General features: G+C 44.9%; 5 protein-coding genes across 5 annotated transcripts; all 5 read left to right on the top strand.

Moving 5' to 3' along the window:
- Positions 1-544: 544 nt before the first annotated feature.
- LOC134049807 (protocadherin alpha-2-like) lies at positions 545-3,196 on the top strand. Its single transcript, XM_062502481.1, has one exon. It carries the CDS (start codon positions 545-547, stop codon positions 3,194-3,196), a length of 2,652 nt encoding a protein of 883 aa, XP_062358465.1.
- A 4,465-nt stretch (positions 3,197-7,661) lies between these two features.
- Positions 7,662-13,529, top strand: LOC134049806 (protocadherin alpha-2-like). Its single transcript, XM_062502480.1, has 4 exons — positions 7,662-10,217; positions 11,939-11,990; positions 12,368-12,410; positions 13,139-13,529. Exons 1-4 carry the CDS (start codon positions 7,662-7,664, stop codon positions 13,527-13,529), a joined length of 3,042 nt encoding a protein of 1,013 aa, XP_062358464.1.
- A 42-nt stretch (positions 13,530-13,571) lies between these two features.
- On the top strand, positions 13,572-18,754 carry LOC134049805 (protocadherin alpha-8-like). Its single transcript, XM_062502479.1, has 2 exons — positions 13,572-16,148; positions 18,512-18,754. Exons 1-2 carry the CDS (start codon positions 13,572-13,574, stop codon positions 18,752-18,754), a joined length of 2,820 nt encoding a protein of 939 aa, XP_062358463.1.
- Positions 18,755-23,135: 4,381 nt separating this feature from the next.
- Positions 23,136-26,867, top strand: LOC134049804 (protocadherin alpha-C1-like). The gene is made up of 3 exons (XM_062502478.1): positions 23,136-25,825; positions 26,740-26,757; positions 26,853-26,867. Exons 1-3 carry the CDS (start codon positions 23,420-23,422, stop codon positions 26,865-26,867), a joined length of 2,439 nt encoding a protein of 812 aa, XP_062358462.1. The 5' UTR covers positions 23,136-23,419.
- A 22,177-nt stretch (positions 26,868-49,044) lies between these two features.
- Positions 49,045-96,718, top strand: PCDHAC2 (protocadherin alpha subfamily C, 2; the record flags this gene model as incomplete). The annotated part of the gene is made up of 4 exons (XM_062502102.1): positions 49,045-51,513; positions 59,727-59,785; positions 61,904-61,992; positions 96,408-96,718. Coding segments are annotated over 4 exons (2,928 nt in total), but the record flags the coding sequence as incomplete, so codon positions are not given.
- Between the last annotated feature and the right edge of the window lie 19,456 nt (positions 96,719-116,174).

Below are 116,174 nucleotides of genomic sequence, written 5' to 3'. Positions count from 1 at the left end.
ACCGCAAAGGAGATGAGCAGCACGCGACGGACTTACCTCTAATCGCTGGGTGAAGCTGGTTGTGAAGAGCTTCTGGGTACATTAGAATATTCTGTGGTCTGACCCTGAAGACATGTAATTAGAATTGGCGGATCCGACATGGTTTCTCTGCTGTCTGCCTCCAGAGACTTTTTGCAAATTAACAGAAAGGGTAAGGAAAAGGAAACAAAAGAAAGAAAATAAGGGCAAAATGAAATGAAAGACGATCAAGTTTAGAAGAGAAAAACTACGGAGCGGAGGCAGAGGCAGTGTGGCGGCTGGCGTGAGGCGGCGGAGCAGCGCACGGTGTCGCTGCAGGCTCAGGAACGGCGCGTGGGCGGCTCCGCCCCGGTGCGGCGGAGAGCCCGGCTGTGAGCGCGGGGGGGCGGCGCGGGCCGGGCAGCAGAGCCGGTGCGTCCGGGCGGCGGCGGGGAGCCGTGCGGGGCCCGTGCCGGGGCCGGCAGCCAGAGCCGCAGCGGCGGCGGCGGCGGGTGGAGCGAGAGCAGCGGCGGCGGTGCGTGCAGGGATGGGCGAGCGTTGTGGTGCGGTGCTGCGGGTGCTGGTGCTGCAGGCGGCCTGGGCGCTGGCGGGCGGGCAGGTGCGGTACTCGGTGCCGGAGGAAGCCAAGGCCGGCACGGTGGTGGGCCGTCTGGCGCAGGACCTGGGGCTGGAGGCGGGCGAGGCGGAGGCGCGGCGGCTGCGGCTGGTGGCGCAGGGCCGGCGGGCGAGCGTGGAGGTGAGCGGGGCGAGCGGCGCGCTGCTGGTGAGCTCGCGGCTCGACCGGGAGGAGCTGTGCGGCAAGAGCGCGCCGTGCGCGCTGCGCCTGGAGGTGCTGCTGGAGCGGCCGCTGCGCGTCTTCCATGTGCAGCTGGAGGTCACCGACATCAACGACAATGCCCCCGTCTTCCCCGCCGCCCGAAAAAACCTCAGCATCGCGGAATTCACCACCCTGCCGGGGTCTCGTTTCCCGCTGGAGGGCGCGTCGGATGCGGATATCGGAGCGAACGCGCAGCTCTCCTACACACTCAGCCCCAGCGAGCATTTTAGAATAGAGGAAGAAAACAGTAACTCTCGCAGTAAGTCTCTGTTTCTGATACTCACGAAATCTCTGGACCGCGAGACGATTCCCGTTCACCGGTTGGTGCTGACGGCGAGTGACGGGGGCCGGCCGTCTCTGTCAGGGACAATGGAGCTGCTGATCTCGGTCGTGGATGCGAACGACAACGCGCCCCAGTTCAACCAGTCCGTGTATAACGTACATTTGTCCGAGGACGCAATACAAGGAACGCTAATTGCACGGTTAAACGCCACAGACATGGACGAAGGAAGTAACAAAGATGTGAAATATGAAATCGATAGTATTGTTCCTCCATCTGCCTCAGATTTATTCAGCATTGAGGAGCACACAGGGGAGATCAGACTGACGGACTCCTTGGACTTTGAGTTACTTAATTTATACGACATAAATGTTAAGGCGACAGATAAAGGGACACCGTCGCTGTCGGGTCATTGCAAGGTGGTGCTGGAGGTGCTGGACGTGAACGACAACGCGCCGGAGGTGTGGGTGACGTCGCTGTCGGTGCCGGTGTCGGAGGACGCGTCGGTGGGGACGGTGGTGGCCCTGCTGAGCGTGTCGGACCGAGACTCGGGGGCGAACGGGCGCGTGCGGTGCTGGGTGTGGCCGGCGTCGCCGTTCGGTCTGGAGGCGACGTTCGCGGGCTCGTACTCGCTGGTGCTGCGCGAGGCGCTGGACCGGGAGCGGGTGTCGGAGTACGAGGTGGAGGTGCGTGCGGAGGACGGCGGGGCGCCGGCGCTGCGCGCCAGCCGCGGGCTGCGGGTGCCGGTGTCGGACGTGAACGACAACGCGCCCGCGTTCTCGCAGGCCGTGTACACGGTGCTGGCGCGGGAGAACAACGCGGCGGGCGCGGAGCTGGCGCGGCTGTGGGCGCGGGACCCGGACGAGGCGGGCAACGGGCGCGTGAGCTACTCGGTGTGGGAGGGCGGCGTGGGCGGCGGGGCCGCGGCTCCGTCGTGGTCGTCGGGGGCCGTGGGCGGCGGGTGGCGTGCGGCGTCGAGCTACGTGTCGGTGGACGCGGAGAGCGGGCGGCTGTGGGCGCTGCAGCCCTTGGACTACGAGGAGCTGCAGGTGCTGCAGTTCGAGGTGCGCGCGGTGGACGCGGGGGAGCCGCCGCTGTGCGGCAACGCCACGGTGCAGCTCTTCGTGCTGGACGAGAACGACAACGCGCCGGCGCTGCTGCTGCCGCCCGCGGGCTCGGCGGCGGAGGCGGGCGCCGTGGCGGCCGAGGCGTCCTCGGGGCCGGGCTCGGGCTCGGGCTCGGGCTCGGGCTCGGGCTCGGGCACGCTGTGGGCGTGGGCGGCGTGGGGGGCGCCGGCGGGCCAGGTGGTGGCGAAGATCCGCGCCGTGGACGCCGACTCGGGCTACAACGCGTGGCTGCGCTACGAGCTGTGGGAGCCGCGGGGCAAGGGCCCGTTCCGCGTGGGGCTCTACAGCGGCGAGGTGAGCACGGCGCGGCCGCTGGACGAGGCGGACGGCCCTCGCCAGAGGCTGCTGATCGTCGTGCGCGACCACGGCGAGCCGGCGCGCTCGGCCACGGCCACGCTCAGCGTGTCGCTGCTCGAGGCGGCCGAGGCGGCGCTGGCCGCGGGCCCGGGATCGTCGCTCTCCTCCTCCTCGTCCTCGTCGTCCTGGTCGGCGTCGGGGTCGCGGTCGGCGTCGGGCGTGGAGCTCGGCGCCGGCGCGGCCAGCGCGGCGACCAACGTGTGGCTGGTGGTGGCGATCTGCGCCGTGTCCAGCCTGTTCCTGCTGGCCCTGGTGCTGTACGGGGCGTCGCGCTGGGCGCCGCGGGCGGCCGTGCTCTCGGGGCCCGGGCCCACGACGCTGGTGTGCGCCAGCGAAGTGGGCAGCTGGTCGTACTCGCAGCGCCACAGCCGCAGCCTGTGCGTGGCGGACGGCGCGGCCAAGAGCGACCTCATGGTTTTCAGCCCCAATTTCCCTCCGCCGCCGCCCGGCGCCGCGGCCAAGGACGCGCAGCCGGAGCCCTCCGCTCTCCTCGACACGGTCAGTGCTGCTTCCTTGCTCGTCTCTCGTTCTCTCCTCCCCCGCCTTTTCACCTCTCTGTTAATTTTCTCCCGCCCCGTGGGTAGTTCCTCCATGTAGCGCGGCTCTGCCCCTGCTCTCTCATGGCAGGGGGTGTTAGAGGATATTAATTGGACATTTCCATCTCACGCCATGTCCTCTCGTGATTTCACAATTTGTTGGTGTGCGTGGAAGCAGCAATAAGCTATTATGGACGGCAGAGCATTTACCATCCGCAGCTGAGTGTTGCCTCGTTGGGCAGGAGTTGTACCCTCGAATGAAATCACTGCCGGTTTCTGTGAGAGGTGCCCAAGGTTACAGCTTTGCAGGCAACTTTCTTACTTCATTGCGTGTAGGGTTTCGGTGTGAGCTTGGTGCACGAATACAAAACTCCTTGTGGTGGTAACAATCCCCCAGTCCCTTTGTATTGACTTAATGCCTTTGCTGACTGCAGACCATGTTGGTATTAGGACTGGATTATTTTTTGGTGCCTGTCCTCTTTTATTTTCCTAGGAAGAGATGGGACAGAAAATGACATCTGGGACTTCAAATATTTGGCTCTTTGTGGAAACAACAATTCTGCCTTTAGTTTCTATCATTAGAGTCCTTAAGAAGTTAGGAAAGGCAGTATGGACTTCTACTAGAATCTTTTCCCTTATATCTTCATTGCTTCCTTTGGAAGAAGACAACTGTAGCATGTTTATGAAAGTGATTGCAGCAGTGGTGGAGTAAGGCTCAGGGGTTTATTTTTTATGCACCCTTGAGCAGAGGGAAGAGTTGCCCAAGGAAGGTGGGATTCATTGGGATGTCCATGGGCCCTGTCTTAAGACAAGAATTAGTGATGCTGTGGTTGTCTTGAGAACTCATATCTTAGAGTTAGAGTGATGAATGAAGGATACCTATGATGAATGAATGTAACCTAGAGAAAACTATGAGGTGGGATGGGCACAGTTTGCTTCACTGTGGGATCCATTGCAAGGTTCTAAGGTTCTCCGGTTGGAGGCTTTGTGGAACTTGCTGTGCTGTGTGCTATTGAAATGGCCACAGAGTCCTTTGGGGTGATGAAGATCTCCCTCCACGGGAAGTAATTTGTGCTGTTACATCATTATTGTGCAATATATGATGGTAAGAGGAAATGCGATGATGAATTTTGTTCCATGAATCACTTCCCTCTTTGAGAAATGCAATGTGGGAGGGTAGGACTTGAGCTTGCTGCAGTTCCTGTGTAGGGATGCACATCGATAGCAATTTCCTCATCTCTTGATATGAATTTGACTGTTCCTATCTCTTTGTCAAGTGGGATTTGGAGGAGGATGTGCTGAGGAGGAGGGTATAATCTGTGTGTGCCACATTTCTCTGACCTGAGCATTTGGATGATCAGCCTCTTTAGAAATGGGGTGATCAAGCCCTGGTCATGCTCAACCGTGATGCCTGCACAACCACAGCAAACCTTCCAGAGCAGCCCTGATATCATCGTAGAAATTCTCCCCTACAGTGGATACTGTGACCATGCTTGTGCTTCAGCAATTGGTGTGGTTCTCTCAAAACCAAATCAATCTGCACCGGGATCAGAGGTGTCACTCTGATCCCAGAATTTTAAACATCTCTCATGTGTGCTTCTGTGGTGAGAATACATCATTTCCATCTGAGACTGCTGAAAAAGCACAGAGCATTTAGTGTGAATTTCACAGGGCCTGGCAGAAGTTCTGTGGTTTTGCATCCCTTCATAAGTTGTTTGTGCCAATTGTGAAGGAAGGGTGGGATGTGTGAAGGCCTGGATCGTGCTCAGAGTGGGTTTTATTGCTGGGCCAAGCTGTTGTGGTGGGGCGGTTTGGCTGCTGCAGCTGCAATCCTCTGAGTGGCATGGAGTATTGCTTGGGCCCTCCATCATGGAGAGGGTGACTCTGAGTGGGGAAGTTTCTGTAGGGAGGAACTGGAGATGCTGTGTGGCACAAGCTCTGTCATTGGGCAAGAAAGCTCCAGCTGCTCAGCTGGAGATTGATTTCCCAGAGCTTGGATGGAGGATTCCACTGGGGAACCTTGTGAAGTCACCCGTTCCTTGGGGTTGCATGCCTGGGATCCTCTCAGGTCCTTCTGAAGTGCTGTCTATCCTTGGTATTCTCCATGCTCTTCCTGCCAGAAGTGAGGACATCATCCTTACCCATCTCAGAGCACTTGCTTTTGAAAATATGGTGTTGGCGAAACAGGAGCTTTTTGAAATTTCAGTCTTGCTCGATTACCCTTCTCTGAAGCTCACCTTGTTTACATTCATGCTCTTGTCTAGAGAGTGAGTGGAGAAAATTCTGTCCATAATCAAGATGTTGCCAGACGTGGCATTTTGATATGATGGAATGCGATCTTCTAGTTTTCTTCTCTCATTTTACCAGAAACCTCGGGTTTGTTTTTTTTTTTCTTATTTTGCATTGGCAATGTGTTGGTAACAGCGAATGAAATGCAGACTGCTGAATTTTGGCCGCTGTCAGGTAGGAGAGTCTCCAGCAGCTGACCATCAGTATGAGGGATGGATTTTCCAATCTTCTAAGCTGAGGTTGACGCTGGGAGAATGTCCTTGGATTTGCCAGGTCTCTCCTACTTGGCATGTGATAAAAGTGTTTGAAGTGCACTGTGCTCTGTTCAGTGATTTAGAGGCTTTTGCAGAATGTGGGTCATTTCCCCGTGTTCCTCTTCCCCTGAAATTACTGATAACATTGAAGGAAAACAGACTTCAGAACCAATTCCCTGCCTTGAATGTAAATCTTTTCTGAAGAAGGAGGCAGGGATGCTTGAGGTAAGTTGCTGTTCCCTAAAGATGAGTCTGAATGACAGTTGTACCTTGATATGTCTTTGGCCATGGATTCTTCATTTTGGATTGACCAAACGTGCCTGGATTTGGAGTTCAGCTGGATGATCCTTCTGGGTGCCTTCCAGTGTAAGAAATTCTATGATTGCTTTCCTGGATCAGCAGTGTGCCACTGCCTCCTCTCCTTTCTGTCTTCTTTGTCCAGACAGAGTAGGGGCAAATAACAGAAGCACGGATGCAGAAGGGACCCCAAACCATTCCTCAGAGTGGATGTGCTGGGAGTCGGGCGTGCGTTGCCAGAGAAAACGACACAGATACAATGACTTTGTTGCCTTTACCCTGTGGATCAGGCTGCACAGAGGCATTCCACGGGCTGTAATGCCCCTGGGGATGGACAATCTCGCTGTGTGTTTCTGACTGTGCTGGCCTGCCTGGAACATGACGGCAGAAAGGTACATTCATCATACAGGTGCCAAATGAGGCCTGAAGAATGGTTCTTCATCGAGGTGTATGAAGAGTGTTTGGAGCTGTGGTTGCTCCGTAATTATTCAGCGTTCAAGAGGAATTGGTTGCTGAGCCGTGGTGTGTTTGAATCCCTGGAGTAAAGATTGCCCTGGATTGTCTGTGCTTAGTGAAGTCTGTTTGCAGTAATGTCCGGGTACCTCGGGATTTGTCCAGTGTTTCAGAGGGCTGTGAATTCTCTCCCTTGAGAGGATGGGGTCTGCAGAGCGTGGTTTCCTTCCAGACGTTGAGGTGCAAGAGCGCTCTGTCAGCCCGGCACAGACTTGAAGTGAGCAGGAAGTTTGTTCCTTGACTGGAGAGATGAAAGACGAGAGCAGAGAGGAACGGGAACTGCTACCCGTGGCGTGTTGGTGCTTCATGGGGAGGGTGATGTAATCACGTGGAACAAGACATTGATTAATGAGACAAAGGAGATGAAAGAGAGAACAGGAGAGAAGAGCAGAGTGTGTGTGCGTAAGGAGAGGGACGAGAAGGAAGGATTCCAGAGAGGAAGGATGGACGGACAGACGAGTTTACTGGTTTGGCACAGATGCTCTCACAGGGTGCAGGAAGGGTGGAGCGCAAGAAAGGAGGATATAAAAGAAGTGATAGAAGAGAAAGACATGAGATGGTCTGAAGTACGTAATTAGGAGCAGAAGATGAGAAAGAGGAGAAACGAAACAACCGCAAAGGAGATGAGCAGCACGCGACGGACTTACCTCTAATCGCTGGGTGAAGCTGGTTGTGAAGAGCTTCTGCCTCGATTACAACATTTTCTGGTCTAACGCTAAAGCCACATAAGGAGAATGGGTGGATGCGACTTGTTTTCACTGCTGTGTGGCGCCGGAGGCTTCTTGCGAGTTACAAGAACGGCTAAAGAAAACGGTAGAGAAGAGAAAGGAAATAACGGAAGAATAAAATGAAAGACGATCACGGTTGGAAGAGCAAAAGCGGAGGAAACAGCCATGACGGAGCGGAGGCAGAGGCAGTGTGGCGGCTGGCGTGAGGCGGCGGAGCAGCGCACGGTGTCGCTGCAGGCTCAGGAACGGCGCGTGGGCGGCTCCGCCCCGGTGCGGCGGAGAGCCCGGCTGTGAGCGCGGGGGGGCGGCGCGGGCCGGGCAGCAGAGCCGGTGCGTCCGGGCGGCGGCGGGGAGCCGTGCGGGGCCCGTGCCGGGGCCGGCAGCCAGAGCCACAGCGGCGGCGGCGGCGGGTGGAGCGAGAGCAGCGGCGGCGGTGCGTGCAGGGATGGGCGAGCGTTGTGGTGCGGTGCTGCGGGTGCTGGTGCTGCAGGCGGCCTGGGCGCTGGCGGGCGGGCAGGTGCGGTACTCGGTGCCGGAGGAAGCCAAGGCCGGCACGGTGGTGGGCCGTCTGGCGCAGGACCTGGGGCTGGAGGCGGGCGAGGCGGAGGCGCGGCGGCTGCGGCTGGTGGCGCAGGGCCGGCGGGCGAGCGTGGAGGTGAGCGGGGCGAGCGGCGCGCTGCTGGTGAGCTCGCGGCTCGACCGGGAGGAGCTGTGCGGCAAGAGCGCGCCGTGCGCGCTGCGCCTGGAGGTGCTGCTGGAGCGGCCGCTGCGCGTCTTCCATGTGCAGCTGGAGGTCACCGACATCAACGACAATGCCCCCGTCTTCCCCGCCGCCCGAAAAAACCTCAGCTTATCAGAGAATTCGCCTCCTGGGTCTCGTTTCCCGCTGGAGGGCGCGTCGGATGCGGATATCGGAGAGAATGCGCAGCTCTCCTACACGCTCAGCCCCAGCGACCATTTTGGTTTAGATGTGAAATCTAAAGACGAAAATAAAATCTCCGTACTTCTGGTACTCAGGAAACCTCTGGACCGGGAGACGATTTCCGTGCATCGGTTGGTGCTGACGGCGAGTGACGGGGGCCGGCCGTCTCTGACAGGGACAATGGAGCTGCTGATCTCGGTGCTGGATGCGAACGACAACGCACCCCAGTTCAACCAGTCGGTGTACAAAGTTCAGCTACCTGAAAATACTGCTCCCGGTACAGTGTTTTTCCAGCTAACAGCGACAGACGAAGATGAGGGAATTAATCGCGAAATCTATTATTCTTTTAATGACGCGATTTCCGGCAAAATTAATGACGTTTTCAAAATAGACGAAAATTCGGGGGAAATAGAGACTGTCGGGGAACTGGATTTCGAGGATATTCGATCATATGACCTGGATATCGAAGTGAGAGATAAAGGGACGCCTCCTCTTTCGGGGCATTGCAGCATTGAGCTGGAGGTGCTGGACGTGAACGACAACGCGCCGGAGGTGTGGGTGACGTCGCTGTCGGTGCCGGTGTCGGAGGACGCGTCGGTGGGGACGGTGGTGGCCCTGCTGAGCGTGTCGGACCGAGACTCGGGGGCGAACGGGCGCGTGCGGTGCTGGGTGTGGCCGGCGTCGCCGTTCGGTCTGGAGGCGACGTTCGCGGGCTCGTACTCGCTGGTGCTGCGCGAGGCGCTGGACCGGGAGCGGGTGTCGGAGTACGAGGTGGAGGTGCGTGCGGAGGACGGCGGGGCGCCGGCGCTGCGCGCCAGCCGCGGGCTGCGGGTGCCGGTGTCGGACGTGAACGACAACGCGCCCGCGTTCTCGCAGGCCGTGTACACGGTGCTGGCGCGGGAGAACAACGCGGCGGGCGCGGAGCTGGCGCGGCTGTGGGCGCGGGACCCGGACGAGGCGGGCAACGGGCGCGTGAGCTACTCGGTGTGGGAGGGCGGCGTGGGCGGCGGGGCCGCGGCTCCGTCGTGGTCGTCGGGGGCCGTGGGCGGCGGGTGGCGTGCGGCGTCGAGCTACGTGTCGGTGGACGCGGAGAGCGGGCGGCTGTGGGCGCTGCAGCCCTTGGACTACGAGGAGCTGCAGGTGCTGCAGTTTGAGGTGCGCGCGGTGGACGCGGGGGAGCCGCCGCTGTGCGGCAACGCCACGGTGCAGCTCTTCGTGCTGGACGAGAACGACAACGCGCCGGCGCTGCTGCTGCCGCCCGCGGGCTCGGCGGCGGAGGCGGGCGCCGTGGCGGCCGAGGCGTCCTCGGGGCCGGGCTCGGGCTCGGGCTCGGGCTCGGGCTCGGGCTCGGGCTCGGGCACGCTGTGGGCGTGGGCGGCGTGGGGGGCGCCGGCGGGCCAGGTGGTGGCGAAGATCCGCGCCGTGGACGCCGACTCGGGCTACAACGCGTGGCTGCGCTACGAGCTGTGGGAGCCGCGGGGCAAGGGCCCGTTCCGCGTGGGGCTCTACAGCGGCGAGGTGAGCACGGCGCGGCCGCTGGACGAGGCGGACGGCCCTCGCCAGAGGCTGCTGATCGTCGTGCGCGACCACGGCGAGCCGGCGCGCTCGGCCACGGCCACGCTCAGCGTGTCGCTGCTCGAGGCGGCCGAGGCGGCGCTGGCCGCGGGCCCGGGATCGTCGCTCTCCTCCTCCTCGTCCTCGTCGTCCTGGTCGGCGTCGGGGTCGCGGTCGGCGTCGGGCGTGGAGCTCGGCGCCGGCGCGGCCAGCGCGGCGACCAACGTGTGGCTGGTGGTGGCGATCTGCGCCGTGTCCAGCCTGTTCCTGCTGGCCCTGGTGCTGTACGGGGCGTCGCGCTGGGCGCCGCGGGCGGCCGTGCTCTCGGGGCCCGGGCCCACGACGCTGGTGTGCGCCAGCGAAGTGGGCAGCTGGTCGTACTCGCAGCGCCACAGCCGCAGCCTGTGCGTGGCGGACGGCGCGGCCAAGAGCGACCTCATGGTTTTCAGCCCCAATTTCCCTCCGCCGCCGCCCGGCGCCGCGGCCAAGGACACGCAGCCGGAGCCCTCCGCTCTCCTCGACACGGTCAGTGTTACTGTCTTTCTCGCTCTGCCCTCTCTCCCCTGTCCCTTTGCTGTCGCTTCCCGGATTTGGTTTACTCCGTTGCGGCGTGACGGTGGTTCTTGCTTCGTGCTCCTTTACCTTATGACTGGTCTTCGCATTGTCCCTGGTCTTTATGGTCTGTAATGTGTTTCATGGAAGCAGCTGTTTTGTTGCTACTGCGTTCATCTCTCTTCCTCTTACCGAGTTAAAGAGGGGAGCTCTACAAAACACGTTAATATTGATGAGCTCTGTGCGAAGTTGAATGAAATACTTACTTTGTCTTGCAAATGAATCTTGCCTTTTTGATGGCACTGAGAAACTGTTCATATCTATGTCCCTTTCTTCTGTATTTTTCAATTTTAGAACTTTCTGTGGCTGTTTCAGAATATGTCACAGTCTGTCTTGAAGCCACATATTTTTTTTGTCTACTCAGCTTTATAGTCCTCTGCATTGAAAAGATTTTGTCATTTTCCTACCTGGGTTTTCAGAGTCCTCAACTCCTTCACGTTCATCAACTCTTTCTGCTGTTCTTTTCAGCTGTCCATTATTTGAACTCTGCCCCATAGGCTGATATCTCCCGTTCTCTTTGATACCTCACTGTCCGTGTCTTTCTGAGATCCCCCCATGAGTTATTAAATGGGACAATTCCTTATAAAGATCTCTGCCCGACTGCAGTGTTTAACTTATTTTGCTAGTGTTATAGGGTCTCGTTTTCTTCCATCTGTGGAGTTAATCACAACTCTCAGTGCTTCTTTCAGTCTTTCATTTTGAATGGATTATCTTCACTTGCCCACATTTCCCTGTCTTACAATGAATTTCTTGCGTTTGACTGCTGTAAATTGCTGGTTTCCAGTATTTTCTTACTCAGAAATCTCTCCTTGTCTGAAACAGAAATTTGTACATAAAGCTCTTGCCTCTTTGCCGTGCATGGGATATATTAGTTTGTGAAGTACTATAGGATTTCTATGGGTATAAAAAAGCCAGATGCACTTCACGTTTCCCTCCTCTAAGTATGATTGAAATGCACTTTCTAATATAAGATACTTAACTGCAAAAGAACACGAACCAAAGTAGATGTCAAAATGTGCAGCTGTAGTGCTAGACCGAGCAAGACATGTTGGTAGAGGACTTGTTTTCGGTGAATTAACGTATTTGTAGAAGCAGCTCAGTTTGTTTTCTGATTTGGGTAGTCCCATATACCCAGCAGTTGTAGGCATTGTATTTCTAAGATGTTGTGGAGTTTTAACATTATCTTCTTATTTGTGTTTACTTAATTTAATTTTCCCCTTCCCTGAGAATACTTTTGGAAATAAACTGATTTTTTTGGTCTCATTTTGTGCTTGCTTTATGATGATCATATGAATACGAAGACGGATGATGCTTGAAACTCCCGATTTTCCACCTAGAGCGATTTAGCTTGACTTTATCAGGAAATGTGTTGGCAATTGTGAGTGAAAGCCGTGCTACCAAATAATGCTCTTTCATTTCAGAGTCTGTGATCCTTGCCGTCACCGTGGTTTGCTGTCTTGTAGTTTCTTAAAGTCAATTTTACTTTGAGAGGAAGCTGTGAGGCTTCAGGTTTCGTTTGTTTCTGCCTTCCTGGAAACGGATATAGAAATGCTGACAATACAGCAGAGATTTGAGAGGATGGAAAAAAACCTGTTTGCTTTTTCAGCCCTGTTTCCCAGAAATTTTGAACAAAGGTCCTTGAACACAAGCCTGACAATGGAGACCTAGAAATAAATCCAGACAACAGTTAGAATAGCAGCAAGTGTAATTAAAAATATCTATCGAGAGACCTACACTGATGTTTTTAGCGTTTTGTGTGCTCCTTTTTTGTTGTTTTTTACCTCCGGGTACATGCATCGTTGATTCTTCCTGTGGTAGAACCAGTAACTCACTAGCCTGTGAAATGACCTGGTTTATGTCACTGCCTGGCTTACATGGCAGACAAGCAGAAAAAAGTGTTGTAGTTGTGAAGAGAAGAGTCTCTGATGTATTTACGTCAGTAGATGAGGTGGGAGCCTGGGAAGATGTAATGAGATGAACTGTGCCTTGCCAGAACTGCGGTGCAAGTCTTTTATCTCGTCTTCAGTTGTGTCCTAATTGTATGGTTCTGCTGTTTCCTGCAGCAGCTCATCTCCATCAGTACCGGACACATTGTTTTGCCATACTGTGAGCTTCTACCTGCCTGAAAATGAGAAACAAGACCTTGGTCTTCATTGTGCAGCTACACCTGGGGGATAAAACTTACAGGAAATCTTTTACTGACAAATAAAGATGAGAGAGTTCAGGTTCCTTGAGCTATTTCACACTTCTGAGAGGATTTCTGCTCTGTTATGTTTGGAGTGTAGAGTTAGGGAGTCGCTGATGGAGTTGAAAGTCTTTGGAATTGGTATGTGCTGATGCTTTATCGGTTGGAAATATGCTTCAGAAGGCAAAGTAATTTTGCTATAGACAGATACAGGTACTCTTTGTAATATGGTGGGCTTACTGTATTATTTACTCGACAAAAAATCAAGGAGACTGTGTGGAATTGCTCAGCTACATCCCTGTCACAAAGCCATGAAAAGGTAAGCAATTTCTGTTCATTTCTAGCATTCCAGGACTAGACCACTTACATTTCATGTGAATCTATGTCTTCTGAAGACCTGAGTACTTCCTAAGGATGGAGGATCAAGGATACACAGTCTTCTGTAGAGGAAACAGCTGAAATATCTTCCAGAAGAAAACATAAATGAGAAAATTGAGTTATGCCACTTCAGACATTAAGAGAAGATAAAGTCCGAAGATCAGAAGTGGGGTAGGTTTTATGCAGTGAAAATATTCTTAGGAATGATTCCCGGGTTAATATGAGCTTTCAATTATATGCACATTTTGGCAAGCGTACTTCTCAATTAAAGTGCCTTAAGGAAGGAGAAGAGGAAGAAGAGAAGGGGAAGAGGAGGAGACAAAAGAATCAACTATTACCGCTGCGAAGGAAGGCAGTGCTCGGAAAGGAAAACGCGGAGCGCGTCGAGAGAGCGGGTGGAGCCAGGGCAGGTCCATCCCCGCCCGGAGCCGCTGCGGCAGCGGGAAGAGAGCAGCAGAGGAAGGCTCCGCTCACGGAAGGAGCCGCAGTCGGACACCAGGTGCCGCTGTTGGCCGCGAAGCCGCCGTGAGACGCGGCAAGGCTGCAGCTCCTCCCCGAACCTCAGTCACGGCGCCGTCAGCGGGAGGAAGGATGTGGCGGACGGGCCCGGGCAGGCGATGAGAAAGCGGAGCGGCGTGCCTTTAGTCCCAGGGAGAGCCTAAGGCGGACGTCGGGGAAGCGGGGGAGAGCCGGTCAGGGCAAAAATGGGGCCGGAGGCGACAGCGGCGGTGATGCGGTGGGGGCCCGTGCTGCGGGTGCTGGTGCTGCAGGCGGCCTGGGCGCTGGCGGGCGGGCAGGTGCGGTACTCGGTGCCGGAGGAAGCCAAGGCCGGCACGGTGGTGGGCCGTCTGGCGCAGGACCTGGGGCTGGAGGCGGGCGAGGCGGAGGCGCGGCGGCTGCGGCTGGTGGCGCAGGGCCGGCGGGCGAGCGTGGAGGTGAGCGGGGCGAGCGGCGCGCTGCTGGTGAGCTCGCGGCTCGACCGGGAGGAGCTGTGCGGCAAGAGCGCGCCGTGTGCGCTGCGCCTGGAGGTGCTGCTGGAGCGGCCGCTGCGCGTCTTCCATGTGCAGCTGGAGGTCACCGACATCAACGACAATGCCCCCGTCTTCCGTGTGGACGAAGAAGCCCTTAACATAGCGGAATCGTCTGTGCCGGGGTCTCGTTTCCCGCTGGAGGGCGCGTCGGATGCGGATATCGGAGAGAACGCGCAGCTCTCCTACACACTCAGCCCTAGCGAGTATTTCAGTTTGGATCATCAGGGGAGTAATGACCAGAGAGCGTCTTTGGGTCTTATTTTAACGAAATCTCTGGACCGGGAGACGATTCCTGTGCACCGGTTGGTGCTGACGGCGAGTGACGGGGGCCGGCCGTCTCTGACGGGGACAATGGAGCTGCTGATCTCGGTGCTGGATGCGAATGACAACGCGCCGCAGTTCAACCAATCCGTGTATAAAGTTAAAGCCTTAGAAGGTTCAGAGCTCGGGACTCTGTTAGTCACGCTTAGTGCCACGGATCCCGACGAGGGGATCAATAGCAAGATTATATATTTATTTAGTAAGCGAGTTAGTACAAAAGTTAAAGAAATGTTCACTATCGACGAAAACACAGGAGAAATCAGACTTCAAGGCAAGTTAGACTATGAAGATATGCATAGTTACGAGATCCCTATAGAAGCAAGGGACAAAGGCTTCCCCCCGCTGTCGGGTCACTGCAGCGTGGAACTGGAGGTGCTGGACGTGAACGACAACGCGCCGGAGGTGTGGGTGACGTCGCTGTCGGTGCCGGTGTCGGAGGACGCGTCGGTGGGGACGGTGGTGGCCCTGCTGAGCGTGTCGGACCGAGACTCGGGGGCGAACGGGCGCGTGCGGTGCTGGGTGTGGCCGGCGTCGCCGTTCGGTCTGGAGGCGACGTTCGCGGGCTCGTACTCGCTGGTGCTGCGCGAGGCGCTGGACCGGGAGCGGGTGTCGGAGTACGAGGTGGAGGTGCGTGCGGAGGACGGCGGGGCGCCGGCGCTGCGCGCCAGCCGCGGGCTGCGGGTGCCGGTGTCGGACGTGAACGACAACGCGCCCGCGTTCTCGCAGGCCGTGTACACGGTGCTGGCGCGGGAGAACAACGCGGCGGGCGCGGAGCTGGCGCGGCTGTGGGCGCGGGACCCGGACGAGGCGGGCAACGGGCGCGTGAGCTACTCGGTGTGGGAGGGCGGCGTGGGCGGCGGGGCCGCGGCTCCGTCGTGGTCGTCGGGGGCCGTGGGCGGCGGGTGGCGTGCGGCGTCGAGCTACGTGTCGGTGGACGCGGAGAGCGGGCGGCTGTGGGCGCTGCAGCCCTTGGACTACGAGGAGCTGCAGGTGCTGCAGTTCGAGGTGCGCGCGGTGGACGCGGGGGAGCCGCCGCTGTGCGGCAACGCCACGGTGCAGCTCTTCGTGCTGGACGAGAACGACAACGCGCCGGCGCTGCTGCTGCCGCCCGCGGGCTCGGCGGCGGAGGCGGGCGCCGTGGCGGCCGAGGCGTCCTCGGGGCCGGGCTCGGGCTCGGGCTCGGGCTCGGGCACGCTGTGGGCGTGGGCGGCGTGGGGGGCGCCGGCGGGCCAGGTGGTGGCGAAGATCCGCGCCGTGGACGCCGACTCGGGCTACAACGCGTGGCTGCGCTACGAGCTGTGGGAGCCGCGGGGCAAGGGCCCGTTCCGCGTGGGGCTCTACAGCGGCGAGGTGAGCACGGCGCGGCCGCTGGACGAGGCGGACGGCCCTCGCCAGAGGCTGCTGATCGTCGTGCGCGACCACGGCGAGCCGGCGCGCTCGGCCACGGCCACGCTCAGCGTGTCGCTGCTCGAGGCGGCCGAGGCGGCGCTGGCCGCGGGCCCGGGATCGTCGCTCTCCTCCTCCTCGTCCTCGTCGTCGTCCTGGTCGGCGTCGGGGTCGCGGTCGGCGTCGGGCGTGGAGCTCGGCGCCGGCGCGGCCAGCGCGGCGACCAACGTGTGGCTGGTGGTGGCGATCTGCGCCGTGTCCAGCCTGTTCCTGCTGGCCCTGGTGCTGTACGGGGCGTCGCGCTGGGCGCCGCGGGCGGCCGTGCTCTCGGGGCCCGGGCCCACGACGCTGGTGTGCGCCAGCGAAGTGGGCAGCTGGTCGTACTCGCAGCGCCACAGCCGCAGCCTGTGCGTGGCGGACGGCGCGGCCAAGAGCGACCTCATGGTTTTCAGCCCCAATTTCCCTCCGCCGCCGCCCGGCTCTGGTGCAGAAAATGGTTCTGCTGGGAAGGGTCCATCTCTCTCCCCTGTTGCTTCAGGCGTGGTAAGAGCCTTCGAAAACTTACTTTTTTCTTTCTGTCTCATTAGTAATACGACTTACTTAGTACACGAATCTTCAATTTTTTAAAACATATTTTCTCTTATACGAGTTTTTTAACGATGTCCTAGCTTTTCAGTGCGTTGCATTTAGACGTGATGTTTCCCCTTAGACTTGCGCGTTTGCATTTTGGAAATTTTATTTACTCCATACCTGACTGCCCCTCAAAATTTTCATGTTTCATTTTCTTCTTTCAGTAAAAAAAAAAAAAATCTTGCACAAGACGTTATTTTAACCGTGGCGCTTGTAAATTTTTTTACTTCCAACTTGGCGTCAAATTCCAGTAGTAGGTGTTAGAGGATATTTAAGTTTCCTGTTTTAAAAGCTTTTCAATCTGTAAATTGTTCAGTAGTCTGATATCCCCCACACGATGTATGTAATTGTGTCTTTTAACCAGATGCTTTTACGCTTATTTGATGACTGTTGTCAGACAAGCGCCAAGACGCCTTCGTGATTTCTTTGATTCAGAAGCCTTCTGTTCGTTGCGATCGTCCACTCTTGAGAAGCTGAAATACATGCGGTGCTAATTTTGGCGTGAAAAGAGCGGATGAAATGTTGATGGAGGTTGTGGGCATTGCTCTGTCTCTGGAATTCCATCGGAAATGTGCGCGTGTGTGAGAGTGAAGTAAATTCCAGGATGTTTTGTGGAGAAATGGAGAACTGTTTAAAGGGATGTGGTAGTAATCTGACATTCCCCACGACCTGATCTCACTCTTTATAGTGATGTGGTGTCTCTTTTATCCCATCCCTACAGAAACGTGTTGTGGAAAGAAGAGTCCGAATTTGATGGGAGTGGAGAGAGGCGGGAAATTGGTTAAGGGAAAATTATAAGGGAAAATTTCGGTATGTGGTGTTCAATAGTTCGGCGATGGTAGTTCGAAAGCTTTTGGTTGTTCCAGCAGTAGAGCAGAAAAGAAACAAGAGAACAGTTTCGATTCTAGTTTCCTCAGCGGTTTCCTGACTCAGAGAGCGGTTGTTTGATTACCAGGGTGTTTTCAACACCATTTTTTTTTTCATCTGATCTTGTCCGTGCACCGATGGCACTGAATTGACCCAGTTGTCATTTCGGTCAGCTTCAAAACACCCTTTGAGATAAGACTTTAGGGTCATGTTTAGTGTTTCTTGTTCAGTGTTAGAAAATTAAATTAATTTTTAAAGGGAAAAGTGAAGATCTCTTCTATCTCATTTAATTTTCTCTATAGCTTGAAAGTGAGATGTGTAAAGGTACCGGGGTGATAAGAACAAGCAGTATGTGTATAATTTCGTGTTATGCATTCAATTCGTTTGGTTAACCCCCATATTTTGAACACACAGTGATATCTGTAAACGCGGTATTTTTATTTTGACACTTGGTTGGGTTTTGAGCTAATAGAACTCTTCAGAGGAAGGACATGAACTGAAGAACTTAAATGACGGATCGTTGTTTCCAAAATTACGAGAATGGTGCTTATAGGTATACAGAAAACAGCTGTGAATTTTGAAAACTTCCTGTCCTTTTTGAAAAGTATCCTAAGATTGGGTTGCCTCTCGTCGTTCCGCAGAAAAGCATTTGAATGCGTCCCGCGATTTTCTCTTTCCTTTTCTTAGATCACTCAGTAGCGGCTTTGAGTTTTTTGTGTATTCGCTGGGGATTGTTTGTTTAGTCTGCCTTGATCGTGCACGGGAGTCGCGTGCGGAAGGGGCGTGGGTCATCACCACTTAACTGTGCGTGAACTTCCTTCGCTTGTGAGGAGAAAGGTCTACCCCAGCTCTTCTTCTACCCCAGCTCTTCTGTGACTTCTTTCCTTTACTCACATGGATGTGATGGAACCACGATTTTCTGAAGGAAAAATGTCTATTTTAAGCTTATATACAGATTTCACTACCTCCGTAGAAGCATTTAGGCACAGGTGTGGGAAACGACTCGTTTCTTTAGGTTATGGTTAAGGGCGATGTGGGGTCTCAGCGCCGATCTTTTCGGGCAGGGGAGGATTTGTCTTCTGTTCGGTCCACACCGGCTTTTCTGATTGTAGTAATGAGTTGAAGACCTTATCGGGGTTTGTTATGGACGTACACTGTCAAGAAAATATTTCAACATTTCTGTTAGAAGCATAAAGCAATCCTAACTTTGGAAACTGCTCGTGGATGCTTTTACTTCGTGGAATGGTCTGGGCTCGTTATCTCGTCAGCAGAAGGCTCTGCAATTTCCATCAGTGTTTTGAATAAACGATGCCAGTTTCGCGCAGAGCTGTCAGTCGCTGCAAGCGCAGGCTTCTTCCTCGCGTTGTTCTGGAGAGTGATGCTGATTAAGGCGATGTTATCAGGCACAGAGCAATCCTGGCAGCCGGGAGCGCTGCCGAGCGCTTCTGCGGGCGGCTGCGGGAGCGGGAGAAGCGGAGGGGAAGAGGCTGCAGCGCCTGCTCCGTCGTGGTGGCCGGAGGATGTTTTGCAGCTTCCAGTCGAGATTTTATAGGCAGGGAAAAGCCCTGCACGGCTGCCTCGGAGTTGTCAGAGACTCCGAGTGCTCGGCTCGGAGCCGCTCCTGCCGCACGAGCGGGACCGAGCCCCCGTAGCCGCTGTCGCTGCTGTTCTCCCCGGTAGGTTCCGTCAAGTCCGGTGGTCTCTGACTGGGGGTCAAAAGACCGATCTGTGTCCTCGTCTTAAAGAGACGAGATCTTGCCCGCGATGTGCTGAATAGGATGTAGTGGGTCTTCTGTTCTGCTTCTGTTCCTTGATGCGGGTAATGACGATTTTCGTGGGAGTTTAGAAATCCTCTGTATATGAGATTGTTATTCCGGGCTCCCGATAGCTAAAAGTCATCTCTGCTCCCGCGTCCCCAGGGAGCAGCTGTGAGCTTTTTGAAGGGCATCCTGTCACCGCTGCTCGCTCTGCCAGCAGGCACAGCCTGCCCCGGCAAAGAAGAGGAGCTCAGAGCAGATCAGCCCGGCAATGCTGCCAAAATTTCTGTCCGCCTCATCCTCCGGGAGAAGCGCGGGGTTGAGAGTGAGCCTGGGCTGGGGAGCTCCCGCAGGGTTCAGCGCGGGCTCCTGCCACGCGTCTCGAGTGTTTCGGGTGGCCGGGACACCACCGTCCTGCCTCTCGTGTGGAAGGTGATAGCGGGGTCTTTACACCTCTGTCGGCAGCTCCGCGCTGGCGATTTGGGCTCGCTCGAAGGTCCGGTCGTCCTTGGTTCGCAGGCAGACCCTGTGTGCTGCCAGATTCCCATCATTCTGTGAGCTTTGCATGTGCTCCTTTCGGGTGGCGGTGAGGGCTGGAGCTGCCCTCTGGGGACAGCAGCCGCTGCACAGAGCTCATCGGTTTCCTTGGGAGGAGAAACAGCCGAGCTGTTGCTCCGTCTGTTCTCCTTCACAGATTCCGCTGCTGTCTCTCGCTGAAGTTCAGTGCCCTAATTTAGCACCGATGGGCGCCTCTCAGTTCTGGTGAGCGCCCCTGGTATTTTCCCAGGCCCCAGCACCGAGCAGGACGTGTCCTGCAAACCTCTGTCGAAGGCACTACCTCTGATACACTGCCCGCAGAAACGGCGCTTATAAATCATCGCTGACATAACGACGATGCTCAAACACTTCGTGTGGTGCTCCACAGCCGCCATGCAAAAAAACGGTTTTGCTCTTCGCCTTTATTTTTTTGCCTTTGTCGGTTTAACAGTTTTTTTCTGGCACGCCACCATTGTTCTGAGCACAATGTGCGTGGCTGGACTAGTGACGTTTAATCGCAGGAAAAGGGCAGGATCGGCTGAAAATGTGAAACAGGGAGGGAGGAGTGCGCTCCGAGGCGGTGCAAAGGCAAGCACCTGGCGGGCAGGGGAACGTGGAGGAAGAGTTCTCTGAACACGTCAGGGAGTGAGATATGGTGAGGGGTCGTGTAGAAATGAATGATACCTCAGAAGGGTTACAAAGAAGAATTCTTCCACGAGTCGGGTCAAACGGGCTCTAAGAACAGGTCTAGCAGAAAGAAAGGAACAGGGAAGGGTTTGGATGTGGCAAACTGAAGGCAAACGTAAAATGAGGGGGTTTGAACAGAGGTTAAATTGTCTGCTATGATACCAAGGGAAGTGTCGCTGTTAAAGTTGTTTAATACAACTTAAATCTTTTATACAGCATAACAATGTAACTAGAGTCAGTGAACTGAAGTGGAGAAGAGACCTTTGAGACTGGAGACCCTGAAAAGAAGGATTAGGTGGAAGGGTGGCACAAAAACACTGATTAGGGACACTGTGTACGAAGGGACACTCGAGACTGCCTTCAGCTGGATGTGGAAGGCAAAGCACAAACAGGCAGGGAGGAACATGCCTGGGATTCAGCCGAGCAGAGCAGTGGATTCACACAACATGCAAGGCTGGATTCTGCCCCCGTGGCACAATTGTGTTATTCCCTTCCTGGCGGCAGTGTCTGTGTTGTAACTGGCCCTCGATATTTAATATCACTAAGCGCTGGATTTTGGCTGTGACCCAGAGCTGTTTACCTGAGTGGTGTGAGGATCAGACACTCGTGTGCTGGATTGGGAAAGCAGCGTGGTAGGATCTGGGTGCTGGCAACATGCAGGTGAGCAAAGCTGCGTGACACATCACTGTCCACAGCAGAAAATAGCAAGAGGACAAGCTACGCCAAAACACTAAAGCGGGGTGGTTAGGTCTGAAAATAATAAAAAATAAAATAAGTGAAGACAAATTAACTTAGTGAGCTGTAAACAAGCACTGGGTGATGCTGCAAAATTAGAGATGTAGCAGAAAGATGAACTTATTTCATGGTTAATGAGTAGTAAATGAATGGAATAAAGACTAATCATTGTAGGCTGCCAGATACTTCTCAAAAGGTGAGCATATCTGAGAGGAAAATATGCAATTACTTTGATTTTGGCCATTCATTAATCAGTTTCTGCTAGCACTCCTAGTATTTCAGGCATGAGAATGAATAACTACAGCTTGCCATTCCATTATTAAATTTTAGGAAAATCTGCCTCTAAGGGGGTTTTTCTGCTCAACAGGAGGATGTTGAGCCTAAAATTCTTGTGTTTCTTCATTGTAAACTGAGTCACAGATGGGTGGTAGAGGCTGTGTTTGCACCTGAGGGATCAACATGTGGCTTTTCAGCTCTTCCTGGACAGATGGATTCATCAGTGCTGCAGGTTAATATTAAGGAAATTTATCTGTCTTTCCTGTGGATTTCACAGATATTATTGCATTGGTTCAGGGTGCTTTAGAACGACTGTGCATCACTATAGAGCAGTAAACTCAGCAGCTTCTCACGGATTGTAGGTGATATCGTTGCAGAAGAGTAATCTAGGGCACATTGGGAGTGGGCAATTCTGTAGTGATTGGGTAGGAATTGGGTATTTCTGCACCTAACAATTAAGAAAAGAAAAAGGAGTAAGCAGCAAACCACGAGTACTTGCATTGTACACAGTGTGCAAGGGGTTATTGAACAGATTTACATCCTCTGTGAATTGAGGTGGATGCACAGCAGCAGCTCTGTAGCTTCCCTTCAGCCTCCTGCTGCCACCCCTGCTTCCCCCCGAGCTGTAAGAGATTCGGTAGCATCAGTGCAGCAGAAGTAAAATGCAACATTCAGGTACTGCCAGGACCTCCTGGAGTTATAAAATCACATCTGCAGACAGCTGTGCTGGAACAGACCAAGATCTCTTCCAGTGTGCCAGGATGAGAACCTCACCGTGAAACTTTGCTGAGTTGTGAAGATGCAAACAGATGTATTGATTTTTTTTTTTAATTTAATGTACAACTTTTGGCTGTGCTCCAGATTTTCTCCCTTTTTGAAAGGCCCTATGCGTACTATATATAATTGAAATGTTCTGTTTCGGTTGCCTGGAAATTCTCAGCTGCAGAAAGAAAAACAATGAATATGAGAAGGGTTAAGATCGGTCCTTGTCACATATTTATTGATCAGGATCTCATCATAACAAGCTCTCACAGAAGGAAGCTGGAATGGAGGTGCTGCCAGAGTCCATCTGTATAAACTGCTGCTGAAGATCATTCCAAGAAGGCTTCCCAGAAGGATATTTTAAATGCTTTTCTTCCCTCTCGTGCCTGTTTTGGGGTGTAGTCGATAAACGTTCCATCTGTGCGGAAAGCTGGGGGAGCACAGAGCTTTGATGTTATTTTCTTTCCACTCATGATCTGCAGTCTCTGTGTGGTATCAGCTCGCCTCTCACCACAATTCCTGGGCATGTCCTAAATGCAAAACCTCTTTGGTGCCGATATTTATTTCTATACAATAATTGAACCGCTGCAGCCTCTCAGTTTCCCCTGCCACCCGAGCCAACCCCATCCTGCTTTGGAAGGCTGGATGGGAGCTCGTCTGTGGTGGGGGGTGATCTGACTCTCAGAGCAGAGACCCTTCTCTCCATTAATTCATGTTAATTTCCCTTGTTCATTATTTGAAGCAGGAAGGAGCCTTTTTCTTTTCCCGCTTTTCAAAATCTCTTTTTTTCTTCCTTTTTTTTTTTCCCCCTTTCCGGTGAAGTTTAACAGGGGCAGAGCCGACTGCCTCCTTTAATTGCTCTCTTAAAACCCCTCTGGGAAATGTTGTGCTCAGCCGTAGCGTGCCTGGGCTGTGCTGACCCATGTTTAGCCGATGCCTGTCACTTCTCATCCACCTTCCCCTTCCACCGCGGTTTTCTGTCAGCATCCTCTCGCTGCCTCTCCCACAAGGAGCGGAGGGAGGAGGGGGCTCTGCTCCACATCTCTTTTTCACGGAAACACATCCATGACTCGCTCCCGGCTGCGCTCATCCCCCCGCTCCATCTCCGTCGGGGCGCTAAAAAAAAAAAAAAAAAAAAAAAAAAAAGGAAGGGGAGGGAAGAGAAGAGAAGCAGCCGCCGGCCGGCGGGACAGCGGCGGCGGGGGGAGCGCAGCCCCTTCCCCGGTGTCGCCGGTGTCGCCGCCGCCTCTGGGTGGCGCCGCCGCCGCTGCCCGCCCAAGAACCGCGCGGGGCCGGAGCGCCGGTCACAGCGAGCGGCGGCGGCGGGCGCAGCGATTCGGAGCTGCCGCCTCTGCTCGCTTAGCCCCGCACGGCAGCCGGCGGCACGGCCGGGAGAGAGCGGAGCGGAGCCGCCGCGGAGCCTCCCCCGCCCGCCCCGAACTTTGTCGCCTTGTCGCCGGTGCGCCCCGTTCGCTGCGCGCCGGGAACTCGGGGTGCTCGCTGAAATTCTGGATTATGTTCCTGCTGTGCCGGTCTGCGGGGAGCTGAGCCAGGGGAGGAAGCATGCGGGGCTATTTAATGGTTTTCTGCCTTATTTGCTGCACCGCGGACGGGCAAATAGTGTATTCCATCGCCGAAGAAACAGAGCGTGGAGCCTCTGTTGGGAACATAGCAAAGGATTTAGGAATAGATGCAGCTACACTTTCAGCTCGGAAATTTCGCATGATCACCGGTTCAAGTAAGCAATATTTTAATATAAATGCCAGCACAGGGGCTTTGTCTGTTAACGAGCCCATAGACAGAGAACAGCTTTGTGAATTAAAGTCTGTCTGTCTTCTGAATTACGAACTCGTGTTAGAAAACCCTCTAGAGCTTTATAGGATAGAATTCAAAGTCTTGGACATAAATGACAACTCCCCCAGCTTTCCCTTAAGTGAATATCATATAAACATGCCTGAGTTCCTGTCACCTGGGGCACGGTTTACGCTCCCTAATGCCCAAGATCTCGATGAAGGTGCTAACGGTGTCCAGAATTATACTCTGAGCCCTGACGAACATTTCTATTTGGAAATGCAGATACGTGGGGATGGGAGTAAATATCCTGAATTGGTGCTGAAGAAAGCCTTAGACAGGGAGCAGCAAGCCACTCACAGACTTGTGCTTACAGCCAAAGATGGTGGGAACCCTCCAAAGTCTGGTGATGTCCCGGTCATTGTGACTGTGCTGGATACCAATGACAACGCACCAGAATTTGAGCACTCGGTCTACAGGGCGAGTATCTTGGAAAACTCCCCCAGTGGCACTTTGGTAGCCCAAGTGCACGCCACGGACTTGGATGAAGGTCCAAATGGAGAGGTCAGGTATTCCTTTAGCAATACAACTTCTGCTGACTTGCAGCGGATGTTCTCGATTCACCCACACACTGGGGAGGTGACAGTCAATGGCGTTTTAGCTGTTCAGAGACCCCTTCTCGAGATGCTCATTGAGGCAAGGGACAATGGGGCGTTTGGCATGTCCAGCACAGCGAAGCTGCTGGTGGAAATCACGGATGTGAACAATCATGGCCCAGAGATTACAATTACATCCCTTTCCAGTCCCATTCCTGAGGATGCTGCTCCTGGCACAGTGATAGCTCTGCTGAGTGTTTTGGATAAGGACCCTGGGGAGAATGGGAAAGTAACCTGCCAGATCTCTGAAAACCTTCCCTTCCAGTTAAAGCCTTCCCTTCAAAACTACTACAGCCTTGTCACCAGTGAGCTTCTGGACCGAGAGCTGATCAGTGAGTACAACATCACCATTACTGCCACAGACTTGGGTTCTCCTCCTCTCACCACTCAGAAGACTCTTTGGGTGCAGATTTCTGATGTGAATGATAACCCCCCTGTCTTCAGTGCTGATGCATTTGATGTGTTTGTGGAGGAGAACAATCCACTTGGTGCTTTTCTCTACCAGGTCTCGGCATCTGACCCTGACATAGGGGAGAATGGACGGGTCTCTTACACGCTCAGGAATTCCACAGTTGCAGGCAGTGCTCTGTCCAGCTTTTTGTCTATGAACTTGGCCAATGGGAGCATCTATGCAAAACGTGCCTTTGATTTTGAGCAGCTTAGGAGCTTCCATTTCCAAGTGGAAGCCAAGGACAGTGGGTCACCAGCCTTGAGTGCTGCCGTAACAGTGAATGTTTACATCTCAGACCAGAATGACAACGCCCCAGCCATCCTGTACCCCATCAGCCAGAATGGCTCACTAGCTGTGGAAGTCGTGCCCCGCCTGGCTGATGAGGACTACCTGGTGACCAAAGTGGTGGCAGACGATGAGGACAATGCACAGAATGCCTGGCTTTCCTATCACCTCACCCATTCCTCCGACTCCACCCTGTTCCAGCTGTCACCGCACACCGGCGAGCTGCGCACCACGCGCTCCATGAGCTCCACCGACTTCCTCAAGCACAAGGTGGTCGTGGTGGTGCGGGACCACGGGGACCCACCGCTCTCCTCCACCGTCACCGTGGGCATCCTGCTGGCTGACACCCTGCCCCAGGCACTGCCGGATTTCGATGACAGCGGGGAGCCACCGCCACTGCTCAACGCTACAAACATCTACTTGATCGTTTCCCTTGCCTGCGTCTCGTTCATCTTTGCAGCATTCATCTTCTTCCTCGCCATCGTCCGGCTGTGCCGGTGCCGGACTTGTTGCTGCTGCTGCCCAGCTGATGATTACAAAAAGTATTGTTACAGTGTGCACATGCTTCCCAGTTCCCACCTCCCACCGGACATGCTGGAGGTCACTGGTGTGGGTAAACTCACTCACACCTACCTGTACAGGGCATCTGTAGGTCTTGGGCCTAGTAACAGCAGCATCCCAAATGGAGATGCTGGGAATGTTCCTAGTGGCTCGAGGTTACAAGTGCCAGGACCCTGCATCCAAGTGCAGCAGGTCCAAAGTGACCGGTCAAGTGTTGTCCTTGTGGTAAGTGCTTCTTCCTTCCATTTTTTTTTTCTCCAAGGCACGTGGCCTTGTGTCTGCATTAGGCTGCTCAGTGCAGAACATACTGAGGGCATTTGCAGGAGAACAGGTGTCAATTCATGGCACCTGGAGGAAATTTCAGTTTCTTTTATGTATTTCCTAAAGCCAAGAATCTCTTTGGATGAAATATTGTCATGGGATGACAAAAGAGATCTTTTTTTTCTCCGCTGTAAACATTAGGGACCTTCAGACAGAACTGAAGGTAAAGGTGTAAGTGAAAATGAAATACCTTGCAAGCCAAGCCATTATCTTCAGAGAGCTGAGTAGGGGCGTGATAAGAGTCCATGCAAGTTTCTAATCAATGGGTGGTTCTAAGGTATACTGTGTAGGGTCTGTGATTTTAAATTTTTTTTTTTAATTTTTTATCCCTGCCTTGACATTCCTGAGATTTTTTTTCATTGAGGGGAAGCATTTTGTTGAGCCAGTATGCAGGTTTGCAATGCCTCAGGTAACTGTGGTGGAATAGCTGTAATTCCATATCCAGCATCTCTTTAGGAAATGTGACTTGTAGTGCTCATCTCACTTTCCAAGCAATCCATAGGTTTTGTGAATCTAAAATAATTCTCTTCTGGGTCTCTGACCAAGCTGTTTTTTTCTCAGTAGTGTGATGAGTGATTTTGCAGGAGAAAATATCTTCCTGTGATCACAGTGTAGGGGTGCAAGGTGGGCTATGTCTGCAGGCCTAATCTGCTGGGTGCTGCTGCATTACTTGTCCAAGATTCAGTTGTCTCATATCTATTTTCAATAGGTCCTGTGAGTAGTCTTTGTATTTTATGAAGTTTTGAGATGTTTTGCCTGCAGAATGTCAAATTCTTTGGTGTGCATAACAGTAACTAACCAATGTTGGGTCTGTCCAGGCCAGTACTCTGTGTCAGGTAAGAGCCACTCCAGATATTTCTAAGGGAAATGTAAAAACTCAGGTTAGACAGACATGGTGTAATCTGCTTCCTGCTGTTGTTTTTTATTCCAGTTTACAATTATTTGAGGCTGTCCTAAGTCTGTAGGCATTATGTTTATTTTCACCTTTGAAATCTTTATTGTACCTTTAAATATATGTGAATGCCCAGGTCCTTTTTGAATCTTGATGTAAGGGTAGCTTCAATAATTTATTTGGGTAATCAAATGCACATTCAACTATATAACATTTTGATTTATAACTCCTGAATTTCCAAGTAGTAAGTATTTGTAAATATTCCCTTCTAGGAAGGGTCCAATTTGCTCTTAACTAGACAATTAATTCATCATGCCTTCCCTCATTTATGTGTTAACCAGATTTGATTTACGCATGATGGTTTTCCTGGTATTTAATCAGCCATAATTAGTTTTGAATTCTGTTCTGTGTAGCAGCAGAGGGTTGCAGATGTTGTAGGTTTCTCACTGTTCAAAGAGGGGCGTGTGGAATACATAGGTCTTGTAAAAGCAGAAGACCTTCCTTAAGAAACTGTAGAGTCTAGGGAAAATAGCAGCTGGCAGTATGTAAAGAGGGATCTGTATCTAAAGCATTGGATTTTTTGGGAATATCAGTGATTATCTGAGGATCTGGAAAACAAAAAGTTGAGTTAGAACCTTTGTAAATGATAGGTAAAAAATGTTTTGGCAATGTCTTGACTCAGAAGGTGTCTGCAAGAACCCTGACAATGTCTGGGGGGGTGTAACTTTGGCTGGAGAGTAGTTCATAATTGCAAAATTAATAACTAAAAACTAATTAATAACTAACAGTGATGACAAATATATATAACAAAAAAAAAAACAAAAAAAACCAAACAACTCAAAAAGCTGTCACAACTCATTTCTTTGTTCCAGCTGAGCAAGCTCTGGAAACTCAGGTTACCAACGCATTAGAGAACCAAATAATAATAAAAATGCCCAAGTATCCCTAATCTCCATAATCAGAACAACTGTAATGTGTCTCATTACATCTTGCTGTATTTCAGTCATTCAGGTCAATTTTTAAACTTGTACCATGAGACACCTTTTTGCAGCTTTTGATAGTGGGCAAAATAAAAATAAATAAAAATAAAATCCCAGATGTCATCTCTGGCAATTTTATTTCCTTGGCTTCTAATGCTCAGGGATGGGCAACCATAGATGTGGCTTATGTGGAAAGTCCAAAGGTTTTACATTAATTGAACAGGACAGGGAAGAAGAGGCAGAGACTCTGTAAAAATCCATCTACCCTTGAAACCAAAATCATTCTGGTTATTATTAATTTGGTTCTGATCATTCCAGTGTCATTCGAGCTGGAGAATTAACTACATATGTATATATCGATATATCTACCATTAGAAATTTCGATGAAAAATTTAAAATTTAATTTTGGATATTGACTAAATGCAGTCTGTAAGTGCTTTCAGAACTGATTCATTTGGAGTTAAAAATATGAACCTACATGACTATTTGAGCTTTTGAAGAGGGGTGATTTTATTTATCCCTAAGAATATAAGTGCAACAAAAAGAAAGTAACAAATATTTAAAAGGCACTAGGAGCAACTTCATGGTTATCATTCAAAGCACTGAAAAGTATTTTAAAATTACAATTTTAGCAGAATTCAATAGACCTGATTTTTATTTTGTTGGCTTTTTTTTAATTGAGAAGGAGATTACAATTTTCAGTACGTGTAGGATAGAAGAAGGTCTGCATATATGCAGATCTAATTGAATTTCCAGGAATTTGGTGTATTTTTAAAATTTATGTCGATTTCTTTATTCTTGTTCTGCTTTTGCTATTGAGTTAAACAACAGTCTTCAATGTTTTTACACATGTAGACACATTTGTGCTTTTATATTTTCTATTTGGGTTAGAGCTATAAATAGCTCTGTGTAGGGCCATAACAGCAGTAGAGTAAACTGTAATTGTATCTTTTTCAATATTTTGTTGTGCCTTTCTGCAGCATGGCATAAATGGCAGCTGAGTGAAAAGCTGGGTAGGGCAGACAAAGGCACGAGTGGTTACTAAAATAAGCAGTGGTTCCCTGACTGATTTCTGGGATTGTGATGTAGCCATGGACTGCTCCAGTTCTTTTGTTTGCTAGTGTTGGCCATTGTGCTGCACAAAAGGCCTGTGAGATATTTCTACATGCAGAGAGTGCTGACCTCTCTGTGACTTGGCATTTGATATTTAGGTTACACCCAAAAATAGACGCAAACCTTGCAATGGAGAATTTTTTCTCGCTAAATTGTAATGGGAGTGGAATAATTTTGCACAACACGGCATGAATTTCCTGTGATGAAAATGGATCCGCTTCCATTGAGACAGGCTGGCAATTGAGGCTGAAGTGCTGCAGGCTAAGCATCAGTGGCTTCCTCACACAAGTGAAGAGCAGATGTGTGTGCAAGCCCTCCCTGTGGCTCGTTCTGATGGGGATAACACAGTCACATGTAAGAGTGAAGCACCTTCCCAGCTCCTCCTGTCAGTGCTGAGAACAGCCTGTCTAGAACCAGCAGTCTTACGTCCACATTACTGGAATTCAGCTTTTAGGAAGATTTCTTGGCTATGAATGTTGCTCATGGGGTCAGGCCAAGAAAATCCTTGAAGGAGCGATGAGCAGAGAAAATTCAGTGAGGAAAGTGCCTCCCTCTGACCACTCCAATTCTTCCACAAAGAAGGATGTGTTCGGCAAAAGAATGTTGAGTTTTGTAAAGCCTACAGATGTCTGGGCTGGAACTTTTCCTGTCTGATGACTGCCTTGGAGTGTTATTTTTAGAAGTAGGGGAAGGGAGAGTGGCAGGAGGAGTTGGTTGAGACAAAAGGCTTGAGGGGATGTGGAGAGTAATATGATTGTATTTGGAGATGGATAAGGGGACGGGAGGGATGAGGTTGAATGGTGACGTGGGTAGAGGAAAGGTAATCCTTGCATGAAAGCATAACACCAGAAAACATAACTTAGATCAAGTCCAGTCCTTTCCTGTCTCAGTCACAATTTCATCTTAAATTTTGACGTTCAAATATTTAAATTTTTAGTTGTAAAAGGAATAATTTTAATTACAAAATCCTCTAGGCTGTGCCCATTATTCCTATTGGAAAGTTATTCCTCTAAGGCATTGAAATGCTCTTCTGACATCCTGCCAACTGTTCTTTGCTATGAGTTTGTAAACTTTTGATTTTGTGCCAGCAATTCCCTTTTAGTATGAGTAGTTCTTTCCCTCTTTGCATCTTGCTTTATCCACAGCTTAGAAAGCAACCACATCCTTTCTTAGCTGTGTTTTACCAAGCTAAACAAGTTGATCTCTTTCAGTTTTTTTTTCCTGTGGTCACCTCTGCACTTGTCTGATTATGCTGATATCCCTTCTCAGCATCAGTTTTTAAATTTTGGATATATATTTCCTGATTTTATTGCAAATATGTGACCAGACTTATATATGTTTCAGAGCTAGGATTTCCTATGCAGACAGGAATAGTTCCTTGCCCAGTTCACAGGGAATTCATCACCTGACTCTTCTTGGGAGGCCAATTACCTCCTCCATAGTTTCAATAAGTTGATTAATCACATAGGTATTATTGCAGAACTTCTTTGAGGGTAGAAGTGGATGGGTAAAGGTTAATTCCCAAGATGGTTCTTCTGCCCAAATTCATCCATCTAAATGTCTGATGTTTGAGCCTTAAATGTTAGAAAGTCTTTGTAACCTGCTCAGAACAAATCATCCTGTTCATCTTTGTTCTGAGTTTAGACAAAGACTACAGAAAGCACTGAGAGTAAATTGCTGACTTTTATCTTGACAGATCTCCAGATTTTGAAGTGAATTATTCCATATTATTGTCCTGTGGAACTGTTGTTAGAATAGCCCAACTTCTTGTGTCTTAAATTTTTCAATGCTTCACTGTATTCAGTGTTCTACTAAAATCAGAATAGATGAGATGAATTTCTGCTTGCTTTTATAGAAGAGATTTGAAAACCAGTCTAGCAAATTGTTGTCTTTGATAAATCTATGGCTATTTTCCTTCCTTTTCAGTGTACCTTAATTTCTCTTTTAGTCCTTCCTCCAAATTTGTATCCAAACAAACAGGGTAATGGGCTTGTGGTCACACAGGCTGGATTTCACCATTAAAAATTAATGTCTGCTGTTGCTTTTCTTCAATGAGATTATTCTGCTTCAGGCTTGACAGGTTTATATTAAAAAAAAATTAAGCCAAAACACATTCTCTTCACTCCTATGCTTTTATTTATCAGTTCTTTTAGAAGCCTATGATGGAAATCAGGTAGTGGGGAATTGAGGATTTTTAACTCTCAGCATTTTGGTTCTTCCTTGGTGACAGCAACTTCAGTTCCCTTGAGTAACTTATTACATATTCAATGTCACACTCAAGATACTGAAAACAGAGGAAAATACAGATTACTTGTCACAAAATGGATGCTGTCTCTAGGGGATCATTGGTCCACGTGTGCCTGTTTTTGTACCAAAGGGCTGTGCATCCTCTGCTGCCCATTGGAGACAAGCTGCTGGATTTTAGTGTGGCTCAGTGTTAACTGTGTCAACGCTGTGTATTTCTGGGGTTACAGCTTGCTTGTTTCAGAATAACCAAAGGAACTGTGACTTGCTGAAGATTAGTTAAAATTGCAATTAATCAAGAGAATGGCAACAAAATCCAGCATCCAAACTAAGAAGATGGGCAAGAAGGCACATGGGAATTGAGATACGTAGTTGAGAATTTGTAAGATAAAGAAACAGGCAAGGCAATAGTTCAAAGATTTGGTGCTATCAGAGGCATTTGGAGAAAAAAAAGCAAATTTGACCAAGAAGGCAAATGGAAGTTAAATATCATAGAAAGAAGGTACATTAAAAAAAAATAAAAGGATTGAAACCTCTAATTTTTGAGCAGTCTCTCTAAGGAAAATGAACATATTTTTGTTCTTTGGATTCTTTCTTCTCCAAAGGAATGATTTTTACGTTTTGATCTGTCAGTTCTTCCATCTCCCCCATGACTGGTCCCAGTCTGATAGGTCTTGACACTGCTTTTAGTGGCTTTTTACTTATTTCTTACTCTGCCTAAGTCAAACATCTTTGCACCACCGGCCTGCAAAATCAAAGTTTATGATATTCCCTCATGAAACCTGAAGGTATTGATTCCAAAAAGTTCTGTGGTGTTACTTGTCAACCTGTCCCAATTCCTTTGTTGGGGTCAGAAGTGAGGGAGCAGGGAAGTCTTACAGCTGAGTGGGCTCCTCATCTTCTGAACTGCACAGCTGTTAGCTCTGTGTTTTGGGAATGTGTTTTAGACACTTTCAGGTTCTGCTTTGTAGCCTGAAGTTATGTGGAGGCTGGTGCAATATCCTTATGGTTAAAGCAGTTGTCATTACATGGTATTAAATTTGGAGGATTGTGATCATACCTGTGATATGAAGACATTTCAAGAAAAGCTTGAACTCAGTCTTTCGGCTTTGTGATTTCAAGAAAAGACAGGTGTAGAGCTACTGGAGACAGGTCAGTGGTGGCCTCTAAGATAACACAGGGCCTGAAGCATTTCTTATATGAGGGAAGAGGGCTGGGAATTTTAGCTCATAGAAGGTTGTGGGGCTGGAGGGATCTTATTTCTGTGTGAAAATAGAGCCAGGCCCTTTTCAAGGGTGCCCAGTGAGAAGAAAAGAAGAGGATGCTCTGTCTAAGCTTCAGTAATTTTTTTTAGTTGGTTTTTTTTTTTTCACTGTGAGGATGCTGAGCACTGGCACACTTTGCCCAGGGAGATTGTGAGGTCTCCATCCTTGCAGATATTCAAAAGCTACCTGGATGTAGTCCCAGAAAACCTGATTTGCTTGACCTTGCTTAGGAAGTGGGGTTGGACAAGAGACAATCTCCAGAGATCCCTTCCAACCTCAACCAGTCTGTGATTCTGTCTTGGCCTTAATGGAGAAGTTGACTCAGTTTTCTCCTTTGTAGAATTCTAATCTTGTGGAATATGGCCTGTGTCGATTCTATTATCTATATATATTCATCCTTCACTTGTTTGATTTTGTTTTATTATTATTGTGTGTGTGTTTGGCTTTGGTCTTTGTTAAACAATCACGAATACCCTAAAGATAATCAATCTCTAAAGCTATTTGTTTTCAATATCATATTGCTTGGCAGGAGATTTGGTGGGAAAAGGAAGTGATTTCTTCCCTGTAGTCAGAGGAGATATAACTGCTACCTTATCTCACTTTTTGGGGCTGGAGAAATAAAATCACCTCAGCAAATGACTTGTGTAGTCAAAGTTGCCAGCTGGAAGAACTTCAAAGGATCTGGGGTTGTTGGTTTAGGACTGCTATTTGCACTTTCATCTTTGTTTTAATCTTATATATTTGTCTAGGGATTAGAATTAGCAAGTTCCTGTCTTCTCTTTTACAGCACTCTGCTTCTCTACAAGGCGTTCCACCTCTTTAATGCCTCTCACCTTATTTAAAAAACTACAGGAAAAATTAACCTGAGCTAATACAGAACATGGAAAGATGCCAGCTTGATCTTGGTCAGAATAGAGCTGCAGAATACAAATGTGCACTGGCAAATGTTATCACTTTTACCACTGCCATGTCATGTTTCATGAAAAAAGGTTTTCTTCACTCAACATGTTCAGAGAGGATCCAGATGGTTTTGAATAAAATCCAAACCCATCAAGCTGTCCCTATTCTTCAGATTAATAGCCCAGCACCAAGTGTTTCTCTTCTGTTTTGTTTGTATTCTCATTTAGGATGGGAGACAAATGTGGGTAACGTAGGTAATTGAGGTTCCTGGAAAACTTGTAAAACTGACAGTATTGGATTAAACTTGATTGGGGAAAAAAAAAAGAAATTAAACATAGTGGCTGCCCAAGACATTTAAAAAGCCAAGGATGAGTTTAAATGTCCCTACTCCCTCCTAACAGTTTTTTGGAGAACAGAGATTGTGTTAGAGCAGAAGTAGAACGAGGATGGAGTTACAATAGATACAATTTTGTTGTAGGATTTTTCCCCTCTGAAAACACTGACACATCTTTTTTCTCCTTTGTAAAAAAATATATTGGATCTAAATTAACGAGAGTGTTGGCATAAGTGTTTCTTGTGTGCAGTCTGGAAAATCTCCACAATTTGTGGCCATTTCAAACACATTAACAATCTCAAACATATGTATATTACATTATCTCATAACTTATTACATCCCTATACCCAGGGTTTCCAGTCACCTCAAAGGCAGCAGAATTATTCTATTTATCAACTTTAATACTGTATATTTAGACTGTTCCAAGTCTATATTTGGCTACTTCTAATGCTCAAGCCTGGTTTGCTTCCAATAAAGCTGGTAGGATTTTATATATAAAAGTGGTCTGCCTGAAAAACACTTTTCAGTTGCTATTATAAATAGTGTTGACTCACTTAATATCATGCATTTTTAATGTAGCTATAATTCTTCCAAAAGAATTGTTTTTCAAAACACTAACAGACGAAAAATGGACCAGCAGCAATTACTGTCAGCAGCTGCATCTTGTATCCAAAGATCCAGTCTAAATTTGTTACCAGGACCAAATCTATATTGTTTATAGGGGCATATTTTACTTAAACCAAAGGAAAGGTTAATGAGCCATCTGAAGAGAACTCGCACCTCAGTAACAGATGAAATGAAGTCCAACAGTATGGGCAATTTTAAAATTGTTTTATTCAATTTAATTGGTTGTCTTGGAGCCACGGACTTCTGTATTTTCAGCTCTGTCCACTAATGAATGAACAAAACGTTTTCAGCATTTTAGGCTGTGTTCATATCATTACTAAGTACAAAAATGGTCTGATAGAAACCCTGTCACCACAGAAACCCTCAGGTGTTTCAGGGTGGTGATAGGTGGGAACTGGCCATTACCTGTTAGACAAGTTTGACTGCACGGTTTGGTCATTTCTCAGACTGGTTGCTCCAAGCCCCAATGTCCCACCTGGCCTTGGGCACTTCCAGGGATCCAGGGGCAGCCACAGCTGCTCTGGGCGCCCTGTGCCAGGGCATCCCCACCCTCCCAGGGAACAATTCCTTCCCAATCTTCCATCCATCCCTGCCCCCTGGCAGTGGGAAGCCATTCCCCCTTGTTCTGTAAGTCCATGCTTTTGCAAATAGTCTCTCTCCAACTTCCTTTAGACTCCCTTAGGTACTGGAATGCTGCAATGAGGTCACCCTGAAGCTTCTCTTCTCCAGGCTGAACAATCCCAATTCTCTCAACCTTTCCTCACAGGAGAGGTGCTCCATCCCTCTGATCAGCCTGGTGGCCTCCTCTGGACTCACTCCAACAGGTCCTTGACCCTCTTGTGCTGGGGACCTGAGGGCTGGAGGCAGCTCTGCAGGTGGGGTCTCACCAGAGCCAAGAAGAGAGGCACAATCCCCTCCTTCGACCTGCTGCCCACCGCTGCTTTTGCTGTGGAATGTGTCTGCTCTTCCCTTGAAATGTCTTACTGAAGTATGTTTTGGACAAAGGACCTGGTATTTGTTGTGAAGTGGTCTTTTTGTCATGCTTGATTACCATTAAGAGCTGCTAAGGTTGGCTGAGTTACAAACTTTTGAGAAATTATTGTTCACTCTACTTGGTAGATAATCACAAGAGCTGGAAACCTCAGCTGCCTCTGAGTCCTGCCAGCAGAGAGCCCTGATGCAGCCAAGAGCTGGCAGGACCTTCTGATAACTGCACTTGTATGACTGTGGTCCAGACCAAAATTGAAGCTGGGGCTGCAACTGAGGTTAGAGGATTGGGAGGCAAAAAACCCCAAAAATGAACACAGTGCTCAGCCCAGGACCAGGGTGCAGGGAAGAGAAGGGTCCCTAACTTCAACAAAAAGGTTTGGAAATGTGAGTCCTGTACATGGTGCTGTTGAAGGCAGCACCCTGTCTGTGGCAGCCTGTTCCACAGTGTCACTAAAATAATATTCAAGGAGTGTAAGAAACTGAGAGAAGCGAACAAATAAGTATCCAAGTATCCAAGATGAGCACTGCTTTACTAATTGCACGATGCAACAGGATAGTAATTAAACAGATGTATCATAATGGAAGATAATAGATAAAATATTTTATACCTCGGAAATCTAATAGCTATTTTCTTCTAATACTTCTACCTGGAATGAAGATGCTTTGCTTCAGAGAAATTCTAGCAAGGCTGAAGATTGTACAGGCTTTTGTATTTCAGCAGTATAAAAATAATAATAAAAAAAAACCAGAAAATAACTCATCACGGTTAAAATTTGGCAGAGTTCCCATTGTGGGTGAATTTAAGTGTCAGGATTCTTGAATTAAGGATTAAAGGAGAACTGAAAGTCTTTGGTGAAAATACAATGTCAGGACAGTTCCCAGTGTATGTACAGCAGAAGGATAGCTGTGCTGCTCATGATTAAAAGATCAAGTACCCAGGTGACAGCAGTATGGAAAGGTTTGTCCTCCCTGTCTTTCAGAGCCTCTTTTTCTCTCTGTTTTTATTTTGTCCTCCCCTATGCTAGTTTCCTTTTCCTTACCATCTCCTGAGGTCTAGTTCCTATCCTCAGAAATGTTTTCACGTTTCATTCTGATTTAAAATATATAAACCCCTGAGAGAGGAACCAGACCTGTTCTCACTGACCCAGCAGACAGAACCACATTGCTTTTACTTATAAACCTTGACTCTGCCTCTCTTTCCACAGAAATGCCTCCCCTGACCACCATGGTAATGGCTTGGGGGGATGTGTCCTTCTCGGTGAACTGGATTTGAAGGCCTCTAGACTCTGTCTTTAACCAATATTCAGAGAGATAAAGATACCCAGGAGGTACACTGGTGTTGCTGGATGTTATTTTAGTTTTTTTCCTAGCCACGTGGCCAGCAGTAGTTGGTATTCCAAATGCACAATCCTAAAAATCTGTCTCCAAAGAGCACAGTTTGCAAGGAGTATGAAATTCAAGGAGTCATGCTGAGACACTGCAGCTTTATCTGCTTTTGGAGGACAATGTTTTGATTAATACAAGGAGAGAGGATTGATTTCAGTGGATACGTTTGGTATCGTCACCCCTGCTTATCACTCAGAGCCTCACGTCCTGCTGTGGTTTCTCTGCCCAACGATGGAAGGAATATGCTGAGCTGTTCAAAGCTGGAAGCCTGGTGTCATTTGAGGTGTTCCAGGGCTAGCAGGCGTATTCTGTAAGGCTGGGAGTTCTGTGCCCTTCTGGAAGGAGCAGCTGAGGAGCAGGCAGGATGCCCTGTCCTCTGCATCCCATGGCCTCTGTCTGCTGTTGCAGGAGCCGGTACAAACAGTGTGGGTTTCCCTCAGTACACAAAAAATATTTGGCTTTGCCACGTGTGTGATCCATGCAAAATGCATAAGGTAATTCTGCATTAATATTACAGCACTAACCCATGCTAGACACAGGGTAAAGTCCAGCTTTTAAAGGAATATTTCATTAGGTTAATCGCTCTGGTCTATTCAATAAGACCTCTCTTGCTCAAGGAAACAAATATTGAAGTCTTACTAAATTCAAACCATAAATATTTTGTGTCACTGAGGTTTTAAGAATTCCAGAGGGAAGTTTGAAAACTGATTTGCTTAATGTTTACTTAAAAATCTCCAAACACTTATCTCCCTTCAGCACCTAGTGCAAATAATAAATTATACATGCACATATGTACCTTATTGCTTGAGAGTAGCCAAGTATCCTTTGCAGTAGTGCTTTAAACCTTGCTGTGGCCATTTGAGCCCAGATATTGCTGACATCTTAGGAACCAATTAAGATACTTGCCAAAAAATCATGAAGTCCCTGATGTAACAGTGAACAGAACCCAGCTCCCCTGACTTCCCGCTTTTATGGCATGTGATCAGCTGGCTTTGCCTCCTTCTCACTTTTGTCTTGTCTTGATTTCTAAAGCCCCAGTTTAGTTCCAGGGTATTTTTTTTCCCCCCTTCTTGTGACAGTGGCATGAGTGCCACTGCTTCTCAGGCCATGCTCTGGGCTTCTGATCATAATCTGTCCCACTTCATACACTACATTTCCCTTTTTCTTTGCTTTCCTTTCCAAGAGCTCTCAGATGTCGTAAATCAGAGTTGAACTTGTTGCTCTGGTGGCTCTGACAGAGCTCTCACAGCAGTGTGGAAGCTGAGTATACAGGTCCTGAACTGGACAGCTGTGATCAGTGGCTTTCCACCATCATCTTAATACCTTGGCCACTGTACTCAGCCTGTACAACACAGGATAGTCCTCATGTCATGCAGCCAAATCTTTTTCTTTTTAATATGGCATTTGATATTACAGTTCTTGTATTCCTAAAATCTGTTCACTGCTGCCTCATTGTCTGCTGCTGTACCCATCCAGGGAAGGAGCTGAGAGATGTTGCTGACTTCTCCAATCTCATCTCCCTCCCACTCTGCTCCTTGCAACCCCTCCAGCTGCCTGGAGCTGTTCTCCAGCAGCAGTGGGTGCTAGAGACTGCAGGAGCTGCTGTCTGTGTGTAGATAGGGAAGGGGATGTGGAGCAGAGACCTCCTACAGCTGTGCCTCATCCCTTTCCTGAAGTCTTTCTGGGCTGTAAAAACCATTCTTGCTTTTCCTTCTCTGGGGCCCTTCACACAGCGTTGTCTGCATTTTTGGTTGCTCACAGCATCTTCTGGCATCAGTCTCATCCTTACAGGCTGAACTCTCTCCCCTCTCAGGATCTGTGCAAATTTAGTCTGGCACGAGAGATTCTGGAATTATTATGTAGAAAAACAGGATTGCAGAAGTGAGTGTAAGATCTTGTGGCAGGGAAAAGTGATTTTATTCTGCAAATCCCTGAATTTTCCCACTCACTCATTTTCCTGCTAGATTTTGCCCACTCATGCCCACGTAGTCCCAAGCATGGTGACCAGGATCACTTGAGAGCAATGTTTTGGGACGAGGGACATGGCCTGTCATGGCTCACAGTCTCATTCAGCTGGGACAAGAGACTGATCTGGGACTTGACTTTGATTCCCATTAGCAATGGGAGCTGGCTGGGATCTTTTGCATCTTTGTTTCATTTCACCTTTTATAGTCTTAAGTAAAATTCCTTAATTTCACAGGTCTCTTGTATTCCCCATTGTGCATCCTAAGGTTCTCTTCTCCATCTTCTTTACATCTTATTTTAGGTATTTTTCCTCATCTTCATTCATTTGGATTAAAACCTCATATAGGGTCCTTTGTAGGAATTCATACATTACTTTTGTGTTATTCCTCATTTTGTATTTTCTTTGTGTGCTTGAACATTTGCACACACTTAGAGTCATACTGCCTTTCTATTAATCCTAAATTAATTTTTTTTTTGCAAATCTCTGCATGCAAAATGAAAGAAAGTGAATGGGTGCAAATCGTAGATTAAAGGCAGGAAAAATTCAGATTAGTTACACCTAATGAACTCAAACTACTGATAAAGTGCTCGCAAGAAATGAGGAAGCTAAACTGTTGAATTGTTGCTGGAGCTTTTTTTGCTTTTTTTTTTTTTTTCCTTAGAATTATTATCAGATTATTTTGGTACATTATCAGGAACTACTTGGAAGTGCACAGCTGGAATCCAATCCTCTCTGCTGTTCAGATAACCTTATTAAATATGAATGAGATTGTAAAGTACAGTAAAGGGCATAAAATGGCTGGAATATAGATTCCAAGTCAACAGAGAAAAAAAAAACCACAAGCTTTTGTTTGTCTATTTAGGAAAGAGTTGGGAGCAAGGAGGGTGTGGAATCCCACTGTGTGCCAGCACCCTGCAGAGAAACAAATATAAACCAAAATCATTTAGCAGAGAATGTAAGTCAGGGTGAAATGCTGCTCCTGGTTCTGCTGAGTAAGGAAATCAATGGGATGTGTCCTGAGGTCAGATAATATCAGCAGAATCTGCAGTGTTAACATTTTGCCCATAATATACGTGGCTATAGGTTATAAATAGTCCAGGAACAGCACAGTTCAGGCAGAAGGATTTTTTTTTTTGTAATAGGATTTGAAGTAAAAATCTTCTCAGCTCAGAAATGCCTGCTGAGAATTAGCAAACAAAATAAAATATTTTCCTGCCCTACTTTCCTTGCTTAGCCATTCCTGTGTAGACACATGAAATACAGAAAGCTGTGGAGCAGAATGCTGCTCTTACTAAAAAATCCTCACATATTCAGTATGTTTTATGGAGTCTGTACTCTAATCCCTTCCTGCCTCCTTTTATGGCTCTCAGCTGCTCTTTAAAATAGTTGAAGGGGTTTAATTTTCTGTCTGGCTGCATGAGATGTGGCACTTGTATCAGAACTGCAGGAGAAGACCTGCAGCTGGAAGTGCAGCTGCACGGGGGGGCAAGAGCTGAAGGTTCTTGGGATTTTGCCCATGTTGTTCAGCAAAGCCTTTCCCATTTGTGCTTAAAGCTGCGTGGATTCTGTGATGGAGATTTTCCCCAAGAGGAGAAAAAAGGGGAAGAGGAGACTTAGGGCAAAGAACTCATAGCAGTCTACAATTTCCTTATGGAAATTCCTTCTCTGCTCTCTGGTGAGCAGTGACAGGAAGGCAGGTTTAAGAAAATGTTCTTCACCCAGGGGGTGGTTGGGCACTGGAATTGGCTCCCAGGGCAGTGTTTGAAGCACCTGCCTGAATTCAAGGAGTGTTTGGAGGACTCTCAGGCACAGGGTGGGATTATTGGGGTGTCCTGTGCAGGGCCAGAAGTTGAACTTCAACGATCCTTATGGGTCAGCTCAGGATATTCTGTGGTTCTATTTGTCCTTGAGGTCAAGTTTCTTCCTTCCTATCATGCAGAAAATTACACATCTAAACAATGACTGACCCTGAGCACACCATGAAAGTCTGGGACCAGATGTGCAGAAGTTCACACACCGTACCTGGCTTTTCTGTCATGGCAGGTGTGGTGAAAACACCCTGTACCCAACCTGTGTTTGTGCTGATGAGCTCTGGAAGCCCAGAGCACCGCCTTCATTGTTCCTTTGGTTGCTCATCCCTTCTACAGCAAGGAATTTCCATGATAATATCGACAGCTCCGCCTTCTCTTGGTGATGGCTGAGCCTCTGGCTGCAGAAAGCTTGGAGCTTGTCTGACTGGACCAGCCAGACATAGAGGTCATGATTTGCTTCCCTTCTATGTTTTAAAAAGCATAGCTGTAATAATTTAATTTCCTGGTAAATTTGACATTGACTTTGTCTAACATCAAGAAAAGAGCAATCAAGCAGTTAATTCTGAAATATAACCTTGAAAGGGAAAGTCATTGCTACACTTTTAAGTCTGATTAAGTAGAATTTGTTCTATTAATTTGAGAAATTTAGGGCAGCTCTGTACAACTCAGTATAAGAGCATTTGGGGTCTGATTTTAGATTGAGGAAATCTGTCCATCACTTCTCTGCTGCTTTACATATTTAACTTCAGGAGCAAGGTGTAGCTTGGTGCTGTGTAAGAATATCCTGGTGATTTGAAACCGACCCTTGTAGTTCAGAGCTAACCTCCCTTACAGCTTTGGGGTGGAGATATGGAGAGAGCAGGAAGAAATTCTTCCCTGTGAGCATGGTGAGGCCCTGGCACAGGGTGCCCAGAGAAGCTGTGGCTGCCCCTGGATCCCTGGCAGTGTCCAAGGCCAGGCTGGATGGGGCTTGGAGCAACCTGGGATAGTGGAAGGTGTCCCTGCCATGGCAGGGGCTGGAATGAGATGAGCTTCAAGGTTCGTTCCAACTCAAAGCATTCTAAGTGTCACAGATAAAGAAAGGACTAGAAACAATTTTGAGCAACATGAACACAGCTTAGATGTATCCATTGCTTGATCCAACCCTCTTCCAGTCGTGCATCTGAGCTTTCTACTTTGTGTCTTGGGCTGCCTGGAGTGCCTGCAGTGAATGTGTATTGGAAAGCACTCCTGTCTAGGGAATAAGCACAAAACACTTAAGCCCCATTTTATTTGTCCCATGGGACCAAAGCTGCAGGTGGGTGTGCTTTGGTGAGAGAATGCACCTGATATTCCAGCACACCTATGGGTTAATAGGTTAATTCCTGCTTCAGCCAGTGTTTTGAAAATAGCAGGAGGCAGAGTGGCAGCAGGTGTGAGATTGGTGAGTCTGGGCTGGGCTCTCTCTCCCTCTCTCTGAAAGGTCTGCAACATTTTAGTAGTGTTAAGGATGGATTAGGCAGGCTTGTAAAAGGAAGTTGCAGAGATGGTATCTGTGAATAACAAAAGCATGAGTTAACCTTTCAGTACAAGGGGTAATCCTGTTAGTACCTTAGCAGAGCAGATGCTGAGGAAAGGAGATTTTCACATTGTTGTTTTGTGGCTCTGGACTGAATATGGTTGTCCAAATACAGCTCTCAATAAATTATGCATTGAAATCAAAACTTAAGATATGCTTTTATGACTTAAATTTACCATTCTGTTGCTTGATGTACTTTCACGAGCTAAGAGAATTCATGGAGATGTTACTTGGAAATGCAACAAACCTGGAAAAGTCATTAGTGAGCATGAGAGCAAGAAAGAAAAAGTGCAAATGAAGGTGGAGAAAATTCCAACCTCCCAAAAAGCAAAATCTGATCCAGCACAAGGCGTGCAGGTTACAATTAGGGCATTGTCAGTCAATACTTGCAAGAGACTCAAAGGCAAACTCAGGTCAGCATTAAAACACTCTGGTTTCAAACCTACCAAATTGCCAGTTCCTTGTTAGATCCAAACCAGCCACATTCAGGTTTAAGGTGTTAACTTCTAAGGGACATTCTAGGAGCAAGCAGGGAGTATAAACAAAGCTAATAGATATAACTCAGCCTGTGTTTTCAAGAGAGGGAATCCACAGTAGCTGGGTACTTGTACAGTCTTTAATAATACAAACCTGGTCTCTTTTCCCTGTTAAAGAGAGGCACTGATATAAGCTTTAAAGAAAATGACTTTGGTCTTTCTCAGCAATGAAGAAGGTGACTGTTTCTCATATTACTCCTTGCCTGTACTTTTGATTCTTGCCCTCTATTTTTATACCTAGGTCTCCATTTCCATTGGTAGTGTGCCACTGCTTGGTGCTTAGCTTCCTACCTTATCTGAATTGTGTAGACAAAAACGAGGGGAAAAGGAGACCTCAGCATACCTTATCAGCACCATTTTGGAACACAGTGTATTTCTTGTGTAGCCACAAGGACAAATGCAAAGCTCCTAGGATATTGAGGGGAGACAAATATGGAGAATTAACACAGAGGGAGAAAGTGAGTGAACATCCTGTGGTTTATGATGAAGACACTTCTTAGGGAATTGAGCACAGAAGTACTCCTTAAAGCAGAAAACTAAACTGAGTGTTCAGTTTCCAGGCACGAATTCATATGTTCATATTCAATTAAACATTCAGAGACAGTTTCAGGAGGGTCAGAGCTACCTCATAACCTTATCCCAGTTCTCAAACTCTGAAGAGGGGCGTGCAACACAAATGGATATAAATATGGAACAAAGCAGTAGCCAGAGCTGAGAAAAAAATCAAATTATAATCACCTGGAAGAAAAACTTGGTTGATTCCAGGTGAAATTTAATGGTGATTACTTGAGCTGGAGAATCACAGCCTGCATGGACAAGTTGTAAAGACTCTGTCTCCGAAGAGAGACAGTGGTGGTAAAGGAAAACACACCAACCAAAATCTTCAAGAAAATATTTGGCAGTGGAAGTAACACTTGCAGCCTTGGTGGTAACTTTGGAAAGGTGAAAAGTTATTTTGTTGGTGTTCTCGTTGTTAATGTCCTTCAATTTAGAATGGCACAGTGTGTGACATTATGAGCAATAAATTACGAAAGCATTCTGAAGTCATCAGAAAAATATAGCAGAAGACAGAATGAGTCAGACATATCCATCCTTAAAATTCAGACTAGAAGTGAGAAATGATTGAATTTACGCTGGTGATCAGGAAAAGAAAATGAGTTTTTTTCTCCGTGTCTTTGTGGTTTATCTCAATTGAAATTTATAACACCAACCCCTCTCCATATCCCAACCCCAATTTCTTTACATGACATTTTCTAGAACAAGCAAGTTACATTATTGCAAAGAAATCGTGACCTAAATACAAACAGGATTTTTTTCTGGCTGTTTAGCAGCCTTGGTTCCCATAACAGCAATGTTTTAAATAGCCTGGCTTCAGATGCTTGAGATACAAAAAGAAATTCTCACCAGTTATTCCTACCAATGGGAAAATGGATTTAAGGAGAGACACAAAAGAACTGAGCCAATCCAACTGAGTAATTTGGCACAGGATCTGTCTACTTCAAACATGAGAGAGGCAGGTTCCAAATGAATAGATGACTTGTCAACATGTAATTCAAGACATAGGAGCAAAGAAATTTGGTGTAGAACTAAGCAGTTCACATTCCCTCAGGGAGGTGTTTTGCTGCATTTTTAGGAAAAGTGGGAATCCCACATCCCCAGGAAATTCCATACAGAATGCAGACCTTTGTGTTGCCTTATCTCTAGGCAGTATTTTCCTGCTTACATAGTCCTTGAGGCATGGGAAATCACCAGAAAAAAGCCTTGTACAGTCTCCTTCAGAGAACAGTGCAGGGGGGGCCTCACTGAAGGAACCAGGGTTGCAGGAATCCCAAGAACACAAAGTGGGGCTGAAGTGAAGAAGTAGCCCCCTTAAAATATCAGATTTTTTTTTCCCTATAGACTTCATAAGTACCCACGGACTAGAAGATTGTGCTCACAGGAAAAAAAAAAAAAACCTGTGCATAAGAAACTGCACAAACTCATCATTCCCTTACAATTTATTGGTAATGTTGTCCACTTTGGTTGATGTAATCTAGCCTATGACTGATGGATGTTCCTTTCTCTGGACTTGATCTAATTCTAAGTAAGGCAGACAAATTGCAGGCACCAAATACAAGCAGGCACATAGAGGAAATCTAGTTGTTTGTTTGTTTGTTTGTTTTCTGCAGAATGACATCAATTACCTGTTTGTTAATGGTTAAACTATGGATTTTGTGGACTTGTCTCCGTATTTTTTGCACGCAGTTGTATCAGGCTGAAACCATGTCTATTTTTATACAGTACTCAAGCAATCTCATTATTGCTAAAAATCTATGTGCTGTGAAGTATGTGCAGAAATCTGGAGTCCAGTGCTTGGAGCTGGTGTCAATCCAGCAGTTTTGAAAAGACACTGAGTCATTGAATCTGATGTTTAAGGGATATGAGTTACTGAAAGTGAAATTATTTACAAAGAAATGAACAGTCTTTTCAGATGTCAAAACACCTTGGAGTTCTTCAATTTACAGGTTGTACATTCACATCTTTCTGTTTTCCAGGATGTCTTTCTCTCTCCTTTTGCTGTATGAGACTCAGAATAAAGCAGAGAAGGGACTTTGCCTAGTGTTCTGCAATGGAGCAAAGTGAACACAAATTTATTGCTGCCCGAGCAAGTTCATGAAATTCTTGTTACGACTTTATAGAAAAATAAAATCACTTGTATGACTGTGATTTGAAATGAATGAACTTTTCACTTTTCTAAATACCTAGAGAAGTATGTCTGTGTATAATTTTATCATTACCAAGAGAAAAATCTGCACAGACATGTTTCTGTGGCTCTGCATCAGCCTGCTACTAATTCAGGTATATTCTACATTCTAGAACTGTTTCAAGGAAGACTTGCAGAGAAATGTGAGGATTTTCCATACTAAAATAGTTATTTTACTATGCCTGCTGGGGTATATACGTATCAATGTATAACCATCTTGAGATATAGTTGATTTTCTTGTGCAGGACTTGATAAAATCAGTATTCTTTGCTCCACCTGTATGTTTGTACTTGTGCCATTTAATTTAGCTGAGCTGATTAAAGCAGTGCAGGTTTTGGATGTCAGCAAATAGCAGAGGCCTGTGTATACACACACTGCATGCAGGCAGTATCCAGTCACTCCAGGGGTTATTATCAGGTTTATCAGCTGGTTTTGCTGCAGGGATGAATTCTGATTCTCCTGCTCATGTGCATTGTTCTGAACTCATTGGGTACATTTTTCTTTAGTGAGATTTGAAGGTGTTTCAAAATTTCAGTGCTTAGGTGAAATTTCAAAAATTACTGAAAAGCAAAACTCTGGAAAAAAGAAAATTAGGAAAACCCTAAGCCTTGATTCAATTGAAACTGAAATTACATTTTTCTGTGTTTCAATTTTTGTCTATTACTAGAAAAATCAATATTACTACAGAACATAACCTGAAGTGTTTTCTCAATTGAAGTTTTTCCCAAATTAAAATCACAGCCTGCAGGACTGACTCAGCACTAACACTGAAGCTGATAGAGGTACCTAAAATTATTATGACCATTGATGAATTTTATATAGATTTAAAAGGACCTGGGGAACATTTAATCAGAACAGAACACATTTTGGTATATCACTTATCCACTCTGCAGTGAGCATTAACTTCATAAAGCAAGCTTTTTTTGGGAAAGACTGTGAGATTTGTGCAGTGCTACTGTAAATAAACCAAGCCATACTATCAATTTATACAATGATTATCAGAGTATATATTTTATTGGTGCTATAAAACTCACAGAAAAAGGCAAGAGGCCAGATAATCCTAGATCTTACAATTCTGGAAGTAGGAGAAAAATATTTCTAAGAACTTGAGGTTGAGAGACATATTTGATGGGAATGAAAATATTATGGGATATGTGTTTTATCTCTGTTCAGTTTTATGTTCTGTGGTGTTTTTCCAAACTTTGGCTGTGCGCAGTCTGAGACGGGCGTGAGAAAAGATGAACCAGGGTAATGAGTAAATACTGAGCTGGGCCAGGATGTGAGGGTCCATCAGCCCTTCCTTGTTGAAATACAATAGAGCAGAGCCCGAATGTCTATCACAGGTAACTCACTGAGTCCACAAACAGCGTGAGAGATTCCTTGCTGCTATTAAACCCCCTGGATGTGTGACTGATGTGGTTTCATTCACACAGAGTAAAATCAGCTTGTGGCTAAAAAGCTATTGCCTGCAGAGACCAGATTTATCTTCCCACCATCTCCTAGCCACGGGCATCAGCCATTTCCTGGAGAGTCTTCATTAACAGGTTCTTTAAGGCAGGGCCTTAGATGTTGCCAGTACTGCTGGGTCTTTTATTTCTTGTTGTTTTATATGTTTGTTAGTGGACTCTGTGGGTGTACACCTGGAGGTGTGGGGCAGAGATCATCTGTGGACTGTCTGGTGAAATCACCGTGTGATTTTTGGAGAACTCAGGGTGTCTCTCTTCAGGCTTCAGTCTTACATGATGGCTGCAAGTTGGCTTGACACATGGCTGTATAGCCCATGTGTGTTAGTGCTGCTATAACTTTTATTTTTATTGCATTCAGCAGGGTACTGGGTTCTTTGAGGGGTGGGGGTTTTGTGGTTTGGCACTTTTTTTTTTTTTGGTGACACTGTCCAAGTATTTTGTTCTGAATCTGTGAATATTGTGTTCTTGAAGGTGGGTGCCTTGCCAAAAAAATGAAGTTAATTTTTTTCTAAGTGTCTGGCTCCTGGCAACTAGTTGAAATGGGCAATTTTCCAGGTGTTCTAGGCACTTGGCATCTCTAGCTGCTCTTGTTGGTCTGCACAGACCTACATTTATCCCACTTAAAAATATCAACAGGGTTGGGTGGCTTGACAGCAGTAATTGCAGATACTGGGATACTGGGTGCATCAGAATAAATATGAGGGCAAATCCTAGAGCCACAAAAATGGGCTGAGAATAAAGGAACCACCAGCCAAAATGGGGTAATGTTGTCTCTTCTGGTAGAGGTGGCCACAGATAAAAGCTAAGAGATTGGTAGCAGTTTTTAGTGGTGCTGAGTCAGAGTGAGGGCAGTTGTGCTCCAGGGTTTGTGCGTCAGATATGCTAGAGAAAAAATCTTTAGAGGTTTATAATGTTCTCATGGTGAGGGGTTCCCAGGCCAACAAAGGGCAATGAAAGAGGTTTCAGCTAAATGTTGGGGTCACCCCTCCCCTTGACAGCCCAATCCAGAGAGGATTTTTTGGATGCTCCAAAAGACTTTATGAGGATGAAAGGGAAAGCAAACAAAAAAACAACAGTGAAAGAAACTTGTAGAGAGAGAGTTTCTGCATCGGGTACTAGGTGAAACATAGCTGCACACCTGGAGGACTACAGTTTATGGTTTGTCTCATTAAATCTCTCACCTTATGTGATGTGTGAATGGGAGTTTATTTTCTTTGCTAGGACTTTTGACACTGGGGTAAAACTCATTGTAGATGCAGCATGTCCACCTCAGCTGCTGAGTTTGTTCGGTTTCGTGTCTGTTCTTTTGTCAGTCCTCTGTCACAAGAGGAGAGGAGGTAAAAACGGTAACTGGCAAGCAGATCATGTTCCACCTTCTCTTCAGCTGCACCTGATCACCTTGAGCCTGTGTATTGCACTGGATGAGAAACTGAGGCTCACCTAAAATGCTCGTAACTCATGGGTGTGACTTGCAGAATCCTCTCAGCCGAGCGGAGGTGGTGGAAGCAGCGCAGGGGTGCCCATAGAGGTTGGGCAGGGGGACGGTGCTGCAGCAAGGATGGATCTCGGATGGAACAGAGGGGCAGGTCTCCGATAAAGAGGTCGTCAAGCCCACTGCAGCAACACACAAACGGCACCAGACCTGGCTGGAAGCCCATTATTTTTCGGCGTTCTGCGCTGATTTAACCCTCTCGAGCGGATGCACTTCAGCGCTGCAGCAGCAGGTCCACAAGCGAATGCAGTTGTCAGCTCCCCGCGCCCCCAAAGCTTCAGCAGCGAAGCCAGGGCGGAGACGAGGAGCAGCGGGGACGGCGCAGGAGCCGCGCCCCTCCAGGCTCGGCGGCCACGGGGGCCGAGGAGTCCCGGAGCTCCGCGGGGTCGCAACACGTGGGCGCGGGCCCGGGCGGGCCCGGGCGGGGCGGTGCTCGCCGTGCCGCTGTTCCCGGCCCAGGTGCTGAACCGGCGCCAGCCGCGGCTTAAGCGTCCACCCCCGCCTCCTCCCGCGCAGCAGCTGGAGCGGGAGAAAGCGGATCCGGCAAGTCCCGGTCCCTCCTCCTTCCTCCTCCTCATCCTCCTGAGAGCCGCCGGAGGGAGAGAGGTCGGAGCCGCAGCCAAGGCGAGGATGGAGCGGGCGGCGGCGGGGCCGGAGGCGGCGGGCGGATGCTGCTCGCCGCTTGCATGAGGCGGCCGGGCGGCGGCGGGGAGTGAGGCCGGGCCGGGGCCGGGCTCGGCGGCTCCGGCTGCTCCCGTAGCCATCCCCCGCCCCGGCCATGGCGGCGGCGGCGGCGGCGCCGGGCCCGCTGCTCCTGCCGCTGCTGCTGCTGCTGGGGCTGTGCGCCGGGCGGGCGGCGGGCCGGCAGCTCCGCTACTCGGTCCGGGAGGAGCTGCCGCACGGCGCCTTCGTGGGCAGCGTGGCGAGCGACCTGGGCGTGGATCCGCGGCGGCTGGCGGCCAGGGGAGCGCGGATCACCTCGGGCAGCGGCCGGCAGTACCTGGAGCTGGAGCTGGGCCGCGGGGCGCTGCTGGTGCGGGAGCGCATGGACCGCGAGGCGCTCTGCGAGCTGAGCCCCTCCTGCTTCCTCAGCCTGGAGCTGGTCATCGAGCAGCCCATTGAGGTGCACAACGTGGAGGTGGAGGTGCTGGACATCAATGACAACGCTCCGCGGTTCCCCCGCCAGGATTACCGGCTGGAGATCAGTGAGTCTGCCGTGCCCGGGGCTCGTTTCCACATTGAGAGTGCCCAGGACCCTGATGTGGGCACCAACTCTGTGCAGAACTATCTGCTCAGCCCCAGTCGCCACTTTGCCCTGGACCTTAAAGGCTTCCAGACTGGCAGCAAACTCCTGGAACTCGTACTGCAGCAGCCGCTGGACCGGGAGCAGAGTGCCCTGCAGCAGCTGGTGCTGACTGCTGTGGATGGGGGGGATCCCCCCAAATCCGGTACAGCCCAAATCTCAGTGCGGGTTGTGGATACCAATGACAACCCACCTGCCTTTGACCGCTCCACCTACACCGTGAGCCTGCTGGAGAACTCCCTGCCTGGCACGCTAGTGGTCAAACTGAATGCCTCAGACCCGGATGAGGGCTCTAATGGGGATGTGATCTACTCCTTCGGCAGCTACACCCCCCAGAAGGTGAGACAGCTCTTTAGCGTGGACCCCCATTCAGGGGAGGTGCGGGTTAATGGCACTTTGGACTATGAGGAGGCATCCTCCTATGAGATCTACGTGCAAGCCACTGATCAGGGCCCTGTCTCTATGGCTGGGCACTGCAAGGTGCTGGTCAACATTGTGGATGCCAATGATAATGCTCCTGAAGTGGAGCTGACCTCCCTGTACAGCCCAGTACCGGAGGATGCAAGGTCAGGAACTGTGGTGGCCCTGATGAGTGTCACTGACCAGGACTCGGGGCTGAACAAGCAGGTGAGCCTGCGCATTCCGCCCGGCCTCCCCTTCACTCTCAACTCCTTCAAGAACTCCTACACCTTGGTCACCCAAGGCAAACTGGACCACGAGAAAGCAGCAGCCTACAACATCACAGTTACTGCTACTGATTCTGGGAGCCCACCTCTGTCCTCCCAGAAGGTGATCCACGTGGAGATCTCCGACATCAATGACAATCCCCCGCGCTTTGAGGAGCCTGTGTACTCAGTTTACATCCCTGAGAACAACCCCCTTGGAGCCTTCCTGTGCACTATTAAAGCCACTGACCCAGATGTCGCCAAAAATGCCTATGTGTCCTACTCTCTACTAGATGGAGAGATTGAAGGGCTACCTGTTGCTTCCTATGTCTCCATTAAATCTGATAGTGGCAACATGTATGCTGTCAGGTCCTTTGACTATGAGACACTGAGGGAGTTCCAGGTGACTGTCCAGGCTCAGGATGCTGGGATCCCACCACTGAGCAGCACTGTCACTGTCTACATCTACGTGGTGGACGAGAATGACCATGCTCCACAGATTCTGTATCCTACCTCAACCAACACTTCAGCAGCCCTGGAGATGATCCCACGCTCGGCATATGCTGGATATTTGGTAACCAAAATTATAGCCATTGATGGGGACTCAGGACAAAATGCCTGGTTGTTCTTCTACCTGGTGCAAACCTCAGATCCGGGTTTGTTCAGGATAGAGCTCCATACTGGGGAGATCAGGACTACCCGTAAGCTGGGGGAGGACAGCACACCTACTTTCAACCTGACGGTGGAGGTGAGAGACAACGGAGAGCCATCGATGTCCTCATCAGTAGCCATCACTATTGCTGTGGTGGACAGAGTTTCCAAAATCATCCCTGATAGAAGAAGACACTTTAAAAGCCCAAGCAATTACTCAGAGGTCACTCTTTATCTCATTATCGCTTTGAGCGCCATCTCCTTCGTTTTCCTTTTCACAGTCATTGGGCTTTCTATTATCAAGTGCTACAGATACAGTCTGTATGGGAGCTCCTGCTGTGCAGGGTGCTGTACGGTCAGAGAACGGAGCCCTGCTGAATTGTACAAGCAGGCCAACAACAACATTGATGCTAGATTACCCCAAGGTTTAAAAGTACAGCCCCATTTCATTGAAGTGAGGGGCAATGGGTCTCTCACTAAGACCTACTGCTATAAGGCTTGCCTGACCGCAGGATCAGGAAGTGACACTTTCATGTTTTACAATACCTGTGGCCCTACAGGAACTACTGGTCCCTCTGCAGTGGTGACTGAGAGGCATCTGACAGGACAAAGTGGGCAGAGTGCACAAAACCTGATCATACTTAGAAATGACTCCATTACTCCCAATGAGGTGAGGCTGCCTTGGTAAATGGTCTGCACAGTGCTCTGAGCAAATCTGTACTCAGGCACAGGTTCCAGCTGGAAAACTCAGATGAAGCAGATTCCCTTAGGGGCTTGCTGACACTCAGCTCTGAAACTTGGTTTTAATGAATCTAATCTATGCCATGCATTTTGTTTCTAGGTAAATACTGAGACTTTCAGGGTCCAGTTGGTAAGTTCAGTGTATGCATCTGTTGTTTGAGATTCACCTCATTTTTGCAGCATATGCTGTACTGAGTATTGCATCCTCCCCTGTCTAAAACTTCCTGCTGCTACAGAGTGCTAGGGAATGACACGCCTTTGTCATTTTAGATGGGAATTTTGATGTGAGTTTTGACGGAAAAACTCATATTGAAGGAGAAAAAAGAATCAGTGATTAGCCTTGAAATCAAAAGGTTACTTTATGGCAGTTATGGGTGTTTGCTGCTTTGCTGTCTTCGTACCTAAGTAAATCTGTCCAATTCAGAAAAGCATATTATTACAAGGATCTTGCTAAGGTGAGCCTGTTTTAGTTGTCTGAAAACTGCAATCCCTCCTCTGATAATGTTTGTTGTACCTAGTGCTGCATTTTATGCTTTCTGGCCTGTGACAACCCAGTGACACCTTTGCAGAAAATCACAGCAAGTCATTAAGTTACAGAATGACAACTTCAAACCTGCCGGGTTGCTATTGAAAATTGTTTGATACCTTTGGTTTGACTAGCTGTGTGTTAACCTTTGTAATATTTTCCCACAGTGAAGAATTAATGGTTGGTTTATGCTGGCGTGCAGCTGCTGTGTGGTTTGCGTGTTCTGTGCAGTTTCCCTTTTACACATGTTGGGACTGAACTCAGAAACACTCACAGGAGAGACTCATTCTGGTGCACAAAAGGAAATTATTGCCATTACTGTGTGTTGTTTGTATCCTATAATTGTGGCAGGTGTGAGATCAGTTTGTGCATTAATGTGTGTTATGTCCCAGAGAGGGGAAATTCAGGAAAATAACTGGTGGGATAGAAAGGAGCCTGACTTGTGTTTTCTTGCCACAGAAACAGAACTAATTTCTTTCTTTCTTTCTCCTTTTTCACATATGGAGATGTTAGCATCTTTAGCAACTGTTTTTTTTTTAGCAAAGATGCCCATATCTTAAGGGCCAGCAAGTCTTCCATAACAATGCTTTTAGGGAGTAATGATCATCCATTCAACATTAATCCATTTTAAATTAATGCACTGTTTCTCTGTGGCAGGGTACAGGGGAAGTACTTTTTCTCTTTCTCTGCAGTTTTTGTATCTTACAATTTTTCTGAGTGTAATAAAATGTGTTTGATATAGGAGGGAATATGAGGCATGCTCTATTAGCTTGTATGCTGAGGAATCAGAGAGTGAAATACACACTTTATAGCTGATTTTTTTGGGTGTGGGGGGGTGTGCAAGAAGAAAAGCACTAACTGAAAATGGCTTCACTTTGGATGCAAGCCAGGTAGGAAATCAGTTTAACTAAGAGATTCCTATCACATTTTGAGACTCTCTCCATCCAGTGCAGTGAATTAGCAAGTTTTGATTACCAGCACAGATCAGGCACTGGCAGCAAAGCCAGTCCAAACTTGGGGCACAAAAGCAGGGAAATGCAAAGAACAAACTAATGAATGCTGCCTGTGTAGGGTCGTCATCCAAAATGGGAATGAATTATTCAACTCATTCTGTGTGATTTAAACAGAGCTGAAGTTCTGACAAGTTTTACTCATCACAAGTTCTTTGCTTTCTGCTTCTTAACCTGTCCTGTGGTAGGACACTCTGTGAAGATGCATCAAGGCCATGTGCACATGAGGAAATGGCTGAATGAAATGTCATTTGCTAATTACTAGTTCCTAGCTAATTACATACTAAAAGTCACATCTTTCTCCTGTTTCAAGCTCAGCATTTGCACTGAAGATGCCATCAATTGCTTAGCAACACTGAATTCTACATTTTAAGGATAATGATCTTTGTGCTATTAGATTTTCAGAGAACTGTGCTTCTCTTTTTAGTTGAAGTGAACTTTGAATCAGCCTTTGAGAGCCTGTGCCTTCACTTGTGAGGCATAGCAAGGCAGAATTGTCCTTGCACCAATTTACAAAGTCAGTCTCTGATCTGATAACGTGATCAGGTCCTTTCTTTTATTCCTTCTTCCACAGTGTTTGGAAATGGTTTTCTATCGGTTGTTCGTTGATGAGGATGAGACCAGGTGAATGGGTTTGCTATGCACAGGTAATCATACCTAGGCTTTTACAGTGGCTAAGATTTTTAAAATGTTGGTTATACAGTGAGAGGAAAAATATTTCCAAGTTATTTGGGATCAATCTCAGTAACACTTGGGGCAGTAAGTCTTACTTCTTTCCATATTTGCTGGTAAGGTCAAAGATGCTAATACTTACACGAAGTCGTGAGTGACTTTATTGGGTTTATAGAAGGATACAGTAGAAGTGCAAACAAGTGCAATATGGTTAGGTAGGGGCTTTTTTATGTCCCTGGTGAAATTCTGACTCCTGTGTGGCTATTCCTTTTATACTGCCAGTGTTGTGATGGTGGCAGGGAAGCTTGTTTCTGCAAGATAGCTGCTGCTTCTGTGCTCACCCTGCTTACCTGCACAGTCCTTTATGGATTTATGACTCAGACTAAGGGTGTTTTGTAAAAGAAGAAATGTACTACTGCAGCTGCACAGAAAATCTTGGACATGGTTATTGCTGTCAGGAGGCTGGTGATAAGGATAGCAGTGCAGGGTTAATGGATATTGCTCTCTCATCAGATAACTACTGCAGAGGGACCAGGCAGGCAGTGCAAGCAAAATACAGGGATAAAAAAAGTACCGTGGCTTCATTTCTGGTGCTGTGTGGGTTATGACAGCCTGGACTCCTGTCTTTCCAAAGAAGGGTGCACACACTGTGAAGAAATTGTGTGTGAAGTTGTGATGTTGTTACTGGGCATTGCTGCAGTGATGATCTGTCATTTTCAGGAAGGGTTTCAGTGCTTTAGTCTGGAGTCTGTTTCCTCATATTCCTGTGAAGATGCTGAATGATGTCTGGGTAGTGTCTGGTCCTTAGTTTTTCTCTTCATCTTTCCTGTTTTGTTCTTACATCCTGTGCAGTTAAGCGTATTTCTTGTGTCTTGAATCTCATGACAGCCTTTTACCTTCAATGCAGGAAATAACAATCAAACCAAAATGTTTTAACAGGATTTTTCTGTCCCAGAAGGCAGCCTGGCACATTCCTAATGAGGAGTGGGCAGTCAGGATACTTGATAGAACTAAACTCTTTTAGGTTATACATTTCCTTGTACCCTTTTTTGTGTAGTGACACGTGTGGATGAAAAAATGTGATGTTTCATTTGATGGTCAGAAATAGAGCATTTTTCTCTATGGACACTTTTAAAGAAAGTGAAAAAATTGCACACTGATGGTGGTAAGACCCAAGAGATCCATTGGAGTTCTGTAGCTGTTTGCTCTGCTTTTGTCTTTTTCTGTATTCTTCACTTCAAAACCAGCTTGCTAAACACAATGGAAAAAAGAAAGCAACTCTTGAGTCGAACACATTTTGATACTGCTTTAAATGCAAGCACGTTTTGAAGTGTCTCAACCTAGTAACCCCACAGCATTGTTTGTAGCAGTCTGTCCAGGAGATTTCTGTCAGAGGATTTAAAGGTATTAATGGTGCAATGTCTTACAATCTCAGTTCAAGAACTTAAGCCTCTAAGAAATTCTCCAGCCCTGCTGACATTGAAAAGGTTAACTATAAATGTTTGTTCTTTTGTTTAGTGGCAGTGTCTGAACCTGCCTGGCTAAGCAGGGACAGTGCTCTGTGCTTCAGGGCAGTCGGGCTCGGTTCGAGGCTTCTGCTGTGCCAGCAGAAATCTGCATCCAAGATTTAGCAGAGGCGTTTTCCTTCTCTTGGAAGTCACTAAATGTACTTTACAGGAGCACTTCTGTTCCCTTCACCTCAGTTTTCTCAGAGTTCGACATGAAAATGAACATTCCCAGACTTGGGTTTTTGAATCACACCCTTTTCCAGTTTTGATTTCTTGAATGATATATTTATATCATATATTTAAATAGTTCGTTCTCCACATCAAGTTAATTCTAAATATTTACAGAAGGAAGACAGGAATAGAAGCCTCTCTTTCCTCATACCTGTCAGCATTGTCTCATTGGAAAATAAGCAGATTCTTGTGTCATCAGAGGTTCTAGAAGGCTTTTATTATTGCTTCAAAACAGATACATTTGATAAATATACCTTTTGTCATTCTGTTGTGCATTTGTGTGGAAATCAGAATGAAGCAGGATGTTTATAGGAGTCTCAGCACCTGGTAACTGTTTGTAAATATTTGATTCATGCTTCTTTACCTCAAGCGGGTTTTGTTCTAGCAAGCACTAAAATGAAAGGTAGTGTTTGCACTGATCCCTTGAATATGGGATCAGGAAAATATTTTAAAAAAATTAGAAACTTCTCCTACCCCAGGGAGAAATTCTTACTGTATTAGGTAAAAAAAAGAGAGCTGAGGAAAATGTTCATAACAACACATTTTCAACTAAATTTATTCTCCACAGGCCAATGAAATGATTCTTCAGTTAACCCACTTGAAAACAACTGTGTGACATTTTGCATGAGCTTTCTTGTTCCTAAGATGGAGCATTCCCATTATCAGACTTCCCAATGGGGTTGGTTGTTTATGGCCAGTGACATTCATGCCTGTGGTTTTGTGCTTGGCAGAATGTGGTACCTGGAAGAAGCAGCAGGAGCAAACTGGTGGCATGAGGTGTTCACCTGGTGCAGTGACAACCACTTCTGTAGGCACCTGGGTAGATTTTGACTTGATTGATTTTGATGATGTGTGCTGTAACTGAGTCAGAAAAAAGAGCAGCTGATGGAGGGGAAAAAAGGGAACGGTTGATTATTTCTGTGCTGGATCATGGGATTTCTTTCACTTGCTGACAGGACTGCTGGACTTGCCACATGACTTCCAAAAATCTCTGAGGGTAGTGGCAAGCTAAAATTTCCATCAACCTAGTAGAATGTGCTGGATTGTGATATACAGAGCCTTGTAATGAGCTGGGGAGACAAAAGGAACAATATTGTCTTCATCAGCATTGTGTGACGTAGTGAGAATGTGGGGATTTACAACTGGGAGCCCTTCAGAGCCTGCATTCCTCTTGGTGTTCCCTCTTTGTCCTCACACTTCTGCTCAGCTGTACCTTGTCCTGGTGGTGTTGGTTTAGGACACACAGCACATCTGACAGCCAAATAAATCTGTGACAGGGCTTTGCAGAGGAGCCCACTGAGAGCTGCTGTGCAGCCCCTGAGGCTGCCTGAGGACTCAGCTCTGCCTTGAGATGGTGTCCTGGCACAGTGACCGTGCTGTGGGACACACCTGGACATGTGGCAGGTTTCAGGGAGAGGTCTGGTGAAGGTGAACTGCTCTGAACCAGGTGTATAAACCAACCCAAGCTTGTAGGCTCTGAATTCCTCATGGATTTCTAAGAAGCAGCACTACTGCACCTGAGCTGGGGAGAGACATTACTGGATAGGTTTGCTTCTTCTGCTGTGCTCAACTTCTGTTACTGGTCATGCTTTATTGCTTTTCTAGTCCAGTCCCATTTAGAGATGTATTGAAACAACTTTTCACTTATGGCCAGAAAAACTGAAAGGATTACAGCCTGTAGCAGAACAAAAGGAGAAGCCAGTTATGCTGACAAAATAGAAGTTTCACTGATTTTGTCGGGGGCAGGACACTGACCTGTGGTGATAGAAGTGTGGGACAAATGTGCCTCTTGCTGAGCTCTGAAATGACCCAGTCAAGCAGCAAGCACATGGTGAAACTGGGTGAAAATAGGTCTGCAGAAAGGCAGGCTGCTGCCCAGCTGCCTTGTGCTCTGGTTCTTCCCGTAATGACTTCAAAAAGAAGTCACAGATATTGATTTTTTTTCACAATTAAAAAAAAACCCCAGCCCCTGACGGTCAGCTGTGGCCATAGTTTCACCTTCAGAGTTTTGCTCATCCTGTTCCCTCTTTTGTTCTTCTGCTCCTCTGGAAAGAGCACTGCAGCCCTACCTAGAGTCATAGCAAAGAAAGAATTGTTTGGGAATAGCCACAAGATGCCACAGCTTCTGGATAGTAACCCTTGGAAATACCAGTTTCCTGATTTTTTCTCTTATGTTGACATGAAAAGTCTTGGTCTGTTCATGTGAAGCGAATAAATGATGAATTTCTAAGTAATGAGTTTCTCCTGCCACCATCACCCATTTAAGATCTGATGTCCCATTGCAAATAGAACATTGGTTTTTGTCTTCTAGCCAAGAGCTGGAAAGCTCTCATCCAAAAACCAAATATCAATGCACTGTGAGTGAGTGATCATTTTCCCCTTTTCCCACTCCTACCCAACTTGTGTCAGACTTTTCCAGTGCTTTCATGTGATCTCACTTTATCTGTGTTTTGCCTGGGACTGGGGTAATATTCCTCCTCCTCACATTGCCTATAAAACTGTACAAGTTAGTAACCCGCACCTCTCAAATTGCAAAATAGAACAAAAGTCCAGCAGTTCCCCTGCTATAAAAAATTCCCAGCAGAAGAAAAGACAAATCTCCTGGTGTCAGCACCCTTGATACTCAAGAAAGGCAAGCTCAGGAGAGGATCTGATCAGTGTGTGTTGTTCTCTATCCTCTTCTATTGACTGTTACTACATGGGTGACTTTAGAGTTGCTTTGACATCCCTGGGACAGGGGCCAAAATGGAATTAATCAGAAAAGACTAGAACCATGCATAATGGGCTTCTTGTCAAACCACTTTCTGCTAAACTCAGCAGAACCTGAGCATGACAGAGAACAGGGGGCTAAATGGGAAGGAAATTGCTAGCACAGATGTTTAATGTGTGGTTGCAAACAGCAGCCTCCTCCCTTTTGTGAAACTCAGACCATAAAGAATATTCATATGTGCATCATCCAAGAGCATCTGAGTCTTGAGTGATGCTGGACCTGGGAAGCGTGGTGACAGAGCAATACTGTAAGTTGTAATTGCTGCATTTTTGTTTGAATAAAACCTATTGATCCAGGGAAAAGCATATGCTAAACCTCAAGAGGAAAGACAGAGTTGGCTTTAAATAATTCAGAACGTTCAACACTTTCTCTTTCAAGTAATGGGGTCAAATTCATTTCTGATCTGCCTCCAATAATTTGAAGAGAATTAAACCATTACTGTCATTTATTATTTGTGTGATTTGCACTGTGCAAGACACATCAGGAATGAATGTAGTCCATTATGTTTTTGGATATAAGTTCTGTCTTTGAATTCCAGTGTCTGAACTTAAGCACCCACCACACTATCACCTACAGAATCATGCTTTTAGTATCCTGAGAAATAACCTTGGTGTGTCCTCAGGGCTTAATTTTACAGGACCTGAGCTTGCACTCATTGGCTGTAGTTGAAAATTACAGTGATGGTCCCCTGACAATGCGAAAATTATTTTCTGGAGCAATTTTTGATCAACAGAGGATTCCTTAATTATCTCCTTATTTAGCAAGTCATGCTGCAGCACATCAGCGTGTGCTGAGGTTTGTTGGTCAAAGGGTGCTGCTGGCTATTTTCCCCTTCTACCTTTCATGCCCTCTCATGAACATGGAGAATCTAATAGGTTTTGGTATTATGGCCATGTCTGTCCTTAATAAAAGACTTGCTGCAGTCTGCAAATCTGATACCATCCATTGCAGTCCTCTGCAGTACACTGAATTCCAGCAGAAACTTCACTGTCCCACATCTGCCTCACAGGGAGCTACATTTATACACCCTCAGGTAGATAATATTCAGTACAGGAGTTTGAGTTTCCTCACTTTATCAGGTAAATAACCACCATATGTTCTGCATTTCTTGATGGGGATTTTTTTTACCCTATACCCAAAATGTTGGTGAATGTATGAAATACCTTTCCACCAGTTTGCAGCATTAAATGTTTTTTCCACAGAGATCGTCTCTAGCCAGAGGCCTTGGCATGCAGACAAGTTTATTACAGAGACACTCCCTGTGTGCCCATTTGAAAGTTTCTTTAGATTTGTAGAAAGATTTGGCAATTCACAACAATTGAGTATATCCATATATGCATTTCTGACAAAACGAGGCAGATGCAGATACTTTTTAGCGTGTTGTACTGGCACTAACAGCATTGTCCTGGGCTTTTGTTTCTACAGCCAAAGCACCCCAATCCGGACTGGCGCTACTCTGCATCCCTGAGGGCAGGAATGCAAAGGTATGTGTGGTGTTTCCCCAGAGAAGGGGAATTCTGTCTTTTTCCTCTGTGAAAAGGACGAAGTTTCTTCTGATGATATCTCTGCTGAGATGGAAAGCACCTGAGTTCTGCTGCTGTCACTTCCAATCTCCACGTGCTGCAGATTCAGTCTGACTTGCATCTTATGCTGTTATTGCACTGCTGTAGAGCTGTGCTGTTCTTTACCTTCTGCTTTTGTATCCATTGGCTGCAAAGGCATAATTGTTCCAATTATTGAATTATTTAATTATCGCTATATACTTTTTGTTTATTTTCAAGATCCCTGTAATCATCAGTGCTGATGTTTCAATAGGCAGTCTTCATTTCCATCTTCTTTTTCTCATTACCGTAAAAGTAGCTGCTCCTGCAGCAGGTTTATTAAGCACATGGTGCAATCAAGAAGAGATTAATACAGTTGAAAGGACTTTTTGAAGATATGAGATGAATTTTCAAAGAAGGAAAAGTGAGGCTTTTGTCCAAATCTCTTTAGCCATCTTTGAGAATCCACTGCCTAATACCGCACGCAGTCTCTGCTATAATTTTCTACTCAGTGCACTTGGAAAAAGGGAATTATACTAAAATTGTTTCTATAGAGCCTAAATCAAACAGTATTTTACCCTCCCTGAGCAGACTAGAAAACTGGTTCTATGTTCAGGTGTAATGTGATGTGATTAACAAATTCCTGTGCAGGTGTAGATGCAATTACAAAGCTGCAGTCATTGCTCATGGCATCACAAAGTGCAGGATTCTATGGGTTTCTCAAAACTGTTGGTGCAGTGGTGCTGTGCCTTTATCCATTATCCACAGGCCTGAAGAGTCTGTATGAGACTGAAGTCCTAAATTCAGAGTCACACTATGCTTCATGTGGGTGACACAGAGTGACTCCAACTGACTTTGAGATGCTGTGTGAAAAGCAATCTAAATCTCAAGGACCAAAAGCCAAGGAAGACAGAGCAAGCCTGACTTTGTGGCCTGCTGGGAAAGTGGTTTTCTTTCTTTTATATTCCTGCTGTGACTTTCTATTTATTTTTTTTTTTCGTAATCCATAACTGCAAAATCAATGAACAGTCTGGGGAGCAGGATCCTGAAGAAGGAATTCTGCTTACTTGTGCACCTTATCTGCTGGTCCCGAGTCAGTCATGCTCTTGTGGATCCACATTCCTTTCTATACAAAGTTCAGTATCTTATCTGAAGCTACTTGAACAGTTAATGGAAAGTAAGAGTTTATTTTAATCCCACAAGACTAATGGAGCCTTTCTGGGAAATTGTGCACGTTCCTCTGCTCCCTCACATCAGCAGTTCCTGCCCTTACCTGAAATCTCAGGTTCTGAGCCTGTGTGCCCTGCCCAGTTGATGATTTTCATAAAACACTGAATTTTCATAAAACTTGTAGAGATTTGGTGCTCTTGATGTCTGCCACATTTGGATGAAACTGGCCCTTAAGCTCAGCTGGAAGTGTGAAGCCAGTGAGCAGAGACAGGGACACAGCCACAGAATCCTGTTTCTCTTAAGGAACAGCATATAAATATCATGCTTGGTTTTGTATTAAAAACAGCAGATTTTTTTCTTCTCCTTCCATGTAAGGTGCAAATGGGTGCTTTTGATGCCCAGGCCTCAAGATGTGATGCTATAAAATTTGCTGTATTAGTTTTTGCATTTGAGAAAATGCATTTCTCTTCCTGAATTGCCCCTGAGAAACATGCAGTAACCCAGGAAGGTGGGATCTGTCAAAATGGCATTATGACAGAACCTCAGAATTAACTCCACCAACTTTTTAATAATTTACCTGATGTTGCTACATCCTAATAGCAAAGATGTGTCACTTCCTTGTTAATAACTCCCAGTCAGTGAGAGCAAAGTGTCCTGCAGGTGTGTTTGTTTTATAAGTTATTCCACGACTGGGTTTTAGTAAATAATCAAAGGTATTTTTTGCAAGTCAAAACAGCTGCTTCTCATGCTGCTAACATCATGCAGTACTGTAGGAGTAGCTGCACAGTGATAACTAGTTAGGAACTTTGAAGAGTGGCAGGAAAGGGAGATGCTGTGAAGTCCAGGGCTGAAGGGAATTGTGTAATCCAACTGTGATATTTGCTTACCCAGTGCTGTGCATATGGAGGAGGCAGGAGTCCTGCGTGGAGGACCAGCAGGGCCTGATCAGCAGTGGCCAACAGTCTCCAGTGCTACAGCAGGTAAGGATATGAAAATCCAGAATATTTGTGAAGAACTGATGTTAACTGCAGCAGCCATCCTAATGCTTCTACTTAATTCTTCCTCTGTTTTATGTCTCTGAGTGAGGACCCTGAGATGAGCTCAGCTGGTCCGAGCATGGTGCTAATAACCCCAAGGTTGTGGGTTCAGTCCCTGTGTGAGATATGAGCCATCCACTTCAGAGTTGGACTCGATGATCCTTGTGGGTCCCTTCCAACTCAGAACATTCTGTGGTCTGCATATTAAGTTATTGTAAATTAAGATGTGGAATCTAAATAGAGTGGAGCAATAAAGCATAAAACACATATTTTTCCTTACTCAGTCTCAGATGAGCACTGGAGATAAGAGTCCTTGATCCCAGCTTTCACCCTGCTTTTGAAGGTTACTGGTTTGTGTAATGGAATAATGGAATAATGGTTCAGTTCTGATGTGTGTATTCAGGTGTGTGTATTCCAGAGCTGGTTTACCCTCCATTTCAAAGGAACAGTAAAACTGGGGTAAGAGCTTATCAGTTTTCCCTTTGTTATTTTTACAAAGGCAGTAAGACTCTTTGAATGTCTCTTCTCATTTTACTTTTCTGTGGTGAAATCAGACCTAATTTTTTGCTAGCTACTTCCATTCACTAATACATGATGATGGAAACTAAAATGTTGTTTACTTGTCAAAATGATGACAAAAAGCATGGTTTAGAATGTAGCTTCATTTACTTTGTCACAGACTGATGACTTCACAGCAGTCAGTAAGAATTGACAGAAGGTTCTCATGGAGTTTAGAAAAAAAAAATCACCTGGATGTTTTGCAGTGCAGACAAAAAAAATATTCTCACTTTTGATTTTGGAGCAGAAATAATATAGAGGCATAGAGGAGCAGTCAGACACTGTTTTCAGCCGTGTCCAAAGTAAACTGTAAACTCAGTGGATGGCCTGTGTAGGGTGATGAGCCCTGTATGGCAGCTCTGTGAGCACTGTCAGTCAGGAATTCAAGTGAGGAGTGATGCTCATATCACAGAGGCAGCTCAAACGCTGGGAAGTGGGGTCTCCAGCAGCAAAAATTATAATTACATCGTTTAATCTTTTTTGGTGCAAACCTTTCTTTCTATTTCAATGGGAATTTCACCTAGATAAATGACTGAGGAGCAACCTGAGGATTTACAATCGCAGATACAACATCCACAAATTAATGGTGCCCAGCAAAACCTGCACTGGTTGCAGAAGGGCTGTTTGCAGAGACAGATTTGGAATTAATTTAATATATAATGATGCCCCAGGCTATGAGCAGCTGGGGTTTGTGTGCCCTTCCTTCTGCTGCAGGCTTTGCAGGAAGACACAGCCTTTACAGAATATGGTGTGTGACTGTTGAGCTTGCATTTGAAAATGTCACCACAAGAACACTCTAACCTTTGCAGGGCTTCCCTCAGGCTTTTGGCTGCGCTGATCATCCTTGACTGAGCACTCAGTGCATTGCCTCATACCCACTTCAGTATGGACACAAACGTTGTCCCACATGTTTTCTTGCTGGTACTGCCGATTTCCAAGCACCCGAACCTATGTGCAAAGGTGGGGTGGTTCTGTCATCTGAGGAGGTCTGGTGGCATTTGGGTCCCAGAGCCCTGTTCCACTATCTGGAGTCCTGCTTGCTGTTCTATTTGGGGTCTTGTCATTTTAGACTTGCTTTGGGAACCTGAACATCTCTTTGTTTGAGCAGCAGTAACCCTAGGCTCTTACTGCTGCTTCCTCCCATGACTTGAGTCACCTGTGCAATGACTGCATCTCAGCACAAAGAAGATTATTTTGTTTTGTCTTTGTCCACTCCCAAGGGATCATTAATTCCTCTGATATTACATTAAAACTCCTTTTTTTTCTTTTCTTTTTCTTTCTTTCTTTTTTTTTTTTTTGTAGTGGGTTTCATATAATATTCTTCTCCTCTCTCTGTAACCAGAAGCTTTAGATGTCCCTGATCCTTAATAACAAACAGATGTTTAATGGAGAAATCTCAGGATTAATGGTTGTGTTAGCTTTTGTGGCCTCAGTAAACCACATATTTAGCAAATTACTGCCACTTCTTTAGAATCCTGCCTTCAGTTTCCCAGAGATATCTCTTTCAGGGTTTCTTTTGTTTTTTAGATTTAGGTTCAAGACCTGTAATAACAAATCAAGTGTTAAGTCAGTAAATCCTTAATTCCTGATATATAGCTGAACTCAAACATCTTCACACATTTTTTCAGCAAATATGTGTTGCCCAAGCAAGACCTGGTCCTTATTTGATCTGTTGACTTTATTGAATATTTCATCCATGAAAAGAGCAGTGAATTTGGATTCACTGGCATTTTAAAAATTGTGTTTGCATCTTCTTAGGCACCAGTCCAATCAAATGTTGGTTTGCAGTCAGGAAACTTCTGGGTGAGGTGGGACAAGGAGGTTCAAACTCTCTCTGGCTTGGAGTTTAGGTCTCTGGGGCATCTTGTTAGTCCCTCACATTGTACGTGGTGAGATCAGGGAGTGAAAACAGATTTCTGCTTTCTGCTCTATGTCCTTTGGCAATTTTGGCATTTCTGTCCAACTTTAGATGACCCCTAATCTGTGTGAACTCTGTTTTTTTGATAACTAACTCAGAATAAATGGAGCTTGATTGGCAAAAAGTGGCGAGAGTTCATAACAGAAACTAAGATGAACAGAAATTTTGCTCTAGACATAAAACACTGACAATTTCTGAATAAATCAGACTTATGAATAATTCAGATCTTAAAGTTAGTAGGCATTAGACCAATCTATGTGTATTTCTCTGTGCTGCTGGTTCCAATCTACAAAACAGAACTGATGTAATTCAAAGGCTTCACAAAAACAGTCTAAAGATGCTTTCATAGCACATGTAAGACTCAGGAGAACAATGAGGATTTGTGATGAAAGACAGTCATGAGACATTTCAAATCCTGTATTCAATGTAGACTTTATGTGTGTGCAGTAAATAAGGCACTGGGCCACACACCCATGTGTAGGGAAGGGAAAATAAAAGGACTTCCATTCAGACAGCTCTGTAAAAAGATGAAAATATCTTATAAAATCTGCATCTGAAATTTGTAAGTGTGTAGGTGAAGCTGTGGGTGAAATACTGGCATTTCTGAAATCCATGTCAAATAGCCCACGGACTTTCAGGAAATCAGGATTTCAGTGTCTACCCTTATAAATATGCACAAGGGACTGAATTAAGATTGCCTAGGTAAATGCCATCCTAAAATGCACTAATTTTGTACATCTGATTTTGCTGTGGTAACATTCCTCTAAATATATCTGCTATTTTTTTTTTCCTTTTCTCAAGGAATTAGCTGGGGAGAAGAGGTGGTAATGCTGATTTTTAAAGCTCCAACAGGTCAATGTCCTTCCTGTGCTGGGGCCCCACAGTTGGATGCAGTGCAGTGATTTTAACAGAGCCTGTCTGCACTGCCTGGGCTCTCCAAGGGACAGCAGGACAGCAGACAGACCATCATGGACTGGTTGGGAGCACTGCAGGAAGAAATTTTTCTCTGTGAGGGTGCCCGGAGAAGCTGTGGCTGCCCCTGGATCCCTGGAAGTGTCCAAGGCCAGGTTGGATGGGGCTTGGAGCAACCTGGGATAGTGGAAGGTGTCCCAGGGCTGGGGGGTGGAACAAGATGATAAATAAGGTCCCTTTTATGCAAAGCTCTTTGCATCTCATCACCCCAAATCTGAATCTTTCAGCACTTTTCGTCTGAAATTTTTGTGTCTCACAACTTTCCTGGTTTTATTCTCTTTTTCCTGCTGCTCCTTACTTCCTGACTGTGACCTTCTCACATGTGCCATTCTAGCTAGGGCTATTCCTTGTCCACATACTCCTAGGCTGCTCTGGGTTTACACTGGGAACTGCAGTTCCTCTGGAATAAAAGAAATTTTATCCTTCTGGAATAAAATGTGTTGCTCTCAGAGGAATGTTCCTGCTGCAATCACCTGGAATGCAGACAAGGTCCACCGATGGAGCATGACATGCAGAATAAGTTATAAATTCAGAAAACTAAATGTGAAGCAACTGTAAATATGTCAAATAAGCAAAATCTCCTGAAAAGTAAAGTCAGTCTTCCTAGTGAGTTTTGTACTGCTGGTTTGGGGTAGGGTGTTGTGAACAGAATAACTGTGGGAAGACTGAAGAAAGGACTGGGAGTTCTTGTGTGGATTTTAAGAAAACTGTCCAAGAATGCCTTGATAGGGAAAGAAATAATTATCATTATCCACTGTTAGTTGTGGCATTCCCAATTCTCTGTCTCGCAGACTAATTTGGATGTCAAGCAAGTAAATCCAACCTGAATAAGAATATTTTAACTGAAAGAGATACCTCATTCCAATTAAACTGTGAGAAGGGCCCAGATGAGCTCCAGGATGATAATGCAAGGAGGAAGAGACCTGAGCAGAGCAACCTGAGGGCATGAGAAGGGACACCAGTAAAAATCTTGTATAGCAAGGTGAACCCAGAGGATCTGGTAGAGAGAAACAATTGGAAGAGATTCTGGAAGGTCTACAGGAGGCAGGTAGCCCTGGGAATGGCACAGTGTCAATCTTTTAAGTGACGACTCAGCACAAGTCACTGGAAAGAAGATTGGAACCCTGGGGCTGGGTAAGAGATTGTGATGAGTGGGACAGAAAGCTGCACTGGAGTTGTTCTTTTCATGGAATAACCACTTGACATTGTCTGCATCTTTGAGTCCATGCAACATCAGCACAGAAGGGATGAAAAACATGAGGGGGATTGAGTCGCAGTGTTGGAACAGACACTGGTGTTGAAATCAGGCAGACATTACAGGAGAAGCTGCAGGGTCCCACAGTACTGTGACCAAGCTCTTAGCCTTCCAAAAATCCAGTTTAAAGAGAAAGAGCCTAAGAAAATAACTCAGAGGGTGATGAGACCTAAATTGTAACATATTTCATATGATATAGCTTTACACTGGGGCTGTAAGTAGAGGAGAATTTCTTCCTAAAATGCCAGTGAATCTCTGTTCTTCTTCAAATGACCTTCCTCATCTACAGAAAAAAGGGGTGTGATTAAGACTCATCAAGTAAAGAATGTGCAGGAGCTGAAAGTGCTGTTTCTTTGAGACTGTTAAAGGTTAATTTACAAATAACAGCACTGCTCTGGCTTAGCTTTAGCAGTTCATTGATTAAAGCTATAAAAGATAATGACTAATTAGCAACCCAGAATACAAAACTGGGTTCTTGGTTTGTTGCAGAGTGCTGCAGCTGTTTAAAATGGAAGGAGCAGGAAAATGCAGCTGTGCATATCTACAGCCGCTCTCTGTTTTTTAAATTAATAGTTTTCTCTGGAATTTCATAATTCCAACCTTCAAAAGAAATATATAGAAAGCCAAACATTAGCCAAAAAACTTGTACCTTTAGTGGTCTAAGAAACACTGTGATAATATATGTAATATTTTAAAGAACAGAATAGGGGAAATACAGAACAGCCTACTTATTTATGTTTCTCATGAAAATTAGTCTTCAAACCAGGTGATTGAATGTATTCCCAAAATGAAGGTCCTAAGCAGTTCCTAAGGGTTCGTAGGGAAGTATCACAGAGATTTGGTCCACAGCCTCTTGAATCATGGAAAAAAATCACAGCCTTACAGCACACTGAGGTAATTATTTGAAGCTGTAGTATCTATCAGCTCAGTGGAGTCTGGGGAAGGAAATCATGCCAGCTTACTTGTGTGGATGCAGTGCAACGACCTAAACTGAAATAGAAATAATCTGCAAGGGCTATATAAGGTAAAATCCCTTTCTTTTATTTTACATTTAGATTTTGGTCATTGACCAAATTGTTCAAGTCAATTCCAGCCAGTTGCTGAGACCTTCAACATGATGTACAGCCCTCAGTTTTGCCCCTACTCCCAGAACCTTTTATTCCCAGGACATTTCCTGCACACTTCCTGCTCTTTTTGGCTTTTCACTTCTGTTTACTCCATTTTCACTCCTTTCTTGTTACCTATCTGGTTTGCCAAGTATGTACCTCTCTCCTTCTATTTTTTCTTGTTTTGTCCTTTCATCTAATGACTTTGGTCTCTTCCTGCTCACCTGTCCACTGTCTCTCCTCTGCATTGTTATTTCGGGGATGTTGAAATGTAGGTCGCCAGCTTGGTCCCACATCACCTTTTCAATATTTCATAGTGAACTAAGAATTTTCAGGGATAAATGCTTCTCATTTTGACAGCCCGATGGAAGCTGGAGAGGAGTGAGAATTTCAAATGCTACTTGGACTGAAGAAAAGCATTTGGAAATCAAAAGGACTTTTTCAAAAGAGCATGTCAAAAATACATATTTTTATGACAGATGCAGCTTGACATTCTGATCCATTATTTTTTTACAAGCTGATGACTGTTATGACCAGGAGCTCATCTGCCTCACCCCATCCAAAGTATGGTTGAACCAGCACTTTGGGCTTTCAGCATTTGGAGCCAGGACTGGGTAAATTAATAGGTTAGTTTAGATTTCTGTTCAGCAGAATGAGCAAAGAGAGGAGGGGTTGATAGATGGCATTATACAGAAACTGCAGTCATGACTTGGCTAAAGTTAAATGTACTTTCTGTTAATTTATTTTTCTCTTAGCTGCAAAACCCTCGTGGCTGACCTGAAATAGTGTTTGTGGTCTTTATCAAGGGGTCCATTATTTTTCAGCAGGGTGTACCAAGTAAATGAGATGACATGGATGAGAGATTTAATTCCTTAGCCCTTGAAGGCTCAGTGTAAGGAAAAAAATGATAGGACTCATCAGAATTTGGAAAAGGCTAATGCTGGAAACTTCTAAATTGTGTGGTCTCTTTGACTTCATATATTTGAATGAGACTTTGTGTTCATTTTGACTGTCAAAGATAATGGTCTTGGAAGAGTTTGTGTCTTCATGTACGATGGCAAATTCTTGATTTCACCTGCTACATGTAATAGTTGGAAGAATTTCCATTTCTCATCAGGCCCAGGATGCATTTGTGCATCTCATCATTCAGTCCAGTCCCTGTGTATGTGCATCCTTCCATTTGGGTTAGGACCACATTTGTCCCTGACTGGAACCAGTTGTTGAATTTTCCCAGTTGGAGATCAAGTCCAATTTCTGATTCCCACATGACGTGATTGTTTCAATGCCGGTTTCTTAAAGGCAGCCCCAGCTAAAATGTAAATAACCCAGGGGACCCGCAAAATTTCTGAAACCAGGAATGAAATAAAAGGGGGCAAAAGGCGAGAGGTTTTCTGTGACTGAATAACATGGAAAAAGCCTTCTGAAATTGTGGACAGAAGCTGCTGCAGCTCCAGACTTCATCATTTTAAGAAGTGATAAAGAGATTTTATGTAAGCAGTTTATCTGGCTGTAATTTCTATATTTAGGCACTGGGAGAAAGTTTAATAGCAATAACTCCTTGTCTACTTAATTCATCCTTTCCTGTAATAATCTTTTTGCTTCTTCAAAATGGAGGTTAAATTTGCACTTAAAAAATTAAAATATTTCTCATAACTGAGCCAAAAAATAAAAGGGTTGGGGGAAGGCAGATATAACATTTGCCAGATGATGTGATTAGTTCTTAGACATCTGGTAGGAAATTATTTTATAAATGTAATAAAGTCGGATTTTCAAATCTAAGCAACTTTTTCACTGTCCATTGCTTTAGGCATGTGGCTCCTTGTGATCTTCAATACCAGTGAGTTTGCCTTGTCTGCCTACTGGTAATATTTTGTAGCTACACAGAAGACATGGATTTTGATTCCTGTCTTTATTATTTTCTCAGCAGTTTCAAGAAATAAATAGAAAATCCTTCCCTTGCTGCTGTACTACCTTGGGTTGTGATCTTGTCAGAGCTTATAAACTAAACAAGTGTTTATCTGGTCAGTACTTCAGGGAATTGATGGTAATCAAATTGTTTCCACTTGAGGTTACAGTTGCTTTATTTATTCCCTTGTTGTGCCTCGCTTTTGTGTGCATGGTCTGGGGGTTGGTTTTTTTATCTCTTTGCCTACTGCTGTGGGCTTAATTTTATTCTGTTTAGGTTTTTTGTTTGGCTGGGTTTTTTTTAAAGAAAATATACTCGAGCAAATGTTAAAACAGCCTATGGTATTTATGATCCCAGATGAAGTTTAACCCCGTTATCTATTGCAATACACAATTCACTCTCTGATAGATAATAGATGGATAAAACAAGGATGTTTCTAAGTAATCCTAAGAAATTGTGAGTGTATTTATATTGTGAGCGGTGGAAGAAGAAAAGAGGCTGAGGGAGCCCAGACCACTCTGTGATATTGAATCTTCTCTTAATGGATGTCTGCCTGTGCGCAGCACTTTGCTGTGCACAAGGGTCATAAATGTATTTTTCATGTGTTTATTTTTGTAGGCAGGCGTTGCTTGGGCGTCTGTTGTTAATGCTGTAGCGTGGCAGTGCCTCGCAGGTCAGATGGTGCTGCACAGAGCCCATACAAACAGCACAAGACAAGCCTTGCCTTGAGGAACCTGCCACTGACGGGAGCGGGGCAGACAAAGTCTGGGACCACAAGGGAAAGGGCACGTTCATTATCCCGGTTTAAAAAGAGGAAAACCAGGAAAATTAAAATAACTCTCATCACAGAGTTCTCTATGGGCATGTGGTCAGCGTCCACCCGGCCCCAAAATGCTGTCCCTGCAGCTGGAGTGAATGCAGAATGAGAGCACTGTGACACTGTGCTGGGGCTCTCCTTCCCTGCTCCTTTCCAGCCTGCTGAGCCACGCAGAGCCCAGCGGGTCAGGACTTGCTGAGCACTGTGCACTTATTGCTTCAGCCCTCCAGTTTCACTGCAGTGCTCTCTCACCCTTTGCCTGGGAAGTCTGACCTTTAGCAGCTCCCAAGCCCTGCTTTTAAAGAGGCTGCTTCCTGCTCCTCCGGGCCATTGGAGAGACATTTTCTACATGAGCACAGAGTGACAGGAAAGGGGCATTGGCTTCACAATGGGAGTAGGGTTAAATTAGATATTAGGAAGAAATTCTTTCCTTTGAAATTGGTGAGGCACTGGCACAAGTAGCCCGGGGAAACGGTGAATCCTCATCCTTGGAAGTGTTGGAGGCCAGGTTGGATGGAGATTGGAGCAACTTGGAATAGTGGAAGGTGTCCCTGCTGATGGTAGGTGGTCGGAATGAGATGGTCTTTAAGGCCCTGTAGTGATTTAGATTTATTATTTTTAATATATTTTTTGTTGTGAGATAGGATTAGGAGCAAAAATAAGGCAGGCTTAAAATTTAAAGGGTGTAAAGAAAATTTTTATTCATAACAGAGGAATAATAAATTTGGAATACAATTTTTAGATTACTTTTTTAAAAAATAAGAATGTACAGAAGTGTTTTAGTTAGTTATTAATTTAAGAATGAAATTTTTTTTAGTTTATTTTAGGGAGAGGAGTATTTTTTTTAGGTTATGGGGAGTTTTTTACAAGAGGAGAAAACCAGGTTTTTTGTGGTTTTATTCTTCACAAATAGTAGTTGCCTGTGTATTTGTAATTGTGAACTACTTAGAAACTAATTAATGCAAAACCAGCACAGGCCCCTTCCAACCCAAGCCACTCCATGATTCTCTAATGATGATTCTCTCTTGTGAACCTCTCTGATCTCTTGGCTGTACCCTGGTTTTGTTGAGACTCCAGAACAGAGCAGGGCTGCACAAGGCAAAGAAAGCAATATGTGCATGTTTTTCCAGCACACATTTTGGCTCTTTATGTAACGTTGACCTAGAGATGCTGATTTTACTTCAAGAGCTAAATCCTAAAATCATTCAGTCATTACTTGTGTTCACTCAGAGGGTGTAATGAGAGATGTAAAACAGCAATAGCAGCAGACAAAGGCTTCCCCTTCATTATGGGGATTTAATTCTCAGAAAATCAAGGCTCTGGCTGTGGAGGAAATGAATCTGAATGCAGCTTCTCTGCTCTTGTCTTATATAATTACAGTCAGCCATCCCTAAAAGCATCCCCTCTTAGCATGCACACGCAACTAGCAAAATAAATGGGTTGATTAGGAAGGAAAAAAACCAAAAAAACACACCAGAAACCCTTTGTGGTCTTGTGGAAATTGTTCCTATGTGTTTCTGCTGAGAAAAAGAGTGTGCTGCTTCTGTTTGCACGGGTGGATAGAACAGATTCAGAGAGCACAAAGGAGACTTGGAGCAGCCTGGATGTCCCCACTCAGCAGTGCTGGGGTCAGACACCAAGAGGTGACCAGAACAAAGCAGTGAACAGCAGCAGGTCATCCCACAGCAAAGCTGTGGAGACTGGAGCTAGAACAGAACTGACTGAGAGGGGTTTGAATATGATGGTATTACATTTTTTTTTTAATTTTCATTGAGCTGGTTACTAGGAACAGGGCAAGTGGTTCCAAAGAATGAGGGAGTGCAGTGACAGGACAAAGGGGATTGCCTTCAAACTTAAAGAGAGTAGGTTTGGGTTGGATGTTAAGAAGAAATTCCTCCCTGGGAGGGTGGTGAGGTACTGGCACAGAGCAGCTGTGGCTGCCCCTGGGGCCCTGGAAGTGGCCAAGGCCAGGCTGGACAGGGCTTGCAGCACCCTGGCACAGTGGAAGGTGTCCCTGCCATGGCAGGGATTTGGAACTAAGTGAACTTTAAGGTCCCTTCCACCCCAAGGCCTTCTACAATTTGCTGTTTGTATCCCAGTTCTGTCTCACGCCTGCCTTATGTGACTTCTTTTTGGGCTGCTCTGAGAAGGAGTTTTTGAAAAAAGCAAGATTTGTTTCCTGACAAGCAAATCCTGGTGCTGGTGGATTCACAGCCTCTCTTGTGGTGTGGGTGCTATCCTGTGGCACGGAGTGAGGTGGGATTTGAGGGGCTGCAAAGGGAGCTCAAATTCCATTTATAGGTCAGACCTTGGGTGTGTAATACTGAAGCACATGGAACCAGGCTGCTGTCCTGGCTGGGAGTGGCTCTAATTAGATCCCTAATTGTTCAGCTAATCTCCTTAGGCTCACTTAGACAATGAAGGGCAAGAGAGGTCCCCTGCCCTTCCCTCTCTGCATTTGTCCCTGTGGTTACTTGAGCTGGCCAAGGGATTTTGCTTTAGGTTTTGCCTTCTTATCCTGTAACCACACCTCCTTGGCCTAGTGCCTGGGCCTTTGGATGGCTTATTCTGGCTAAATTATTCAAACCTCGTAGAAAGAAACAGTTCTTTCCAAGATGCAAACTCTGATCTTCAAGTCATTTCACCAGTTTTTTCATATGCAGATTTTTGATGCATTGAGAGGCACTTGAAAATCCAGAATACAGATTATGAACAATCAGGAAAGCCTTGAGCCTTCTTTAGTTCTTTTGATTAAATTTTCTGATATTTTTGTTCCACATAATCGCTTGGATATAGTAGCTGAGTTTAAAGGAAGAATGTTGTAAGAGAGAATAAAATGAAAGTGGTTTTGACCAAAGGCAGTGACCGAAAAATGGGAAAATAAATATTAAACATTTTGTGTTTAATATTGAGAAAAATGCAGAACAAACAATTCCTCCCCTGACTTTCCTTCAAACTCTGCATCTAGACCTTACAACTTTGCTTTTAAGAACCAAAATCCAAACCTGAATTTTCTTTACCAAGGAACACTCTGCATTAAACACATCTTGGGATTTGTGATGGCAAAGTACATTCTCCTCCCTCCTGCTCTCTGCTTTTCACTACTTTGTGCTGCATTTGTGATCCAGAATGTTCCCAGGAGCAAGAGACTGTCATTTTAGTGGTAAATTAACTTGCACACCCATAGTGGTGGTGAAGTGGTCATAATTAATAATTACAGCAGCTGGATTGTTCACACTGTACCATTCCAGACTGCTCCTATTGTCATCCCTGAACAGAAGCAGACAGGCTCCCATGGCAGCAGTGTCCTTTCCAAATACCTGCATTCAAAAATATCAGTGGGAAAAAACGAGCTTCACTTTCCTGGTAAAATTTAAGAAGTTTAATAAAAGACAATAAGAGACAAACAATAAAGCAAAAAGTTCTTATGGCTGGGTGCTTGGCCTTTAGCCAAGAGCACACACTAATTCAGAAAACACTTCTTTAAATGCATCAACATATTGCATATTCATAGATCTTCATGCATTATTCAAACTCATCATCCCCCCCCAACCTGTAAATAAACTTTTTTTTTTTTAATTTCTACTTGTGGCTCCATCTTGTCAGTATTCCCTGATAACACAAGATCAATAAATTCCTTCCCTGAGGTTCTGATGTCCATCACCAATAATCCAAGAATGTGAAGAATTTCCTGATTATCTTTTTAACCACTCTCTGAGTTAGTTACATGAACAAAATCTTTTTCCATCACCATGTTATAGTCCAAAAAAAATATATTTATCACACTACTATTTTTAAGTTTTGTTAATAGCAGTGCTAAAAGAAACTATATTCATACAGCAAAGTTTCCCAACATTATACATACAGCATTCATTTCAATATTTGCAAAAAGCCAATATATATTATGTACTTATAACAAGTCACAGGTAGAGGATAAATTCTCTCAAAAACCCTGTGACTGCAGGTGCACAGACTATCAGCAGGACGAGTGGGCCAGTGCCACCCTGCTGATTTGGTTTCCAGGTGATTTGTTCTCTCTAGTTACCATGTCTAATGTCATCTCTTCACGGGGAAAATTACCTGTTCTCAGCAGATTATTATCTTGCCGCAGATTTATGCTAAGTAGGTAGCAGAGCCTCCCACATGTGTAGCTGCAAATCAAAGAATTAAAATAAATTAAAAACATTATTTATCTCCAGACTTCAGTTAGGAGAAATAAAGCACTGGGAGGAACATCACGTTTTGCTTTTAATTTCACTTATTTTCTGTGGGGCAAGAAAGGTGACAGAGTTTCTCAAGGACCACACATGTTCTTGGTCCCTTTCTCCCCCCTGAAGAGTGCAGGTGCAGTTAGACACTAAAACTATTTTCAGCAGTGAAGTCTGGAGACAGAACAAAGCACATCCCTGTTCCACACTGTAAATCAGTGCATCCTTCCTGGTGCACAGGCTTTCTGCAGCTGAAGCCACCCAGAAGAGCTGCAAATGGAAAAGAGAACTGCTTTACTTCTGGGCTGACAGGCAAAGTCATTTGGTGATCTTAATCCAGTTCCCCGCTGGCAATTTGCCACATCTCAGAAAACATTATCACCACTGGAACTAATTGGCAGCCCCGGCAGGGAGGCCAGTGGGTCCTGCAGACTAAATCCATGCAGGTCAGCTTCTGATCTTCTCTGAGGCCTCTTGGCTGGACAGTGTGGTGGAAAGCTCGCAGCATTTCTGCCAGCTTTGGAGCCGTGCTCAGTGGAAAATATATTCCCAGCCATAAATACTGATGCTCCCAGTGCTTATTTCTTGATGCATTTTTATGAATCTTGAAATTATAGGCCAAATAGAGTTTTAAAAGCTTAGTGCTCATCAAGGTGTAGAATTAACCTCATTATTCTCGCCTGGATTTGTTTTTTTTTTTCCTTTTACCATTCATAGATGGTAAGATTTTGTAACAGACATTGCAGAAACTGCATCTGGGTCCTTCGTAGCTATGATGTGAGGTCAGCTCTGGCTTTGATCTTCTTTGATGATAACTTCATTGTAATCTGCAGATTCTCCTCTCCATTTGTTCATTTCCCCTGACCAATTTGATTAAATATTAGTTTAAGAGCTCTTAATCATGTTTTTTCTGTGTGAAGTAAAAAATCATCAGAGGATGGAATATAGGTAAAAGTAAAATGGAGGTGTTACTAATCCACCACTCAGCCTAAAATTGCACTCTACTTGTACATTAGAGGAGAGGAGGAGGCATTTAAAGATTCTGAAGTCTGTGAAAAGAGCTGAAGCAACCCTGTAACTGGTGCTCAGTGTAAAATCACTGCTGAATTTGCCTTCAGAGTTGCTAGGAAACCAAAATACAAATCCCTAGTCTGTAAAGCACAGATATCATGAGCATGACAGATTTTTGCTGCTGTTCCTCTTCTTTCTCTTTTTTTTTTTTCCTTCCTCAGTGGAAGATGGAGAGAAGCTGCATAAACCAGTTTGAAGCTGATTTCAGTCCTGATGTCTGTAGTTTCACCTGCAAGTAATTTGAATATTTAGGAAGAGCTGTGTTTCAACTTTAGGGAGAGTTTGCATTGCAGGGAGATTATGTGTACTAAGTGAATGGCTTTATGTTGTTCCCTGTCAGCTTTTACCTGTCTTGGTCTCTTCCTGGAAGTGTTCAAGACCTGGCTGGGTGGGGTTTGGCACAACCTGGTGTAGTGGGGATGTCCCTGCCCATGGCACAGGTTTGGAATGAGATGAGGTTTAAGGTCCCTTCTAATCCAGGCTATTGTATGAAATCTTGGGATTTTTTTTTTTTCTTTTAGTTCTTGCCATATATTCCAGCCCTCTCTCAGATCTCCTCTGACTATAGAATTAGCTGGTTCAGGGAACCCCTCTGCCTGAAAAGGCTTGTGCAGGCTGGGTTTGCAACTCAATTAGCTGCTGCTGAGAACTCAAACTGGCACCAAAGGGGTTAGGGATGCCACAGACTAAATGCCTGGAACTGCAGAACAAAAGACTGTGCTGGTAGAGAATCAGACTTGTGAAAATAAGGCAGAAAGAGGAATCTTGTAGAGTTGATCAGAACGGATAATGAAAAGCACAGGAAGATAAAGACTTTCATTATCTGAGCAAGTAAAACACAAACAATGAAAGAGATACTATGTCCAAAACCAATAATTATTTGGTAAGGGGTTGAAGAAGTACAGTAACCCCCTGAAAGTATTATTTCTTCTAAAATTTGTTGGGTCTGAAGTATATTTATGAACTAGAATGTTGGATAGAAATCTGCTTGAAGAAGATAGAAGTGCAGCACTTGATACATCAAATTTAGAAATTACAGGTAAAATGCAGATGAGTTACAGCTATACTTTATCAAGTTAGACAAGTAAGAAACTAAAATCGGGGGAAAAAAAGATGAGTTTTTGGTTGACCTTTAGTCTCCTGTGGTGTCAGTGATAGATAGCATCCCAGTTGGTCACACAAACTTGTGAGCTCAAGCAAATTCTGGTGGAGAGAAGTGATGTGTTACATTTAATTTGTCATTTCCTTGAGCAGGTAATTAAAGAGATCAGCTGAATTATGTTCACCAAGTTCCTTTTTCACTGTTATTCATGTAGTTTTACCATCAGTACTGGAAATGCTGTTTTGCAGCTGGAAGGGAAAATACCCAGACCCATGACTATAACATTTGCCCTTTGCTGGGAAAGACCAGCACTGATATTGGGTATAGAAAAATATTTACTCAGAGTCTGGATAAAGCAGTCATCCAGTCTTAACCAAACCAGAACCCACCTGATAATGTGGAAATGTGGGATGATGACACCCACGGCATGATTTTGCAGACCCAGCCAGCCTCAGTAGATATCCTCCCCACAAATTGCTGCCAGGCATTCATTCATTCATTCATTCATTCATTCATTCATTCATTCATTCATTCATTCATTCATTCATTCAGCTGCCATGTGGGCAGCCTGATCAATGACCAGTTCCATCTCAGATGGACTGTGCTGCCAGCTGCAATGCAGTCAGCAATGCTGATGTATTAAATGAAGCAATGGCAGGTTGGAGAACCAACCAAATGTTGTATTAATGTTTAATGGCTGGTGGGCGAGCGCAGGCTGTGGGGAAGAAACCCACTAACCATGAGACTGTTATTTGGAATTTATCCAATAGGCAGAGTCACTCTTGCATGTGGCTGCAGTGTTGCCTGAGCATGTCCACAAGAGAGAAGGGAGAACTGATTTGTGTTCTCCCTCCCCTTCCCACACCCTCTAAGAATGTTTCCAAGAGGGAGCTGAAGTCAAAACAGAGTCCACTGTTCATGAAACTACTGAAATGCAGTGGTCATCAGATGCAGCAATACCAGCATAGAAAGAACAGAGTGTGTGAAGAAAGGGAAGTGCTATCTTCATTACAATTAGAAAGCAAATCCACAACTAAATAATTATTTTAAAATGTGTGGGTAAGCTGAGAATCATCACTGGCAACCCATTGATAAAAATGTCAGCTATTTCCACCGTGTGAGGACAAAGTGAGCTGCCCAAGGCAGTGTTTCCTGACTGTGGTGCCAGGACTCTGTTCTGTCACACAGAACTGTCTGTCTGTCTTTGCCTCAGCTTTTAGGAGGCATTTCTGGGAGTAAGTGCTTGAGGATATTAGGGCTTGAAAAAAAAAGTATTGATATGTGCAGACACTAGAGGTACTAGACATCTCAATAGCACCCAATGTCACTGAATTACCTTTATTTGGAAAGATAGCAAGCCCAGAGAAGAATTCTCATATCATACCCTAGAAGTGGGTGTAGGGGGTATGTAGCCAGCTGCAGTCCTGGAAATGAGGGAAAAGCTTCCATGAATGTTTATCCAGTGCTTTCCATGGAAAGTGAGGCTGCTCAAGCAAGGGATTGTTCTTTTCTTACATGGGCTGACCATCATCCTCTCACCTGCTCCTGTTAAAAAACTAAAATGCTGAGGTTGTGGTGAGGAGGCTCTTAATGGGACAGCCCAATTATCTGTGTATTTTTAAATTTTTTTTTTAGCTCAATCACCCAACCTAGCTGATGTCTTTCCAAAATGATACGCAGTTCCTAGAAAGCCAAAGAATTTTTTTCCCCCCAAACATTTCATCAGTCCTTGATCCTACTGCTTGGGATTTAGGTAATACGCTGATGGATTCTGGCTAAAGTGGGTAAGATTGGATTGAGTTCTACTGTTGAGGTACAGCTTGGGAGTTGGAGAAAACAGTAATTAAATATTTGCTCTACCTTTTTGGGTTCATGGCAATAACCTTTCCTTTGAGCTGTGCAGAGCATTGCACTTGAGAAGATCCTAAAAAAGTAATTACCAACCCCATGTACAGAGCTCAGTAAAGATAATCTAATTTTTAAAAAATTAAACTTATTTCTTTTTTCTACGTCATTAGACTTACGATTATTTTTTCTTCCTCCACCCCCCCTTTCCCAACTTTTTCTAAAGCTGTAAAGATTATAGATTTGATTTTGTTTAATTCTGTGATCATGTAATGCTGGAGCAGCTTTTGAGCCTTCAAAAACTCTAGCAGCCATCATGCAGCGTGCACAAAATGAGAGAAGTGGGCATTTTGTGCTTCTGAGTAATTATTGATTAAAAGTGGAGCTGTGCTAATTCTGTGGCATTAATTTTTGTGAACATGTTGTGACTTTTGGAAGCACAACTACTCACATCCTGTGTTAGATTAATAGTTAAGGTCAGCTCAGATACTCAGTGTGTTACTCTTGGAATTGGCAAATAATTGTTCTTATGGAGCTGAACTTGCTTTCTGCTCTGCCATATGCTGAATTTTTGGCTTTCTGGTCTGTAGACAAAGTTTTACTTTCCCAGGGGAGCTGAGAAGACAAGAGATGATTTTGGTTTGAATGGCCTTTATTAGGTCTGCAAAGTGGCAGCTGTTGCAGGCTTTTTTTTTTTTTTTCCCATTCAGAAGATGTGATCAGAGACTTTGCAATTCTCATGGCAAATACAACAAATACACCACAAGAATTAAGATAAGTGGAATATTTGGGTGTCGAGGTCAATTCAGTATTTGTGAAAGGGAACAAATGGTTGCACCTGGCAGTGAGGTCTCCTGTTTGCTGCTCAGAAGAGGTGCTGGGCAGAAATTCTGCAAACCTGCTTCATCCTGGAAGAATCCAGGCTAGCAGCCACTGTCTAATTCTTATTTAGGTGTTAATAAGTCTTTCTTTCCCTGCTGAGGTTGGCCCCACCACTTGGCAGAGACTGATCACTTCATAACCCATGTGCTGGGAGAAATAAGGTGCAGCAGATTCTGGAATGTGGAAGTGAAAGGTTCCACATCATGCTAATAACCACCGTTTTTAAATACAGACAGCATCACACATATCTGGATTTTCAGAATAACTCCAGTACACCTGTATGCTGAGACAACAATTTGAATGTACAAATAAGAGTTTCCAGATGAGAATGTCACTGCCTAATGGGGAGAAACATATTCAGGTCAAGTGCCAGATAGAGTTATGCAGGATAACAGTGTTGGTCCACACAGCCTTTAGGGAAGCTGCATAATCCTGAAATACTGAAAAAGAATCCAGAATCTGGTGCACAGCTTTGAAGGAAGCCATCAGAAGGTATTTTTCTGTCTTGCAGACCATGATTATTGATTACGCAGTTCTGTGATTCTCAGACATGAACTCTTCATTGACTGGACTGAGATTTATGAAGGCAGTTGCTTTCTCTGCAGCATGTTCTGGTTGTCACAGATGCCTGGGTAGGGGAAAGCACCTGTTATTAAATCCATGATGGTGTAGGGAACAGGATGGATTAACAGACCATGAAATTGCATTGAGTCAGTCCTATGCTGCCAATCCCAGACATTCAAAACTTAAGCCCCAAGTGACTTCCTTTTGTTTGCTTTCTGGTGTGCTAACACCCAAAATTTGGTTTGTTTTTTTTTTTTTAAGGTTTGGGGCTTCTTTATTCCCATGTGAAACCTGAGATTCTCACAAAACTGCTGATACTTTTAAAATAAAGTCACCTGTCAAAGTTGAATGGGTATGACATGATTCCACATTGCAAAGGCTGGAGACACTAAAATCTCACATGGAGTTTTCTACCCCACATGGGGAGAAGAGACTACATGAGAAAATCCAGGCTGTAATTTATGCACTTCCATTATTTAATTGTATTTAAAATACGGCAGCCACAAGGGAACAAGCATGTTTCCTTTCTCTGTGTGTTACACTATGGTAGTGCCACCTGCTCAGCATTTTTCTATCTTAATGTAGCTTTTCTTACTGAGCTCAAAGCAGAATTACCTGGAGGAGCAGCAGAAAAGCTGCAGAGTTTTGTGACAGAGTGAGGATTAGGAGGCAGGAAATGGGTGATTCACTCTTGCTTCTGAAGACAAGCATGAAATCAAAGCTGCAGGCAGGAGTGGGAAGGATATCTGGGAGGAGTATGAACTGATTCCGAAGTTATTTATAGAGAGGGAAGAGTGGCTGCCCTAAGAAAGCTCTGCAGGTTTGGGTGAGGTTGCAGACATATTTGTACAAACAGGAGACTTTGGGTGGAAGGAGAAACAGAAGATTCCTGCTATGTCCATTGCTTAATGAGTTTATCTGAGCTTCCTCAGGAACCACCCCACTTAGTACTACTTGGTTTGTTTTGGTGAAAGTCTGAGGCCTCGGAGAGAGCAGCTGAGCAATTAACACGGTATTTTCAGTAGTTGCAAACAATTGTTTTGTTGTCATATTGTTGGCTTTCCCTCTCACTTCTTTTTTTAAGTTGCGTTTGCATGTCTAAAAAACGTGCCAAGGGAAAGCTCTGGCTCCTGCAAAATAAGAAGAGAGTAAATCCATCATAATTAATTTTTGTTAATTGATTCTCTCTGACTCTAAACGCTGTATGGCTCATATCAGTAGAAGTATAGAATCACAGAATGGTTTGGGTTGGAAAGGACCTTAAAAATCTTCTTGTTTCCACCCCCTGCCATGGGCAGGGACATTTTCCACCATCCCAGGGTGCTCCAAGCCCCAGTGTCCAACCTGGCCTTGGACACTGCCAGGGATCCAGGGGCAGCCACAGCTGCTCTGGGCCCCCTCTGCCAGCCCTGCCCACCCTGCCAGGGAAGAATGTCTCCTGTAACCTCAAATTCCCCTATTTAATTTTGGATCCATTCCCCCTTGTGCTATCATTACAGATGCCGATGAAGAGTCTCTCTCTGGTATTTGCTCTTGAGCCTAAATATCGGTCCCCTCTCCAGGTATTGTCCCTGCCTGAAGACTGACACTTTAAGCTTGAAGCAATTAGCAGATCTGCTCAAGCACAGAGATAAAAATCTGTTTGCCTGTTCACTGAGTTGTTTCACTAGAGATGCAAATCGGATGATTGCTGAGGCAAAAATGGTCCATAGCTGCTTGTGGAAGATCTGCAGGCATGATTATCTTGTTTTTGCAAGAAGAGGTATTAAATATTCGTGCTAGTTTCAGGAAATATTCACACATGTTTTTGAATATCAAATTGTGTGCCTCCCTGGTGAGTAGAACAAATTAGATCAACCAGAGCATTTCAAAGCATCCTTTTGCTGTCTTTCCTCCTTGGTACAGAGAATATCTGCTTGGACTGCACTTCCTCGAGCCTCAAAGCTGCTCCATGCAGAAATTCCAGCCACTGAGCAGCTGTGTGTATGCTTGAATGAAGAGTGTGCTGCTCCATGTGTCAGCAGGAAGAGATATAAATAGAGCTTTTTTCTCCTTGTTGTCATGGTCTGTGCTTCCGCTGGCTACCCCAAGCTATTTCTTCTTCAAGTCTGGTGTCAGGGGAATACATTTAAGCGATGTTTGGTGCTGCAGTTGTGGATCATAGAGAGCATAGGAAGCAGTTTAAAGGTTGCAGCCGTTTACACCTAGTGCTTGGTGGGGCAGGGTACGTCAGGATTAATGAACGGCAGCTCTTGCTGCTGTCCAGGCAACTGGCATTGCAGAAATTGCTTTTTTTTCTTCTTCTTCTTTTTCCCTTCCGTTTCCAGTGAGGGAATATATTGAAATAGTTGAAAAAAAAATCCCCTTTCATGGAACTGTCAGGTTGCACAGACTGAGGATGAAGCATTTTTGGCTTTGTGCTCCCCTTCTGACACTTGCTGGTTTCACACCTGGCAGTGAAGAGATGCAAACTCATGATGCACCAAAGCTGAGCCAGGACTCCACTGTCCAAGAAAGACAAGGAGCCACTGGAGAGGGTCCAGTGGAGGCCACAGAGATGATGAAGGGTCTGGAGCATCACTTTTATAAGGAGACACTGCAGAAGCTGGGCCTGTTTAGTCTGGAGAAGACTGAGAGAGGGTCTCATTAATGCATATAAATATCTGCAGGAGGTGTCAGAGGATGGTGCCAGACTCTTTTCAGTGATGCTCAGTGACAGGACAAGGAGCAGTGGCCATTAAGTAAAACACAACAAGCTCCAGCTCAGCACGAGGGAGAACTTCATTGCACAGAGGTGGCAGAACAGTGGAACAGGCTGCTCGTGGAGGTCAGGGAGTCTCCCTCTCTGGAGACATTCCAGCCCCACCTGGACACATTCCTGTGTCACCTGCTCCAGGTACCCCTGCCTTGGCAGGGAGGTTGAAGTGGATCATCTCCAGAAGTCCCTTCCAATCCCAAAAATTCAGTGACAGCACCAACTCAGCTACTTCAGATACCGAGTTGATAATGTAAGAAGCCCTTTCCTCTGTGATGTGACCTGGTAGTGGTGGGGCTGAAAAAGATGCTGGGAAAGTAGACTCTGATATGTAAAATTTAGAAGTCAGTCAGTCCTCAAGAATTGCAGAAACTCAAAAACAAATGACCCAGTTTTATATTAACATGGACACGTATAATACACACAATTACAACAGGAAAATGAAAGTGCAAAGTTTAACTCAGTGTTAAAATAATTTAAAAATATTCAACATGTGGATTCCACCAGATGGCAAATTAAAATTCCTTTTGAAGTGAAGGATTCAAGAAGCAATAACATCACCTTTTAGCCTTTATGAACACTGAGATCTTTTAAACATTTCTATTCTTTGACAGCTTGTCCTAGTTACCTGAGCATCTGACACATTTCCTGGAAGGAAAATAACTATGATATCAATCCAGATACAGTCTGTCCTTGATTTTTTTCCCTGCCTATTCATTTAAAGGGATCACAAGTAAAAGAAATTTTCTCCAATTTGACCAGGGTAGGATTTTTTCTAAAGTCAGCCTCCATTAAGCAATAATGTGGAAACAAAGTTAATTTCCCCTTCTTTGCTCTCAGATACCCATTTTACATCCATTACAATCTATGTGTAATAATTAATTTCCCAGATTTGATCTTCCTGTGTGTTTTGAGCCACTTCTTCAATTTTTAATATTTCCTTCAGAAAAGTGAAATGGCAGGAATATTAAATAACGTTTTGGGTGTTTTACTACAACTACTTGAGCCTTTCTTGAAAGAGAGTTCATTAACAAATGAGTATAATGAGGATAATCAGTTCCTGAGTACAATGTAAAGCATCATTTTATCTGGAAGGATAAGTCTGAGCCATTTCTCCAGTTGTTCCATTGAGGGAATAATTCTTGGCTTAAAACATGACTGGGGCTATAAAACTAAAATCAAAATATTGAAATAGAAAGCATATAATTTACTAACTCTTACCCTGAGATTATGAGTGGTCTATTCTGAAATGGTTACAGTGATCAAGTGACATAGCTCTACCATAGCTCTACCCACTTTTTGTGTGTTAGACTTCAAAGAGCCTCCCAGAATTAATACTCCCCATCTGATGGATATTTAAGAAAGTGGATTCTGAGACAAGTCACAAAAGCAGCTGCCACTGTCAAAGTGCCTTTTGCAAAGTGCTGCCATCCATTTCTAGCAGCTGCCAAATTTGATTTTAGCTGTACTTAGGTAAACATACCTCAATATTCCCTAGCTGTGTGTTATCCCCCCCTCGAGTTATCTTTTTGTTAAGTTTATTTTGTTTCAGTGTTATGTGGCCTTTACAGCACATCACCTAGCAGTTTGTGATTGCAGTTTGTGTGGTCAGGTAGAATAAAGCACTGACCAAGTTAGGAGGTTCATAAACCCATTTAAATGGGATTTTAGCAACCATCCAGAGCTGGGGTTTGATATTTGATAGATCTGCATGCAGAATTACACCTATAAAAATCCTCTGAAAACCTAACTCGTCATATGGCTCAGTTTTGAGAGGACACCTTTAGGTGCAGCAGAAGACAAACAGAAGGTTTGGCTTCATGATCCAGGTCCAGACTTCCAGAGCAGTCAGGCAGGTTCATTTCATCAGCACCAAAAACATCTGCTTTAGAGAGTTAAAGGCCCCGATGACTCTCAATGATCATAACACCTGGATTTACCTACAACCTGAGAAAAAAATCCTCCAGATGTGGGCCTTGCAAGCACTTGAAAGAGCAAAACTATTTGTGCAGTAGGAGAAGGGATGTGGGGAGTCTTTGCAAGGTCACCTCCATTTTCTTCTGCAAGAATGTTTAAAGGATTCTGAAAAAGAGAGAAATTATGTAGCGTGCTTATCCAGGGGGCTTATCATATTGTATTAGCACTTACTCATCACATTTAATTAAGATTCCTTTTTAACTGATGTGGAATATTATTAGCTCCATTCATCCCATATCAGTAAAAAGGGATAATAATGGGATGTGATCCTAACAGGAGATGATAGGAAGCTGCTAATGTGACATATATATATCGTGGAAGGGAAAGAGTGCTGGGACTGCCAGAGTCTGTTTTGAGGCTTTTGATATCTTCAGTTTTACAGCCCCATTTTGAGGAAGGTATTACAGTGACAGATGTCTTTTAGGGCAGGTTGCTGGCTAACAGCCACATTGGAAAGCTTCAAAATAGACATTGGTTAGTGTTTAGTTAATTGGCTTTCAGAGGAGGAGAAGTTTGCAGAGGCTCAGTGATAAACTAGTCAAAGTAGGTCAGCTAAATCAATTTTATGTACCTGTATGGTGTTGTGGTTTTTTAATATTATGAAATCAGTTTGGGATAACAAAATCAAAATGAATGAAACATTAATTCTACCCTTTCTTCCCCTTCATAAATAGAGAAAAGGCCAGTTTCAGGTTTCATCTATAAAATACTGGTAAAATTGTCCTTTTATTTGAGATCAGAGCCAGGGAACAGGTATCAGCTCTGAGGTTCAGAGCCATCTCCTGCCTCTGAGAGACAAGGAACTGCATTTCTCACTGTCTGAAGCTTTGTGTGTTTGGGGATTTTTTAAGGAATATCTAAGCAAAAAGCTTTACCCTGTAATCATCTGGCCTGGAGATTGCAATGGTTTGGGCTGCTGGGGTGAGAGCCCAAGAGGAATGGCTGAAGTCTCTAAGCTAAACACAAATGATGAAGAAAGAAAGAAAAAAATTATCTCTAAGACCATTTCTCATGTGTCCCTGCTCCATTACTCTCCTATCCTCTCTAAATGGTGAAGCTCACACATTCATTCATGTTTAAAATAGATGCCTCTAAGAGCACTGACAAAGATTTGTCGCCTTTTTCTTTCACTTTCTTTCACCACTTCCAGCACCCAATTAGTTGGTTAAAATTAGATTTTGCCTTGAAAGGCTAAAATTGATGCTTCGAGTTTCCATAGTTACTGTCTTCCTATTAACTGTGCTCAGTTAAAGATTCTCTCTTGCCTCCCCCGCTGGGTTTTGGGAGCTGTGCTGGACTCTTTGCTATTTGTGCACCTGCAGTCATGTGGACTGTGCTCAGGTAAGGGTACCTGTGGAAGGTTCTCAGAGCTCTGGAGACTTGTAATGGATAAAGTTTTGCTGAGGGGAAGCAGGAAGGAAGTCAGTTCTCTTAGCAGTGTTCATTCTCCAAGATGGACACAAATTAAAGATGGAAAACAGGAAAACACAGAATCACAGAATCATGGAATGGCCTGGCTTGGAAAGGATCTTAAAGATCTTGTTTCCACCCCCTTTCCATGGGCAGGGACATCTTCCACTATGCCAGGCTGTTCAGAGCTCCATCCAGCCTGGCCTTGGACACTTCCAGGGATCCAGGGGCAGCCACAGCTCCTCTGGGCACCCTGTACCAGGGCCTCCCCACCCTCACAGTAAAGGATTTTTTCCCAATACCCAATCTAAACCTATTCTCTGTCAGTTTGAAGCTGTCCCCTTTGTCCTTTTGCCACTCCAGTTTCCAATAGAAATGCAATATTAGAACATTTAATCCTGTGCTCCCTTTAGGAAAATTTTCCTTCTTTGGGGGTCAGCCACAGCCAGGCTTTGAGATGGGTGCTGAGGCTGTAGACAGCACTCCAGGTGGATCCTGCATCACCCCATAGAAGCAGAGTGGCCTCCAGTGGCAGGAGATGCCTGGAAAGAACACGTTCTGTGCTTTGGCTTCAGTTCAGCAGCTCATCCAGCAGAGAGCAAGGGGAGGAGGGGACTGGCTGGCTGCAGGGCACTGTTAGAGGCAGCCAGGAAATGCTTCCTCCTTTTCACCTTCACAGCAGGATTTATGATGCTCGGGGAGCCTGTTGTCTCTGACATAAAAGGGCTTGTATGTTAGAATAAAATTATTTTTGTATTTGAATTTGACAGAAGACAGTAACCAGAATTGGCTTTCCATAATGTAGATTAAGCAGTGCACAGATGTTCTGTCCTCCTGAGATTCAGGGCCGTGTCTTCTGCAGTGACTTTTCCTCTCTTTGCAATATTTCATGTCCTTATATAACAGAGACAAACCTCACCCACAGCAACAGCCTCCTGAAAATGGTTCGAGTGCCACCCCCAACCCTGGCCACATACAAAAGATGTGAGCCGCAAAGCTCAAATTTTTTTTAAAGATCTGACTCGAAATCCACCTCTTTGGGATGTGTTACCAAGCACGCCTAAAATCAGCCTTCGGCAGAGGGCTGGGTAGCTGCTTGCTGCTCTAGTCGTTCAATTTAGGGCATTTAAGGACAGTTAATTAGGGCATTTAGGCTACACAGCACCTGGTTTGAGATGAAAGCAAAGCAAAGCCTTCCCTTTGCGCTATCGAGACCAACCCAGCGCAGGTCTTCAGGGGAACACTGTTCTCAGCCACTGCCCGCTCCCTTCCCGGCTACTGAAGGGCAGAGCAGTCCCACAGCTCCGATTTCAATTTTCCTGCGCTATTCCCCGCTCTTTACTTGACTGTTTGCATTAAATCTAGGGCAGAATGGCTGGTGCTGTAACTGCCCACGCTGTATTAAAAACAAATTGATAAGGTTAAAATAATTTGGGGGTTTTTTGTTCGGTTGGTTTGGGTTTGGATTTTTTTTTTTTGGGAGGTGGGGGGTGAGCGTCTGTTTTCAGCTATGAACTCTTAAAAACAGACACTGTGAGCCTGCAGACATAGGTAAATATCCCCAAAAATATTTTTTTTCTTGTATTACAGGAGTAATGTCTCTCTAATCACCTCTTTATGCAACACAAAAGTTCAGTGCTGCATCCCCCCAGGTCTAACATCCGATTAGAGCTAAAAAAGATGATAAGGAGCAATCCTGGATGTGTGCACATGCAATCTCAGGGACGCAGCAGATTAACCCTCAGTTTGGGGAGGGAAGAGTTAAAATCCAACCTGTGGGAGCAGGACTGGGCACAAGTACAGCAGTAAAAAGATATTACCTGAAAAAGTCGATATTTTTATGGGAATAAAAGCATCTTTTAGCCAAAGAAGAGTGAGAGGAGCTGCAGCCCCGTGCTCTGTTTGCTCCTCCAGCAGCTGTGAGATCCATTTACCCTGGGCTGTGCTCTGGCCACAGCAGGCTGTGGTAGCGAGCAAATCAAATCATGCTTTCACATCTCTGGGAAGATGCTGGCAGAGCTATTTGATGGCTGAGACAATTCCTTTCATACACAGCCATGTGAGATTGGTTTTTTTATAGGGAAGCAGATAATCTCAAATTAATTGTCTGTGTCAGCGTGGACAATGACCTGCGAGTGAGCTGGAAGTGACCTCCGTGCCCACCCCCTGCCTTGTGCTGGGATGTTGGAGCAGTGGGGGGTTACAAATCTCCCACAACATGTGTGCTATAATTACCCTGTTTAATGGTTCCGACTTTAAACCCAAGCGCTGGATTAAAGCTACAGGCTCCTGGTGGGGAGAAGTTTCCATTTTGTTCACTCCGCCAGATTCATTAATGCAGAACAGGTCAAAGAGATGGGAGGGCAGAGAATGAGAATTATTTGGGTTTTTGTTTAGTACTCCAATTTTATGAAGTCATTAGAGGTGGTTGGGGTTGTTTGGCAAAGTGATAGTTAAACTGGTTCAGATTTGTTCAGATTGAGTAGTTTTCCTGTCCTTTGGTTCTATTTCTGTCATTTTATCATGCTGATGATAGATTTTTATTCACTTCTTTTTTTCTGCGTTTGAGTTTTTGATTTGTTTTGTTTTTCAGAAAAAAAAAAGAAAGATTAAATGGGCTTTTTAATCCCAAAAACGCTTAGGGATGATCAGTGAAGCCAGAATGTCCGCAGAGATCCTCCAAATGACACAGAGAGGGTTTTTCAGTGCACGCTGTTTGCATTGGATGTGCTGTTTCAGACTCTTTATCATGGTGAATATTCATTAAGCCTGCCAGAGGCAGAAGCTGCAGTCAGTACAGCATCAGCAGAGGAGGCAGGGAAGAGAGAAATCAGGTTAATGACTGGCTTTCCCTGCAATTTGCTTCCTGCTTATTGCCTGATCTCAGTTTTAAACAAATTCATTTAATTAATGTGTTTTGCTACTTTGACCTGCGGACAGAAGGGGCTGTGATTAATGATGGGATATTCCAAATCTTACAGTGGCTTTAGTCCTCATGTTCTGCTGTCTAAAAAAAGAACGCTGAAAACTATTTCCTTTAAATTTAATATTAATAGAAGTTTTGATTGAAAGCTTTTATCTGAATTATTTTCTTATTCCACGAGCTACCAAATTTTTAAAGACAGGAACAAAGTGGTGAGTGGGGAGGGGTGGAACAGAGTGAAAACAAACTGCTGTCTTGGCTCAGCATGTCACACAGTCAAAAATGTCTCTGCAGGGAGACAGAGCTGCACAGAAATGCTTTTCTCTTCTCCCCCTTGAGCAGGGACACATCTGTTCTGGCATGAGTTAGCCCTCCTCTGACAAAGGTTCTTGAAGAAAGCAGCAGAGGCATAGGAGGTAGAGAAGATGCTCCTGACACTCAGGATCTATGGGCAGCTCGCATTATGGGAAGTGAGCACCGCCTGTTCTCAGGAAACACCAGATTGGAGCTGTGGGGCTATACAGGGTCAGGGAAAAGCCATGTGGCCTCCCCAGAAGAGACAAAAATGTCACTGAGATAGAAACTGCAGACCTGATGGGATAGCCCAGACCTGATGGGCTATTGATTCCTGGGCTGAGCGATGATCTGTTCTGCCAGCAGACATTTTGCCCCAAATCCATGAGACATCTCCATTTCAGGCTGTTTGGACCCATTGCTCAGCATTACCTTTCAGCCTGGATGGTTTTACAAGCTGATGAAAGCCAGCCCTTCAATTGAGTGCACTTGGAAATTCCACATCTGAAAAGACAGCACCTTAAATCTCAGTGACAGACCTGTACTTGGGAGTTCTGCACCAGAGGTTCTGAGCTGCACTGGTGTCATTGCTGTCACAACTAAAATGTGGCATTTTAAGGGGTGGAAATGGGGCAACCTTAAGAGCATGGCTGTGCTCTCTCAGGCATTTTTGGACAGAAGATGCCAATGCCTACATAAGTGAAAATCCCTTGAAAGGATTAGGGCTGAGGAAGTTGCAAACGGTTGCACAGGATTTTTTTATAGCTGCCACTGTTACAGAGATTAGTTTCAAACTTCTTTTCTTCCGAAATACTCTGGCATGGTCATTAGTGCAACACCCAGCTGAACCATGGTGCTCATGGCTCCTGAGGGTAGAATTCAGCTCCTTTTTCACTAGCTACCCAAAAGTTGGCTATCTCCAGCAGAGAGAGGACAGGAACAAAGAAAATTTGCATTTTTTTTTACAGAATCATTTAGGTTGGAAAGCACCTCCAAGCTCATCAAGTCCAACCTTGGACTGACCACCACCTCATCAACCAGACCAGAGCCCTGAGTGCCACCACCTGGAATGGTGACTCCACCACCTCTCTGAGCAGCTCTTCCCAATCCTTGACAACCCTTTCTGTGAAGAAATTCTTCCTAATGTCCAACCTGAATCTCTCCTGGTGCAGCTTGAGGCCGTGTCCTCTTGTTCTGCCAGAGAGAAGAGGCTGATCCCAACCTGGCTACAAACTCCTGTCAGGGAGTTGTAGAAAGCAAACAAGTCTCCAAACAGAGTGATAAGGTCTCCAATTCAATACCTCTTAAACCAAACATTTAAACCAAGTGGCTTGAACTGCCTTCTGAGGGTCCTTGTCTGTTTATAGACCATAGAATTAAATTAGGTGTGGTAGTCTGTGGATGCCTGCATTTCTGGTGGCTGAATTTAACGAAAGGATGTTTAACTCTCTAAGAAAAAGAAATGTAAGTACCTAGAGTTACTGCAGGTTAAATTTTAGGGACCTGGTTCCTTGTAGGTGTCTGAGCTTCCTGCACAGAGCATGGGTACCTCTGAAAAACCATGAGAGCTTGCAGGAGAGGATCAGTGAGGGGACACAGCTCACCTGCAGCCTGCTCCCTTTCTGGAGTCTTGGACACTCTGACATCCACATAGAATCCTGAAATGGTTTGGGTTGGAAGGGACCTCAAATCTCATCTAGTTCCACCCCTCTGCCATGGCAGGGACACCTTCCACCATCCCAGGCTTCTCCAAGCCCTCTCCAACCTGGCCTCGGATACTTCCAGGAATCCAGGGCAGCCACAGCTTCTCCAGGCAGACCTGGCCCTCTGTACCTGGCACTGTGTAGGAAATCAGGTGCTTCACAGCAATTAGGGCTTGTTGAACCAGTGCCTGTTGACTGGGGGTTTTATGTTTTTCAAGTCCTGTGAGAGGTAGAGGGCTACGATACATGACCATTAAATTCTTCTAGAAGAGGAAAAACATTAGCTCTGCACCATACCCTATTCCCTGCAGCTTTCAGATAGGTGATTTGAGGATATGGAGGTTTTTTTCTGTCTAAGTCTGCCTGTGCAGACAGCAGTCACGGGATGGGAAAAGAAGTATTTTGAAAGACAGCCTAGAAGTCCTTTCATGCCAGCTAAATATGTGACCTACTCAACTGCAGAGTCTCTGCTGCACTGGGTTCCATTTAAAGTCTACTGAGACATTTGTATTTCGGTGAGAGTAGGAGAGGGATGGGGTGAAAAGTTCATCTCCTGTTTTAGCTTGCAGACACACGGGCAAAGAAGCATCAGGACCTGCAGATGCAGCCTAGATTTTGAGTTCTGCTGCATGCAAGCATTTAAAAATTTAATTATTTGGTCACTGAACAAAACGTCTGGAGTATTCCTTGAGAAGAAAAGGTCCAAAGTAATCCCATAAATTACCCCAGGAAATGACCAGGCTCTGGGCTTTTATGTATGAACTCTGGCAACCTCTCCCCTCTAGCTGTAGGAAGAAAAGAAGTGTAATGTTTTAAATTAAGTGTTATAAATATAACCAGGGGTGTGTTTTGTTTAGATTTTCCACTAAGTTTAATAAACAAATTTGAAGCCTTCAAGTAAAGATGCAGAAAATATGCGAGAGAGGTACAACTAATCCCATTAAATGCAAAATGACACATAAGTAAAAAGCTTTTGTTGTTGAATCCCTGCTGATAAGAAACAGAGGAGATATTTAAGAAAGCCTTGGAAGCTAGGTAGTAAATGACATTTATCCTTGATCTGAAATGCCTAAACATACAAGTTTGTTAGTACAGCTGAACTGTGACCTTCCAGCCTGCCAATACAGATAAACACACATGTTTTCAGGTAAACCACGCAGAAGAGAAATTTCCTCAGGACTGGAGAAGCTCCACTTGTAGGAAATGATGGCTATTAACTCATTAGATTCTTTATGTCTCTTTTTATACACAAGCTCTCCACACAGCAGTAAGGATAATTAGTTTCCTTTGCCTTAGGGGGTATTAAGGAGTATTAAAATCCTTAGTTTGCATGGACAACAAACATATTCAGGGGCTGGGATAAAACCAGACATAAGTTCAAGCAAACCCCCACAGTCTGACAGAATGCTGATTCCAGGGGTGGTGTGATGGGTTTGCTGTGTTTGGATGCATGAGGTCAGATGTTTTTTTGACAGACGTTACTGACTTCATCTGGTGAGTTGATTTGCCAAGTCAGAACCAGATTAAAGGGTCGTTTTCCTGCTCTGAATTAGATTTCAGTAGTGCAGATGTGTATGTGCACCCCATTAGTCTGGCAAGAGGTTTCAAGCAGAAGATTCTTCACCTCAGGGATATCCTGGATTCTTTCACGTTACTGTATTTATGTGGTAAAATGGATAACGTGGAGTCACTGTCATTGTCCTGTGCTCAGCCTAAGGAGCTGATCAGAGGACTGGAGCACCTCTCCAGGAAAGGCTGAGAGAATTGGGATTGCTCAGCCTGGAGAGGAGAATCCTCATGGTGACTGCCTCTTCCAGTTCCTGAAGGAAGTGCACAAGAAAGGTGGGGAGAGACTATTTAGGTGTGACAGGACAAGGGAGATGGTTTAAAATCTACAGAGAGTAGGTTCACATTAGATATTAGGAAGAATATAAATGAAGTGGTGAGGCCCTGGCACAAGCTTTCCAGAGAAGCTGTGGCTGTCCCATCCCTGGAAGTATTTAAGGCCAGGTTGGATGGGACTTGGAGCCACCTGGTCTAGTGGAAGGTGTCCCTGCCCATAGCAGGGGGCTGGAACTGGATGATATTTGTGGTCCTCTTGCAGCTCGGGCCATTGTATCATTTTATGTTTGCATGCTGACATCAAAATGGCACAGCCATGCACAGCAGTCCCAGCTGTGCTGTGGTGACCCTGCAGCACACAGGGTGTTCTCACCCTGTACTCTTCCAAGTAATTTTTCTACTATTCTCTGCTACAGGGTTCTCCCCAGCCAGAGCAAGGGTGCATCAAACATGACTTGAGGTCACCTTCAGCTGTATTTTTCCTTCCAGGGACTGAAAAAGAGCCAACGTTTGGAATACATTTTGTGTGGGCTTGTTGGGAGAAAGAGAGGATTTATTTGTCAAATAGGGCTTAATTTATTATGTGCAGTATGAAAGCTCACATTTTTGTATTGCAGCAGAAAGACAGTTGATTAATAATTTGGAAAAAGGCCAAGACACACATTTTCCACCTTTGTAATTTATCATCTCAGAGAAACAAAAGTGATACAAAAGGTACCTGAACAAAACAATTTATTAAGCAGAAATGAAACTAGGTTCATATTAACACATTTATTATGAAAGGGCTTTCTAGGACATTGTTGTTACTTACAGGAAGCAAGTAAAAAATCTGAGGCTGAAACGAAAGACCATAAGAAATCTACAGAAAATCTACAACTGATAAAACAGAGGAACTTTTACATTAACAATAACTTCAGAAAAGCTTTTTGAGACTCGAGAGGTTAAGGTCACTAAAGCAACGTCAGCAGCTCCTGGAAAGGACATAAAGTCAAAGCTTCTTCATCATTAAATATAATCTTAGGGGGAAAATAAGTATACGGTGTCTTCTAGTTCTTGATTAAATATCATGTTGTAAAAGCAGTCATGTGATGTCCATGTGCTGTGGAGGTTCAGAGATGCCAAAGATTTCATGTGCCAAACCTCTGACAAAGATGGTTCAGAGATGGTTCTGATGACTTTTGTGAACACATTTCTTGGGCTTTGTAACATGGACCTGCTGCATCACCACAGAAAAGCTTAAAAAAGGAATCCTGCTTCCCAGCCTTGTCAGTTTTGCTGGCAGGCAGGAGAAAGGTTGTCAGGCAGCAAAATATGTTGTTTCAGCTTTTGAACCTAAAAGGAGAACCTTATGTCTGCATGCACCACACACCATTTATTCCATAAAGCAAAATATTGTATAAACAACGTAACAGAAGATGAAGAATCATTAAAGAATAAGAAATACGGGAGGTGCTTAAAGTTAATACAACATTCTTCATTACAGATGTAGGGGCACAGAGCAGCCAGTACAAACAAAACTTTGGGGATCCCCCGCTAGGTTTTCTGCTTTGTTTTCTCTTCCTGCCCTCTTTAACCAGCAGAAGAAACTTCTCAGTTTCTTCTCCCTCATCCAGTGTCCTCATCTCCTCTTCCAAGAGGCAGGGAATCCCTCCAAAATGGTTTTCTAACACAGTTCTCACCTCCTTCTTTATCCCAAATATCTCTGCCTCTTCAGCTGGACAGCTCTGGTAGACGATGCTGAGATTTAATCAGATCAGTGGTACTGGAATTTTTTTGTGTGGTATTGGGAGGATTTGTGTGAGGCCAGGAGCATTACAAGGGTGAGAATCCCATGTTTTGTAAATGCACTTTTAGGGTGAGGATAAGAAAGTTTTCCTCTGATTTGAGGGATGTAGCATGAGTCCATAAACATTGAGCTTTCCCCTGATCACAGTTGTTTAAACACTTGACATGATACATTAAAATAGATATGCTGTTCCTATTCAAAACTGAGTTATGTAAATTATACCAAATGTTCAAAGTATAAAAGGAAAGAAAACAACCAAGTCTTAAGGATTTCTCTCATAGGGAAACCTAATTCTGTTGCATTTTTTTATGCCAGAAAATTGTCCTTGTCAGAGCAACATATGTAAACATTTCAATCTGATTAACTCAATCTAATCAAAATAATGGAAATGAAATTAAAACTTGCTTCATTCCACCAGCCTAAAACTGGGGATAGGACTCCACTTTATATTTACCTGTATAAAATACTGTGATCTAGAGAGAATATCAGGATATTCTATGATTCTGTGAAGGCCATAAAGATTTCTGAGACCACATTGTGCGTCCTGACGGAAGCAGTCCTGGTGTATCTCTTCCCTGGTTTTGCTCTGGAGCCGTGTCTGCTGCTCAGCCACCTTGCATCCATACCTACATATAAACCCACGTGCTGGTTGGCCTCAGGTTCCTCTCTGGGATGCAGCAGCTCAGAATCACACAATGGGTCAGCTTGGAAGGGGCCAGAGCAGCTCATCTGGTCCAGTCTCCCTGTTCCATTAGAGCACACGGCACAGGATTATATCCAGATGGTTCTGGAATATCTCCAGTGAGGGGAACCCCACAGTCTCTCCGGGCCATCTGTTCAGTGCTTGGTCACTGCACAGGAAAGAAGTTCTTCCTCATGTTCAGGTGGAACTTCTTGGGCATCCATTCCTGTTGCCTCTTGTCTTGTTGCTCGGCACCACCACACAGAGCCTGGCTCCATTCCACCCTCTTGACACTCTCCCTTCTTTCCCTGCATGAGGATTCCTGGACACATCCATCACAGGATGGTTTGCTAGAATACCCACCTGGATGTGCATAATGCCACGGCTGTCACCCCCTGCCCTGGCCACTCTTCTAACCCTGTCCCAAAAGACTCAACACCCTCAAACAAACCCTTTTGCCACGCAATGCGCATGCTTGTGTTCCCTTCTGTAAAACACTGCAGTGGGCTGCATCACGGTGATCTCTTACTCCAAACACTTCAGATCCAAAAGAACAAAATGGGATCCAGAGCTTGTTGCACCCAACAGCACGTGGAGCGGGTCAGTGCATGCAAACCCTGAGCAGGCTGGACAAGAACCGGTGGGTAACCCCCAGATGAGCAGCCAGGCAAGCAAGAGTCTCTCCAGGCTGAAGCCAGAGCTTTCAAGCAGAAAGCTGCTGCTCACTGAGTGCCTGTGTTTAAAGGTGCTTTAAGCTTTTCTTGCTGTTTTGACTTTTTCAGAACCTGAGGCGGGCGAGGTGTCCCCCCCGGTGGGAGCTGGTGTGAACAGCAACAGCTGGACCTTTAAATTTGGACCGGGCAATTCCAAACAAGGTGGTCCTGGTGAGTTGCCAGACAAATTCATTATCCCAGGATCTCCTGCAATCATCTCCATCCGGCAGGAGCCACCAAACAGCCAAATTGACAAAAGTGACTTCATAACCTTTGGCAAGAAAGAAGAGACCAAGAAAAAGAAGAAAAAGAAGAAGGGAAACAAGACTCAGGAGAAAAAGGAAAAGGGCAACAGCACCACTGAGAACAGTGACCAGTGAGGGAGTTATACTGAGAAAACCCTCTTAGCCAGTTTTTGTAATAATGGCAGATTTCTCCTATGTAGCAAATCCCAACTTCTTCCTACTGTTAACAAATTTCCTGTATGTACAGACTTGAGAAAATCAGCAGGAAATGCAGTGTCTGTCTAAATTGCTTAACAGGTTTTGTCTTAAAAGCTTTATTAAGTCTGGTGTTAACTCTTTTTCTCCACTCTGGCTTGTTTTCAGAATCTAAAAAGCAGACACAAGTTTCCTTTCTCCTACGCCGAAAAGGAGAATCTTCACAGTACAGCCAGTGAGAGGTTGGACTCTGCACTGTGGTTCCTGTGCTCCTGTCTTGATGACACTTACAGGACAGGTTTAAAAGTTTTAATGTTGTGCACCCTCTATCTGATTGGAAATTTTTGTGTGCAGATGTCAGCTAGGTGATATAAGATCAGATTATAAAATGCAAGAAGAGCTGGTAAATATGCAACAGAGCAAACACCTGATGAACACAAACGTTCAAAGATGTTCAGGCTGGGGAGAAAATGTCTGAAAGGAGATTGATCAGACTTGTCAAATCCTGAGAAGTCACTGTGTGGAAATACTGACTCTTATACATGACGTATTGTACACACTGCTTCAAATGAAACCTCACATTTACAGCTCTTTAAGACACCACCAATTATATCTCTTTACCAAGCAAGCCATTGGAAAAATTGTCCCTTAAAGCCCTGCATTACCCTGGTAAGGCTAGCCCTCAGAGAGTGAGAAGGGCTGGGCTGACATCCCAGGAATGTAACTGTGATGCTCTGTCCCCCTATTTCCACATTATTTTGCACTTTGTGTCTCTGAAAAGGTCAGAGTTTTTCCACGACACTTATGCAAAAGAGAGAAAAAAAGTAACATTAACTATGCTATTTGTTATTTGAGATATTTATTTATAAAGAAATATAGCTGTAAATGTTAAAGAAATATGATGCCCTTTAACCCAAACAGAAGTCAATCTAGAGCCATTATAAATTACAATTGCTGCTATTAAAGTGCTTTAGAAAAATTGCCTGAAACATCTGTATTATATCGGCCACTTGCCAATAACAGCTTTATTCTGTCGGGTGACTTGGGGGCTGCCTCTTGCATGTATTAATAAATACAAGAATATCTTCTCTTTTATTTTTTTTCCATTATTCTGCACTTTGAATACACCTTTGCAAACAAACTGTCCTAATATGAATAAGCAGAAGCAAACTCCTCACACAAATGGATTTACTAACCTGCTAGCTCTGTGCAGTACCTTGGTGTTACCTCCCTCACGACCTTTTCTGATTTTAGTTTTACTTTTCTATGAGATTATGAATTTCTGACCCTACTAACACTCCTTATGTAAAATTCAAGTACTGTATGTATGCTGTATGCTCTTATAAGAATCCTGAAATATTTATTCTGTGCTTGTGTATGTGAATGTCAATGCAACTATTATTAGAGTGGACTTTAAGCTTTACCGTTGAATGTAAATTCATTATTTCTTTTTTGTACACTTGTGAAAAGGTGGAGTAGTGTTAATTTTTTTAAGCCACTGTTATTATCAGTTTGTTTTTGTTTTTTTTGTGTATGAAACACAAGTAAAATATCTTTCTTAAACCAAGCCATGCATGCATTTTGGGATTTATTGGTAAGAGTCTGTGAAGCTGAAGTTCTGTGAATTACTAAACCTAAGAGTATAAATGGAGTACTGAATGTGGCTGAGGATGTTGATATAAAACCAATACATGTATTTTTAAATAGAATATAGCTGATGAGGGAATTCCAAGGAGTTTTCTACGTTATTGTACATTCACAGAATAAAGCTCAAGTGTTGTGTTAATTGGAACTGTCTAAGAACCCACATAGCTCTGGAGTTTCTAAAGGCCCTTTAATCTAGGATCAAAGAGAACAACTGGATTTCTTGAGACATGTCCTGGATGTTTTAAGTTTCCAAACTGCTGACAATTCAGAACAGAACAATTCCTATTCATTTTTAAGAACCTGCAGTAAGTCTTAAAACATCACAGCAAAGCTCTAATAAAAGAATTCATATCTCAAAGTATGAACCACCAATGGCCTCGTGTGGTCTATTTAGAGTTTTCTTTTGTTACCAATCTTGTTTTACTGGCAATAAAAAGGTGCTACTCAAGAAAAAGAATCCTTGATTCACTTTTAAAGGCTAGACAAGAGGAAAAAAGCTTTGGGGAGGGAACTGTTCTTTTATGCAAATATGCTATGCAAGTACATTTAGATGTTTTGTTGTTTTGTTTTTTTTTTTTAATTTGGTGACTAATCCAACAACTCCCAAAACGTTCATCAAGTGTAGTTACAGTGGTAGCTTAAACACACACAGAAATACTGTTGTTTTGTATTCATCAGAAAATAGCTCTCCCAAAGCCTCTGGCAAAATATTCAGTACAAAGATTTAATTCTTACCGGAATCTTCTACACTCGATTAGTTTTAGATTTTAATTGAATATTGGATTTTCTTTTGAGTGCTTGCATTTTCCCCAATGCAAGCCAGTCTGATTCACTTATTTTTCATCAGTGTCCATACACAGCTGGTTTTCCAAGGCTTGCATCTATTAGAATGAACCAAGAGCTGCAGAATGTCTCCAATTTTCTGGTTTTAATGCAAAATTACATTTACCAATGCTGCCTTTATTGCAGGTGCTTAGACTGAGTGCTTGGGTGCCTTGGGAGACAAAACATAATCTGAAGATAATCATTCCAGCATGATTATAAATTATGATGATCATTCCAGTATGGAGAGCTGATAGAGAAAAACTGGGAGAGGAGAGGAGAGGAGAGGAGAGGAGAGGAGAGGAGAGGAGAGGAGAGGAGAGGAGAGGAGAGGAGAGGAGAGGAGAGGAGAGGAGAGGAGAGGAGAGGAGAGGAGAGGAGAGGAGAGGAGAGGAGAGGAGAGGAGAGGAGAGGAGAGGAGAGGAGAGGAGAGGAGAGGAGAGGAGAGGAGAGGAGAGGAGAGGAGAGGAGAGGAGGAGCTTTTGCTGGAATTGTTTGAAAAGAGGCTGGTTTGCACTAGGAGTTCCTACATTCCACACACTCGCTGTGTTTTCAGAAGACTGAATCAGGCACCTCGCCAGATTTTATGAAGATTTTTCCTTATTAGGACCCTCTAGGATAACTGGAAATCTGAGATGTCTACAGTGAGATTTGGCTATTTCATAACTAATATACAAATGATGCCATTGACATCCTTGATTTTGGGTGGCCAGGAGGAGGAGGAACCCTTGGCAAGAATTGTGTTTGGAGGACAAGGGGTAGGTGGGGGCAGAATCTGCACATTCCACCACAGTTTAGGGGTTACTGTTTTCACACCACACAGCAATGCAAATTGAGAACCAGAGGTGGCCAATAGCGGTACAAATTAATAAAAAAATATTTCTTTAATTCTCCGGCTGACAAGGAAACGAGCATGACAAAATACACTGCAGAGTCTGCTAACAAGGAAATTACAGTTTTGAGGCCTTTTACTGCTCAAATAATTTGTCTTTCAGAATCCATATATATTTTCTGTGAGCATATTGTCTTTGGAAGTTTGGTTTCTATGCATACAAGATCAGTGATGAAAACTATTGGGCTTTTATAACAATAAACCTGAGCTATGTTGTATATTAATTACAACCTGTCATTAAAAGTTTTCTCATTTTACATTAGGCTTCTTAGACTTGCTCTTGTGCAGTTTCTTTCTGCTCAGTACATGGGTCATTGCACATCATTAAAAGTTTTCCAATCCTCTCACATCAGGGGAAGAACCAAGAATCCAAAATGTATTTCCCAAATTTCACATATGAAGATCAGTCATTAAATTAATTGCAGGTAGTTTTGATACCTGTTAGAACCTTTTTTTTTTTCATTTCTGCTTCCACTTCACTCATTCAAGACCTGCTTGTGTCAACAACTGAGTAAAACAAACCAAGTACAATTTGCTACCAAATCCATTTCTCCCCTAGCAGCAGTTTTGTGGAACTTGTGTAAGACAAATATAAAGGAAGAAGCTGAGCCATTTTCCTCATTTGAATCCTAAAGAATGAGCAGGTTCCTCAGTTTTGCTGTTACTTGATTGCTTAGAAATTACTGACCCACCTTTTGAAGACAGTGCCAAGAGTCCTGTGTTCTGTTAAGGCTCCTGTAAATATGCAGAAATATCACTTGAATCAAAAGTTTGGCTTTGGCAAGTGAGTGTACCCTGAAGTCCTTTGGTTTCTTCCTTTCCAAGCCTCTGAAGGAGAAAAGAGTGAACAGCTGAGCAATGTTTTGATATCACACGTAGCTGGATCTGCATGAAGCGAACAGGTAGTCTGAAAAGTAGAGCTGAGGGCTCCAAGCACAGCAATAATAAATCGTGGATGTGAAGGGATTCTTGTGGGGGCTGGAATCATAATTAGGCTCACACATGCCTGAGTGGCTGGCTTGGCTGCACCAAAACCAAACGGAGGGACAACGCACAGCACAGCTGTAACAGAATAAATGCTTTATCACATTGAACTGACCTTGTGCAGCACGCTACGGAATCAATACTGATAGCATATACATTCATTTTCCATTAGCTCTGCATATGGGGATGCTGTACTCTCTACTGTCCTGGGTTCATTCTCCTCTCTGGAGATCCCTAGCGGGATCCCTGGAGGATCCAGTGTCACCACTCTGCATTTGCAGGGCGGGAGGGGTTTGTATCCAAGCGTTTACAGAGGAAGACAGCCCTGTCCTGGGCTCATCCCAGAGTGTGGCCAGCAAGGGAGGGGATCCTGTCCCTGTGTCCCTGTGCTCAGGTGAGACCCCACCTGCAGAGCTGCCCCAGCCCTGAGCCCAGCACAGGGAGGAGCTGGAGCTGCTGCAGCCAGAGGAGGCTCCAGGATGAGCAGAGGATGGAGCAGCTCTGCTGGGAGGAAAGGCTGGGAGAGCTGGGATTGTTCACCTGGACAGGAGAAGCTTTGGGGTGACATCGGTGTGGCCTTCCAGGACCTGAAGGGATCGACAACAAAGATGGAGAGAGACAATTTACAAAGTCCTGGAGTGACAGGACAAGGGAAATTGCTTCAAAATAAGAGATTGTCACTTTAGGTGATGTTTTAGGAAAAAAAAAATCTTTCCCCATGAGGGTGGGGAAGCCCTGGCACAGGCTGGATGGGACTTGGAGCAGCCTGGTCTAGTGGAATGCATCCCTGCCCATAGCAGAGGGGTGGAACTAGATCATATTTAAGGCCTGTTCCAACCCCAACCATTCTATGATTTTATATATAAAAATCTGGAACATGGTTATGTTGTTGTACAGAATGCTTCAGTACCCACTGTCAGTAATAACACTTCTTATATATCATGAAAACCTGATTTTTCAAAGTATATATCATGAAAACCTGATTTTTCAAAGTGATTCTATTATGGTGACATTAGGCACCTACTTCTAGAATGTTTATAGTTCAGGTGCCTTAGGCTGGATTAGAGAATTAATGAATGGAATCCTTCAGCATGAAGTACCACAGAATTCTCTTTGCCACATGGTGAGAAGAGCAGATCTTACACTGCACCATGGATTCCTTTTCACATCCCAGGACAGCCTCCATGAAATCACTCTGACACAGGTATTAACATCAAAAGATGACAGAGATGTGGTAAACATCTCTCAGAACTCTACACAGCTTGAAAATACTAAAAATGTTTGCCTGCCAGTGGTGCCCAGAGCTGTGTCACTGTTGTGTGCAAAAAGACAGCAAGTGACTCATCCACATTCAGGAGCTGATGTCTGAAGCATATTATAAAGCAGACATGCTAGGCTTGAAAACTAGATTTTAAAACCTTGACAGACGGTCAGAAATACTAATCTGGCCTTCATACCAAATAGAGCATCCCTAAGTCTGTGTCATTCCCACTCCTCAACTCCCTTGTTCCTTCACTGTGGGAAGCAGGAATCCTGAAGAAATAATCCCATTTATGCTGCCGGGTGGGAAAGGTTATCCTCCAGGCACACCATGGCAGCAGGCTCAGGAATGGGGTGTTGGGCACACCTATGGGGCACAGTGTTGGGTGAGGAGTGACCGTGTCACCAACGTGCCACCCCAGCAGGAGTCATACCTGAACCTGACCCAAATGTGAGACCCTGCAGGGATCCCTGGGAGCTCAGCAGTGCCAGGCCATTACCTGTGATTTTAGGCTTTGGCACTGAGATGGGGTAACTTTAGAACTGGCTCTGGCAGCCCCATTCCAGCTCCTTTGGCAATATTTTACGGACACCTCAAGAGTCTTGGCAGCACTTGAGCGTCCCTGAAGAGAATGAGAAAGTCCTTGGCCATGAATTACAGGAATGGTGCTGCACAACAAGGCTGACAAGATGTAGTAACTGTTAAAACACATCAATCACAGCCATCCCAGACTTTTAATCCTGCGATAGTTTTCCTGTTAGATAAATCCTTCAGCTTTTCTGTGGCTCAAATTCTACTTAATGCAGCTTCAGTGGGAGCAATGTGTGTGGTTCTGGGGGAAGCTAGACGGAAAATATCATAACTAAGCCCCTAGCATATCTTAGCCCCCATCGAGGGAGGCATGAATCACTCCCTTCCTTGAAGAACTTCCTTCTGTAGGTGTTAAAAAGAATCCTGCCTTAAGTCTCTCAGGTGTGCAGCGATGTGCTGAGCTATTACAAATCAAATCAACTCTCTGTGCTAGGATTTAAGGCCTTCCATACATTCCCACATATACCCCCAAATTATCTACACTTCTCAAGCCTTTACTGACTGATGACCAACTTGCTCATCATCACCTGTGGTGCAAACAGCCTTAGGCTCAGTGAGGACCCAGGATCTTGTTCCATGGGCTGGCACAAGAGGTTCAGGATCTGTCTAGAGCAGCTTTTCCCACCTGGCTTTTCCCAGATGCTCCGAAGCCCAGCTGTGAGCAGTTTCATCCAGCACCAGGGCCACACGGTGACAGGATAAGGGGCTTCACTTTGCTGAACTTGCTCTCACCTTTCACCTTCAGTATAGAAGTTTCCTGAGGTGTATGCTAGATAAGAGACAAACCTAAAATAATGAAAAATCTAGCCTAAAATCTGCTTGTCTTCTTACATGTTTAAAAGGGGATTATGCAACACTTAGGTACTGACATGGGAGGAAATGATCCACAAAGCTCCTGAGGAGTATTTACACAATAAAGAGGATCTGCCAAACCCCAAGGGTGTGTAAATGGTGTTAGCCCAGCTACTTGTAGACTCAGAAAGTCCTTTGTACAAATATAAGCAGCCACCAAGCATCACAAAAGCTACCTTAATCTTTCCAAAGCCACGTGTAACAATCTCTTGTTAATCTACTTTAGTGCAATCACAATATAAATACAATCCTGAAGGTGATCTCACCCTGAAGGGCGACTGCACTGAGAATGGCAGGCACAAGTACCTCCTTCTGTTCTCAAGGAACAAACGACACAAAAAGGTGAAACCAGTTTTATTTTATCCTCAGGCTCCCTTCATATGCACAAGAGTGGGTCTCAGCTGGCCACATAGAGTCAGATTCTGACCAGCAGCACGAGCAAAGAGACATCTATTAGCTAGAAAGTGATAAAAGGGTTATGTGACTGAATTCTTTCACAGCATTAGAAGGTACCAGAGATTCAAAGTATGACAGGTCAGTCCAGGTCGCTAAATGCACTTTCAGTCACAGGGAGTGGCTGGTCTGCTTACAGAGCTTGCTAATGGCCCCCTGGGTCAAGCAGGCTTTCACAAATGCACAGCCCGTATCATCTTTAAAGCTGTCAAATATGCTGTTGGCAGGGACTGCTGACCTGTGAGTTACGTTTCTCCTTTTTTTTTTTTTTTTTTTTTAGTATCTAAGAAAAAAAATTAGAATTCCTATGAAGCATCTTAGCTTAGGCCCTTATTGTGCCCTGCTGGGCTCCTCTGTGAATCTGTCAGGCCATGTAGGTTCATTCATTAATTAATATGCACACAGGCTCCTGCAAAGCAGCCTGGAAATAACAGGATATTGCAGAGCTCTAATGCCAAAGCCTTCCCAGGCTGATCAATATTGATGGTGCAGTTAGTTCTGCATTGATTAACCTCCAGAGCAGAACCCCTACAGCAAGAGAGTTCTGTGGTGAAGCACTGCTGCCACCGTGGCTGCCAGAGCTGTGTGAGATAATAAATAGGTCACAGGCAAACTGCAGGTGTGAGTGCTGCCCAGATGTTGCACCGTACAGTGAGCCCTTACAGGACAGCTGCACGCCCCACGGGGTAATTTCTGTTGTGCAAAGTCTTGCCCTTCCCCTGCACAGAGGTTTGTATTAAAATCTCTTGAACCCCAGGGGCGTTTATCCATGCTCCCTGACCTCAGTGTGTAAGGACATGTGTGCACTGCTCCATATGTGTTAATATTTTGGGCTTTGGGCTGCTGGTACCTGCTCTGTGTGGAGCCATAGGGCTGGCTCCAAAATCCATACATGCATCTAATCAATGACAGCATTATGGTGACAAATGGGATAGATGACATGAGTTTTAGCTTTTATATTTTTCCAACTCTCTGCTGCTTGGTGTGTGACTCTGAAACTTCATGTTGGGTGTTGGTGGGTTCTCCTCATGGGGTGGTTGGACAGGATGGTCCCTTCCCAGCTAGAGAATCAAGGACACCCAGCACCCAAAAAGCAGAAACAACAGCAAAGGGAATGGGGCAAGCCAGGGGCTTGGGACTTCATGGCCTGGACCTGTGGTTGGACAGTTGGCCCTGGTGTGTGGATGAACCAAAACTTATAAAAGTGTAAAACTCGTGACCAGGATCCACCTTGGATTTGATTTAGGTGTAGCCCTGGCCGGGCTCTTGCACTGCCCAAGGTGGATCCTTTCAATAAATATTGATTTTATTCCTTTTGCTCTGTTCCAGCTCAGCCTTTCCTAGCATCGACAGGGCAAATAATGATTTGGTTCATCCCATCTTGAAAGATCCCAAGTTTCTTCCCTTCTGTGCAGCTGGGTGAGGTTATTTCCTCTGCTCTGGTAAGTTAGCTCAACCATGAGTCCTGTGGCCTTTTTTTAAATGCATGGAGGAAACTCCATCTTCCTCTATTTTCTATGCACTTCCTTCTCCTCCCCTGCTCCAGCTCCTCTAAAGGGCATAACTGGGCACATTCAGCAGGACCGATGCCCAAGTCTAGACATATATTTAAATATTTAAAATAATTATATATTTAAAGTCAAATAACTATTCAAACACTTCTTGTCTAAGCCCATCAGGTCGGCTTCTCTTCTGCTCTCCTACCCACCCACCTACCCCGAGTTCTGTTCCAGAAAACTCATTAAGATGCTTTGAAATGCCCTGTCCCTCCTTCCTGGCAACAGATGCCTCATAGATTTTTAACCATTTGTAAATCTGAGTGGCCAATGGCTGACACAAAACAACAAGTCAAACATCCCCAAACTCCTCTAACCAGTGTCCCAATCCTTCCCTAGCAACACTTACACATCCAGGACAATCTCAGCTGACGTGTTCAGCATAAGCTCCCGTGGATTCATTCAGTGACTGGTCCAGAGCCCTTTTCAATCCGTGGCTGTTATGGATATGATTCCTCTAGTCAGACACATGACCTACATTCTTGATCATATAAGATAATGCCTTTGGATGTTGTAGAATAGATGTGTCTCAGGTGCTCTCCACCTTCCAAACCAGTTGATCTTTGCGTGATTGACCTAAGTGTCTCATTTGTGATAGTATCTGCATTTTTTTCCTCAAATAATTTTGTATCTTCTTATACATTGCTCATTTAGCAGTGTTTGGTGAAGAAGATATCCCCTGAGGACCTTCAGAAGATCCCCAAAATTCACACTGGTCACGTTCTAACTGTTGTGTGATATTTTGTAGCCAGAATCTTTCAGTGGCCCTCGTGGGTGCCATCCAACTCAGGATATTCCATGATTCTTTGATTACAGCTTTATTATATATCATCACTGCTGTGGAAAACTAAGGCACAGAAATTGGTTGGGTTTTTTGTTAACACACTTTTCTATATAAATCAGGCCAATGAGTAATTAAAAATCGTATCGCATTTATTTGACAAGACCCATTTTTCACAAAACCATGGTTGTGCTTTTTACTGTTTACTTACCATTCCGGTATTTTTTTTTTTCCTGACACAAATTTTGGACTCTTTGCCCACTAATTTAGCAAAGTGGCTTGGTCTCTTTCACAGGTCTCTCTCCAGAGTTCCTAGAGGTGTTGGAAATAGTCACTGAAGGGACCTGAGCCAATTCTTGTACTTGAATGAAGATAAAGAATCACAGAACAGAATCACAGAATGGTCCTTAAAGATTATCCAGTTCCAAATCCCTCCCATGGGCAGGAACACCTTCCCCTATCCCAGGTTGCTCCAAGCCCCATCCAACCTGGCCTTGGACACTTCCATGGATCCAGGGACAGCCCCAGCTTCTCTGGGCACTCTGTGCCAGCCCTGCCCACCCTTGCAGGGGGAATTTCTTCCATCTATTTAACCTAAATTTCCCCACTTGCAGTTTGAACCCACTCTTTCTTTCAGATCCTGATGAGGAGTCCCTCTCTGGATTCTTTGTAGGACCCTTCTGACACTGCATGCCTGCTGTAAGGTTTCCATGCATCCTTCTCTTCTCCAGGCTGAACTGCCCCAGCTTTCTCAGCCTGCCATCACACCAAAAGCCTATTTTATACTTCACAAAGAAGAAAAAACATTTTAGATGAAGCCCATGGGCCAATACTTTGATAAAATAACAATCACTACTGAAAATCCATGCACAGCACATAAGAAACCTGTCTAGAAATGTTCTCATTTCTTGCAGTCATTTTTGGCAGATACTTATCTAGCAATTTCTCATTCCCTTCAATGTTCTCATAGCTTCTCAGGGCCTGTTTCTTATCTCATAAAAGTCACCCTTTTATTAACAGTGGGGTGTACTGAAGCTTGGACTCTGATGAAATCTTTTACTTGGGCCACACTGATGTGTAATAACCAAAATAACGCCACTGAGAACGGCAGTTTAGTGTAGGACAGGGAAATGTCACAAATTTAATTGTCAAAGCCATGTACAAACAGACTTCGAAATCCTACTTTCAAGCAGCTCATTCCAGAGTTCCCTGGTGCAAAAAAGCTAGAAATTTTGCAGTGGTTTCTTTTTCAATTGCTCACATAATCAGTACAGTTTTTCTGAACTGTTTCCTTTAATATGAAATTGCATACATGACACAATTTCTCTTTTTTTTCTCTAGAGCCCTGATTGTCCTATTCTCAGAAAATAGTCTCAGAGAAAGTGTCAAAAATAATTAGAAAAGAATTGGAGCTTTTTGGCACGTGAAAAAATGTAGGAGGGAGTTGTCGATGAAGGAGCTTTTCTGTAAAAATGAAAGAGTTAAAGACATTGATTTTTGAGCTATGAATGTTTCATTTCACCATTTTCAGCTCTTTGAGATGTGGCAGTTCCCGTTTCTCTGGCTGACAGGCAGTTTAGGACAACCCCCTCAAAATGGAGACATGCTGTCAAGTTCGTCTTCTGTGTGACAAGGACAAGCAGGAAATACCAGAAATAAAGCAGGAATTTGATCATGCAGTGGGCAAATGGCACAAGGTCTTTCATCAGCCTCTAGTTTTTAACAATAATGAAATGTAGCATGCCACGATAAAAGCTGGGGGCAAGTTTGTCTTTGCTGACAAGTTTTGGAAAAAGTGGATTGTTACATACACTTCTTTTTGCTGTCAGTACAAGACATTTCTCTGCTGCAGCCACATAGCTGGGCTTCTTCCTCAAATATATCCAAAAAGGTCACTGTGACCATTCCTTTCCCCTGCTAATGTAAGATTTTCATGGCTTACTGTGAATATGGGTAATAAATGTAAATATATAAATATAAATATAGAAATATATTTATATAAATATAAATATAAATATAAATATAAATATAAATATAAATATAAATATAAATATAAATATAAATATAAATATAAATATAAATATAAGTAGATATAGAAATAGAAATAGAAATAGAAATAGAAACGTATTCAGATGAGCCTGTGAATAAAGGCTCATGTAGACTCAAGGCATTAGCAGGCACTGCTCCTTTTCCACCCAAATAATGTTAATAACAAAGTGTTTGTTCTTTGGATGTGCCTGCTTGGCCAGTGACCTCACAGATCCTACAAGAAGTGGTGTTACTGCTTTTTGAGAAATTACCCAGAACTGGCAAATTTTGGTAGCTGTCTGCTTAAGAAGTCTTCTGGACTGAGTGGGGCCTGATGAAACCATATCCTTACAGCTGGAAAAGTATTTAGGGTTTCCTTGTTGCATTGGAGATGCTCTCTCACTTGTTAGGAGAGCTGGCCTTTTGTGTTCTTTATGCCTTTTTATTCTAATTCACTTTTTCCCAGTAATGACCCAGGGAATTGTTATCAATAAAGCACCAGCTCTCTGATGCAGAGAAAAATCAAGAAGTATTTGGTGTTAATTATGATCCTTATTATGAAAAGTGTATTTCCTTCAAGAAATAAAATGTTTTCTTTCCTTGGGAAAATTTTTAGGAAGGCATTTCCAAGAGGGGGCCTCACATAGCTGGATGTTGGTCTAAATGCAGGCTTTTGGAGATCTTTTTATTTTTCCTGAACAGTACCAGGTAAGAAAATCTTTGCTGTTTTTGAAGACTCAGTGTAAAAGAAAATCCCTTGTTTTCAAATATGTGAAATGCCATCCATGTTTACTTAGTCCCCAGTGCTGCAAACTGTCATAAAGAGTTTTACTCCAAATCACAAGTATGAAATTATGCTGTTGACAACTTAGCAGATTTTCCAGATGAGGCTCTTTATTCTTTCCTGTAACAGTCTTGTTTAAACATCACTGAGCTTATGCTCGTTTTTAAAGTAAACATAGAAGTCTCACTGAAATACAAGTGGAGTAAGAGCCACTAATCCAAACAGAGCAGCTTGAAGAATGAAGTTCTCTAAATTGTAAATAAGGTTACAGTTTCTTCATTAGCATAATGAGCACTTGTATTTTTGGACAAGGCACTTGAGACTGATAGCTCTTTCTAGAGAAGATGAGGCTTTCAAAATATTCTGTACCCAAATTGTTGCACTCCTGGAAGTAGGAGCTCCATAGGCAGGATATAGTTAATACCACTTTGTTTTGAATTCATATTGCACCACTATCAAACAGTGGATAAACATTTTTGTACCTGGTGTCCCAGTAAAAGCAACAATGGCACGGCCAGGAACAGGTCACAGGCTTTATATGAATTGTGCCAGGCTGCAATCCTTCCTACAAGAACCTTGTGTGAACTTCAGCTGGGGTCTTCAGCTGAATACATCATTTAAACATAGGATAGCAGTGAAGAAGGCCTTGAAACATTTGAAGCAGAGCCCCCAGCAATAAACTGATCATTTCTGATCAGACACTGGTGATTAAACACACCCTGAAAAACTGGGAAAGGACTTCTCTTGCTGTGAGGTGGCTGTGGGGGGCAGCAAGTGCAGCAGTTTATCAAGAGATTCAAAAAGAAAAAACCCCACATAAAGGCTAGCACCAGCCAAGAAACAAGTCACAAGCCAAGACACATTTAGCAGCCTGGGGAAGCAACACCCCCAGCACGCTGCAGTGAGCAAGGGAATGGCTTAGAACTGTCTACAAAATGAAACACTTATAAAAGGAGAAAACATTGAATTTGTGGCTTGTGAAGAAAGGGGGGATTATTTCTCAAAACTGTTCACCACCTCATGGGCTGAGATCAACAAGAACTGAAGCTCTTGGCCCTGCCTATATGACACCCTGTCCGTGGCATTGACCACTTAGAATAAATTAGAATAAGGTTGTTAAAATAGCCTGTGTGACTATGTGGTCATGGGTATTAGTAGTAAGTAGCAACAAATATTCATTTTATGTGCTGTTAATATCAAACAAGTTGAGTGGGGGTGATTTCTAGAATTTAAATCTGCCTTTATCTGCCCTCTAAGCAGTCTCCTTTTCCCTAATTAGTACAATTGTAGTCAGATACAGCATGGTAAGGGGTCTACTAAGGAATGTTATTCTCATTAGAAAAGAAATAAAATAGCTAATATTTAATATTATATCTAGTGTTTATGCATTTCATGTTACATAGGAGAAATGGGAACTGTGTGGGCAAGATTTACAAAGTCCAGTGAGACTCATCTCACCTACTCTGAGAAGTCTGCATCACAGATATCTGCATCGGATCTAATCTTTAAGTCTCCTTTCATATCCATTGGAGGGAAATAAATTCTTCTGAAATTCTAGTCATTTGTCCTATCTCTGAGTGAGATGAGGTGACCCTTGAAAGGCCTATTTCTGTCTCTTTGTCAAGAGAGCCCAGACAATGAGCTCCAAGGTGACAGTCTGCACCAAGAACATCTCCATTCTGACAGGGGAATCTCACCCTTTGGCTATTAGGGATGACTGCTCCTGGAAGCTTGTCTAGCCAGTGGTTCCTCTTCTGTCTCTTCACAGGGGAAAGCTACTAAAATATTGATTTAGACAGAGCAAGAAAGCCCAGCAAAATTACTTTTTGTCATTTCTAATCTTCTTCAAGCAGTTCAGTTTTTGGAGTCAAGTAGATATTGATTAGTCATTAATAAGTCCTGAGTGAATAAGTTAAATGAGTTGTGGGTTTTTTTCCCCTGGTTAAATTGTTCCCAGGCTCCCTTCTCCCTAAGCCTTGTCACACCCTGCTCTGCTCCCCAGTTTGAATCCCATGAGATCATTGTTTGAGTGTGGGAGGCATGGGGGTTTCTAGATTCATGAAAAGATTAACAGGTTATTGTTAACATCAGGCAAATCAAGTGGGGTTGATTTTTCAGAATTTTAAGCTTCCCTTGGTTCTTTGGCTTCCTAATTCTAAAAGTAGAAATATCCTGTGGAGCAAAGGATGATGACTACACAACTGATACGGGGTAAAGGGAGAGGATGACTAATGGAATGAAATCCAGGCTCTTCTGGAGATCACTGTGTCATAATGTAGGACAAATAGGCACAAAAGGGGCAGGGCTGGAGAATTGGTTGTAGGGATTCAGGGAACAATGAAAAAGCCAGAAATGAGTCCGTGTGACTCCTGAGTCCAAGATTTCCTTTTCTCATGGTTCAAAAGCAATTGCTGACTGAACAGGCTGGATCTCAAGAGACACAGACATGGAAGATTGCAATGGAGAGAACCTGCAATAAGTCTGATCCCTAAAACAGGTCCTTGTTCCTACCCCAGGATCTTTTGGCTGCTGTGAGCCCAGCACCACCCTAAACTCTACCAGGCTGCTGCACCCAAGGCTTTATACCACAGAAGATAATTTGGGAAGCAGTGGGGAAAAGGACCATCACAACTGGCCAAAAAATACACAAAAGACAACAAATACACTAAAGAAAAAATATTTGCCACCAGCTTCAAGCCTGTTGAAGGAGATAACACAGACATGTAGGAGTGTACCTGTCATGGTGGCTGCTCTTGGGAGCACGTGTGCTTGCATTTGCACTAAAATAGCTCCCAGACAGAGGAAGAAATAAATTTAAAGTGACAGCTGCTCAAATTCAAGGTCTAGTAAAAACCCTAGGGATGGATTCTTCTACAGACTGCAGACAGATTAAAGGCGTGGAACAAACACGAGTGGTTTACACTGGCTGCATGTTGCTGACTCAACGGGGAAAAAAAATAAATTATACCTTTTGCATGTATTCCAGAACCACCACCATCTCCCCAACCTGTTGGACAAAATAGGAACACGGTTCAAAGTGCTTCTATTTGATCTTTAGATTTAAAGAAATTTAAATTATGATAAGCATGACATGAAGGTACAGGTAATAAAAGACACAAAACGCCGTAGGACATTTTCTGCCTCCTTCTCTTTTCTTCTTGGTCGCCAGCTTTGGATTGATTCCCTGAGCAATTCCAGCTCCTGGAGCACAGTGTCCCAGTCTGCCTTTCCCAGAACTCCTGAGCTAGATCCCATGTGCAGATCTGTGTTCTTTTGCTCTTGTAAGCACACTGGAACTCTGGTATTATGTGAGAGGGAATATACCTGTCCCACTCTTATTCCTGAGATTCTGCTGGTTTTCTCTGAATGAACAGTTTTAAAGACGAGGTGAAAGTGGAAAACTTTGGGGTGGAACCAAGTGGTTGGTCCTTGATATAATTAAAGAGACTGGTAGTTGGGCACCTGGTTAGTCCAGCATTAAAGACCAATCCTTTCCTACCTAGGCCCAGAGGAAAGAACAAAATTATTAAAGGGGTTTCCTTGGTTTTTTTGATGGGGTTTTTTGTGGTTTTATTGGTGGTGGTTGGGGTTCTTGTAGTTTTTGTTGTTGTGTTTTTGTTGGTTGTTTTTTTTGCTGTTGTTTTGGATTTTTTGCAGTAGTAGGGGAAAAACATTTTTATTTCCTTTTCTCCTACTGGAAATCTGAGATCTTTGAAAGCACCTGATGGGGTACCCTTGTTCTCACAAGTTTAAAACCATGGAGAGAGATAAAACTCTGAGTTCTTCAGTCATTAACTGCTGCAGCAATTTAACTGGCTTATGTTTGGGCCAGCTTGTTCTAGAATATTTTATGCACCTTTGGTTCAGCTGCTCCATTTAGTAATTATAGGGATTTAGGTTTTGTTGGTTTTTTTCCCTGATAGATCTGCTTTATGATAAGTCTTAAGTTTGCATTAAAAAATATTTTCTTCCATCTCTATCCTATTCTTGCCTATTATCTCCCAGCTTTTGTGTTTTGGTTCATGTGTTCATTGGAGGTACAGGTCTCTCACCTTGCAGTGTGCATCACTGTTTGTCTGTTAAAATAATGCACAAAAATGAGAACTGGAGTTTTGAAAGGAGTTCAAACAATTATTGATCCTTCAGAAAGAAATAATATTTTTAAATTCTAACAACTCTGATTCTTTTACTGGCATGAAACAACACAAGTCCCAGAAACAGACCAGTGAGAGATTATGAAAAATTAAAAATACAAAGTCATGATCACAGCTCAGTATAAGCATATTATTTATCTGTTTTTTAAAATTTAATTTACTCAAAGCACTTAACTTGGGCCACTGAGCTGTTTCATAAGTTTGTGAAATGTAAAATTCCAGCAAACTTTCTGTCCTTAAAAATACCTTATTCTTCTGCAAATCTAAAGCTCCTAAGCTCAGTATAATTAAACCTACTAACCACATTAGGTGTTGACAGACTAACATTGTGTCTTATCACATCTAGGAAGGAAGTGAATTCAGCATCCAGGTCACCAAAAGAAAATATCAGGCTAATGGGTTTCTGTCATTTGAAAAGGTTGTTGTGTGCCAAAGCAGCTCGGGAACCAGAAATTCACTCAGTGTCACGTGGGGAGAAAGAGGATTTCCAAGGAAAGAACACAAAGCAAACTTTACAAATAAAAAGCAATATATTTAAATTTTCAGATGGGAAAACATCACACTTCAAAACAGGTATGCTGTGCTCTGTGGGTTTTACTTGACAAAAGAATTTTGGAAATTAGTGAAGTCCTGGGTCAAAAATCCTGCAGCAGACTGCTGACAGTCACAGGCTGCTCTAGAAGGATCTGTCCTGTAATAATTTACTTTTGCATTCTGTTCTGGTCCACAATGAAATGTTGTCATCAAATAGAGCTGCTAATGAACCTTGCCAGCACGTGTATAAATAACAAATTATATTAGGGATGGTCGGAATACATCTTGATATAATTCAGCAAACACTTCAGCAAGCCTTTCACAGGAATTCCTGCTAACTCTGCAATGAAAATGCTGCTCACTGTGAGGTCAGAGGCACAGCCTGGTCCAGCAGCATAAAATACAGAGTGTGTGGAAAAATGACAGTGAAGATGCAAGAGATGACCAAATGTTTTTCTACCTCACCTGAAACTTTAAATCCATGCAGATCCTATCTCTGACACACCAGTCAAAACTGTTCTTTAACTCTCCAGTTAGCCTCTTCCAGAGCTTAATTATCCTTGGAGTGGCAAGTGTTTCTGGGGTGTAATGTAAATCCTCTTTGCTGCAAATTAAGCTGATTTCTTCTTGTCCTCCTCCAGAGGACACACAGAACAATTGATCACTTTGTTGATTAATTTGATTTCTTGTCTTTCTTGCAATAACCTTTGATAAACAGGAAGATTCTTCTCACCTTTCCCCAGCCTCCTTATGTATCATCTAAACAAATCTTCACGTTTGTGATTTTGGGAAAAAAACCTTCTCTTTCTTGCTCTCTGTTGGATTTCTTTATGTTCTTGCTTCTTTAAATGCAGTACTCACAGCAGGAACCAAGCTCTCACTAGTAACAAGTAGAGCAGAATAATTACCTCCATTGTCTTACACACAGCACTTCTGATAATATACTCCAGAATGAGATTTTCTGGTTTTTTGAAAGTGTCATCTTATGGCCTGTGAACCGCTATAACCCCAGCTATTTTTTGCAGTACTGCTCACTCATTTAATTCCTCATTTTGCTCTATTTGTTCTGCCCTTCCCGACTGTACCTTTTTGAACGTGTCATTATGAAATTTTGTCTTATTTCAAACTCTCCCTCCCAAATTTACAAGGTTCTTTTGAATTCTGGAAATCTTCCCTATTTCCATGTCCTAGTTTGGCATCAGCCAAGATTTTGTGTGCATGGCAGTAGCAAATAAGGTGCTAGTAAAATAATTTTGTAGAGCTGGATGCATGACAGATCCCTGTAGGAGTATGCATGAAATGTCATCCCAGAATGACAGAAACCATAGTTTAAATACTGGATTTGGTTTTGGGTTTGTTGTTTTTTCCAGAGCCAGTCGTTTATCAGTATTGTGGTGATTTAATCCACACCATTTCTAGGACATAACCAGGTAGCTTCTTGAAATCTGTCTGCAAATTCAAGTACGCAAAATTTAAGTTTCGATTTGAGGAGAGGAGAAGGAAGAAGTCAGAGATGGAGGAAAAGGTCATTAAAAGGACTGTTGACCTATATGATCAACAAAAGAGAGGAAAACAAAGTGTACTGGAGAAAAGGAAGATGAGGCCAGCCACAAGGATTCACAAAGATTTTTGGAAGAAGAGGAACAGAGGATTATTTGACAGTTACTAGATACTGTAGGTCGACAAGTAAATATGAAAAGAGACACAGTTTTCTTTAGTCAGGAGTGGACCACATCTGAGAACAAAATTAATTTGGAAAGAAGACAGATCATGTCACCAAAAGACAAATTCTTGCAGAATTGCTAAACATCATGAGCTAAAGCAGGAGCGTGTTTGGGACTCCAAGTCTTGCTTGTGGAAACAACTCTCTTTTGGATGGAAGCAGAACAGAGGAAACAGGAATGTAACCTCAATGATAGGGCAGGAGGGGGTTCTGAGAGGAGATTAAAAATGTGGATGGCAGGTAAACAACCAGAAGAAGGGAAAGAGCAGTAAGACATAATAACTACTGTTTATCTTCTCCAAAAATAGATGTTGCTCACTATAGCAAACGTGAG

The sequence above is a fragment of the Cinclus cinclus genome, chromosome 14, assembly GCF_963662255.1.
Source record: "Cinclus cinclus chromosome 14, bCinCin1.1, whole genome shotgun sequence".
Classification (NCBI taxonomy): Eukaryota; Metazoa; Chordata; class Aves; order Passeriformes; family Cinclidae; genus Cinclus; species Cinclus cinclus.
Note: the sequence above shows the minus strand (reverse complement) of the source record. Positions and strands in the feature narration are given on the sequence as shown.

What these genes read in the sequence shown, in the direction of transcription:
- LOC134049807 (XM_062502481.1), top strand. Translation starts at nt 545, where the DNA reads ATGGGCGAGCGTTGTGGTGCGGTGCTGCGGGTGCTGGTGCTGCAGGCG.
- LOC134049806 (XM_062502480.1), top strand. Translation starts at nt 7,662, where the DNA reads ATGGGCGAGCGTTGTGGTGCGGTGCTGCGGGTGCTGGTGCTGCAGGCG. An exon ending in AGAAATAAATCCAGACAACA is followed by an intron (nt 11,991 to 12,367) that starts GTTAGAATAGCA and finishes TGTTTCCTGCAG; the next exon opens with CAGCTCATCTCCATCAGTAC. An exon ending in ACACATTGTTTTGCCATACT is followed by an intron (nt 12,411 to 13,138) that starts GTGAGCTTCTAC and finishes TCTCAATTAAAG; the next exon opens with TGCCTTAAGGAAGGAGAAGA.
- LOC134049805 (XM_062502479.1), top strand. Translation starts at nt 13,572, where the DNA reads ATGGGGCCGGAGGCGACAGCGGCGGTGATGCGGTGGGGGCCCGTGCTG. An exon ending in CCCCTGTTGCTTCAGGCGTG is followed by an intron (nt 16,149 to 18,511) that starts GTAAGAGCCTTC and finishes TATCAGGCACAG; the next exon opens with AGCAATCCTGGCAGCCGGGA.
- LOC134049804 (XM_062502478.1), top strand. Translation starts at nt 23,420, where the DNA reads ATGCGGGGCTATTTAATGGTTTTCTGCCTTATTTGCTGCACCGCGGAC.